The sequence below is a fragment of the Dama dama genome, chromosome 18 (assembly GCF_033118175.1).
Source record: "Dama dama isolate Ldn47 chromosome 18, ASM3311817v1, whole genome shotgun sequence".
Lineage (NCBI taxonomy): Eukaryota > Metazoa > Chordata > Mammalia > Artiodactyla > Cervidae > Dama > Dama dama.
This window is the reverse complement of record NC_083698.1, coordinates 73,039,224-73,178,271: the sequence shown is the minus strand read 5'-3', so window position 1 is coordinate 73,178,271 and position 139,048 is coordinate 73,039,224. Positions and strand designations below refer to the sequence as shown.

The 139,048-nt window shown below is 50.6% G+C and overlaps 4 protein-coding genes, 1 long non-coding RNA gene and 3 other non-coding genes across 19 annotated transcripts; 1 reads left to right on the top strand and 7 right to left on the bottom strand.

The window, feature by feature from the left end:
• Positions 1-27,331: 27,331 nt before the first annotated feature.
• MYO1G (myosin IG) lies at positions 27,332-43,202 on the bottom strand. Of its 2 annotated transcripts, none has more exons than XM_061165587.1 (22): positions 42,945-43,202; positions 41,259-41,467; positions 40,991-41,084; positions 40,027-40,192; positions 39,700-39,753; positions 38,973-39,068; positions 38,603-38,722; positions 37,248-37,472; positions 37,007-37,152; positions 36,198-36,312; positions 35,842-36,012; positions 35,573-35,643; positions 34,123-34,197; positions 33,804-33,936; positions 32,864-33,030; positions 32,272-32,479; positions 30,549-30,772; positions 29,828-29,972; positions 29,048-29,152; positions 28,730-28,843; positions 27,644-27,798; positions 27,332-27,562 (listed from the first exon to the last, which is right to left on the bottom strand). In XM_061165587.1, the coding sequence occupies exons 1-22, from the start codon at positions 43,037-43,039 to the stop codon at positions 27,406-27,408; spliced, it is 3,045 nt and encodes a 1,014-aa protein (XP_061021570.1). In that variant the 5' UTR covers positions 43,040-43,202; the 3' UTR covers positions 27,332-27,405. The 2 variants fall into 2 exon arrangements, with proteins under 2 accessions (XP_061021570.1, XP_061021571.1); XM_061165588.1 differs by lacking the exon at positions 42,945-43,202 and adding an exon at positions 42,461-42,553.
• A 2,674-nt stretch (positions 43,203-45,876) lies between these two features.
• Positions 45,877-48,904, bottom strand: LOC133072382 (uncharacterized). 3 transcript variants are annotated; one of them, XR_009696723.1, is made up of 4 exons: positions 48,823-48,904; positions 48,452-48,500; positions 46,363-46,485; positions 45,877-46,064 (listed from the first exon to the last, which is right to left on the bottom strand). It is a non-coding gene; the product is annotated as an uncharacterized LOC133072382 (long non-coding RNA). The 3 variants fall into 3 exon arrangements; XR_009696724.1 differs by lacking the exons at positions 48,452-48,500; positions 48,823-48,904 and adding an exon at positions 46,891-46,919 and having other exon boundaries at positions 46,363-46,482; XR_009696725.1 differs by lacking the exons at positions 48,452-48,500; positions 48,823-48,904 and adding an exon at positions 46,891-46,916.
• Positions 47,891-48,022, bottom strand: LOC133073192 (small nucleolar RNA SNORA9). Its single transcript, XR_009696899.1, has one exon. It is a non-coding gene; the product is annotated as a small nucleolar RNA SNORA9 (small nucleolar RNA).
• Positions 48,905-56,671: 7,767 nt separating the features above from the next.
• On the top strand, positions 56,672-108,385 carry CCM2 (CCM2 scaffold protein). Of its 8 annotated transcripts, none has more exons than XM_061165580.1 (15): positions 56,715-56,816; positions 57,303-57,395; positions 57,937-57,993; positions 58,085-58,172; positions 59,225-59,283; positions 72,590-72,745; positions 78,484-78,657; positions 98,636-98,719; positions 99,212-99,395; positions 103,240-103,376; positions 104,219-104,354; positions 105,644-105,701; positions 106,027-106,165; positions 106,839-106,977; positions 107,872-108,385. In XM_061165580.1, the coding sequence occupies exons 6-15, from the start codon at positions 72,647-72,649 to the stop codon at positions 108,150-108,152; spliced, it is 1,431 nt and encodes a 476-aa protein (XP_061021563.1). In that variant the 5' UTR covers positions 56,715-56,816; positions 57,303-57,395; positions 57,937-57,993; positions 58,085-58,172; positions 59,225-59,283; positions 72,590-72,646; the 3' UTR covers positions 108,153-108,385. The 8 variants fall into 8 exon arrangements, with proteins under 8 accessions (XP_061021566.1, XP_061021568.1, XP_061021563.1 ...); XM_061165579.1 differs by having other exon boundaries at positions 59,220-59,283; XM_061165582.1 differs by lacking the exon at positions 57,937-57,993 and having other exon boundaries at positions 59,220-59,283.
• Positions 108,386-109,821: 1,436 nt separating this feature from the next.
• NACAD (NAC alpha domain containing) lies at positions 109,822-120,029 on the bottom strand. The gene is made up of 8 exons (XM_061165576.1): positions 119,924-120,029; positions 111,401-117,841; positions 111,156-111,268; positions 111,000-111,074; positions 110,453-110,599; positions 110,223-110,375; positions 109,994-110,116; positions 109,822-109,905 (listed from the first exon to the last, which is right to left on the bottom strand). Exons 1-8 carry the CDS (start codon positions 119,988-119,990, stop codon positions 109,891-109,893), a joined length of 7,134 nt encoding a protein of 2,377 aa, XP_061021559.1. The 5' UTR covers positions 119,991-120,029; the 3' UTR covers positions 109,822-109,890.
• A 5,128-nt stretch (positions 120,030-125,157) lies between these two features.
• On the bottom strand, positions 125,158-134,527 carry TBRG4 (transforming growth factor beta regulator 4). Of its 2 annotated transcripts, none has more exons than XM_061165574.1 (11): positions 134,371-134,527; positions 132,360-132,824; positions 130,253-130,576; positions 129,476-129,647; positions 129,041-129,198; positions 128,329-128,439; positions 127,209-127,353; positions 126,608-126,853; positions 126,350-126,461; positions 126,121-126,235; positions 125,158-125,468 (listed from the first exon to the last, which is right to left on the bottom strand). In XM_061165574.1, exons 2-11 carry the CDS (start codon positions 132,771-132,773, stop codon positions 125,367-125,369), a joined length of 1,899 nt encoding a protein of 632 aa, XP_061021557.1. In that variant the 5' UTR covers positions 132,774-132,824; positions 134,371-134,527; the 3' UTR covers positions 125,158-125,366. The 2 variants fall into 2 exon arrangements, with proteins under 2 accessions (XP_061021557.1, XP_061021558.1); XM_061165575.1 differs by lacking the exon at positions 134,371-134,527 and adding an exon at positions 134,139-134,272.
• On the bottom strand, positions 129,293-129,427 carry LOC133073186 (small nucleolar RNA SNORA5). Its single transcript, XR_009696894.1, has one exon. It is a non-coding gene; the product is annotated as a small nucleolar RNA SNORA5 (small nucleolar RNA).
• On the bottom strand, positions 129,815-129,950 carry LOC133073187 (small nucleolar RNA SNORA5). The gene has a single exon (XR_009696895.1). It is a non-coding gene; the product is annotated as a small nucleolar RNA SNORA5 (small nucleolar RNA).
• Positions 134,528-139,048: the final 4,521 nt, after the last annotated feature.

The following is a 139,048-nucleotide window of genomic DNA, read 5'->3' as shown; positions in this document are numbered from 1 at the left end:
TAGATCCATTGCTTTATTTCCTTTTTTTTTTTTTGTCTGTGCTGTGCGGGATCTTAGTACCCCAACCAGAGATGAAACCTGTGCCCTCTGCATTGGGAATGCAAGTTTTAACCACTGGACCACCTGGGAAGTTCCTGCTTTGTTTCCTTTGAAATTTCATTCTTGGCTTTTAAGCTTAGCATCTTCTCCCTTTTTATCTATTTGACAATCATACATTTTTCAGGCTTTTTACAGTTCAATTTTTAATAGGTGTGATTATATCATATATTTTTATTTCATCTTTAGTTTATCTTGAATACATTTTGGTGGATAGTATGAAGTGAAGAATCTAAAAAATTTCCTTCAAATGACCAATTGTCCCAGTACTATTTATTAAATAACCCTTCAAGGACAGATCTCGACAGGTGGAGATGAATGTAGGTTATTTTGGGCAGAGGGAACATGTGTTCCCAGATGGCGAAAAATCTAGTTTGGCTGGAGCCCAAAGTCTGTGAGGAGTGGGTGGTGAACAAAAGAGTTGGAGGCAGTTAAACCTGGGCCCAGTGGGGAGGCCTTCACTTGTTGGCAGGAGGCTAGGCTTGAGTTGAGGGGGAGCCCCTGGAGCTATGTGAACAGGAGTGTGATGGAGAGGAGGTGACCATGGCAGAGGACAGCATGGGTGGGCTTAGTCAAGAGGCAACAACCACATTGCAGACCCAAGCCAGCAGGGACTGGATGCAGCTGATTGAGTGGGAAGGAGCCACTGGGGCTTTGAGGACATGAGAAAGGTCCAGATTTAAAAACTGGATGTGGGGACAGGGGAGAGGAGTGAAGGGTGGTTTTAGAGTGTGTGCTCTGAGGCTGTTGTTCGAGATGGTAAGAGCACTGATCTAAGACTTTAGAGATTCAGATGCTGCAAATGTTAGGTTTTCCTCCCCTATGAAATTCACAATAGTCAGGACCCAACAGGAAGAACTGCTTTGATGCAGTTTTTGGAATACCAAATTCTTCCCTGGGAAGCTTGTTACCTCTTGGTGGCCTTAAGCACTTGTTGGGACTGCCTTTTGGCAAATCCAGCATGAGTGAGTGTGAATCTTAAGTACTGGCATGTGAGGTCTGAGCTGCCAGCTGGGTGCTGGGCGGGGAGTGTTCAAGCAGCAGTGGGACCCAGAGAAGCAGAGTCAAGACGAAGGGCACCTGTGGAGATGCTGGTTTGGGAGCCGCCAGCAGACAGCGTGGATTTGACATCAGCTCCCAGAGGGCCACATAGAGAAAACAGGGACAAGTGAAAAAGGGGAGAGAGTGAGGCCAGGGGTCAGGTGTCTCAGTTCACACTGAACCTGACAAACACTTCTGCCCATCCTGGAAATATGTGGAGAATCACACAGCTCTTAAGAAGTGGAGCAGAGGCTGCAGCTCAAGTCTCCAATTCTAAATTCTGTCTTTGACGCTGCCACCTTCGGGGAGAGCATGGAAGCCATATGTCACAGTGCTAGTGAGTGCAGGTCTATGGGTTCAAGAGCTGCTCCAGTGACAGAGGGGATTGTGTGTGTTAGTCGCTCAGTCATGTCCGACTCTTTGTGACCCTGTGGACTGTAGCCCATCAAGCTCCTCTATCCATGGGATTCTCCAGGCAAGAATACTGGAGTGGGTTGCCATTTCCTCCTCCAGGAGATATTCCTGACTCAGGGATCGAACTCGTGTCTCTTATGTCTCCTGCATTAGCAGATGGGTTCTTTACTGCTAGTGCCACCTGGAATAGTAACCAAGAAAAGCATGAACCGGGAGATGGGTATGGGAGGTGCGGTTGGGCCATGGGAGACAAGAATGCATCCTTTTGCTCATGATACCAGGGAGAGTGGAGGAGAGACACAGGAGCTTCAGTGGAGAGTAGAGAAGCTGGAACTGTTCCTGCATCTGCTGCAGTGCCCAAGAGCGAGGCCATGTGCCAAGAAGGAGGCCGAGAAGACCTGTGAGGCTTGGCTGGGATGAGAATCGCTAAACAGCTCAGGATCCTGCTAAGACCAGGGCCGAAGCACACTGTCTCCGGCCACTTGGAGCAGCTTGGAGGCTGAGCAGGAGGCAGCAGATGGCAGCGGGCCTTGCCAGGGCTGGGGAGACCTGTGAGGCAGGGGGGTGGGGGAGGAGGCTGGGGGCCAGTGTCCTCAGATAGCCAGAGCTTTCTCCTGGTTTCAGGCCAGGAGAAGGAGAAAGGGGTCAGACATTGTAGGGCACGCCTTTGTTTTCCTGTTATTTTTTCCTATTATGCTTAAAGTTGAAACTCACAACAGTTGAGGAATAGTCCTTCTCACGCAGAACCCCCAAATGGTACCACGTTTGCCTCATCACCTCTCTTGCTCTAGGTTTTCTTCCTCCTGAACCATTTGAGAATCACTTGCGTGATGCCCTTTAGCATCTCTTTCTCAAAGCAAGGACTTTCTCTTGCCTAACCAGAGTATAGTGATCAAAAATAAGAAATTAACACAGTGAGGTGGGTGAAACTTGAGCCTGTGATACCAAGTGACGTAAGTCAGAAAGATGGTACTGATGGCCCTGTTTACAGGGCAGCAAAGGAGATGCTGACATAAAAAACAGACTTGTGAAAACAGACTTGTGGACACAGAGGGGGAGAGGCTGGGACGAATGGAGAGAGTAGCATTAAAACATGTATTGCCATATGTAAAGTAGATAGCCAGTGGGAATTTGCTGTATGATTCATGGCGCTCAAATCTAACGCTCTGTGACAACCTAGAGGGGTGGGATGGGGATGGGAGGTGGAAGGGAAGTTCATCGACAGACTTGAGTCAGATTTTGCCAAATGTCCCAGTTATGTCCTTTGTAGCAACAAAAGATCCCATTGCATCTAGGGGGCCCTCACCCTTCCTCATTTCACTCTGGAGCTGCTCCCGCCTCCGCCTGTCTGTGTCCTTGGCATTGACATATCCGAAGGGTGAAGGGGCCTTATTTCATAGACTGTCTCCCACTTTGCATTGGGAGGCACTTCTTAACCTCAGTCTGAACGCACATCCTTGCCCTGGCTAACTCAACTCCCCACAGCAAGAGAAGTGCTGCCCACCACCTAAATGAGCTCTGGTGCCAGAGCAGGGGGGAAGATGAGGTGGTAGAAGGTTCTAGAGTCAGCAAGGAAGGCAGGAGAGACTGGGTGGGGGTGGGAGTCAAATGTATTCGTGGTCAAATCCGTAGCGGCCTTTTTGCTGTGAGCTGCTCAGAAGCTGCATGACTTCCTGTCCTGTTCTGTCCTTTCCCATCGAGAAGGAAAAAAGGGAAGAAGGTGAACTTAGCAGAATCCAGTGTGGAGGGGCGCCATCCCTGAGGGCTTTGGCACAGGGATTCCCGGACTGGACACCCAACCTTGCAGATGCATCTCAGCTTGATGCTCTGGGCCCAGAAGCCAGCTGGCATGTGTTGAAGTCTCCAGGGACATTTTCTTGGGTTTGGGTGGCTGGAAGTAGGTGTGTTCTTCTAGAATAATCTAAAGAGATCACTGCATCTGGCCTGGGACGAAGGCCTGCACCTGCTGTTTATTCTAGGGATTTTTGTCTTCCAAGAGGTAGAAAATCAATTCCTTGCATTGGTGTTGGGTTCCAAGGGGCACCGTTTCTCATCCTTGGGACCTAACTCAATAGCCTTCCTCCTCCCTGATTTATAGCTTCTCTTGACCTTAAAAAAATAAAACCCTTGTGGCACTCCCAGGGGCTGAGAGACTGCTTTCCACATACCCGTCACCCGTCAAGCTTATTTACCTCACATTCACCACCTCTCACGTAGCTCTCTGAGTCCCTGAAGAGCTTTGTGTTCTTCGGAACATGACAGGCCCCCACTGTTTCACTCCTGCTTCCCAGAGGTGAGGTGTGTACAGACCATTCAGTGGTGCAGCTGGCACACGAGGGCCCCAAACGGCCTTGCCCTGTCAATGTAATTCATGGATGTGACTGAGCTTCCTCTAGACCTCTCCTCCAGGTTCCATGTTCTGCAGAGACCCGGTGTTGAGTTGAGAGACCATGAACATAAAACCCAGAAGGACTTTCATGTTTCTTTAGGAGGTACATTTGTTGGACAAGAGAGTTGATATCCCCAATACAACTATCCGTAAAAAGGAACGGCATCCCTAAAATAGCAGAGTCGGAAAATGTATCAGCTGGTGATGGATAAGCAGGTCTGAGGAGGTTGTGACTCAGGTCCCTCGTGTTTGAACCCACTCGAATCCTAAGTAGCAGGGGGCTGGCCTCCATCCCTGTGGTCTCTCCTCAGTGAAAGGCGAATATGAGGGGCCTCCTCCCAGCTGTCCTGGTGGCTCAGCCAGCTGTGCCCACAAAGCCTCTTGTCAGGACTCTCCTCCCAGCTGCCGTGGGGAACAGGTTTGCCCTTTCCAAGCACCCTGAGGTCACTCGTGGTCTTTCCATGGAGCCGGACAACAGCCATCTGTTCTGCTTCTCATTTCATCCAGAAAATCCCAGTGTTCTGCTCCCTAGCTCTTAGGGGTTCTGCTTCAGCCTCCTCTGTATCTTCCAGAAGGCTATCTTGCTCTGAACCAGGCCCCTGCTGGGTTCCTCCGCCTGCCCTTCATTCAGTTAGACAATGATTGGCGATGCCCAGATTCATGCTGAGCACAGGCAAGGCCATATGGAAGGGAGAAGGAGGTTTCCAGGGCCAGCAATAATGATGAATGATCTGAACTCCATCCACAGCCTTTAAAGAAATCTTGATCTGGTAAAAGTTAGGAATGTAGCCCGGAAAGGTGAGAACATGCCCTGTAGGGCACTGGCTTAGAATCAAGGGTGTCAATATGAGCTAGTGGTTTCATTACGCAGACATGCGTATGTGCATGCACATACACATACAAATAAATATATGAACATACACACACAGATAAACATGGAAATTGACACACACAGAGATGTAGAAATACACACACAGACATATGTATGAATGTATGTGTTTATATACATACTTCCTAGAAGCAATGACACCCCAGGAGCAATGAGCACACCTAGTACCCAGGCCTTGGTTTCTCAATACCATTCTGTACTGAAAGGAGCCAGAGTTTCTTGGAGAAATGGCTGATTTCAGGGCTGGAGGAGAGAAAGCACAAGTTGAGCCTAGAATCTCTTGTGTCAGAAAGTAAGTAAATGGGGACATGTCAGTAAGGACACCCCTCTTAGCCAAATCTGAGATAATTTAAGCATCAAATAAAGAATAATAGTAACAGATTATAAGCCACTGAATAAAACAAGATGTATTCCATGTATATGTGCTGATATAAATATTAGTATGTAATTGAGAGAAAGAAAAGCTCTACAGTAGAAAGCAAAGTGACAAGCATAGAAGAAATGATGGAATATGAAGCATAATAGCAATTATCACAGTGATAACTGATTCAGGCAAGAATCATCTATGGATACTAAAAACAGTAAGTGAAAATTTGCTGAGTAAAGTGAATATTGACATAGTCTCAAGGAATCTCCCTGAAGTACTTGTTAATTACAAAAGGAAAAACAGTAACCCTGTAGTGGAGAAACTGGCAGCCACTGCCCTAACCAAGTGATCTCGGGTAACGTCACCTGGAATGGGATGAATCAACCTCAAGTGTCTCCTGATACAATCACCCAGAAGGACACATTTCACTTGTGTAGTATTCCTCTCAGAAATACAGAACCTGCATCTAGTCTGGAGGAAACAGCTGACAGCTGACAAACCTACACTGAAGGAACATCCACAGAATCATAGGCTGCAAACTAACTTCAGAAATGCTAGTGCCATGAGAGACGAAGACTGCAGAATGAAGAGATGTGACAACTCAATTTGGGCATTTCTTTGCCATAAAGGATACTATTGATGAGATCTGGATAAGGTGTGTAGATCAGAAAATAATACTGTGTTAATGTTAATTTCCTGATTTTGATCATTTTCCTTGTGGCTTTGTAAGAGGATATCCTTATTTTTAGGAAATACACCCTGAAATATTTAGAAGTAAAACAGGCATCATGGCTGTAATTTACACTCAAAGGATTCAGAAAAAGACACACATGTACAGAGTGCAATGAAGTAGATATGGGAAAACATTAGCAGTTGGAGGGTGAGTGAAGTGTATGGAGTTCCTTGTGCTAACTCTGCAGCTTCTTTTTTTGGGAGACTGTGCTGGGTCTTCATTGCTGCTCAGGCTTTTTTCTAGTTGCAATGAGTGAGGACTACTCTCTAGTTGCGGTTCACAGGCTTCTCAGTAGTGAAGCTCCCAGGTTCCAGAGCATAGGCTTAGTAGTGTGGGGCACAGGCTTAATTGCTCTCTGGCGTGTGGAATTTTCCTGGACCAGGGATCGAACCTTGTCTCCTGAGTTCGCTGGTGGATTCTTTACCACTGAGCCACCAGGGAAGCCCCACAACTTTTTTTTTTTAATGGATTTGTGTGTTTCTAACTGGCCTTTTCTAAAAAAAATTTTTCTTTCTTTATTTGGCTGCACTAAGTGGGGTCTTAGTTGCAGCATGCACAATCTTCTATCTTTGTTGCAGCATGCGTGACTTTTAGCTGCAGTATGTGAACTCTTAGTTGTGGCTTGTGGAATCTAGTTCCCTGACCAGGGATCGAACCTGGACCCCCTGCATTGGGAATGTAGTCTCAGCCACTGACCACTAGGGAAGTCCTGAAACTTTTCTTTAAGTCTGAAATTACGTCCAATAAAAAGTTAAAAATAAATCCTCAAGTTGTTGAAATGTTGTGAAAATTATCCCAAATAGACTAATTCCCCATCAGTCCAGTGGTTAGGACTTGGCACTTTCACTGCTGTGGGCCCAGGTTCAGTCCCTGGTCAGGGAACTAAGATCCCATAAGCCATGCAGAGTAGCCAAAAAAAAAAAAAAAATCATTCCAAATAAATTTTGCTACCCACCTTGGCCTCTTTCTTGTAACCTTTTCATTTTCACTGCCTGTTTCAGCATGCAATCCCCTGGACTGGTCACTTGCCCATTTAGAATTTCCATAAAGGTTTTCAAAGCACCTCTGGGCACTGGGGAGTTGCTTGGCTGAAACACACAGCAGTCGGGGTATTCTCACAGCTCCTACATAGTCTGTTCTGTGGTCAGTTATTTCCCAAGACTTATTTTCCTACTGGTCTGTAAACTCCTTAAAGGTAGGGACCATGTCTTATCTTTGTGTCTCCTTTACAGTGAACGCTTGGTAAATATGTAACAGAATTAAGTTGAAAAGAAGAATGCGATCTTCAACTCCCCATGTCTTTGACCACTCAGTACTGCATGAAAATAGCACACAATGAGCAATCACAATTGAGTTACAACTGTGCATCCTGGTGATGTTACTGAGTTTTCCCTCCTATTAGGAAGTAAGCTCTTAAAAAAAAAAAAGAAAAAAAAAAAAAAAAGGAAGTAAGCTCTTTTAAAATATGTATTTTTATTGTGGAAACCTTGGAAAATACAGAAAAGCAAAAGTAAGAGAATATAAATGACTTAGACTGCATCACCAGCTCTTCCCTGATGAAGAGCCACCCCCTGCCCAGAGACAGCAGTGTGTGTCCTTTTGAGCTTTTCCTGTGCAAAATTTTAAATGTGAATTTACACATATATGTGTATATACATATATTCATATTATACATACTGATGTATGATGCTTTTATTTTATGCATAGAATTAGATTGCAAAATATTTGGTCTACCATATATTAAAAAAAATTTTTTTTTTTTGCTTTTTTATTGTTTGGTAGTGTGCTCGCTTCGGCAGCACATATACTAAAATATTGTTTGGTTGTGCTGAGTCCTTGATGCTGTGAGAGAGTGCTTGTTAGTTGTGGTGAGCAGGGGCTGCTCATCAAAGTGGCTTCTCTTGTTGTTGAGCATAGGCTCTAGGGGTGTGGGCTTCAGCAGTTGTAGCACACAGGCTCAGTAGTTGTGGCTCATGGGCCCTAGAATGTGTGGGCTTGGTAGTTCAACCCTACAGGCTTCATTGCTCCAAGGCATGTGGAATCTTCCCAAACCAGGGATTGAACCTGTGTCTCCTGCATTGGCAGGTAGATTCTTCACTGTCTGAGCCACCAGGGAAAGTCCTTATTCAAGGGAACCCAAGTTTTTTTTTCTTAAGGCCTTCAACTGATTGGATGAGGCCAACCACATTATGGATAGTGATCTGCTTTATTCAAAGTTGACTATGTAAACATCAATCTCGCCTACACAATATCATCACAGAATCAAGACTGGTATTTGGCTCAGTGCTAAAGAATCTGCCTGCCAATGCAAGAGACATGGGTTCAATCCCTGGGTTGGAAAGATTCCCTGGAGAAGGAAATGGCAACCCACTCCAGTATCCTTGCCTGGGAAGTCCCATGGCCAGAGGAGCCTGACGGGCTACAGTCCATGAGGTGATAGAGTCAGACACAACTTAGCAACTAAAAAACAACAACAAATTTAACCAGGTATCTGGGTATTGTGCCCTGGCTAAGTTGACACATAAAATTAGCCATCACCTAAGTAGCCTCCTGGACTTCATCTTTTCCATAACACATCATGTTATAAAGATCCAGATACTTTTGTTTTTTAAGCTGGTGTTGATTCATGTTCACTGCTAGAAAATGCCCCTACCCTGTTTCACCTTCTGCTGGTGGGCATCAGGATCACGGCTGCTGTCACAAATAGACTGGAGAACTCTCTGGAACTTGTTTCCTGGGGTAGGTGTTCAGGGCTTTGTCTTGGGTAATACACCAAGGGGCAGTTTCCTTTACAAGGAAAATCCAGGTGGTTGTTAACACTGGTTTGACTCTCCTTGGCCGTGTTTAAGAGGCTGCTGGTCCACAGTCTCTCTAGCTCTTGGCACTGTCAGATTCTTCATTTGTCATAGAGTGAATGAAAAATGCTTCTTTCTTGCTGCCTTGATTTATATTTCCCTGATTAACAAGGAGGCAAGCACTATGGAGAATAGTATGAAGGTTCCATAAGAAACTAAAAATAGAGCTACCATATGACCCTGCAATCCCATTCCTGGGCACCTACCCAGAGAAAAACATGATCTGAAAGGATACATGTACCCCAATGTTCATTGCAGCACTATTTGCAATGGCCAAGATGTGGAAGCAACTCCTTGATGTCCATCAACAGAGAAATGGATAAAAAAGATGTGGTACATATACACAATGAATATTACTCAGCCATTGAAAAGGATGAAATAATGCCATTTGCAGCAACATGGATGGACCTGGAGATTGTCAAACTGAGTGAAGTAAGTCAGACAGAGGAGAAATATCGTATGACATCCCTTATATGTGGAATCTAAAAAGAAATGATACAAAGGAACTCACTTACAAAACAGAGACTCACAGACTTAAAGAACAAACTTAGGGTTGCCGGAGCAGGGGAAGGATGAGGAGGAGGGATAGTTAGGGAGTTTGGGATAGGTGTGTACTCACTGCTGTATTTAAGGTGGGTTACCAACAAGGACCTACTGTATAGCGCATGGAACTCTGCTCAATGTCATGTGGCAGCCTGGATGGGAGGGGAGTTTGGGGGAGAACGGATGCGTGTGTATGTGTGGCTGAGTCCCTTCTCTGTTCTCCTGAAACTGTCACAGCGTTGTTAATCTGCTATATCCCAGTACAAAAGAAAAGTTTTAAAAACATACAAACAGCAACAACAGAAAAACAAGGAGGCCAGGCATCTCTTTTTGTGCTTGTTGGTGAGATGCCTGTTTGTGGTTTTTGTCTACATTTCCATTGGGCTAGGAGTTCTGTATACATTTTTAAAACAATTATTTGTGCTCCTGCCCTGGTCACCTCCCACTGCCACCCCCCTGGGTCCCAGTGGCCCGTCACACCTTGTCCTTGAGTGTTGAGGGACTCTGAGCTCTCACTGCTTTCCAGTGGGTCACGTCCTCACCAGAGCCCTTGACCTTCCGCCTGTGTTGGATTCTCTCACTCACTGGATAGAGCTGCCTGTCCTGCTTCCATCTCAGACTCTGTGTGGCTGAGACCAACCCCTGTTTTTCTCTAGCCCTGGTCCTGGCTGTCCCCACTGTTGGAGCCTCTGCCTCACCATCTGCTCCCAAGCCACCGGCTGTAGCTGAATCTATCCCAAAATGGAACCTGACACCAAGAGGCAGAGCCATGGATCAGAGCCTTGAATGTGCTTTTATTTCCAAAGTCTGGCTTCTCCGGTCTTCAGAGTAAAAAAGGATAAACTTCAGGTCCAGGGAGGGGGTTATAGTTTCTTTCTCTCTTTCCAAACAGTATTTTCCTGCCTGCTTTGTGGGTTTAGCAAATGAGACATCCCCCTTCTTATCCTTCTATTGAGTTGTTTCTTTGTTGAACACAAGCTTTAGTTCAGAAGACAGAAATATTTTTAAAGTGTCATCTATTAAAACTTTCATAAAACATTAAAAGAAGTTTAAAATGAAAACATTTTATACATAATCTTTCCTTTTAATTTTTCCAGTTCCCTTCTAGTTTCTATCAACATGCATATCTACTTTTATGTTGTAATTAGAGTGTGTAGTTATATATAGTATATTGATATGAATAGTTCCCCCCTTTACATGGCATATTTTTATTGTCGCCATATTTTTATTGTTATCATATGTGTGGGTGCGCTCATCACTCATTCGTGTCCACCTCTTTGTGATCCTGTGGACTGTGGCCTGCCAGGCTCCTCTGTCCATGGGATTTTCCAGGCAAGAATACTGGAGTGGGTTGCCATTTCTTCCTCCAGAGGATCTTCCCAACCCAGGGATCGAACCCTCATCTCCTGCATTGCAGGTGGATTCTTTACCCACTGAACCATCGGGGAAGCCCATTTAATGATCACCAATTTAAATGAGCTGGTAGCATTGAGTGTCTTGTGTCTGGGAATCTAGGTTGTTTCGTTTTGTGTTGGTTATAAACAATGCCCCAGTGCCCAGTTATTTTTACTTGGGAAATCTGCAGGCCTGGCCCACTGGGTCAGAGGTAGCGCTTGGACGTCTGCGTTTCCACCTCTGTGGCTCACAGTGTAGATTTATTTTCTTTTGTTTTAATTTGTGGGGTTTTTTTGGGGGGGCTGCACTTGGTCTTCACTGCTTTGCGCAAGCTTTCTCTAATTGTGGCTTGTGGGCTTACAGTGCAAGTGTTTTAGTAGTTTTGGCGCACGAACCTAGTTGCCCTGTGGCATGTGGAATCTTCCCAGACTAGGGATCGAACTGGGAATCTGCATTGGCAAGCAGATTCTTATTCACTGTACCACCAGTAAAGTCCCAGTGTAGATTTCTAAGTCTGCTTCCCCACAGTCTGTTTTATCTTTTTCCCCTAAATGTGACTTTAAGAGATTGGAAACTAATAACTTTATGTGGGAAAACTTAAGATAAGTGCCCCGTGTCCCACATTCTGTGGCCAGGGAGTGTCCTCCATTTCTCCCAGGCTACTCCTCAATCCCCCAGATGGAACTTGAATCACCTCCTCCCTCTCGGCAGGATTACCCATGTCTGGTGGTTTAGGACCAGTCAGGACTTCCAGGAACATCAGTGCCTCTGAGAAACTGGGGTAGCAACTGGGGCTAGACACAAGTCAGAAGGCAGGGTCCACCTCCCATGGGAGTGTCAGGCAGTTTGAATGGAGGGTGGGCTGCTGGAAGTGTGTCTGCAGATCCCCAACCGTGGTACAAATGGGCTGATATAGAACCTCTATCACAAGCTAGAAAGGGCAAAGAAGAGATGCATCCATGGATGCATGTGGGGGAAGGCAGAGGCCGCAGGGACCAGAGGGTGGCTGTGTGTTGGTCAACTCTGGTCACCATAACAAATACCACAGACTGGGGTAGGGAGGGGCAGGGTGGTGGGGTTAAACAACAGACTTTAATTGCCTCAGAATTCTGAAGGCTGGGAGTCCAAGATCAAGGTGTCTACAGGACTGGTTTCTTCTGAGGCCTCTCGTTGGCATGGTGATAGAGGTCCTTGGTCTGTGTCCTCACAGTCATCCCTCTGTGCGAGTCTGTGTCCTCATCGCCTCTTCTGATGAGGACACTGGTCTTGTTGAATTAGGCCTCTTTTTACCTTCATCACCTCTTTGAAGACCCTATCTCCATATACTGTTAGGTTCTCAGGTCCTGGGGGTTAGGGCATCAACATGGGGACTTGGGGTTAGAGTTCAACTTACCAGCAGCTATAACTCTGGGAGCTCAGTACAGTTCTGAGTGTAGGCCACCTAGGGCAGGGACTCCACTGGCTGCAGAACACACAAAGAAGCCTCCCACTAGCCAGGAGCTTCTGCCATTGGCTTTCACAGGTGGGGTGGTGGTTGGGGCCTCCTCTGCCTCTGCTTTGATCAGCCCCCCAAGCTCCCAGGTAGGATCACTGTTCCTTCCTTCACCTGGGAAGGCTCATCATGGGTGAGACTCCCCACCCAGGGTTTCGGGGATGAGGGACAAGCCTCACCAAAGAGGTTTCCAACCAGGTTCCTGGGAAAAGCCAGGGCAGCACCTGCAGGAGTCTTGAAGTCATTGGAGCATGACTGCGTGGGGCTCACAGCAGTGACTTCCAGGATGCTCCAGTGGGTGGAAGGGTCGGCCTTCCCCTCTGCACACAACCCCCACCCCAGCCTTGGCCATGTCGGGGAGGAATGTTGGACCGGACACTCCACTTGTGTCCTGGAGTCACTCTGATTGGATTTAACCCCTATGGCCTGGCTGGCCTCTGTCCTCCAGGTACTGCTGACCTTCCAAGACAGAGCTCTGCTCTTCCTCTTGACAATCCTGCTCCAGAGCTCAATGTTTGACACACAGCAGCTTCTTAATAAATATTTGCTGAAGGAATGACTGAATGGGAGAAGTGGTGATCTTGGTCGTGGGTGGCCAGTCTCTATGGGGGTAGCTCATCTCCCTTCCTGTCTCCCCAGGGTCCCCAGGAAGATAGATTCCCCATTTCCCTCAGCTGGGAAATGAGGGCATTCACTTTGAAGTTAGTTGAAAAGATTAGTTGAGTTGTGTGTTAAGTGCTTTGGAAATGTCAGAATAAGTGTCTTCAGTCTTGCCTTCCAGCCAGTTCTGCCCTTGTATTCAAATATTGACATTGAGCTTAACCTGGCAGATGTGAAAGAAAGAGTAGCCACCTGAATCTTTCATTCACCCCACTAGAGCCTTGGATGACAATCATTCATTCATCCCACTTGGCCTCCCACTGAGCATGGCCTCTGTTCAGTCAGTTCAGTTCAGTCATTCAGTCATGTCCAACTCTTTGCGACCCCATGAACTGCAGCACGCCAGACCTTCCTGTCCATCTCCCAGAGTTTAAACCAGCTCCCAGAGTTTACCCAAACTCATGTCCATTGAGTCGGTGATACCATCCAACCATCTCATCCTCTGCCATCCCCTTCTCCTCCTGCCCTCAATCTTTCCCAGCATCAGGGTCTTTTCAAATGAGTCAGCTCTTCACATCAGGTGGCCAAAGTATTGGAGTTTCAGCTTCAGCATCAGTCCTTCCAATGAACACTTAAGCCTTCTGTTAGGTTATGAGTCTTTACCCACCACTTGCTGAGTGTGGCCTTCTGGAAAGGGCCTCAACTTTTAGAAGGGGAGTGGAGAGGGCGCAGACCACCTCCAAATGTCTGGGTGTTCTTTTTGGGTGAAGATGCTAGCAGGGTTTTTGCAAAAAATCCCCCCACCAGGGGCCAGAACGGATAGAGCAGAAACACGAGAAATCCGGCGGCCACAGAGCGCCCGCGCCCCCTGCTGGCCATCGACTGCACTTCGCGCGGCGCTCCTCTTCCGGGACAAGATCTCTGGCGATTTAGCCTTGCTCTGGGTTCCTTGGTCCATTCACTAATTGGTCCTGAATGGTTTGCGGGCCTCCAGAGCTCTCCAGTTGTGTTGTGCGCTGGCAGCCACAGGGCCATGAACACTTGCAATCGGGCGAGTCCAAACTGAGATGTGCAGCCAGTGGAAAACACACACTGGGTGTCAAAGACAGTACCCCCCCCCCCAAGTTAAATGTGGTATTAAATAATGTTTTATTGGTTCCAGGTTGAAATGATAATATTTTCAATAAATTGTATTGAATAAAATATGATTAAAACGCAGCGTGGCTGCTAGAAAGCTTAACATTCCATATGTGGGCTGAATCCTATTTCTGTTGGATAGCGCTGTCTCTAGACCATTGATTCCCAGGCCCTGGGATTTCACGAATGAGCAAAAAAGTTCCCCATATGTAGCTACCAGTTTTCCACTTTGCCAAGTGACGATGTTTTAAAAAGTACTAACCTCGCTATTCCAGTGAGGATGGGCTTTCTGCTACCAGAGAGGCAGGATGCCAGGGTCAAGAGTAGAGAGCCCGCTGAACCACTCACTCAATGGCCCAAGGATTCTTTTTCTCACTGAACTGCGTCAGGCCCCGAATGCGGGGCGGCTCTCTAAGGGGCTTCGCTTGCCCTCTTCCTTCTCGGTGTCCACACCAGTTGCAGCCCGATATCTGCAGGTGCCCCGTGAGGCTCTGGGACCCGGGAAAGCTGAGGAGGCAGGGAACCGCAGACCTTGGGTCTATGGATGTCACGTGGTCCTTGGAGCCACACCCATGGTGTAAAGCTGAGAGGAGATGGAGGCAGCTGTAATCCGTTCCCAGGAGAAAGGGCAGGCTCAGTCCCTAGACCCTAGGAATCCCATCACTGTCCCCTGATCCCTGCTGCCCACCCTGCTCTGCTCAGGGGTGGAGAGAAATATGCTAGTGAAGGCTGCATTCCATACCCACATCCCCAGGCTCACTGGCACAGTTCCTTGTCAAGGGTGTGATCTGGGCTCAGAATGGTTTTTTTTTTTCTCTTACTGCCACATAAAATTTGTTCAGAGCATAAACTTCAGAGGATGGAGCTGAGGAAAAGGAAATAAAGACACAATGAGGTCATACAAAAGACAGCACCTTTAGCAGTAAGATCTCTTTCCTGTCCTGCCTCTTTAACACACAACCATATAATTTGCAAAACTGTGAGCTATAATTATTCTATACTTACTTATTTCATTTTGCTTAGGTAAACATCTTCCCATGTCATTAAATATTATTTCAACAGTCTTAATGGTAGCATTATGTTCCTTTCTATGCTCAACCACGGCTTACTGAACTCATTTTTGAACATCTACAAGTTTTCCAAGGTCTTAAGTTTAAATACAATATTGACTTGATATTTCTGCTGTGTCAGTTTTGAAATGACTGTTGTCTTCCTAGACTACTTTTTAAGATGCATCCCTGCTTTTCATAAGCCACGTGAAAGTGTGAAAGTTGGTATCTCATGTTTTCATTCCCGTGTCTTAGTTCAGTTCAGTTCAGTTGCTCAGTCTTGTCTTATTACATTCAGCATTTAATATTTTTTCATGAATTTATAGACCATTTGTATTTCTTCTCTATGCAAGTCCTATATGTGTACTTTTTTCAGTTTTCCAGAAGGCTGGCAATATTACAAGTGATTTAAAAAAAATATTACAAGTGATTTGTAAGAACAATATATATTAATATAAAAACTTGACATATATGCTATGATTTTTTTATTTCATCATTTCTCATTTAATTTCATTTGTGGGTTTTTTTTTTCATTTGTGGGTTTTTTTGTGGATTAAAGAACTTTGCTTTTTACATGCTGCTGCTGCTGCTGCTGCTAAGTCGCTTCAGTCGTGTCTGACTCTGTTTGACCCCATAGACGGCAGCCCACCAGGCTCCCCCGTCCCTGGGATTCTCCAGGGAAGAACACTGGAGTGGGTTGCCATTTCCTTCTCCAATGCATGAAAGTGAAAAGTGAAAGTGGAGTCTCTCAGTCGTGTCCGACTCTTAGTGACCCCATGGACTGCAGCCTACCAGGCTTCTCTGTCCATGGGATTTTCCAGGCAAGAGTACTGGAGTGGGGCACCATTGCCTTCTCCATTGCTTTTCACATAGTTATATACATATATGCAACACATACATATGTGTATATATACACACATTTTGCTGTATTTTATGCCTTTATTTTTTTAATATTTTATGTTTTGCTCTTATGTTTAAAAAGATTTCCCACTGCCAAGATAATATAAAATTTGATATATATTATTAATGGTTTTCTTTTACATTTAAAACTTTACTCAACCTATATTAATTTTAGAAAGCGATGATAAACCAAGACAGCATATTAAGAAGCAGAGATATCACTTTGCTCACAAAGGTCCATATAGTCGAAGCTATGTTTTTTCTAGTAGTTATGTACAGATGTGAGAGCTGAACCATAAAAAAGGCTGAGCGCCGAAGCATTGATGCTTTCGAACTGTGGTGTCGGAGAAGACTCTTGAGGGTCCCTTGGACTGGAAGGAGATCAAAGCGGTCCATTCTAAAGGAAATCAACCCTGGTTATTCATTGGAAAGACTGATACTGAAGCTGAAGCTCCAATACTTTGGCCACCTGATTCGAAGAGCCAACTCACTGGAAAAGACTCTGGTGCTGGGAAAGATGGAAGGCAAAAGGAGGAGATGGCAAAGGATGAGATGGTTAGATAGTATCACCAACTCAATGGACATGAATCTGAGCAAACTCTGGGAGATGGTGGAGGCCAGAGGAGCCTGGTGTGCTGCAGTTCATGCGGTTGCAGAAAGTCAGACATGACTTAGCGACTGAACAACAAAAACATGTAGTGCAATAGAAAGCATTTTCCAGATACCTAGCAGTTTTATCCTCAAAATGTTTATTAAGAAAGCAGCAATTCTTTGCAGCTGTATTTGTCATATTTCTTATCTTTATAATAGAATTCTGCTTTTGGACTTCCTAATTCATTTCATTGGTCTGTTCTTTATATTTGTCCTGGTGTCATGGAGCCTCAAAATTAGTACCAATATGTTAAAATTTGTAGGGTGTGTCCTCCTAATTTATCTTCTAACTTTGTACTTTTCTGGTTATTATCACATATTCATGCCTTCCAGATGAATTTAAAATATAATAATATAATTAATATAGTCAATATAATTCAAATAATATATGACAAGCCTCTCCATAGATACAGGACAGATAGTTGAACAAAATTCAACTGCATTGACAATTTAAAGTTACTCAATAGTGTAAGAAATGTTTTATTAATAACCTCAGGTCAAAGCCAAACCCACCATATGGCAGAACTATATAGGCATTCCCTTTAAATTCAAGGAGATAATGCCTTTTACTGCCTGCTTACTATTTAAGTTTTGTTTTCTACCACACTTTTCATGTTTCAGTGTTTGGTAGGGCTTGTGGCTTGTGATTTCCTGGCTATTGTATCCTGGTAATTTTTCCCTATAAACTTTCATATCAACTCATCCATGTTCACAAAAGATCTTGGTGTTTTTATGGGAATTGTGTTGAATTTATAAATTAACTTAGGGAAACTGACATCATAATAATATTGACTTGTTCTATCTAAGACTAAGAAATACATATCTTCCATTTATTCACATCTAGGCTTGTGTCTTACAGGAATGCTTTAATGTTTCCCTTCTACAGGTTTTGTACATTCCTTTTCAAGTTTCTTCCTAAGTAGTTTATTCTCTTTCACGATATTGCATATCATTTGCTCTACCACTGTATATGAAGGCTGTTTGTGATTTGTGTATGTGAAGGCTATTATGCATTTCTCTGTGTTAATCTTATATCCTCTCACCATAGTGAATTCTTTTTTTTTTTTTTTTATTTTTTTCCCACCCCAGTCCCCCCATAGTGAATTCTTATATTGTCTCAGTTAAGATTTATCATTGCATCTCTAAACACAGTCTTGATCCTAAACTAACCTTAATTCTAATCCAAACTGTAACACTAAAACTCAATTTAACCCTAAATCTAACCTTAATTTTTTTAAAGGTACATTTTGTTGTTTTAAAAAATTTTTCTGTCTTTATTTATTTTAGCAGTGCTGGGTCTTTGCTGCTGCGCACTGGCTTTCTCTACCTATGGCAAACAGGGGCTACTCTTCACTGTGGTGCTCAGGGCACCTCTTGTTGCAGAGCACAAGCTCTAGGCACACGGGTTTCAGTGGTTTCATCACGCGGGCTTAGTAGCTGTGGCACACAGGCTTTGTTGCTCCACAGCATATGGAATCTTCCCAGACCAGGGATCAAATCTGTGTCCCCTGCATTAGCAGGCAGATTCTTATCCACTTTACAACTAGGGAAGTCCTAACCTTAATTCTAAACCTAGCCCTAACCTGAAAGTGAAAGTCACTCAGTTGTGTCCGACTCTTTGCGACCCCAATGGACTATACAGTCTGTGGAACTCTCTAGGCCAGAATACTGGAGTGGGTAGCCTTTCCCTCCTCCAGGGTTTCTTCCCAACCCAGGGATCAAACCCAGGTCTCCCACATTGCAGGCGTATTCTTTACCAGCTGAGCCACAAGGGAAGCAACCTTAAACTTAACCCTAATGCTGAACCAAACTTCAACCCTAAACTTTTACCACCCTAGCACTAAGACTTAGCCTGTACCTAATGGTAACTAGCATTAACCCAAAAGTTAAGGCTGTCATTAACTCTAAATTTCATTCCTACCCTTAATCATAAATCTAACTATAACTATGACCCTGATTCCAGCCTAATTTAACTCTGACTTGAACTCTAACCCTAATTCAGGCTTGGAACCTACCACTCACAGTAGATGAAACATTGCCTTCCTGGGACTTCCCTTTTCAATGAGGGCACATGAGTACTATCCCTGGTCAGAACTAAGATCCCACATGCTGCTGGGCCACTAAGCCTGTGGGCCACAACTAGAGAAAGCCCTCACTCTGCAACGAAGACCTAGGGCAGCCAAAAAAAAAAAGAGAAACATAACATTCCCTCAAACCGAGTCCTAATCCTAAAGCTCTCTCTAATCCCTGGCCTTAATAGGCCCTCCCCGCCCCTAAAATTACCTTAATCCTAACAGTAGCTTCCTCGCTCTTATGTGAGTCTAACATTACCTCTAGTACTGACCACAGCCCACCCCTAACCCTAACCCTAAACAGTCAACCATTCTAAACCCTGAGACTAACTAAGGCTGAATGTTTGTGTGTCCCCCAAACCCACATGTTGAAGTGCCAATTTCCACTGTGGCTGTATTTAGAGATGGGCCTTTACAAACGTAGTGAAGGTTAATAAAAGTAAAATGTTAGTCTTGTCTGACTCTTTGCGACCCCTTTAATTGTAGCCCACCAGGCTCCTCTGTCCATGGAATCCTCCAGTCAAGAATTCTGCAGTGGGTTGCCATGCCCTCCTCCAGGGGCTCTTCCTGACCTAGGGATCGAACCCATGCCCCCTGCATTGCAGGCAGATTCTTTACCGTCTGAGCCACCAGGGAAGCCCGAGGCTTAACAACGCTATAAATAAGTAAGTGTGGGCCCTGTTCCAGTATAACTACAGCTAAAACAAACTCCAACCCTAAAGTTAAGTTAACCCCAAGCCCAGTGCCGCCTCTAGCACTAAATTTATCCTTAAACCTAATACTACTCCATGAGGAAACTTAACTCTTTTACTCTCAATTTTGATTTGAATAAATAATCCAACTCAAATCTCTGTCACTATGTTTATATTCCACTATGTCATAAGATGAAAAGAACCATGCTGATAGGCACATTTCCCCCTAACCTTCTGTAAATGCTGAAATTCTAAGTAGAAGCCATGTGATGGTTTTCGGAGAGACTGGTGCTCCTTCTGGGAAGGCTCCCTGTCTGATACTCTGATCCCATTACCAGATCTTTGTGTGATCTTTCTTTGGAACCCCTGCCAGAGTGCACACAGAGGTGACTTGAGTTTTGGGGACTGATTCATACTAATAAAAATCTAACAGGTAAATGTATAAATCAAATCGCTGGCCTTTTAATTTACTAGGTTCCATTTTCCAGTGGGGTCACCCATTTACTAGTGATTGGAATAGTCGTGGCTACCCTTCACGAGACCATTGCTAAAAAGTGTCTTTGGAAGACTGCTCTATGTGGCCACTGCCCCACTGTTTTGATTCTTGTGTTCAGATGTCCCCTGGACTTGAGGCAAGGGTCCCCACAGCCGAGGAGATGCCGATTAGCACCAGCCAATGAGAGACTGAATATACAGACAATAGCCATGCTGTTTATAAAAACAGTCCTCTGACCCACAAGCCGCAGTGGTCAGCCAAGGGAGTCGGCTGCTAACTCAGACTTGAAGGAAGCCAGCCTACTGTCTCTAGGGACAACCCAGGAAGCTAAACAATAACCCCTGTAATGATTGGCCCCAAATGGCCAGCACTTTGTCAATAACTGACAGCTTCCCCAATTTCTGTCCCTATTTCCAACTCAGGACCAAGCAGAGAAAGCCAAGCATGTGCCCCCTCCCCCAAACCAATCACATGAGATGCCCCCTTCCAGTGATGGTGCCTCTAGCTTCCCCAGGACCCCAGCTGCCACCGGGGCACACCTGCACCCCTTTCTCCCCCAGGAAGCGTGCCCACTCCCTTGCTGGCCCATGAGCCTCTGCCAGACCAAGTGATGAGGGCGACTTCCTCAGTACAGGCAGATCTGAACACACACCTCTGCCCTCCTCCTCTGGTTGGGCTTTGGCTATTTGCACCCCAATCAAGGTCTTGCCATCTTCCCAGCCAACAAGAGGCTCAGGCAATGGCACAAGCCCAGTCCCTGGCCAGGGGTTCCTGGGAGAGATTTTCTCCTTGACTAAAGGCTTCAGGGTGGGCACACCCTCACTCCCTTGGGTGTAGCCTTGTGAGCACTGAGGCTTGAGTAATGCATCTTGGGAGCTGAATCAGACACCCGTCAGACAGGCTGCCAGTACTGGGTTCTTGTTGCCGAAACTCTTCCAAGACTCTGGAAAGACTACGCCTCTCCTATGAACACTTACTTATTTCCAGACAAGACCTGAGTCACCCTGACGGCCTTGTGTCCCCAGGCCTCTGCTCCACTCTGGCCTCTAACTCCATCATCCTCTCTCCTGTCCCTTCCAGCCTGTGTTGCCCGTCACCAGCTTCAATCCCAACACTCATGGGGTTTTCAGACCCCTGAACTACTCCTTGCCCTGGCCTCTCCCCTCCATGTCCAGCCTGCCATTCAGACCAAGCCTCTCTCAGCTCTCTGGTCCCCTCGATTCCACATGGGGTCATGACAGCCAGCTGGTGCGGCCCATGCTGCTTTGGGGAGGAATCCAGCCTGCCTGACTGCAGGGCGAGAGCAGGAGAGTGGAGGGTTTCTGTCCTGCTTTCTTCACTTGGGAACTGTATGGACTGCTTGGTGGCATGTTTTTGACCCTGGGAAACTGAGGGCAGAGTGATGGGTGGAGTTGGGAAAGTGGGTTTGGGGCCGTGACTGCACAGCGCTGTGATGGGGACCTTTGCATCATGCCCTTTCTCCACCTGTAGCATCGTTCGACTGTTTGCTCAGCTCAGTGAAGATTTAAACAGAACAGATGGTCTGCTCGTTCAGATTTGGTTTCTGGAATATTCTGTCTTTTTGCAGGCCAGAAGGGTATTTTTCCCCCAAGCAAAAGTAAAAAGCATAGTCTGCCAACTAACCTTAGGGGAGGAAAGAACAGGGCACAGCTCTGGCAAACCAGACAATGGAGTGCCTTCACATAGGGAGCTGCCCTCACCCCATCCTGCATCTCATCTCTGGGCTGCCTCCATCAAGACCCCGTGCTGAAATGCTGGGCATCTGCACAAGGCTCTCAGGGAAGGTGTCAGGGGGTTGACAACACTGGCTTCGCTTCATGGATCGCATAGCAGCCTGCCCAGGGCCCTGCCAGTCAGGCCAGCTCAGGTTGGTGATATTTATTGTGGAAATCGGGAGAAAAATGAAAAGCACCTGCAAAAATAAGCTAGAAATCACCTATAATCCCAATAGCCAGACCCAAGCACCCTTAACGTTTTGGTATCTCCTCCCATCTTTTTCTACACAAGAGACACATAGACAGCGCATATTATTCTGTCATAACAAATGTGGACCACCCCCTCCCTGGCTCCGGCTCTACCGTCTCTTACTATTCCTGATCCATCTCACTGGCCCAAGGCCTTGCCTGGGCTCCCGGGAGGGAAGCTGTTGGGGGGGTGCCTGCAGCGGCTGGAGGACTCTCAGAGATGGGATGGCAGACCTAGGAACACTAATCATCCTACCTGGGATCAAAACAGAGCTTCTAGAAGATACTGCTGCACTCTCAAGCATGGGGGCTGAGCACACTTCCTGGTGTGGGCAAAGCTTCATCCTTTCTGGGACTCAGGAGGGGGCGGTGAGATCACCCATTACCTGTGCCCACCTGCAAGACCACACACACCTGCGTGACCTGCTGTCCGGAAAGAGCTCTGGGTTTCCACTCCACATGGCTGGCGAGGGGTCTTGGTGAACAGGGGCCAGACCCAGCTGCTCCTGGCTTGGAGGAGCACCGCAGTGACCACCAGGGAAGGGTCAACAGCCCACACATCATCTCACAGCACACACCTTTCTGAGATAAATGGTGCTCATATGAGTCCACCTCTCCCTGCAGACTCGTGAGGCAGAACACCAGCTCTCAGTTCATTAGGGAAACACTCAGGTTAGGCATTCACCCAGAATTAGGATGAGGTTCATTGAATCAGATTGGGCTGAGAAGTTGGTCTCTCCTAGTACTTCAGACACACATTTGTTGATGTGCTCCCTCCCAATAGTCAGTGTAACTCTGGTTTTAGCCTATGCACAATATAAAACAGGGACTTGCCCAATGGCTCAGTGGGTAAAGAATCTGCCTGCACTCCAGGAGACACAGGAGACGTGGATTCGATCCCTGGGTTGGGAAGATCCCCTGGAGAAGAAAATGACAACCCACTCCAGTATTCTTGCCTGGAAAATCCCACAGACAGAGGAACCTGGTGGGTTATAGTCCATGAGGTTGCAAAGAGTCGGACATAACTGAGCACATAAACTCATTACTCATTAATATAAAACAATGAAACCTTATATTGTTGCTTATTTTAAAAGTGGCAGAGGAAAAAAAAAAAAAGTGGCAGAGGGACTTCTCTGGTGGTACAGTGGATAAGAATCTGCCTGCCAATGCAGGGGGCACAGGTTTGATCCCTGGTCGAGGAAGATTCCACATGCCAAGGAACAACTAAGTGCATGTCCCACAACTACTGAGCCTGTGTCCTGCCACTGCTGAAGTCTGTGTCCACCAGAGCCCATGCTCTGCAACAAGAGAAGCCACCACAGTGAGAAACCTGTGCACCACAATGAACAGTAACTAGAGAAAGTCTGCATGCAACAACGAAGACCAATTAATTAATTTTTAAAAAGTAGCAGAGTATCTGGAATATATAAAGAACTCCTACAACTCAATAATCAAAGACAAGTAACTCAATTTAAAAATGGGCAAAAGGGACTTCCTGGTAGACCAGTAGTTAACACTGCACTCTTCTACTGCAGGTGGTGCTGGTTTGATCCCTGTTCGGGGAACTACAATCCTGAATGTTATGTAGTACAGCCAAAAAAGAAAAGGACCAAAAACTTGAAGAAACATTTCTGCAAACAAGGTACACAAATGGCCATAAGCACATGAAAGTTGCCCGATATTATCAGTCATGAGGGAAATGCAAATGAAAACCTCAGTGAGACATCACTTCACACTCTTCATGATGGCTGTTAAACACAGAAAATAGCAAATGTTGGGGTTTCCCTGGTGGTCCAGTGGTTAAGAATCTGCCTTGCAATGCAAGGGACACTGCTCTGGGTTTGATCACTGGTCTGGGAAGATTCCCACATGCTGTGGGGCAACATGTGCCCATGTGCCACAACTAGTGAGTCTGCACTCTGAAGCCCTGAGCTGCAACTTCTGAGCCCACATGCCACAACTACTGAAGCCTATGTGCCTAGAGTCTGTACTCCACCAGAGAAACCACAGCAATGAGAGGCCCAAGCACTGCAACTAGAATAGGCCCCGCTCACCACAACTAGAGAAAGTCTGTGAGCAGCAAGATCTAAACACCAAAAATCAAATAAATGCATATTAAAAAAAAAAAAAATCTGGGACTTCCCTAGTGGTCCAGTGGCTAAGATTCTGAGCTCCCAATGCAGGGGACCCAGGTTTGATCCCTGGTCAGGAAACTAGATCCCACATGCAGCAACTAAGAACCAGCACAGCCAAATAAATAAATAAATATTAAAAAAGAAAAATTCTCAAGTGTCTGAGCTACTTTGTTAAAAAAAAAAAAAGAAAATAACAGATGTTGACAAGGATGAGGAGAAACTAGAACCCTTATACTCATTGGTGGTGGGAATGTAAACTGGTGCAGTCACTTTGGAACCATTAGGGGTTCTTCAAGAAAGTTAAACTTAGAGTTACTGTTTGACCCAGCAATCCCACGCCTAGGTACATATGAAGAGAACTGAAAACCTATATCCACACAAAAACTTGTGCACAATTACTCATAATAGACAACCAAAGGTCCATCAACTGACTAACAGATGAACAAAATGCAGTATATACTAACAATAGAATATTATTTGTCTGTAAAAGAATAACGTACTGGAACTTCCCTGGTAGTCCAGTGGCTAAGACTTTGTGCTTCCAATATAGGGGGACTGGGTTCAATTCCTTGTCAGGGAAACAGATCCCACATGCAGCAACTAAGACCCCATGCAGCCAATAAATAAATATTTTTAATTAAAAAAAAAGAATGAAGTACTGACACATGATACAATGTTACAATATGGCTGGATTTTGAAGACATTATGCTAAGTGAAAGAAACCAGACAAATGAGATTAGATATTGTACAATTCCACTTATGTGAACTATCTAGAATAAACCAAATCTATAGACACAAAAAGTAGGTTAGTGGTTGCCAGAGGCTGGGGAGAAGGGAATGGGCGTGACTGCCAGTGGGCGGCAGCTCCTCTTTGGCATGATGAGAAGTTCTAATATTAGATGACGGTGCTGGCTGGTTGTAGAACCTTGTGAATATACTAAAAACCCCTGAATGCCCCAAATCAAAGTGGTGAGTTTTGTGGTGTGTGAATTATATGTCAATTGGAAAAAAAGTGGCACAAGTGTATGCAAGGTTAATTGAAAGAATTAAGTCTAAGCATTTTTTGAGGGGAGACCAATATAACTTCAAATTTTAAAAAAGAAAAGAAAAATGGCCACCTTAAAGGTTCTGTTTCCTCATCTGCCAAATGGAGATCACTTTTTCTTCTCCTGGGGTTGTGAAGGGGCCAGACACACTGAGGGAAGCCACTGATCGAGCTACATATGAGATGTTCCTGTCCCTGCATCCGGATAAGGCTCACCCCTGCGTGCTGGGCATCTTCCCCACAGCCTCATGTAGTCCTCCAGACAACCTGAGAAGGAGGTTCTAGCAGACTCACTCTGCTGACAGGAAGATGTGAGGGCGGTATCCATGCCTGGGGAACACGATTCTAACAGAAAGAGCCGAACCTGATGCTGCTCTGTGGAACTTTGGGGTGGATGCTCCAGACCCTCACCTCAGCGTCTTCTCAGGGAATGGCCCTCAGAGCCAGCAGGTTTGTTTTGTGGGAACATGGCCCTTCTGGGCATCAAAACTCTTTTTCGTGAACATGTCCCATCCTCCGTGGGAAACCTCAGCAGGTCAAAACACAAAACTGCGAGAGCAGCCCCTTCTGTGGATGACGGCCCTCCTGAGAGAGGAGGGGCTCAGGGGCTCTTGGGACTGACCCCCTCTTGGCAAACCCTCTCCAGACCCAAGCTTAGGTTTGTTTTCATTTTTTTCACTGATGGGGGCTTTCCCTGTCAGGATGCCACTCAGCAAACACCTCCTGTCATTGGTCAGTGAGTGGTCCCTGTGTGCCCCACCAGGGCCAGCCCCGCACTGGAGCTTCAGTGGTGAGCAGAGCAGTGTCCATCAAAGCCACCATGACCAGCCCTGAGGACTGACTCGAACAAACAACAATAAAACCAATGAAATGTTTGCAGGTGAGCGGGATGCTGCACGAGAGATGCACTGTGTGCATGACTATTTCATGACAAGGTGCTCCACAGAACGGGGCCAAGGGGGTGGGGCAGGACGGGTTCTCAAGGCACAGAGAACATGTAGGAGAGGACCTGAGGAATGAGGCTCAAGCAGGTGAAGAGAGGCAACGGGGACACTCTTCCCAGAGGTAGACGCATGTACAAAGGTCCCAAGGAAAGAGGGGGCTGGGGTCCTGCTGCCTGAAAGGGCTTTGAGCTTGCTTGTGGTGGGGATAATTCTGGAAGTCCTATCTGATTAGATTTGCCATCTTCCTAAGAGCAGTGAGAAGGGGGGCCTCAAACTAGGCAGCATTCTCCACAGACAGCTGGTGGTCACGGGGAATGAGACCACAGGTTAGAATTTGAGAGAAGGTGGAAGTCCAGGGTGATGGCTGATAAGTGTGCTGATCTCAATGTGACTTAAAGGTGGAGACAGTTCGCCTTGATGGGGGCCCCAAATAATCAATGGAGGTGAAGGTAGGCTGCAGGTTTATGGTATGAGCCTTGGGGCAGGTGCCTGCCCTAAGACAAGAATGCTGGAGGGAAGGAGCCAGCTTAGCCATCAGCACTGGGGAGAGACTCTGGAGTAGGCCATGTGGGGGCTTTGGGGGGCCTCAAGTCTGGGTTCCGAATCAAGCTGCTCTTCCAGGTCAGGAGCAGACAGACACAGACCTGCATGGCAGGGAGGTTACCCCACCCACCTCCAGGAGAGGAGAGGTGTGACAAGGGGAAGCCTTAGTAAGTTCTGAGCCCTTCCATGACACAGCCAGAGTCCACAGCAAACAGAGGTCAACCTCTGTCCACACCAGCGGGTCACAATTAAGCAAGGATGCCCCCCAAACAAGAGTGGCCCAGGAAGAGGAAGGGAATAGCTGTGAGAGAAGAGAGGCCACCTATCGAGAGAGGAGAAGGTCTGGGGCTGGAGAAGGGCTGGGAGGGGAGGGGCTGGAGAACTGGAATGAAGGGCTGGGGGGCAGGAGGGTGGGGAGGACCCAAGGGGCTGGGGAGGGGATCTGCTGGTCAGAGCAGGTAGAGGTGTATCCACTCTGAACTTCCCTGGGTTGGCTTCCTGGAGAAGCCCAGGCACAGGGATGCCCTCCCAGACTCTGGAAGGTCCTGGCTCCCAGCATCCCAGATGTAGGGTTTTCAGGGCCTGGGATGGCCACACTCAGCACCGACACAGACAGCAGCTGGGACAGTGTGTTCTCTGCCCAAGCCCTGCCCCCAAGACAGCCCTGGGACCTTCAAGCTTCCCCAGTGGCCCAGTAGGAACAATGGGCCTACAGGAGTGGGGGAAAGAGAAAGAGACAAGGCTGTGGGGACAGTCAGAAACCCAAGAGGGGCAGCCTCAGATGTAGGGGTCAGCAGAGGACACGGGTGACATTTGCCACATTGGCGGCGGCTGGAGACTGTGTACCCATAGACACAAGCCACGCCCATCACAGACTCAGCATCCTTTATTGCACAGTGAGACTGCGATCTGTCACTGGTGTGGGCGCAGGTGGAGAACCTCTCAGCAACTCGGCCATAGGAGGGTGAAGGCACCACGGCTGCAGCGGAAATCCGGCTCTGGCTGCTCTGATCTGGGCTCCACAGAGACCAGGCGCCGGGCCCCGCGCTGGGTCAGGGGGATGCAATCGGACACACGGACCTCCAGGGCCCGTCCCTCCCTGAAGGAAGGAGGTCAGGGTCAGGATGGGCCAGGTTCCTCAGATAGGCAGCCACCGCCCTGCCCGTGCCCAGGGACTCACCCCTGGCAGTGCGCGGCCAGCACCCCCACCAGCTCCCCGATGCGGTTGTCCAGTGGCGGCTGGGAGCGGTGCAGACACACCACCAGATCATCATAGCCCCGCGCATGCAGCACCACCAGCTGGTCCCGCCCGCTGGTCACGCTCAGCCCAGTCACCTGAGGGGGGCAGGGTCTCAGGGTCAAGGGTGCGGCAGGCCCTCCACCCCGACCCTGCATTCTGGAGGGCCCAGCATCCCAGGAACACATGTCCGCCCTGGTGTCTTCCCCTTCCAGCACTCTGCTCTCTTCAGACAACCTCCTCTAGCTCCAGTCCTCCGTCCTCCCTGCAGACTCTACAGTCCTGCTGTAGAGTTGAGGTCCCCTTCCTCCTTTTCTGGTCCTGCCCATCAAGGAGAGGGTTGGGCAAGGTGCATCGCACAAGAGGAGTTTTGCCGTGATGGAATATTCTAGATCTGCGAAGTCTAACATGGCACCATTGCTCACCTATAGCTTTCTAGCACCTGAATGTGCTGGTGCGACTAAGAAGCTGAACTTTCGGTTTTCTTTCCTTGTCAATTGCATTTAAATGATCACATTGCTGGTGGCCATGGTACCAGATGGTCCCTCACCTTGGGAGTTATAAACACCTCCAGCTTCAATTTCTGCCCTGGGTTGTCCCTTGTCCTGAGGGAGTATGAGCTGTGACTCCAGGGAGTAGGTGGGCCATAGAGCTGGGCAGAGGGGTGAAGGGAAGGGACAGGGTCCCATGGTGGCAGCCACACACTGCAGCCAGGACCATATGGTCCAGGTAGGGAGGACCCCCAGGCAGGCTCAGGCGCAGATGTGGGGAAGTGGGGCCGTTTGGCTCTGCCCAAGAGTACAGCAGGAGGTGGGTGAGGAGGATGAGCATGGAGTTTGAGGCCTTATACCCATGGGCAGGCTGTTCAGTGGCGGTTGAGGGGAAGCTGCCATCTTGAGCCAATGCTGAGTTCTAGATAGCTCTGGTCATCCCAGGGAGGCATGAGGGGAGGGGCCCAGCAGCAGTGCCCAGCAGGACACTGGGCCCACTGGAGCCTGGCGAATGCCTCTGCCCTCCCACAGGGCTCACCGCATCCAGGGGCACGGCCCGCATCACCCGGTACTGCCGGCCTGGCTCCAGCTTGTAGAGGTGCCGATCTGTGAGCAACAGTGCCCGGTCCCGGCTTTTGTTGAAGCGATTCACCTGCAGGACAGGTGATTTCAGGGTCACTGCCTGGCCCGGGGGGCTCCCCAGTAGGTGTGGCTGGAGGTCTCCCCTCTGTGAAGCCATTCTCTCACTAACTGGGTTGGAGCTGAAGTTTTTGAAGTTCAAGAGTAGTTGTGAAACCTCTTAGCTGGGCCTGGCCCAGGGCTGTCATCAGCCAGCAGCCCTGAACCCACTGCTCACCTTTCGGACGTGGCTGGAGAAGAGCACGGCCCCAAAGCTGTCTTTCTCCCGAAGCGTCTTCAGTCGCTGAGCAAACAGGCCCGAGGCTGTGGGGTTGTCTGTGGCCTGGGGACAGTTGGGGGTTGCTTGGGGTGAGGTCGTGGGACCATGTGTGATTGACCGTGACTCTTGAAGAATTCCCACAGCTATCCTTGACCTCAGAAAACCTTATCAGGTCATGCACGAACCTCCCGGTGGGCCCAGCCACCACGCTGGGTTCCCTGAGGCCTGCAGTCCTAAGGTTCTAGGCACACGTCTGAGTCCTTCACACCCACCCACCCACCCAGCTACTCAGGCCAGGCCTGGACGGACACTGAGATGTAAGGGGCTGGGCGGAAACTGGCTTCATGCTATGCCATCCATTTAGGCCAACCTCACACCCCTGAGGCTTCAGCCCCTGCAGAACTGGGGTAGCGTGCCACTCACAGCGCTCGCGGTGGGGCAACAGGAGCCAGGGTGCCAGTCAGGGGGCTGTGCCTAACAAGGGGGTCTGTGCCTGAGAATGGGGGGCTGAGAACATAGGAAAGGGAGTGGGAGTAGGGTAGAGGAGGAGGCTCTCAGTAAAGCCTAGGTCAGCTTGTTCTGAGCGAAAACCCTTAAACTGTGGAGGGAAGGGGCAAGGACACGGGGACAGTCCACAGGACAGCCAGGCCCAGAGACAGGACAGCTAAGGTGGACACAGGCAAGGTCTCAGCCTGGAGCCCCTCCTTGGCAGCCAGCCCCCACAGCCCCAACACTTACGGACGACAAGTAGTCCCGAGCCCAGGCCCGCCGGCAGCCCCAGTCCTGCCGTAGCTCCTGCAGGGCCGCCATGGCGGCCACCTTGGCCTTGATCTGAGCCATGTCTGAAGGGGGGATGTTCTTCACCAGCTGCCGGGCCCGCCACCTGGAGAGGGCCAGGTAGTCAGATGGACCGCTGTGAAGGCCTTAACCCTGCCCACTCCTGGTTCTGCTCCCTTTCCTGAGAACACACGTTAATGACTTTTCCCATCCTTTACCCAACAGGAGAAGGCCAAGCCCCTCAGCCTGGCACTGGCTGCCCTCTGTGTCCCAGCCTCCCTGGTCTCAATGGAAGGTGGCCTCTCCTGCTCTGAGTACACTGGTTGCCCTTCACACCTTGTCCTAAAGAACTCCTACTCAGCCTTCAAAGCCTGGCTCAGTGGCAGAGTTTCCCCCATTTCTAGCTTCAACCCACCACCCACCCTGCAGGGCCCTAGGAAGGAGATAAAGGCCTGTAAACCCTCTGGATGTCCAGAATGGTGCTGAAGACATTAGGAATCTTCTAGTGGTTGTGAGGTGTAGGCTATCAACTGATGCTCACAGCCCTCTGTCTTCCTGTTTATCCAGTGGGACTGTGTGTCTCTTGGTTGGCTCCGTGGGGTTCAGATGACCTGGTCCAGGTGTTCAGTGGGCTCTAGCTGAGTGGAAAAGACCAACGGGGGTGGTGGCGGAGAGCAAGTACCTGGAGAAGAGGGCCTGGCAGATGTCCTGGAAAGGCTGCAGCACCGTGGGCGGTGGGGGCCAGACGAGGTCACGGCCATAGTGCGGGGGCTGCCGCGCGGCCTGGAATCGCCGCTGCAGCTCTGCCAGGTGAGCACGCACCTTGTGCCTCCGGAAGCAGCGCATGATGGTGTAGACAGCCCTGAGTCGCCGGCAGCGCCTCCTGGCCAGCGTGCCCCGCCATGCCTGGGGGGCCAGTAGGGGGTGGTGCTCCGTTAGGCCGTGCCAGGCCCCTCCTCCCTCACACGTGCTGCTGCGCTCTGCTTAGTCTCCCAGTCGAGCCCCACTCTTTGTGACCCTACCGACCGTAGCCTCCAAGCTCCTCTGTCCATGGGGATTCTCCAGGCAAGAATACTGGAGTGGGTTGCCATGCCCTCCTCCAGGGGATCTTTCCAACCCAGGGATTAAACCCTGGTCTCCCACATTGCAGGTGGATTCTTTACTGTCTGAGCCACCAGGGAAGCCCCTCCCTCATATGCGGAGACCCCAAATTGGAGGGGTACCCTGAGAATGTGACCATCAAACCCAGACTGGAGGCCCTACAAGGTAAGCAGCCCAATGAACTCACAGATTAAAACCTGACTCGAACAGACTGAGGACATGACTGGGGACATGTGGTTACTGACTGGACAGGACACAGGAAGTCAGTAGCAACTTTCTAAATCCTATTTCTGGGATGGTGTGGTATTGTGTCATGTTCTTAAAAATAACCCCTGTGTGTTAGAGGAGATATCAGAGGTAACAAAATGCAGTGTGTCATCATTCACTGGATTCTGGATTTTTAAAAGACATAACGGGTCATAGTGGGACCCTTTCGGAAATTTGAATACGGCCTACATGTTAGATATTCAGCTATGTAGGTTATATTTTATCAGTGTTAGTTTTCTTGAATGGGCTAATGTCGGTGTGATTATAAAAGGGAATGTCCGTGTTCTCAGGACACACGCCTAATGAAGGATTCAGGGGTCATTACTTTATGTGGCTAGGGAAAAAATACAAGTATATGGGTATCTTTATGTGGATGTGGAGAGAGATAAAGACAGACAGACAGAGATGGGGTGGTGAGCAAGAACACATAACTGTAGCCATCCAGGTGAATGGTACATTGTACGAATCTTTCCAGTTTCTATAGGTTTGAAATGTTTAAAACGTTATGAGGAGAGGTGGGAGAGTCCTTATTCTTTGGAAAGGCATAATGAAATGATTATAAATGAAATGATTTGATTCAAAATAACAGGAATGAAGGTGAGGTGTCTACACAAAACCACAGGGGTCATGAGGCAGGGCAGTCAGAGTGTGGGAATTTAGTACACCATTCTGCCTGATTTTCTCCAGGTTTGAAATATTTCAGGATAAATGGAAGAAAGGAAGGGAAAGGAAGGAAGTAAAGAAGCCAGATTCCTGATTATCTTGTTCTGAGCACCTGGACCTGAGGCTGGTGGCCACAGGACAGAGGTGACCTGAACAGAAATCCAAACGTTTTGCTTGTCAGTTTCAATCTCCGTTTGTCACCTGTGAGCAGGGGACTTCTCTAGTACTTGGAACAGTGTCTGTGGTCCCCTCAGTGCACGCACCCCCTCACCTCGGGTGGTGCACACCCGTCTCTCCCCTACCCCCAAGTAATGCTCAGAGCGCTCTCCGGCCCCCCTCCACACCGGCCCTGGCGGGCGTCCAGCCGGCCGCACCTTCTGCAGCAGCAGCACGATGATGGGGATGAGACAGGCGCGGCTCTGCTCCAGCGTGACCAGCGTCCGGGGCGAACGGATGAAGAGCTTGCTGTGGCCAAAGGCCACGTCCCCCTGCAGACCGTGCTGCTCCAGGAGGGCGCCCACGGCCGCCTTATCGGAGCCCAGCAGGTGATTCGGCCACGTGTACTCACAGGTCATCTTGTACCTGTCACGGCAGGACCGGGCTGTGGGCTCTGGGCCCTGGGGAGAGGTGTGGACCTAAACCCCCATCCTCCTCCCCTCTCCTCCCCCTGACCCTGTCCCCCTCCCCCCTCCTCCCTCCCACCCTTTCCCCCAAGCCACTCCCACTCCAACACCAGCTCCCTGCCACGCCCACACCCTCCGTGCCACGCCCACCTCAGTCCACCCTGCCCAGCCCCACCGCTTGTGTCACGTGAGGGGCCTCCAAGACTGGCAGTGTCCCCGGGTCAGCAGCAGCGTGCAGGCTTCCGCACTGACGTCTGAAAAGCGCTCGTTGCTTTGGGCACCCCCTGCCGGCTGATGGAACTTCTCAAGGACCAGTCCCCCGCCATGGGAGAAGGGGCCGTACCTGAGCAGGAATCGAGGATAGGGCTGGCGCGAAGCGAAGCCTGCCCTGCGGACCCTCACGTTCTCCAGCAGCCCCAGGTATGCGACCTGGTGGCGACAGTGGCCCTCGTCCAGCTTCCCAGCCACCTTGTCCTCATTGGGCTTGATGCAGCGGACGTAGAAGGGCTCCTGTGGGGACAAAGGATACTCGGAGAGGCCAGTGTCACAGCCTACAGTTACCGGACAGGGGCAGCGAGGAGCTCAGGCCTGTCTCTGTCCCTCCCACGCTGCCATCCATAAAACAGAGGTTCTCTCAGGGGGACGGGGAGGTCAGGGGGCCAAGGGCAAGCAGAAGGGCAAGGCCAGCCAGGAGGAGAGTGGGGATGAGGGCATGGTGGGCAGAATGGGACCTGGGAGCTCCAGTGCTGGGTGTGGGCAGGGTGCTGGCCCACATTCAGGTTCTGACAGTGCAGCAGAGCCCCTCAGCCCTTCCTCTTGCCTTCCCAGAGGCCCTGCAGAGTCTCTGGACATTCCACTGTTAGGCTGGCCCTGGCATCCTCCCGCTGCCCTCTCTGACTTTGAGCCCCAATCTCTGCAAGATGTGAGTGCCACTTCCTTGTCTTGGTGGCTCCAGCTTCCAGAAAGCTAATCCTTACTCCAGGCATGACCAGGGCTGGGCCAACTCAAGTTCTGGGTGAGGTCTCCCCTGGCCCATCCCTGAGAAGCAATGGGGCCAGGGGAAGGCTACAACTATCTTGTGTTTACTCAAGCCTTGGCTCGGCCCAGGGCATCTTAACCTGAGCAGTGGCAGGTCCCTTCCTGCTGGAGGAGGTATGGTTCACAGCAGACAGGAAAGGAACACCCCCTCATGATGCGCGGATGCAGTGGGGGACCCAACGTGACATCCAGGCACAGACAGAAGGATCTGGAAGGATCCAGACTCAAGGTGGGGGGGGCCGTACCTTGGAGGCCAGGTTTTCCACCAGGGCCACCATGGAGTTCTTGAAGAGTGTGCCAGCCGTCAGGGGGCGCTTGGTCACCTCTGTGATGTCCTGCTGCCCATCTGGCCACATGGCCCGCAGGGTGGGATCCGTGCTGTGGACACAGGCCGCATGCCCAGGTGCCCTCCAGGAGGATAGCCCCCACCCCAGCTCGGCCATGTGTAAACTTCATGACCTTGGGCTGTGAGGGTCAGACGGAGTGTCTGAAGGCCCTTCCAGCCAGAGTGCCTGGGCCTTCACCGTCTGGCGCCCACACCCGTGCCCAGAGAGCCCCCCTCACCTGTTGTATAGCAGCCGCTTGAAGTCCTGGAAGAGGAAGTCTCTGTTCTTATCAATGAAGCCCTCCACAGAGTACCTGGGGGAGGGCCGGGGGAGGGCCAGTGAAGAGACCAGGGGCTTCTGACCCCCCTAGCCTCCCCCCCCTCCCCCGACCTGGTCAGCCTCCCTTCCTTTCTCCTCACATGCTCCTCTTCCTTCCCCTCTCCTGCCTGCTTTCCCTCTCGTCATATAAGACCTCTTCCCTCAGAAGTTTCTCTCTTGAAAGATGAGTTGCGTTATGCCCACGGAGACAAATGTCACATCACTGAATCCTGGCTTTAGCACATACATGCTGTGTGACCTGGGACAAGTGACTTAAACTCTCTGTGCCTCAGTAGACATCACACCCTCAGAACAGTGCCTACTGAGTTTCCATAAATAAATGTCAGCGATTGCAGTGACAACCAGGAACTCCTGAGTCATTGGTCTGTTTGGCTCCTTGGCCTGGAGAACCTCAGATTCATCATTCTAGCCTTTGCTAGAAAGCTCAGTGCCAAAATCTTGGCTTCACTTGCAGTTCCTAGAAAGTCTCAGGGCCATAGGATCTGACTTCTGGCAGCTTTGTCTTTTCGATTCTATTTCTTCTCCTCATGAAGGATACGTGGGACACTTGTGCCTCTCTCTGTGAGTCACCTCAGATCCAATTCCGGGTGAGGTGTGTGACAGGGGAATTAATAATAATCATGGTCACTTCTGGAAGACACTAGGGACTTTGGTGCTCAGTGTGTGGCCTGAGGACTGGCCATGTCCACCTGGCCTGGGAGCTCATTAGAAACACATCATTTGGCCTCTGCTCCTCCTCGCTGACAAAGGGTGACAAGAAATGGCCCCAGGGCTTCCCTGATGGCTCAGTGATAAAGAATCTGCCTGTCAATGCATGGGACATGGGTTTAGTCCCTGGTCTGGGAAGATCCCACATGCCGCAGAGCAACTAAACCTGTGCTGCACAACTGTTGAGCCTGGGAGCCGCAGCTACTGAAGCCTGTGAACCTTAGAGCCTGTGCTCTGCAACAAGAGAAGCCACCACAATGAGAAGCCCACGCACCAAAACTAGAGAGTATCCCCTGCTCTCTGCAACTAGAGAAATGTCCACACAGCAATGAAAATCCAGCACAGCCAATAAATAAAGAAATAAATAATTTTTTTTAAATAAAAGAACTGGTGCTGGGCTCAGAACAGAGGCCCCACCCTAGCTGCACCTCGGAATCTCTAGCCCCTCTACCAGAAATTGGCTTTTTCTTTTTTAAAGCTGCCCAGAAGATTCTAGGATGCAGCCAGGGCTAAGAATCACTATCTTAAAAGCCCCACTTGACACTTCTCATTTGTGAATCTGGTGAAGAGCATATTTCCAGTGTCTTAAAAAGGGGAGGGGGCGGTGGGGGGGAACCAGAAGCCCAGTGGGGGGCCCTTACGTGACATCCCCTGCATAGTGCTTGATCCGGAAGTCTCGGCCAAACTCCATGGTCTTGTCTGTGGGGCAGAGCTATGGATGGGGACAGCCAAGGTCAAGACCTAGAAGGTGTGGGGGGGATCTGGGGGAGAAGGGGGAGACATCCCTGCAGAGGAGGCTGAGCCACCACCAAGACTCCCCGCCCACCCAAGACAGGCAGTGTGGCACTGTGGGGCGCCTGCCAGTGCCAGGACCAGCTGGAGGGGCACAGGATGGGGGCCGCAGGGGCACCTGGCGGCTGGTATAGTGGGGGTGGTGGCGGTGGTGTGTGTCCAGCGTCTGCAGGAAGATCCGGTCGGTGATGGGGCCCGCGGTGCTGCAGGCCTCATCCAGCACGGCCAGGATGCCGCGGTGGGGCCGCTCCACCAGGTCCACGATGGTGGCGTTGTTGAAGTACTCCACCTGCGGCAGGCAAGCAGAGCAGCTGCCAAGCCCCGTCCGCCAGCCTCCTGCCCGTGTTCCTGCCCGATGTCCACATCTCGCAGCCCTCGTCCGCTCACCCGCCGGCCCTGTACCACCCCTCCCCCTGCCCCCGCCCCCGCCCCCGACCCCGGGACCCGCAGGTGCAGGGAGGGCCGGGCACCCACGGTCTGCCAGGCGATGCCCTCCCGCTCGTATTCCTCCTGCTCCTGCTTCAGGATGAGCTGGATGAAGAGCTGCTGCAGCTTCTCATTACAGTAATTGATGCAGAACTGCTCGAAGCTGGGGGAGGGGTGGGCGGAAGGGCCAGTTCAGAGTCACGCCTCGACCACCCACTCTAAGGCTCTGGCTCGGTGGAGAGTGAGTGCAACCAATAGCAGCTGTGCTGTGCTAGGTCGCTCAGTCGTGTCTGACTCTGACCCCGTGGACTGTAGCCCGCCAGGCTCCTCTGTCCATGGGATTTCTCAGGCAAGAATACTGGAGTGGGTTGCTATGCTCTCCTCCAGGGGATATTCCCAACCTAGGGATCATACCCAGGTCTTCCACATTGGAGGAGGATTCTTTACCATCTGAGCCACCAGGGAAGCCCAGTGAGTAACAGGGTTCCCCCCAAATAGATGCCCTGAAGATCACCTGAGGGGTCTGGAGCCAGGCACCCCAAGTGGCCTCCCAGTAGGGGTCGCATCTCCCACTCTGGGCTGTTCTTTTACCTGGTCGCTACCCCCCAGCCCACCCAGCACACGCACCCTGAAGTGGACTGGGGAGTCCCTGCGAAGGGAAGTAAGCCAAGGTCTTGCCATCCCAGGCACCAGTGGGCGGTGGCACAGCTGAAGCAGGCTTGAAGACATGAGCCTGGGGGCCAAGGACCAACCATGATGGACACTGGGCATCCTGTTCCTCTGCCCAGCTGAGCTCCCCAGGACTAAGAGTTGTGGCAGGAGGTCAGAGTGTGGGATGTGGTGGCGCGGCTACCCACCTATTGACAGGGAACACCTCAAAGCCATAGATGTCCAGCACACCGATGACTGTGTCCTTGCCGTCACGGCGGGGGTCCCGGTCCCGAGGTTCCATGACACGATTGATCCGGTCCACCACCCACTCAAATAGTCGTTGGTACACTGCCTGGGGAGAAGCAAAGAGCCAGCTGCTTCTGATTGCCACTGGCCTTGTCTCCTCTGGGAAGGCCTCCAGGGTTCTCCACCCACCCCCTAGAATACCTTGGCACAGGCGTCCCGGGCATAGCTGGCCTCGGCCGCAGTGTGGCCCTTCTCAATGACCTCCCTGCCTCCGGATGCCACAGTGCGAGCTAGTAGGCAGCGCAGCACTAGCTCCCGGGGTGTGGCCGTCAGCTCAGCCACGTGGTCCACCAGCACTTCCTCAGTCACCGCCAGGCGCCCCTGCTCCAGGCTGTCCTCCTCCAGCTCCACGAACTCAATGTTTCCCTGGTGATGGTAAACCGTCAAGAGTCAGGCTCTGTGTCTCAGAGGAGCCTGTACACTTATGTCCAGGGAAGGGAAAGCAGGGGCATGGGGAGCGGCTCCTGGAGCACACCCGAGCCTTCCCCAAGGCTTCCCACCGGGAATGTCATGTGAGTGGTCCCACCGTGTCCTCCTGAAGCTCGTTATGTGCTGCCCATACCTCATGTTTCCTCAGAGAGAGCAGAGGCTCAGAGTCACTGAGTAACCTGCCCAAAATCACTCAACTCTTAGGTTACAGAAGCAAGAGCCAGGTCTGCATGTTTGTTGTCGGTCACTAAGTTGTGTCTGACTCTTTGCAACGCCATGGACTGCAGCATGCCAGGCTTCCCTGTCCTTCTCCATCTCCCAGAGTTTACTCAAACTCATGTCCATTGAGTTGATGATGCCATCCAACTATCTCATCCTCTGTTGTCCCCTTCTCCTCCTGCCCTCAGTCTTTCCCAGTATCAGGATCTTTTCCAACGAGTTGGCTCTTTGCATCAAGTGGCCAAAGTATTGGAGCTTCAGCTTCAACATTAGTGCTTCCAATGAAAATTCAGAGTTGATTTCCTTTAGGATTGATTGGTTTGATCTCCTTGCAGTCCAAGGCACTCTCAAGACCAGCAGTTCAGTTTGAAAGCATCAGTTTGTTTTGGTGCTTAGCCTTCTTTATGGTTCAACTTTCACATCTGTACGTGGCTACTGGAAAAACTATAGCTTTGACTAGACAGACCTTTGTCGGCAAAGTGGTATCTCTGCTTTTTAATATGCTGTCTAGGTTTGTCATAGCTTTTCTTTCAAGGAGCAAGCATCTTTTAATTTCATGGCTGTAGTCACTGTCTGCAGTAATTTTGGAGCTCAAGAAAATAAAAATCTGCCACTGTTTCCATTTTACTGAGCCCAAACTGCCCTTACCTGCTAAGTACAGGCTAATCTACCGGACATGGACCAGGCATATTATGGGACCCCATAATCGAAACAATCTGGGTTTCAGCAGAGGGCGGAGTGGGCCAGTTATGTCACTGGGTTGCTAGAGGTCAGTCTTCCCCTGCAGGGGAGGTGCCCAGCCAGGCACCACGTGGGTAAATGGCCACAGTGCCCACAGGCAGGCTCACCAGGTGCAGTATAGCGGCCAGGATCCGGTGCACAGAGGCCACCTCCTCAGGACTGAAGCCGATCACCCGCATGGCCTCCGTTACCGCCTGGTGGTGGCTCTTCTCGTCGATGTCCAGGACCTGGGGGAGAAAGGGCTCAGCACACCACTGCCACACTGAACCTCAACTCCTCTGCCCCAGTGCACTTGCTCGCCATTGCACCCCTTCCCCACGATGAGCCCTGATTCCTCCAACTGAAAGCCTGCAGAATCAGGCCCCACCAGTCCCGCTGAGCCATTCACACCACCCTGGGCCCAGCTGAAGCCACTGGTCACCAGCCCCAGAGTCCTGGGACTAGGAGTGAGAGCCTGGGCTCCCTGCCCCCACTCACATTGAGCCCCGCCCCCTGGCGGGTGAAATTATACAGTGCAGGGTTTCTCTGCAGGTGCAGTTCTTGCAGCTCCTTGTCCTCACAGCCCCGCAGCACCTGGAGGACCCAGACATCCCTCTGTTAGGCTCCTGAGCTCCAAAAGACTCCCCCCGCATACACCCTACCTGCAAACAGATGGCGTCCTTCAACCACTGCTGACCCAACGAATGCATGATATGAGTCAGCATGGTGATGGTGTGGACAGTGCCTGAGCCCAGGGAGAACCCACTTCTAGGTCAGACATGGTGTAGATCCTGAACAAGTCTGATGAGAACCCACTCGATGTGGTGTAGACACCACTAGAATCCAGAGAGATCCCATTTTGGTGTCAGACACTGTGTAGAAACTGCCTGTGTCCTGGGAGGACCTACTTCAGTGATCAGACATCTGTAGATATGGCCAGTGTCCAGGCACCCACTTTGTTGAGTCAGAAATGATGTAGATACCACCTCCAAGTCCAAGGAGATCCCACCTCAGTGGGTCAGACATGGTGTTAACATCACCTGAGTTCTCAGTGGGTCTCACCCAGTGTAGACACTACCAGTGCCCAGAAACCACCTCAGTGTCAGACACAGTGTAGACACTGCCCTGCCCAGGTCCAGGGAGACCCCACGTCAGGGTCGGATGAGGTACACACACTGCCATATCCAGAGAATTCCCAGCCCAGTAGGGGTGGGGGATGGCTCACCTGGTAGAAAGCGTGGAAGTTCCTTTCGCCTACGTGCTGCTTAAGGACCCGAGACTGTGGAGAAAGGAACAGCTGGACTCACGCCTGGGACTGGCCCCATCCCAGGGACCTGTCCCAGAGCCCCCAGGACAGGGCAGGTAGGGGATGGTGGTGGACCTGGCCATGGAGGAGCCCTGTCCTGTGAACCTGAGACATCAGAGAAGGTATGTTCCTGCCTCCAGGGCGCCAGGGCTGGGAGACTCAGCAGGGTGGGACAGCTCTGCCCGGTCCCCCTGAGGGAGGCCAGTGTGCAGCCCACCTGCCTGGGGTCTTGGTAGCAGGGCCCACCTTCTCCAGCAGGTAGCTGTGGATGTGTCCCCCCACGGGGTCTCCTTTGAAGTCAAAGTTGATGTCCATGTACTTGCCAAAGCGGCTAGAGTTGTGATTGCGGTTGGTGCGAGCATTGCCGAAGGCCTCCAGCACGCATGTGGACTTGAGCAGCACGTCCTTGACCCTGCGTGGGGTGGATAGGTGGAGGGGCCAGGACTATAACATGAAGATCTTGCACTCGGGACTGTGTCCCATCCAGGATCACTGCCTGAGGCTTCCCAATCACAGGAGGAGAGGGAGTCTGAGGGCCCGGTCTCACCCTGCGCTGCCCCTTGCAGGTGCTTGACTCTGAGATGCTGGGAAAGGCACCTGCCAGGCACTCACGCTGGGTCTCCTGTAAAGCCTTGGGCCTTGAAAGGCGTTGGCCCTGCCTTCCCAGACCAAAGCTGTAGCCCGGTGAGGAGCTGGATCTGGACACTTGGCGCTGCCAGGCACGTGTGCTTGGGAATTTCCATTGCTGTTGCCACCCCACTCCTACCCCGAACCCCACCTTACCCCACCTTAACAGGAAGAGGCAGAGCTCTCACACAGGAAGCTGCTCCCACAGATCCCCGTTGGTGAGCTGCTGGCAGGTAGATGGGTCCTGGTTTCTGGGTTTCTGGCCCAGCCCTGACACTGGCCTGGCATCCAGGGCTTTTCTTACGGGCAGCCAACCTCTCTGCTTCCGTTGGGTCCCCGTGAGGGGCCAGTACCTGTCTGTTGGCCCTCTACACCTCCTCCCTTTCCCGTCCCTAGGGGAAGGGCACCCCCATGCTGGGCCTCGCCTCTCCTTGGGTAGAGAGGTCCTAGATGAGGGTCACTTGGAGTCTTACTGACAGCCTCTGAACTTGGCCTCAGCTGGGCTCCACTGTGTTTCTTGTCCTCCATCAGGCACAAGACACAGGCCAGCTCTTCCCTACCACCCCCGCCTCACTGCCCTCACCTCTCCACCTCGGCCCTCTGGCTTGGGTTGGTAACGGCTGCGATGTATTGCATGATGTGCTTACTGGCTTCTGTCTTCCCTGCCCCACTCTCTCCTGCCAACAACAGATGGACAGTCAGAATTTTTGGCTGCTCCCCCTTAGCCAGCTCCCTGTGCCCACCCGTAGTCCCAAGCACTCCAACCACCACACCATCATTGACAAATGAAAACACTGGGACCCAGGAAGGCTGTGAGCCTGCACCTGGGCCCCCGAATGCTAGGCAGGTACCTGAAATAACAATGCAGGTGTCCCTGGACCGCCGCTTCATCGCCCTGTAGGCGGCGTTGGCCACAGCGTACAGGTGGGGTGGCCTCTCATAGAGCTCGCGGCCCTGGTACCTGGCGATGGCTTCCGGCCCGTACAGGGGCAGCTCCTGGTAGGGGTTCACTGACACCAGCACCTCACCGATGTATGTGTAGATGCGGCCTTTCTTGAACCTGGCACAGGCAGGGCAGGGCCTCAGTGTTCAGGGCCAAGGGGACACAAACCTAGGTCCCGGGGCATTGGGCCCAGGTGGGAAGCCTTGGGGCCCTGACCCACCCCCAGGGCTGAGGGCAGACAGAGAAGCGCGTGGAGGGGAAGTGGTGGGGTTGACTTGAGTCTGCCAGTCTGCCGGTCTGCCGGTGCCGTCTTGCTGGGAGCCTCACCCACACACAAGGTAGTGTTGGGATCCAAGCTGCTCTCCATGGGGTGGAGTCACAGGAATCCTGACTCTCCGTTTTATCAAGGGACTGACTTGCCCAAGGCCACACTGGGCCAGGCAGAACCAGCAGCTTAGGCAAAGGGGTTGAGCTTGGGGAGGGGATGAGGGTGGGAGAAGGAGGGAGGGAGTTGTTTCCGTCTCAAGACCTGGGCGGGGATGGAGAAGCAGAAGCAGGACCCGCCCAGCCCCACCCAGGCGGCAGGGACTGGGAGGCACTGGGAGGGTGCCTGGGGCAGCAGTGCCGCCAGCCTCCCCCTGCACTTCCTCAGACCTCTCGACCCTCGATGTGAACCGAGTCACCCGCGAGGGTGCCTGTGTCTCCTGACCCTTCTGCCCTGGGAGGAGCCCTAGCCCGCCTGCTCCCCGTGGTGTCTGGGACCCGCCCTGCCCCTGACTGCCGGTCCCGGGTTCCCCTTCCTCCACTGCTTCGGACACAGGAGTTCTCCGGCTTGGTTCCCTGCACACCCAGGACCTGCTGGAGACAGACTCTCCTTCTGCAAGCTGTGCGGCCCCGGGTTCAGGGTCCCAGTGTTAATATGGTGATGGTAGTACCTATCTCAGAAGCTGGTTTGTAATCTGCTTAGTTCTGTGCCTCATACAACAGAGAAGCTCATTTCCGGTCTGACTCTCCATCCCACAACCCTGGCCTTGACTCAGGGCCGGTGGTGTCTGACTTAACCATCTGGGCTCAGAGGGACCTGTCCCTAGGCTCTGCACAGGGGGTTACCATCGGCTCCTCGTGGCTGTCCAGGGATGAAGTCAGCTCCAGCTCGTCACCACCAGCTCCTCCCTGCCCTCTGCCGTCCGGCAAATAGGGCCCCGTGTCACCTCTGCCAGCCACACCCTGAAGCACCCCACATGTCCCCTTGAGAGTGTCATCTCAATTTGCCCACCTGCACCCCAGGGAGCTACCTGACCACTTCCCTTTGAGCCCCCAGGGCTCAGCACAGCCTCACCAGGAAGATGCAGCGGCCACTCGGCCCAGATGCCTGGCACCTGCCTGCCCCTGCCAAGAGGAAGGCTCAGGAGATACCTGGGCTGTGTGGGGGGCGCGGGCCTGGGGAGCTTGCTCCAGCACTGGCTGACTGTCCTGGCCCTGAGGGGACAGTCCTCCCAGCCCCGCATCTCCCTGCGGTCACCCAGATGGTGGGCTGATGGAGACCAGTTGGGGATGGGGACGGGGAGAAGGGGAGCCCATGCCCTGGGTCTACCTGAGTTTCAGATTCTCCATGAAGTCTTCCATGGTCACCTGGTCCAAAAGCACAAAGTCGGGCTTGCCGCACTCAGGGCCTTCATCGTCCTCCATCCTGCCGGCGCGAGAAGCACCCAGGCCAGGTTGCCCCAACCTTCCTGTGCAGAGCGGCTGAGGGGAGGGGTGCTCTCGCACAGGCCCAGCCCTCCCTGCCCGAGGCCTCCCCGCCTGCCGCCCCAGCAGTGTGGTGAAGTAGGAAGTGGTTCTTCTGGCTCCGGGAAGGGGTTGCCCTCCCCACTTGCTGTCCCCTCCCAAGGGGCTCTGACCCCTGCTTCCTGGTTCCCTCCCCTCCGGGCGTGCCTAACGGTTGAGGTTGAGGCGGTCAAGGAAACTCCGACCCTCTGTGATCTCACCCTCACCCCAAGCAGAGGAGCCTCTGCAGTCCCCGGCCCTGCTGGTCACTTGTGGGACCCTGAGGAGAGATTTCTTGATGTGGTCCTGGCTACAAAACTCTTGTGTGTCTGTCAACTCAGACCTCAACTCTAGATGGATTTTAGGGTAGGCACATTGTACCTTGAGAAAAAGCCAAAGAATGCTGTGATACCCAGGCCTTCAGGGCAGAAACCTAGGCAGTAATCCTTCAACTTGTGTGAGACCACGCCAGGATAAATGACAAATGACAAATGACAAAGCCAGCTTCACGACATACCCCGCTACGACCAGGGGCCTGATGTTTTGGGTTCATCATGCTGATACTCAGTCTTCCAGGCTTCTGGATGCTTCCTGGGAGGGTCCTGTGTCCTTGAGGCCCACCTGCCTGTCCCTCTAGTAGTAAGGACAGGAACTGCTCCAGGCCCCCTGTCCCACCTCGGTCCTCACCTCACAGAGGTGTGGCCTCACTTTGCTCTATAGACCACGCAGCACCTTTAGAAGTGGCCAGACTGGCCAGCTCAGATTTTGACCACATGGCGTCTGGATTAGGGTTGGGGAGGGGACAGTTCTCATCTCTCCCCTCACATGGGGAGGACGTTTCCCAAATTTCAGTCATCTCTCTACTACGTTTGGGATTCTGTACTCAAAGAACTAGTTTATTTTGAAATATTGTTTGATATGTAAGGCTTTTTTCTCTTCAAATACCTTAAAATGACTCAATAGATGTGAGTTTGAGTAGACTCCAGGAGATAGTGAAGGACAGGGAAGCCTGGTATGCTGCAGTCCATGGGGTCGCACAGTCAGACATGACTTAGTGACTGAATTAACAACATCAAAATTGTAAAGTGCTAATTTTCAAATGCCTGAAAAAACCAAGCCTCGCATTACTACGCACCACTGTTCTGAGGGGACCCTTCTGTTAGGATCAGGCTTTGGTTCCACCCTGTGCCAGGCCTGGAGCTTCTTTTGAGCAAAGTCTCCTCAGGTTTTATCCTCCCAGTCTCTTAAAAACACCCTCTTCATCCCCTGCCTCTTGGGCTGGTGCTTTTGAAGGGTTTTCCAAACCGAAGTTCAGGAGTATCTGGGGAGTTCTCACAGAGCCTCAAGGTTTCACTTCCCCAAGCTTTGGGCCTCCCCAACCTCCTGGGCCAGGGTTTACATTAAATTAACACGCATAAAAAATGATATGGTTGTTCCAGTGAAACTCGAGACACTGAAACCTGAACTTGATAAAATTTTCATGTCACAGAATAGTTTTCCCATGTAAAGATGTCAAGATTGTTCTTAGGTTGGGGATTGGCCTGTGGGTGGAGCTTGCCAGATCCTACTGCTGTGACCCTGAACTGCAATCATGATTACTGTCTCCACTCTGACAACTCGCAAAAGGGCTTCCCACTCAGTACCTCGTTTATCTCACGAGGCTAATGACAGCACACCAAAACTCCTTTCCCCTCCTGAATCTGGCTGGACCTCCGGGTCTGCTGGCCCCTGCCTCTTCTCAGGCAGGGAAAGTGGCAGCCCTATTTGCCACTTCCCAGGGGAAGGGTGTGACAAACTGGGGCAGTTGACTAGGTAACAGGTGGGTGAGGAAGGACAGCTGGGAGGGGCTCCTGGGGGCTGAGGGTTAACAGTTTCACTGGTTATCTAGGTCAATTTCAGGATGCCGCCCTCTATCCAGTCCCTTCAATGACCCCCACTCTGGCTCCCCTTACTGGTGCCACTGACCTATGTAGCAGGACTCCAGTTCCTGTTTCTTAGCTCTCCTACACAGCTGTACCCATTTTAGGATTTGCTTTTACTTTTGCCTTGTCTCAGAGCACACTAGTTTTGAGTTAGTTGCAGGGAAAGGTCCCTCCAAGGGCCCTGGAACCGCCCACATCCGCAAAGGCCACATGACCCAGCCTGAGGGTGCTTGTGAGGAGCTGCTACCTCTCACCAGGGAGGATGTCAGCAGGGTTTCCCCTGGTATGCGGTTCTGAGGTGTGAGGCTTTCTGCCTCTGCCCTCCTCAGGATGTAGCTGCAGTGACTCAGGGTGAAGGAACCTTTGGGTACTTTTCCATTCATGACATCAGTAACAAACTGAACGTAAACGTGGCTTACTTAATTTTTCTGGCTCAATCAGCCTTGGCCTAACCTGCTGACATTCCTTGAAGAGAGCACCAAAAACAAGCTAAACAGGCTTCAATTATAAAACAGTTTATGAGATGAAAAAGATCTTGAGGATGGAGCGACTCATCCTAAAAGTATCAATCCACATGCTGGGGTCTCAATACTTCGGTGTGTAACCAAGTCTAACCCACACTGGTGTAGAGAACAAGAGCCAGAGAACCCTATTAAGTCAGTGGAACCCACTCTGGGATCTCAAGGTACAGCTCTTGATGACAGGTCCTAGTGCTCTATCAATCACTCTGCAGTCTCAAAAGCAATGGGAATGCGAGACACCTCAGGGGCTCCTTCAGGAAGGGCAGGGCCCTCCTCTTTGTATCTAACACACAAAAAAGAAACAGGCTGGGCGGAATTACAAATTTTAAACTGTTTTATTAAACATCGCTTTTTATTCAGGAGATGTCAGAGCGGCCTGGGTCCCAATGTATAGTGAAGATCCTTGTTCTGGAAGCAGACAATATGGCATCCAAACCTGGGGTCAGAGGAGGTCAGTCAGATGTACACATGTCAGCTGGGCCAAGAACCAGAAATTCCTGACTCCTGGAAGGGGAATAAGTGAGGATTTAAACTTCTTCAGAAAACTGGTGCAAAGGCCTGGGTTCAAATTCTGCTGCACCTTCACCAGGTGCATCAATGTGGGCAAGCCACCACCTCAGTTCCCACTTTTTCAACTGTTAAAACAAGCTGGAAACAGCATGGAGGCCTATTGTAAAAATAAAGTGATATAAGGATATAGCCAGGGACTACTGAATTAAGTGGATGGTTTTGAACCTCTTGGCAGGGAGACCTACAGCAAATGAACAGAAATGATCTGCTAGGACAGACCCGGCATACTTACCACTGCGGATTCCCTGGAAGAATCTATCATCCACGGAAGGAATAACCTCTCAAGTCTCTTCTAGTTCTCTCATCCTAGGATGTCTGCTGCTGAAACTGGAGCAGGAACACAGTGCAGAGCCTGCTGGGTTGGGGGGCAGTGCCTGTCAGGAACTGTGAAGGATCTGATATACCCACAACCAAAAGCAGGTGACAAAGTAGCCTGTCAGTTACACGGATGCTGGTAGGAGTTCCTTATTCACCACAGCAACATCTAGAGCGTCGGTGTTCTCCAACCGGCCCCATTTCCCACAGGTGACACAGGGGAGCCAGGAGACACCTGCACATGCAGTGGGCTGCATCGCAGAAAAGGCTCTCTGAGCACAGGAAAGCCAAATCCTTTACGTCGGACAGAAAGCGTGCCTGCTCTCTGCCCTGGAGGCACTACATCAGATGTCCCAAGGCTGGCTGTTACTTGAGTATCTTTGAAAATAAAGTCAAAAGGCAGCTAGAATCTCACTCTTGAGGACTGCAGAGACATGAGACTCACCTAGAAGTGCCTCAGACAGCAACTTCAGGAGACGGGCATGTTCAACGTTTGCACTGAAGAGACGGATCCAAATTTGCTAGAAGCTTTGACCTTCAGGGGAGAAGGTGTGGTGTGATCCCACTGTCCAGGAGCACAGGGGCTCTGCTATGACCATGCTGGCCGCTCTCTCCATCCTGGTGTATCTGTGCCTGGACCCTACAGCCCTCACACCAATGGCATTTCCCTCCAATCCAAACTTCCTACCCATTTCTGGATTTCATTCCTCTCTCCCTGTTTAGAATTCTGGAAAAGAGCAGACTGTAGGATTGGAGAGGCCTGACTTGCCATTTTCTGGCTAGGAAAGCCGGGCACACAATTCTGACCATGACTCCTTCATCTGCATTGGACCTAAGGCTACCTTATGGTGGTCCTCAAAGATTTAAATAGGATTAACAATTAAGTTGGGCACAAAACATAGTTCAACCAACATTTGTGCCCTCCTAGCCCACGAGGTCTTCCTTTACAATCAATGCATACTGACCTCACCCTCTGTAAGTTCCATGGGCACCCAGCACTGTTGCAGAACTTAGCCTTTGGTTCTATCTTGTTTACCAGCTAATAGTAACACCCTGTATGTCAGTCCCTCAGGGCAGGGCCTATCCCCATTATTTCTTTCTACTCTATATTCCCTGCTGTTGGGCTAACTCCACCTTTAGCACTCCCTCTGAGCTTCATTTTCTTCTGTGAGAGTTTTGTTGGAAAGATAGAATAAAATTTTCAAAGAGCCTGGAACACACCTAACACCCAAAGTCCAAAACAATTTCTGCAAAGATATCAATGTTCTCTAATCTGCATGGTTCAATATAGAAGTCGCTTGCCAAATGTGGCTACTGAGCACCTAAAATATAGGTAGTGTGAAGGAAAAACTGAATTTTAAATGTAACCATATGTGTCCAGTGGTCACATCAAACAGTACAGGTCTGTGCGCTGCCCAGAATGCCAGACAGGGAAGGGAACAAGCAACTGTCTGAAATTTCTATAACCTTGCTCTGGATGGAGCAGGGCAAGGCCTCAAACCGTTTCGAAATTTTCTTGCAAGCACTGTAGGAATGCACAGGGTCACCGCAGACCCAAGCACGCTGGAGGCTTGCGGCCCACATTCCTTCAAGTTCCTAAAACTTTGGGCAGACAGCAGTACTTTCACTTAGCACCAGCCTGCACCAGAACCTGGAAGAGATCATGAGGTTGAATTAAGCCTACTTGGGTTTCTACGGACACAAATAGACCCACAGTAGGGAAGAACAGACGAGGGACAACAATCTTTTCTGGCTCAGAGAGTGAGGGAAACGGTCCTGGGGGAGGCAACCTGACAGAACAGGGTTAACTTTAACTTCATTTCTTACGAGCCTATAAATATCCTCACCATCACATCATTAAACAAAATAACTCTGTCTTCCATATTCTCGGTATTTTTCTTTTTTTTTTTCTTTTTTCACTATTCAGAGAATACTTAGGAACTGCAGACCAAAAACAGGGACCCACTTCTGGGAGCGGGGGGCTGGGCCGGGGTAGCGTCACTTACCAGCACATCTTACAGGAGCTCCGCTGCGGAGCAGCCGAGGGTCGTCCACCTGGAGGGGGCACACGGTCAGCTAGAGGCAGGTCTCGTATCGCCTCCCTAGTTCTCGCCCCTTGGGAGGTCATACCCAAAACCCTATTCCTCCCGGCGCCGCCCGCCAAGCCCGCACGTATACTCCGAACAAGACTCGGAGAAGATCGGTTAGAGTCCCCCTGCAAACGCGGGATCAAACCGCCAGGGCCGAACACCCGGAATGCGCACCGGACCGACGGGCCCAAGCGCGGGACAACTTGGGGAGAGCGCGCCAGCTCCCACTGAGTCCAGCGCCCGGCAAGTCACACCCTAGCAGGGCCTCCAGCCTCCACGATCCTCACCTGTACTTAGCAGATCGTAGGCACCACCTGGGACCCTCGATGGCAGTGGATGGTAACAACATCCAGGAGCACCCTCACCACCGCAATCACACTTGCCTGCAGTAGCGCACATTTTACTTGCGTCACCACGCTTCCCGCCGGCAGTGGTAGGTGCATCACGTGACCCGCGGTCCCGCGCGGCACCTGGAGATGACGTCACGAGAGCGCCGGGGAGGCGGGGTATGCTTTAGCTGCTCCTTTCGGCTGTATTGAGAAGTGGATGGGAGGCTCACCGCCTTACTGCTACCTCGGGGCGGGGACTGAGGGAAGCGGGCTTCGTAAAGGAACAGGAGTACCGGAGCCGGCGGGGAGAGGGGCGCGGGCAGGCTGGTGCAGGCCAAAGGCAGCACACAACTCAAGATTATGTTTCAAAGGACCTGGGAACCCTCTTTCTGAAATATTGTCAAGGGACTGAAACTCTGATCTCCTTGTGTCTTGGAAGGTTAAGAGCCCACTTGTCGCCTGACTTCAAATTGCATAACCTGCCTAGGGTAACGGGTTATGTGCTCTTAGCTATATAGAAGAGTAGGATTTCTATGTTTGCATTTTTCTTCATTGTGATGCGCATCACATTCTGGTTTAATACTTATCCGATAATAAAATTGTTTTCTTTCTCTTCTAACTTTGTGGAGAGGTTCTCTGAGTTGAGAGGAAATTTTGTGTTTTGTGTGTGTATTTTTTGACTGTACTGCGCAGCTTGTGGGATCCTAGTTCCTCCACCAGGGACTGAACCCCGGCCCACAGCAGTAAAAGCACATGAGTCCTAACCACTGGACTGCTGGAGAATTCAGCAAGTATTTCTGCCACACAGGCTGAGAAAAGCACATTGGAAATTACTGAGACTAGCAAGGGCGTGGCTTGTTGGAGATACAGTAAGTACTAATGGGGTTTTAAGAGTCTTCTACATAAGGAGATGCATGAGAACTACATACTCAAGTCTTGAACATTAGGCTAGGAAAGCAAGAACTTGGTTCTGTAAAGAAAAGCAAGCAATACTGAAAACTCATATTTTATGTATGTCTGCATGCTAAGTAGATTCAGTTATGTCTGGCTTTTTTCGACCCCATGGACTGCAGCCTGCCAGGCTCCTCTGTCCATGGGATTCTCCAGGCAAGAGTACTGGAGTGGGTTGCCATGCCTACCTCCAGGGGATCCTCCCAACGCAGGGTTCAAACCAGTGTCTCTTATAGCCCCTGCATTGGCAGGAGGGTTTGGGGGAGTGGGGGGGGTGGGGGTGAATCTTTACTGCTAAAGTTACCTGGGAAGCCCTTTTTTATGTCTAGTACCTACTAAATATATTCAATTTGACTTGGAGAATTTTGAGCATTACTTTGCTAGCGTGTGAGATGAGTGCAATTGTGCGGTAGTTTGAGCATTCTTTGACATTGCCTTTCTTTGGGATTGGAATGAAAACTGACCTTTTCCAGGCCTGTGGCCACCGCTGAGTTTTCCAAATTTGCTGGCATATTGAGTGCAGCTCTCACAGCATCATCTTTTAGGATTTGAAATAGCTCAACTGGAATTCCATCACCTCCACTAGCTTTGTTCATAGTGATGCTTCGTAAGGCCCACCTGACTTTCACATTCCAGGATGTCTGGCTCTAGGTGAGTGATCACACCATCGTGATTATCTGGGTCATGAGATCTTTTTTGTATAGTTCATCTGTGTATTCTTGCCACCTCTTCTTAGTATCTTCTGCTTCTGTTAAGTCCATAACATTTCTGTCCTTTATTGTGGCCATCTTTGCATGAAATGTTCCCTTGGTATCTCTAATTTTCTTGAAGAGATCTCTAGTCTTTCTTTTCCTCTATTTCTTTGCATTGATCGCTGAAGAAGGCTTTCTTATCTCTCCTTGCTATTCTTTGGAACTCTGCATTCAAATAGGTTTATCTTTCCTTTTCTCCTTTGCCTTTAGCTTCTTTTCTCAGCTATTTGTAAGGCCTCTTCAGACAACCATTTTGCCTTTTTGCATTACTTTTTCTTGGGGATGGTCTTGATCACTGTCTCCTGTACAATGTCACAAACCTCCATCCATAGTTCTTTAGGCACTCTATTTATCAGATCTAATCCCTTGAATCTATTTGACACATCCACATCCACTGTATAATCACAAGGGATTTGATTTAGGTCATACCTGAATGGTCTAGTGCTTTTCCCCACTTTCTTCAATTTAAGTCTAAATTTGGCAATAAGGAGTTCATGATCTGAGCCACAGTCATCTCCCGGTTTTGAGCAAATGCTCAAAATTCTCCAAGCCAGGCTTCAACAGTATGTGAACTGTGAACTTCCAGATGTTCAAGCTGGATTTAGAAAAGGCAGAGGAACCAGAGATCAAATTGCCAACATCTGTTGGATCATCAAAAAAGTAAGAGAGTTCCAGAAAAACATCTACTTCTGCTTTATTGATGACACCAAAGCCTTTGACTGTGTGGATCACAACAAACTGGAAAATTCTTAAAGAGATGGGAATTACAGACCACCTTACCTGCCTCCTGAGAAATCTGTATGCAGGTCAAGAAGCAACAGTTGGAACTGGACATGGAACAAAAGACTGGTTCCAAGTGGGAAAGGAGTACATCAAGGCTATATATTGTCACCCTGCTTATTTAATTTATATGCAGAGTACATCATGTGAAAAGCCAGGCTGGATGAAGCACAAGCTAGAATCAAGATTGCCAGAAGAAGCAGTAATAACCTCAGATTCACAGATGACACCACCCTTATGTCAGAAAGTGAAGAAGAACTAAAGAGCCTCTTAATGAAAGTGAAAGAGGAGACTGAAAAAGCTGGCTTAAAATTCCACATTCAGAAAACTAAGATCATGGCATCCGGTCCCATCACTTCATGGCAAATAGAAACAATGGAAAACAATAGAGAAACAATGGAAAAAGTGAGAGATTTATTTTTGAGGGCTCCAGAATCATTGCAGATGGTGACTGCAGCCATGAAATTAAAAGATGCTTGCTCCTTGGATAAAAAGCTATGACCAGCCTAGACAGCATACTAAAGAGCAGAGACATTATTTTGCTAACAAAGGTCCATCTAGTAAAAGCTATGGTTTTTCCAGTAGTCATGTATGGATGTGAAAGTTGGACTATAAAGAAAGCTGAGTGCCAAAAAATTGATGCTTTTGAAGTGTGGTGTTAGAGAACACTCTTGAGAGTCCCTTGGACTGCAAGGAGATCAAACCAGTCCATCCTAAAGGAAAACAGTCGTGAATGTTAATTGGAAGGACTGATGTTGAAGCTGAAACTCCAATACTTTGGCCACCTGATGTGAAGAACTGACTTATTGGTAAAGACTGCGATGCTGGGAAAGGTTGAAGGTGGGAGGAGAAGGCGATGACACAGGATAAGATGGTTGGATGGCATCATTGACTCGATGGACATGAGTTTGAGTAAGCTCTGGGAGTTGGTGATGGACAGGGAAGCCTGGCATGCTGCAGTCCATGGGGTCGCAAAGAGTAGGGCACGACTGAGCAACTAAACTGAACTGATGATATTCAGTTTATAGTATTCAAATCCCATTATTTCGTTAAATGTCATGTGACAGAGTAGGAACAGTCTGCTAACATGGAAAGTAAGTGTGAAAAATGTGTAAGTGTTAGTTGCTCTGTCATGTCTGATTCTGCGACCCCATGGACTGTAGCCTGCTGGGTTCCTCTGTCTGTGGACTTCTCCAGGCAAGAATTATGGAGTTCGTAGCCATTCCGTTCTCCAGAGGATATTCCTGACCAGGTGAGATCCAGGTCTCCTGCACTGCAGGCAGATTCTTTACTGTTTGAGCCACCAGGGAAGCCCCAACATGGAAATTAACCTACAGAAGTTAAATGGCTTGCTGAAGATCTCACAGAAGGCTAGGGCTTGATACAGGTTGTTTAAGCTCAGAATTTACTGCTCTCCATTCTCTCATTATTTCCATGTTACTCTGCCATGAGATAATCAAAGAGAACCAGGGAAGTAAATGGTTATGAAGGGTCAGAGTATGGATGTGAGAGTGGGTGTGTTTGTGTGTGTGTGTGTATGACCAAAAATGGTGGACTTGCCAAGGACTGAAATAATTTTTTTTTTCTGAAATGATAACCAACAAAAGTCACTAGAAAGGGCAAGATGCTCCAAGTAATAAAAAATGATACCAAAACATTAAAAACCACACAATCAAAGCTCAACTTCCTTATACAAGGAGGCTGCATGAGACTGGCTCAAAGAGAGACAGACCTATCAGCAATATCTTAACTACTTCAAATATTGAAAAGAACTTTTTCTAAAACCACATCTCCAGACTTTCCCAACGGTCCAGTGGTTAAGAATCTGCTCGCCAATTCAGGAGACAGAAATTTGATCCCTGGTCCTGGAAGATTCCACACGCAGTGGGGCAACTAAACCTAAGCTGCACAGCTACTGAGCACACACACGAGGGCCCATGAGCCACAACTACTGAAGCCTTTGTGCCTTAGAGCCTGTGTTCCCCAACAAGAGAAGTCACCACAGTGAGAAGCCCAATTGCTGCAACTAGAGAGTAGGCCACACTCATGGCAACTAGAGAATGCTGGCACACAGCAACTAAGACCCAGCACATCCAAAAACAAAAATAAAACCACATTTCCGAATAGTAACTTCTTTATTCTTCCAAATCAGTTGGGATGTATGCCTGGAAATAAAGATAGTGATTTGGCTCTGAAAGAATATATAGAGAGTAACAACCACCTGGAGACTTCACTGGTGGTCCAGTAGTTGACTCCACACTTCCATTGCAGGCGGCCTGGGTTTGATCCCTGCTCAGGGAACTAAATCCCACATGCTGCAACTAAGACCTGGCACAGCCAAACTAACAACCCAGAAAAAACAATAAGGAATCTGTCTTCCTGAGTTTTGTGAGCCATTCTAACATTATTTACATTCAAGGAGAGGATCCTGGGAACCTCCAGTTTATAGCTGGTTGGTCAGAAGTACAAGTAACAATATGGACTTTTAATTGTCATCTGAAGTGGGATGCAGGGCAGTCTTGTGGAACTGAGCCCTTTACCAGTGAGATCCAATGGTATCTACAGGTTGCTATATCAGAATTGATTTAATATAGGACAGATAGCTGGTGTCAAAAAATTGGTGTGGGGAAAAAAGCCCACAGATCTGCTGTCAGAAGTGTGAGTATGATAGTGTGAAAGCAAGGGAGAAATATAGGAATTGAGTGAGATTTTCCTAACATTAGGTTAAGGGAAGTTTTAGTAGGGTTATCGACAGCATTATAGCAGGATGAGTATGCAAAGGTACATTAGTGGAAGATCTAAAATATCAGGCCTCTTTTCAGTGAATGGTGGGGGAATAACCACTGAATGCATTGCATTATTTGTGTCTGTGAATGTGGGAAACTAAATTATTGCCGGAGGGAGATTGAAAAGTCATTTCCCACACTTCGGCTTTATGTGCCAAAGGGACTGGAATACCTAAATGCCTTTAGGGAGTACTAGAGACCACTCATTTCTTTGGTATCTTTATCAAATAGGGTTCAATCAGGAGATAGAAACAGTGTAGGAAACATTTACTATAAAGAATTATTAAGTATAACAGAAAATTAGGGTAACAAGGGAATCGGTATTAAGCGTGAAAAGAACTCTGAATACAAGAATAGTAGATATAAGGAGCAACTACTGTACTGAAGGCTACTGCAGGGAACACAGGCTCTTCCTTCCCCTGGGGCTGAGGTCCAGACTTTGTCAGAGATAGGATAGCTACAGCTCACCGAATGGCAGAGAGGTGCTGGCAAAGCTTGCTGAAGTCTACCCTCTACTGCAGTGGCCCTCAACCTTTTTGGCACAGCACCAAGGACCAACTTCGTGGAAGGCAATTTTTCCACGGGCATGGTAGCTGGGATGGTTCAGGCAGTACTGTGAGCAATGGGGAGCCATGGGGAAGGCAGATGAAGCTTGGCTTGCTGGCCCGCTGCTCACCCCCTGATGTGTGATGGCTTCGTTGCTAACAGGCCTCCCAGAGGATTGGGAACCCCTGCTCTAGAGTGCAGGGAAAACTGTTCTTGGAGGGGGTCTTGCTGACCACTCCGGATATAAAACTTCTCAAGATGAGTGCTGAAGGAATCTGCCGGCTGCTGGGTGTTGCTGGCAGGCCCCCACTGCAGAGTCAAGTGCTTGGGAGAACCCAGAGTAGGAGAAACTACCCCTGATGTAGGAAGGTGCACACGCTTCAGAGGCCTCTTTAAGCATGTGCCTGCCAAGAAAACTCACTGAATCTAGGTAACAAAGCCCCTTCCCTCCCACACTGCCTCCAAGCAGTTTCTCCTGGCAAAGCTTCACACTGGGTTACTTGGCAAAGGACTAATGCTCAAAAGACCAAACTCCATCCTGTGATGAGAATTGAGAGTGAATGTGAAGCTGAGAGATAATCTACTGACCGCTGCCACAGGAGGCAATACTCATAAAAAAGATCAGTTGAGGCAATTAGCGGTTTGTTTCGTGTGAGTTTACACGCTACCTGTGCTGCAAGGTTCTTACTGGCAGCTTAGTTGTGGCAAAAGAGTGGGCCTGCTGCAGCTAACTCCAATTTGCAGTGTACTTTTGGGCAAATCAATCTGTCCGGATCTCATTGTAAAAGTACTTCTAGGTGACTGGTTAAAATTCAAAGAACTGTGGTGTTGGAGAAGACTCTTGAGAGTCCCTTGGACTGCAAGGAGATCCAATCAGTCCATCCTGAAGGAGGTAAGTCTTGAGTGTTCATGAAGGACTGATGCTGAAGCTGAAACTCCAATACTTTGGCCACCTCATGCGAAGAGTTGACTCATTGGAAAAGACCTTGATGCTGGGAGGGATTGGGGGCAGGAGGAGGAGGGGACGACAGAGGATGAGATGGCTGGATGGCATCACCGACTCGATGGGCATGAGTTTGAGTAAACTCCGGGAGTTTGTGATGGACAGGGAGGCCTGGCGTGCTGCAATTCTTGGGGTCGCAAAGAGTCGGATACGACTGAGCGACTGGAATGAATTGAACTGAACTTCTAGGTGACTGGTTAAAGTTCGAAGTTTTATTCTGTAGGGTCCGGACGTGTTCTGTTGCATTGAAACTTTCCTGACGGGTTTGTATAGGAAGTCTGGAACATAGGAAGTCTTCCTAGTGCCTGCAGGAATGGCAAGTAAAGGGAGAAAAGAAAAGGGAGTGGTCCTGCGCCCCTCGCCCAGGCCCGGCTCCTCTAGCAGGCCCAGCTTTTGGCTTCCCGCCTTCCCCGTTCCGCAAGCCCCGCCCTTCTATCCCCACCGCCCTCTCCGCCGGTCCCGCCCCTTCGTCAGCTCCGCCTTCCCCTCCCACAGGCCCCCTCCCATGGCCCCACGCCCTACCTTCTTCCTGCGCTTTACCTTCCCCACAGGTCCCACCCATCCCGTCAGCCCCGCCCTCCGTTTCCTGTCGGCCCGAGCTCCCTCTCCCTGAGCGCGAGGCAGGCTGGGAAGTTGGCTGCCGTAAAGATGGCGGCAGACTTGAAAAGCTGGAGGCGCTCCTGTAGCTCTGAGGGGCAGGAGGACGAGCTGAAGGCGGGGCAGGCGCGCTCCGGCCCTCCCAGACGGGCGTGGGGGAGGGTGGTGGGTAGGGGCGCGACAGACGCGCTCCCGCGTCCTGAAGGGGCGGGGAGGGCAGGCTAGTTCTCGGCGGCTCTGAAGGGTTGGAGGCGGGGCGTGTGGGCCGAAGGGGCGTGCGCGCACGGGGCGGGGCGTATTCGCGGGGGCGGGGCCGCGCCCTCGGCCCGGAAGTGCGGGGTGTGGGGTGCAGGGCGCGGACGGCCCCTGGCGGCCACGGGCGGCGACTGCGGCCGGGCGAGCGGCGCAGGACCGGCGGTGGCCGCGGCGCCAGGGCGAGCATGTAGCGGCAGCGGGCGGCGCGGCGCTCCCGGGGCGGGCCAGGCCGCGGGGGCCGCTCGCGGAGACATGGAGGAAGAGGGCAAGAAGGGCAAGAAGGTGAGCCTTCAGAGCGCGTCCGCCCGAAGGCTGAGCCGGGGGCGTGCTGGACCCCAGACCTAGGCAGGCGGAAGGCTGAGGGGCTGGGGCTGGGCGGGGAAGGGCTCGGGGGACATGGGAGGGCCCCTCGGGGCTGCCCGTCGGTCGGCCGGTATGGGGCGTGGGAAAGTCTGACTTGGGAGGTCCGTGGAGGGGAGTTCTGATTTAGGTTCGGTGTGGGGAGGTCTAGGACGGGAGTCCGGCGTGGGAAGGCCCGGCACGGGGAAGTCCGAGGTGGGAGTCCGGCGTGGGGAGGCCCCAGGTTGGAAGTCCGGCGTTGGGAGGCCCGGAGGCTCACTCTGTTGGAGGTGAGCGTGGTGGGCACGCCCGGGCCCCCAGGTGAACGGCGCACGGTCGGGCCCGGGACAGGGTCGCTGGAGTCAGTCTCCGCGCTCGAATAGGAGACGAGCCCCTGGACAATGGGTTTAGGTGGTCTTTTGCCTGCAGGGCGCGCGGGGGAGGAAGGAGCCACGCCTTTCCGCCCCTTCCGGTCAGTGACTCTCCCCCAAACCTAGGCTCTCCACATGGCCTTCCCGGCGGGTGAGTGACCAGGGGCTGCAGAGCAGCTGGCCCCGGTTATGGGCCAGAAAGTTTTCTAGGGTCAGTGTCTTTGAGAAAATGGGGTGTAAGGTTAACGTAGAAACATTTGCTGCTTAGTTGACTTCATTATTGGAGTATCAAGTAAAAACAAAAACTGCTTCATGATACAGCCCGTTCACGCTTCTGCCGGCGCGGGCTGAGTTTTGCTCTACCTGGTACCAGCTGAGCGATTTCAGTTACATTTGGCAGTTGGATTTAGGACATAGTTCAAGAGGCTCCTTAGTCTGTGTACTTTTTAAACTGTTTTTAATTACACGCTCGAGTAATTGATAAAGAAACTCAACATTTCAAGGAGACAAATAACCACATGGGATAAGCTATCATTGAAATGAAAAGTGGATTTCAATGAAATGTATCTTTCTTAAGTACAGGCTTTATAATCCCAAGTGTCTTACTTGTTATTTTCATTTTTACGTATGTGCACTTTTATGCACAAGTTTAAAACAGATCTTTATAAATCTTTTGATTTTCTGCTCTTCAGAGCCAGCTGTGTCCTTCAGTTGAGGATTACTCATCACAAGGGGCCCCATTTCAAAAGGTATTTCAAATGAAGTGCAGCCAGATGGTCTTCAGGAGATTGTGTTCTGCTTCTCTCACTCTATTTACTCATTGTTTTGTTACGTTTTTAGCACACCTGTCTAAATTGAAGTGCGGTATCAGTTGCAGTTACCCGCAAAGTTGGCTTAAGTCTGGAAGACAACCCAAGAAAGTGATTCTGTAAGCAATTGACCACAGAGGGATGCTGCCCACCAAAAAGGGAAAAATCTGAATTTAATGTTTCTACCAAAGCTGGTAGAAGGCTCCGTAAGAAGTGCAGTCAGTTGCATCCTTCCCTGTCACAGATAGGCAGGTGGGCCAGGGCCCTATAGGAGAAGGCCTGTCACCAGCACTCTTGGCTGCCAGCATTCTGTAGATTAGCTGGCTCAGTTCTAGAAGAGGACCAATCCTAGCCACATGCTATCTTCCACAGTCAGTCCAAACGGTGTCTGCTAAGGAGAATTATTCCTTTCAAGTGGGTACTAGCCTGTCTGTGACAGGGAAGGATGAGAATGAATGAATTTTTTCTAGAACTTTCTACCACCTCTGGAAGAAATATTTGAATATTCAGCATATTGAGAGAGACAGAAGTGGTAAGACACTCCTGAGTTTTAGGAATAGAAGTAAAAAACCAGTGAAACTCACGAATTTTATCATTGGGGGCAATGGAAAGATTTAACCCTAGAGAAGATTAATACATTACATTGTTTATTAAAGGAGATAGTATGTTATTACATAGTTGCCTAAGCCAGGAGTTTTGTGTTTTCTCTGTATTTTGCCACTGCCCTAGCCCATTTTCCCACAGGCAGACTAGACAGAAGGCTCTGAGGCATAGATTCCTATCCAGGCCACGACTTAGCACACTTTATCTCTTACTCTCAGCCAATTGCAAGCCACCAGAACCTTCCTGCTCTCTCTCCCATTCAGTGTGAGGTCACATACAACTCAGTTTGATGCTTAAGTTATTCTCATTATGCTAAGTTAACCAGAGCGCTCTATTTTAAAACTTCAACACAAATTCAAGCTAAAGCAGCAAATAAAGACTTAATAGTTTTATGAAAGTAGCATTTGGACATTTAAATTCTCTTTGCACGTTAGCTTCCTCAAAAAGTGCAGATTTAAACCTTAAAAAATGTGCATTGTAGGCTTTTCAGGTCTTCAGATGCTTGTCTCGGTGTTCTGTCGAGCAGTTATTCAGGCTTGTTCTAACGTGGCCTATTTCCTCAGGACAGGACTCATCGAGCTGCCAGAGAACCAGTAGACCAGAGTGGATTTCATATAAAGTGTGCAGGTACAGCCCTGTCCTTTCTCAGGCTACCCTGGCACATATGATGAGGATGACTTGAGCCAGTAATGCCCGGTAGAAGGCGCTGGGTGATGGGGTGTGGGAGGAGCTGGTGGGGAGTTGGGGAGGCCTGAGGGATAAGCATGTGGATAGAGAGGTCCACCAGCTGCCAGAGGCCTGGGACCCGGGGAGTGGGAGTGACCACGGAAGTCCCTCTCCTGCCTAAATGTCCCCAGAGTGACTGGTACCTTTCAGACCACAAGTCCTGCTTGAGGGTTTGGAGAATAAGGCTGCTTCCTTATAGAACAGACCCAAGATCCATGAATTTTGATACTATTCTGTCAAGATGTAATTCTTTTTTGTAGGAAACTTAGGTGTACATCTGAGTTGTATTGTGGGCCTTTTAATAAAAACACTTGACTCAGATGAGGATCACAGCTCTTGGGAAGACATAGTTGTGGAAAGTCACTGTTGGCCCTCAGCCATGTTCAGGTCCTGGTTTCTGCTGCTTCTGCTGCTATTGGGTCTGAGGTCCCATGATTTCAGCCTGAATGACGTTAAATCTTTTCCCATTTATCCATTTTATTTGTATTCTTTAAAAAATTATAAAGTACCCTAGAAATATAGGACTTGGTGTAAGTGATAATGAAGGTACTATTAACTTTGTCAGGTGTAATGTTTGTATTATGTTTTATCAAGTTCTGAACTGATAGACGCATACACTGAGATACTTATAGGTGAAATAAGATGACTTCTGAGATTTGCTTTACTCAGACTAGAGAAAAAAGAGGGGAGATAGCTGAATGCTTTGGCAATGGGTATTCATTATTTGTTATTCTGCCTACTTCTGTGAATTTTTGAAGTTTCCGTATAAGAAGTGGGGAGAAAAAATTCCTCTCTGTTGTGGGTCCCTAGTTATCATTTCATGTACTTGCCAAGTCATCCCCTAGCTAATGTCTATGAGGAACTCTGAGCTTGCGCTAGACTAGCCCTCAGGCAGCCGTATGTTCTCCACAGGTATGTGTGGCTATGTGTAAGTGTTTGTATGGCTGTAATGAAAGTTTAAAGAAACAATTCTAACTATAAGCAGTGCACTCTGGCTTTTTTTTGAACTGCTGGTCATGGCCTAGTAAATTGCTTTTATAACTAAATTGATTCTGTAGGTATCCCAGTGATAATATGGGTTAACAGAGTGACTTTGGGCCTCTATACCTTGTTTTGTTTTCTCTCGAATAGTTGCCACAGGGATTCTTGGGTGGCATTTTGGCGCCCTGGGCTGAGGAGGCCAGAAGACCACTGCAGGAGGTATCTGGTGGGGACCAGATGTCAGGCCATCAGTAGATGAGTCCAGAATAACTGGCAAACATGGGTCTCATTCCTTTTCCAGTTTGGATAATTAACATTTATATAGTATCATGTATTTATTATTTTTTTGCATTAGGAACTTAGATTCCCTGTTCTTCTTCAGTCAGGTTGATAATCCACTGACCGTGATAGTTTAGACTCAGAAAGCTCATCAGAATCTTAGTAGTACTTTTCTGTTTCTGCTCTGATCATCATTTGAGAGGAAGATAGTAAAGGAAGACATTTCTGTGACAAGTCTACAAAGGAACTGCTTTGGAATGAGAAGGGATGTCAGTATTCTACCCTGTGTAGTCAAGGACAAGTGCCTTCTGTCCCCTATAGGTTTGGTCACTGCAGTTACTGTGGTCTTTTATTTCTTCATTTCTGTCAGCAGTAATAACCCAGCTGCCCCATCTTCATCACCACCTGGGTGTGACTCAGTTAAGTACTATAGATTTAGCTGATCTGTGTGAAATCATCCTGTTTATATATTTGAGTGCCTGTTTCATGCTTAGTGCAGTGAGAAGGGTTGAAGACATTGCATTTTGTTTGCAGAGTAAGCTCTTCACACCACGTTAGAGAATGAGAGAGGGCCAGTGCCATTATATCAGGAGAGACACAGGCATCTGCTAATTCCCCTGGGGGACCATGTATGTGATATGCAGAAGGAGGAGAGGTGCTGGGAGGGCTTGGCACCCAGGGCATGGGAGGGTGGAGTTTGGTTTTGGTCTTAGGTACAGCTGAAGCCATTGGGGGTTTTCATTCATTCCTTTAAGAACTGTTCATTGCCATTGACTTTGCACTGGGTGCAGATGCTAAGGAGACACATGAGCTCTGTGGCCACAGAGCTTGAAGGGAAGCTCAGTGGACAGACGAGGACGGATTTTAACGAGTGTGATTTGATAAGAGTGAATAAGGAAACATTTTTGTTATGAAGACATCAAGTACAAGTATAGAGAAAGTCTTCTAACAGAGCCCCCGTCCCTCAATGTCAAGTATCATCAGTGCATGGGCAGCTTGTTTCAGGTACACTTTTTCCTCATCCACCCCTGCCCCCTAGCTGTTAGGGGCTGAACTGTATCCCCCCCCAGCCCCCCTAGTTCATGTGGTGAAGCCCTGAGCCCCAGTACCTCAGAATGGGTATGCATTTAGAGAAGGGCTTTTAAAGAGGTAATTAAAGATAAATGAGGTCACTAGGATGGACCCTAATCCCATGTGACTGATATCTTTGTAAGAAGCAGCAGTTTGGACACAGGGACACCAGGGATGTGCATTCAGTAGAAAGATGACCTGAGGATCAGGGAGAAGATGAGCATTTCCAAGCTGAGAAAGAGGCCCCAGGAGAAACCAGCCCTGCTGACACCTTGGTCTCGGACGCGTAGCCTCCAGAACTGGGAGAAATATCTGTTGTTGAAGCCACCAGGTCTGTGGTGCTTTGTTCAGGCAGACTAAGACAGTGGGCTATTTTGAAGCTGACCCTGAACATCAGGTTGATGTGCTGAGTCTGGTGTAGTCAGTCCTGTGCTAGGGTGGTTTTGGTGGGGCCCTGTGTCAATTTAGCCCAGAGGTTCTGGGGACCTGGTCTCCACTGTAATCTTAGACATGGACGAGCTGCTTTAAGAAGCGGGATCACATAAAACAAACAAACAAAAAAAAAGAAGCGGGATCACCTGCATGTGCTCTGGGCCACAAACTGCCCACTCTGTGGTCATGTGGCCTTGGGTCTACAGCAGGGCGTGGGCCTGAACCATGTTGCCCAGCCTCCACGCCATCATCCTGACTGGTGATTTTTGTGGGCCCTCTCACTACTCCTTTTGCTCTTTCTTATCTCTCAGTCCAAGGCCAGTGGCTCTTCTGCAAATGAGGCGCTCAGTTTTAACAGTTATGCAGTTGAGAGAGAGTTTAGATTTGGATTTGTCAATTTAGCAGGAATAAAAAGGACATTTTTTTCTTAGGTCTGTGCCAGTGCCAAAAATGTTGCAGTTTTTCCTCCTAAATGTGCCTGAACAGTAGCAGTTTTCTGCTGGATTGTGTTAAGAGTTAGGTGATTTGATCACAGGCATTAGATGTGTACAGTGCCATGAAAATAATCCTCTTTAGTGAGTGCAGTAGGAAGTTGGAGTTTGGGCTTTTGTTTGAGGCTTAGGATTGTGAATTGCAGTGTGTATCTTGTAACCCAGAAGGTGGAATGAATAGTTGAATTCTGAAAGTGAGAAAAATGGTCAGTCTGACCCTGTTGTGTTACTGTTCTTCGGTAAAGCCTGTTGTGGGAGTCACCCGCTCAGGCTGGGGTATGTTGTTTCACCTGTGTTGTTACCTGTGACTCTGAGAAGAAGAGAGACTTTTATTTGAATCTTTTATTCTTCATTCTATGGTTTGAAATTACACACACTATTTTCCACAGATAAATAATATGCTTCCATGTGTTGTTACAGTAACTCTACAGTCAGGTGTGGTTTGGAATATTTCATTTTCCTTTTGCTGTTTACACGGGGGATGATACAGTTTTGTTAATTAAATGCCTTGGACAGACCTGTGTGTTAGGTATGTTATCCTCCTTGTCACATGTCAGGAAATGTTCTGGGACCGACTGTGTCTTAAGTGTTTTATTACAGCTGGTGGACATGTCACTCTTCAGTTTTGTTCTGAGATATGCACAGTGTCTGAAGCAGACCTGCCCGTGGTAATCGGATGTCACACCTTTTTCAGCTCTGTTCTGAGGCTCCTTTTCCCAAATAATCGTGCATCTTCAGTCCCATTTCTCAAAAGGGAGTATGCAGCCATAGTCTGCTTCCTCCCCATGCCCCCCTGAAACATTTTAAAGGGTTTAAATTTTTATTATGTATTTATTTATTTGGCTACACTGAATCTGAAATCTTCACTATGGCATGTGAGATCTAGTTCCCTGACTAGTGATTGAACCCAGGGCCCCTGCATTGGGAGCACGAAACCTTAGCCACAGAATCACCAGGGAAGTCTACCCATGCATTTTATTATGAAAAGTTTTGAATACACCAAAGTTGCAAGAATTTTATAGCAAATACCCATATATACACTGCCTAGATTCTGCCATTAATGTTGGCTGTATTTGTTTTATTCCATATCTACCCATCTTTTCATCCTTCTACCCATTCATCAACCCATTTTCTTTTTCTGATGTATTTCAAAGTAAATTGCAGACATCAGTTCACTGTGATCTAAACACTTCAGTGTACATATTGTTAGAGTTCAATATTTGTTTACAATTTTCTTTTGCTGTAGAATTTATGTCTGGTGAAGTGTAGATATCTTAAATGTACATTAGCTAGGGACTTCCCTGGTGGTCCAGTGGTTAAGAATCTGCCTTCCAATGCATGGGATACGTCTACTTCTGCTTCATTAACTGCTAAAACCTTTGACTGTATGGATCACAGCAAATTGTGGAAAATTCTTAGAGAGATGGGAATTGCAGACCACCTTACCTGCCTCCTGAGAAACCTGTGTGCAGGTCAAGAAGCAACAGTAGGAACTGGACATGGAACAACAGACTGGTTCCAAATTGGGAAAGGAGTACATCAAGGCTGTATATTGTCACCTTGCTTATTTAACTTATATGCAGAGTACATCATGTGAAAAGCCAGGCTGGATGAAGCACAAGCTGGAATCAAGATTGCCTGGGAAAAACATCAGTAACCTCAGATATGCAGATGACACCATCATTATGGCAGAAAGTGAAGAGAACTAAAGAGCCTCTTGGTGAAAGTGAAAGAGGAGAGCGAAAAAGCTGGCTTAAAACTCGACATTCAGAAAACAAAGATCATGGCATCCAGTCCCATCACTTCATGGCAGATGGATGGGGAAACATTGGAAACAGTGACAGAATTTATTTTCTTGGGCTCCAAAATCATTGCGGATGGTGACTGCAGACTTGAAATTAAAAGACGCTTGCTCCTTCGAAGGAAAGCTGTGACAAACCTAGACAACATGTTAAAAACAGAGACATCACTTTGCCAGCAAAGGTCCGTCTAGTCAGAGCTGTGGTTTTTCCAGTAGTCAGGTATAGATGTGAGAACTGGACCATAAAGAAGGCTGAGCACCAAAAATTGATTCTTTGGAACTGTGATACTGAGGAAGACAATTGAGGGTCCCTTGGACTGCAAGGAGATCAAACCAGTCCATCCTGAAGGAAATCTGTCCTGAATATTCATTGGAAGGACTAATGCTGAAGCTGAAGCTCCAATATTGTGGCCATCTGATAAGAGAAGCTAACTCACTGGAAAAGACACTATACTGAGAAAGATTGGAGGCAAGAGGAGAAGGGTGAGACAAAGGATGAGATGATTGAATGGCATCACTGACTCAGTGGACATGAGTTGGAGCAAACTTCAGGAGATAGTGAAGGACAGGGAAGCCTGGTGTGCTGCAGTCCATGGGAGTTGCAAAGAGTCAGACACAACTTAATGACTGAACAACAACATCAGTATTCTATTTTACATATATACCACAATTTGTTTTCTGTCACCTTTGGTGGACATTTAGGTTCTTTTTGGTTTTGTATTATAATGAAAAGCTTCTATGAACATCTGTGAATGACTCATTGTGTGGACATATGTTGTCATTTCTCTTCCCCAGATACCTAATAATGGACTTGCCCAGTTATATGGGAACTATATGTTTAACTTTTTAAAACACTGCCAAGCCATTTCCTACTGAATTTTTGTCTGCTAATTCTGTCAGTTGTTGAGAGAGAGGAGAGAGGGGGTGTTAAAATCTCCAGTTATTGTTTTAGATTTGCTTGTTTCTCCCTGTAGTTCTGTTTATTTTAGCTTTGTGTATTTTTGAAACTCTTCTTATGTATATGCATATATAGGATTACTGTGTCTTGAAATGGTTTTTTTTTCGTTATGAGATGACCGTCTTTATTTCTGGTAATCCTTTTTTTGAGATCTCTTTGGTCTGATACTAATATAGCCACACCGGCTGCATGTTTGCACTCTGTGTCTTTCTCTGTTTAAATTTTCGGCTGCTCTGGGTCTCCTTCGCAGTGCATGGGCTTCTCTAGTTGTGCACAGGCTTAGTTGCCCCAGGACATGTGGGATCTTAGTTCCCCAGCTAGGAATCAACCCGTGTCCCCTGCATTGCAAAGTGGATTCTTAACCACTGAACCATCAGAGAAGTCTCCCAGAGCTGTGTTTTTATCATAATTACCAGAGGCAGAAAAACCCATTGCTGCACATTCTGTTGGTGGTATTTTATCACCTGGAATACTCTGGGTAGAAGACATTCCATAGCCATGAATTTCCCAGAGTACAAAACACCTGCTTGGGAAATCCTTATTTCCAGAGACTCCCCAGTGCCACATCCCTTTTGGGTCTGCCACCTCTGTCTGCCTCATCTCGTTGAACGCCCACTTTCAGCAGTGGAGTGTTGTGTTCTTGCCTCTCTGTCTTTTTCCTTCCATTTCTGGATCTCAGATACAGAGGAATAAGTTAATCATACGTATGGTTGGTTCCTGCCAGGCCTATCTGGTGCTTTTTCTTGGTTTTATTTCTTCCCTTATTTGCTCTTTTTCTTTGAAACCCAGTCCTCTCTCCTCTTTCATGCCCCTCCTTTATTGGCAACCATCCTTACCTATTTTACTCAGGTCCTTTTGTTTGTGTGTGCCCTTGTAAAATGTGTGCTGTTTTGATGTGTGTTGTTTAAGAATCTCTTTATTTTGACATAATTTCAGAACTAAGGAAAACTGCAGAACTAGCTTGGGAACTCCTGTGAACCCTTACAGAGTTAGTGCTGCGGTGGCGGCTGTCGGTGTGCTATGACTCCCACAAGAATGAACCTCCGGCGTCATTTCGCATGTGCTGGCTTTGGGTGGCTAATGGAGAGTTCAGACAGTAAAGACCTACTGCTCACTTTGCCAGGTGCAGGCAGACTGACTTTTGTTTTCTTCCTAGAGGGCACAGCTTTCTTCTGGAAGGCCCTGGTAGTGTCCGAGGCGGGAGTCAGGGAGCTTCCTATTGTAGCAACACGTTCAGGCCTGGTTGCCATGCTGGGTCAAGTGGGTGCAGTGACCCTGCTGTTTGAGAGCTCCATAAACCAGAGGCTTCTGTTACCCTGACTGGGTGGAGCCTTGAGCCCAGACTTGGGTTCAGTAGTGTGTCTTGGTCCTTTAGGGCTGCTAGCCACTTTTGCCATGCAGGGTCACCTACACCAATCTCCAGGCCCTCACATCAGCTTCTCTATCAGTTACATGGGTCATTGAAAACAGCTAGTGCAGCTCAAACAGATAAACCACAGTCAGTGTTCAGTTCAGCAACACAGGAATGTGTAGGCCATGGGGGATCAGGCTCCTCAACCTTGTCCTCCTCCCAACAGACCTCCCTGACTAGTTCCCACATCCCAGTCTGGGCTCTTGTATCAGTAGCCATCTCCTCCCACCCAGTTGCTCCACAGCCTCACTAGCCAGCTTGGCTTTTCTCTTTGTTCTGTTGGAACTCCAGCCTCTAATAGAATGTCCTATTTATGATGACAAATACATACTGTAGGGTTAAAATTAACAAAAACATCCAGGGAATTCCCTGGTGGTCCAGTGACTAAGACTTCAGGCTTTCACTGCCAAGGGCACAGGTTCAGTCCCTGGTAGGGGAACTAAGGTCTCTATGAGAGAAACTCCTGAAACATACAAACTATGACCTTAAAGGAGTGGAAGACACTTTGTATTTGGGTAAATAACGGCGTCCTGACTGTATCAGCTCTCCTTGAGTTAATTTTTAATGTGATCCCAATAAATATACCTTTGGACTCTTTAATGGAGGGACATCACTTGACTTAAAGCTCATTTGTGTTATGAACAGGCAAGAACGATCTCTGAAAAAGAAGAAAAGCAAGGGAACCACCCCAGATTGGGTCATGCTGTCATCCCCCTGATTAAAGCTGTGGGGTTGTCCTGGAATAAGCTGCAGGGAGTGGAGAAAATACAGAAACAGACCTCACTCCGTGGGGAACCTAAGAGCACAGTAAAATGGCATTTTGAAGTGGTGGGGATATTGACTGATGGGTGATACTAGGGTAACTGGATGTATGGAAAGGGATAAAAGCAGATCCATCCTTCCTACACTAGAGTGAACAAAGGTGGTTCAGAGATTTAAGTAAAAGCAAAAATGATTAAGCCATAAAGGTACTAGGCAAAAAGATGGGTGAATTCTTCAGTGATGTGGGAGCTGTGGGACCTTTCATTATTCAAAATTCAGAGCAGTGAGGGAAAAACGCAGATCTAATAACATAAGCATAAAGTAAAAATGCTTCCCAGGTGACTCAGTGGTAAATAATCTGCAGGCAGTGCAGGCGACCCAGGTTCCATCCCGGGTTGGGAAGATCCCCTGGAAAAGGAAATAGCCAACTCCCTCCAGTACTCTTGCCTGGAAAATCCCATGGACAGAGGAGCCTGGCGGGCTATGGCCCATGGGGTCGCAAACAAGTTGAATGTGACTTAGCGACTAAACAACAAGCAAAGTAAAAAGACAACAAATTAAGAAAAATATTTGCAACTTACAAAACAAAAAGTAATTACTCCCTGTGTAAGGTGCTTCTAAAAATAGGGAAGACAAAAACAGGACCTGATAAGAAAAAACAAGTCGAGAGAAGGGAAAAGACTGAAAAAGGAATGTAAATAGCTTTTAAATGTGTGAAAAGGCAACTGAGACTCTTGCATGAGAGAAATGTAAATTAAGACCAAAGAAAACAAAGAATGAGCTACTCCTTTTCACCTTTCAGGCCAGCAGGAATCCCTGCTTGGTCACGCATGAGGAACTGACCAGCACAGCCCTGACACCTTGTAAGGGGCAATGCCTTACAGTCAGGGCTGAACTAAGGTGCCCTGACTGACCCAGCATCTCACTCCCAGAAACCTCGAAGGAAACATTGGCAAAAACATGAAGCAGTTTGTGTACCAAGCTGTTCCTTTTGGCCACTTCCCACCCCTGGGATACAGGCTCACGAAACTGTGTTACATCCTCATTGCAGGGTGGGAGGCAGCGTGGAGCCTTGTGCTTGGGTGTGGATCTGAATGCTCTGCTGCTTAGATGGTTATCTAGTGGGGAGGGGTTGGTCTCTTAGCGTGGGCCTTGTGAGTTTGAAACCATGTTATGTTTTACAATATTACAAGTTGAATCCAAACATTTTAAAAAATAAAGTCACTTAAAAAAATCAAAAGCAAAGTATAAAAATAGCAAAACCAAACAAGACGGAACCCCACAGAGAGGAATTATTTCACTTAATTAAATCATAGAAATTTGACAGCCCGCCGGCAGTGGGACATGCACTAAGGACGTGAAAAGTCACAAATTGTTTTCAGTGATCATTTTATTAGTAATAGTGGTGGTGGTGGTTTAGTCACTAAGTTGTGTCCGACTCTTGCGACCCTAGGCCCTGTTGCCTGCCAGGCTTCTCTCGGCATGGGATTTTCCAGGCAAGAATACTGGAGTGGGTTGCCATTTCCTTCTCCAGGCAATCTTCCCGACCCAGGGATTGAACCCCAGTCTCCTGCACTGCAGGCAGATTCTTACCCACTAAGCTACCAGGGAAATATAATACTCGTTATTTTGCAGCTGTTAACAATTGTTTTAGGATTTGTGGAATATAGTTACATTAGCAACATTATTCTCTGACTTTCATCCTAGGAGGATCGGGTAGGTGCAGAGAATACCAAGGAAGACAGTCAATAGCCCTATAATCCTAAATTTGAATTCTATAAACTCTGGAGGTTTTTCTCTTAAACACAGGATGCTTATTTCCTCGCTGTCTCTGGCACAGAGCCCCGGGAGGCAGCAGCACCTTCAGTGAGTGGTGGTGGGCCTGAGGTAGCTCTTTGCTCTGGGAGCAGCAGTGCCCATCGGAATAGTGGCAGATTCCACTATGCCACTCATAGTGGCGGGAGAGGTCGCCACTGGCCTGGGGTGTCCTGGAGCATCCATAAGAAGATGACGAAAAAAGTTGGCTTAAAACTCAACATTCAGAAAACTAAGATCATGGCATTCATTCCCATCACTTCATGGCAAATAGATGGGGAAACAATGGAAACAGTGAGAGACTTTTATTTTTGGGGGCTCCAAAATCACTGCAGATGGTGACTGCAGCCAAGAAATTAACAGATACTTGCTCCTCGGAAGAAAAGCTATGAGCAACCTAGACAGCATATTAAAAAGCAGAGACAATATTTGCCAGCAAAGGTCGAGGTAGTCAAAGCTATGATTTTTCCAGTAGTCATGTATGGATGTGAGAGTTGGACTATAAAGAAAGCTGAGTACCGAAGAATTGATGCTTTTGAAGTGTGGTGTTGGAGAAGACTCTTGAGAGTCCCTTGGACTGCAAGGAGATCCAACCAGTCCATCCTAAAGGAAATCAGTCCCGAATATTCATTGGAAGGACTGATGCTGAAGCTGAACTCCGGTACTTTGGCCACCTGATGTGAAGAACTGACTCATTGGTAAAGACTGTGATGCTGGGAAAGATTGAAGGTGGGAGGAGAAGGGGACGACAGAGGATGAGATGGTTGGATGGCATCACCAACTCGATGGACATAGGTTTGAGCAGGCTCTGGGAGTTGGTGATGGACAGGGAAGCCTGGCGTGCTGCAGTCCACGGGGTCGCAAAGAGGCAGACACGACTGAGTGACTGAACTGAACTGAACAGACCGTTCACCTTGGGTGGTTCCAGGGAACCAGCATTGCTGTGAAAGCTACGGCCAAAGAGAAAGGATGATGCATTTAACTTTTCTGAATGATCGGTACCTCAGGGTGACCAAAAAGTCAAGGAGGGAAAAGGCATCTTTATGTAAATATTTCTGCGAATAGAGGAAGAAGGAATGGCGGAATTAGACTGTTGAAAAATATCATCCAAATATGAGGCAAAGGGGCCAGTCCATAGCCATCTGAGGCAGGTCACTGCCCCGTATCATGTGCCCCCTGATGGAAGCGTTCTTGCAAAAAACATCACACTTGAGTTAGATAGAGCCTCACAGTCTGTAGGAAATGCCCCTCCCTCTCCCTCAGCTGCATTTATGAATGCTGTTCTCCTCAAATGCCTCTAAACCCTCTAGAATTTAAGTGCCTCTCCAGGCTCTCATTTGCCCTCTGTGCTCCCTGGCCTTTCTCTTCTTTGCTCACCCTGGTGATCATTGCATCTGTGAGAGCAGAACAGGTAGGCTTACATGTGCAGCTGGTTGGTTTCCTTTAGTTTCCTCTGTTTCCCTAGGTGGGGCAGCTTTGGGGGTTCAGAAGGGTTGTGTGTGCATGCAGGGGGACCTCTTGGGGAGCAGGCAGCGGACTCAGGCCCCACAGTTAGCCGAGATGAGGCATGGGGACCGCTCTGCATCCTGAGGTCTCTGTATATCACTCTTGATTCCCTTCCCCTCAGGACCACGTGGTCCTGCTTTGCGGGCACAGCTTTTAGAAAGAAGGAGAAATTGGAGCCCAGATGGTACCTGCAGTGCCCTGTGTCTCTAAAGAGTACAGTACCAGACAGTACCAGATGTTTGCTCAAACAAATCTAGAGCGGTACTGCTTTCCCGGTTTACTGTATTTTCTACATCTGCAGCATGTGTGGTGGTAATTAAGACATGAAATGACTCTTCTGAACCAGTCTTTTCAGAATCTAGATATATTAAACTTTGTTGCAGTTTAAATTGAACCATATGAAATAGTCATTTTTATGGGCAGAAAACTACTGAAAATTAGCACTTTAACTTGATCAAACTAATTTGGCCACCTGATGTGAAGAACTGACTCATTTTGAAAAGACTCTGATGCTGGGAAAGATTGAAGGCCAGAGAAGAAGGGGACGGCAGAGGATGAGATGGTTGGATGGCATCACTGACTCAATGGACATGTGTTTGAGTAAACTCTGGGAGTTGGTGATGGACAGGGAGGCCTGGCGTGCTGCAGTCCATGGGGTCACAATGAGTTGGACACGACTGAGTGACTGAACTGAACTGAATCTAATGTTAATAAATCTAATATTAGTAAAATTGTATTACATTTGTTATGTTTTGAGTTGTGATTATATGTGGTCACTCTAATTAACCAGAACGGTTAATTAAGTAGCTGCTTCTCTTTGCAGCCATTTTGGACTATACAGTGAGTGTAAGAATCTTCACCATCGACAAAACCAGTTTCCCCTTTTCAGGATCAGATTTGACCCTGAAGAAATTAAAGTGAGTTTGCTCAGGGACATATTCTTTAGTTTCAGTTGTATCTTAAACTCAAGAGTCCTGGAAGCAGGTAGAGGGTTTTGTAGGCTGAGGGTCATGGAGGTGTGCTCTGTCCAGGTCCCGTGGACTGCTGTGCCCCAAAGCAGATGCCAGCTGGCCTGAAACAGGCAAGTTGGCCGCTCCCACTGCATCAGGGACAGTGTGGTCAGGAGGGGGAGCCCCAACAGTGCTCTCAGCTTGCTCGCTCATTTGGTTTTGCAGAATGGTCAAACTTCCAAAATAATGTCCTTTAGCTGATTATACCGTATTGGCTAGAAATATGGGGAGGCCACCCATGGGCTCTACATGCTAGAGATAGCAGGGAAGGTGTGCTGGTTTTAGAAAGATGTATTTGGTTTAGTAAGACGATGTGCTGGTTTATTTAGAAGATATGCTGGTTTAGCAAGAAGATGTAATGGTTTACTTAGACGGACTGGTTTAGTAAGATGGACTGGTTAAATTAGAAAAATCTACTGGTTTAGTTAGAAGATGTTCTGGTTCAGTAAGAAGATGCACAGGTTTAGTTAGAAGATGTGGTTCAGTAAGAAGGTGTGCAGCACTGGTTTATATGAAGATGTTGGGTTTTCTTTGCATCTTTTTGTGCACGCAGCCTGTTTGGATTTTGTCAGCAGTTTCAGGGTGTTGCCTGTCTCTTAAACTTTTTCAAAAAACTAAACAGCTTCAGTGGGGTTTGCAGAAGGAAGCTGTGGTTTCTGGTCTTCCTGTTCATTCACATGTTTTTTTCAGAGGGAGGGCGAACATCTGACCATATTTTTCAACCAGATCAGAAGTGAACAGAGGAGAATGCACAGTAACTGTCGGCAGAGGGGGAGGAACCAGAATCCCCCCAGAGAAATTCCTCCTCAGACAGACTTTCCGACAGGGTGTCCCATGGAGAACGAGGTAGGTGCAAACCCAGTGTGGAAAGAGCCATCTAGAATGACTGTTGGGTCCTGTGACCTTCACTTTGGGAGCATGGGGTGGAGGGTTCCTGCTGGCTTCCGGGTCTGAGAACCGGTGGCTGGTGAGCGAGATGAGGAGCTTTTTGTAGGTGGTTGGGTTTGTCCGTCTTCGCCTAAGGAGTAAAAGATTGTGGGTGTCAGGTCTGCTGTGGATTTATAGTCAGTCAGGACCCAAGATCTGAGTTCGAAAATGATTTAGAGAAAAGGTCAGGAAAGAGTGCAGTCACAGTCATGGACTCGCGCCTGAGTTTCATTTGTGACACCCAAGGGAGGACGAAGGGGCTGTGTGCCCAGCCGAAGTGGTTTTGGCCGCCCTTGGAGGGTCAGACGCTGGGTGTCAGTGGAGCCAGCCACCACGGTGGAGGGCAGGTTCACGCCCAGCCCTGAGATGGGGAACTTGAGTCTGTAAGGAGGTCCTGGGGCGCTGGCTGTGTCCTGTTCTTTATTTGGGACTCCGAGGCACCTAAGAAAAGCTCTTTCTGTTGGTAGGCGCTGAAGTACTTAACTTTTTAAATTTGTTGATTTGTATTATAGGGAGTGGTAGAAGGTGGTTGGAGTTAAGATAGGCAATGTTGCGATGCAGTTTTAAACAGTGGTACTTATAGGAGAGGATTTGTGGGGGGTGCGTTGCGCACCTAGGCAGGTCTGAACCTAGGTGGAGTAGCCGCTGCCTTGCCCAGCTGGACAGAACTGTGGCTGTGCCCAGCCCACCTTCTGGCCTTGGTGTGTCCCCTGGCCTTGTCCTGCAGCCCTGTGGAGCCGGAGCCCCGCCGAGCCGCTGTCTTCTCTCTCCCTTAGCAGAAGGGGCCCTGGGGTGGGGACAGGGGTCCTTCAAGGTATAGCCCAAGTGTTGGGCACAGGCTCGATGCCCATTAGACATTTGCTGAATGCCCAACTGAAGGACCCCAGGGCCTTGCTTGTGAAGCCTCTGTTCAGGGGCAGTTCTGTGTTATATACTAAAGGAGTAAATAAGGCTTCCTGAGCACTGTGCTGGGGCATTCGAGGTTCTCAGCACGGGTTTCCTTCCTTCACTGCCACACACTTTCTCCAGAATGTGCTGAGTTGTGAGTTGTGCCTGAAGAGCAAGTTGGTAGGTGTTTTCACCTTATCATTCCTTTTGGTCCCCAAGTATAGGCCGCTGTTCCAGCAGTGGTTGTGCTGCTTCCTCAGCACATGCATTTCTTACTGTAAGTTAATAAACAGATGCCCTGACAGAGAACATAGCCTCTGAGGATTTGTTTAGGAGATACAGATACTAGAGCCTCGTCACCTCAAGTGAGATTCTAGGCCAGGCTTTAATCTAACAATACCCAAGGCCAGCCTGACCCTGGGGCCCTCCTCTAGGAAAGTACTAAGTGGACCAGAGTCAGTTGTGTGTGTTTAACTAAAAGCTACATTTGAGATTTCCAAGTTCAAAAGTTGTTTCAAGCATAAGATGGAAAATACTGCAAGAAAAGTTTAAAAAAAAAAAACAAAAAACCTGTTTGTTTATTTGGCTGTACCAGATCTTCGTTGCAGTGTGTGGGATCTAGTTCCCTGACAAGGGATCGAACCCGGGCCCCATGCATGGGGAGCGTGGAGTCTTAGCCCCTGGACCCCCAGGGAAGTCTTTGCAAAGAGTATTGTAAGGCTCAGGGATCACTTGGGAGCTAGTTCTGGGAAGCAGCGTGTGTTGCACGTGTGAAGTCTGCATGAAGCCTGCATCCCCTCCCTGGCTCTGTGCCTTGGACCCTTAGCCAGTTCCTTTCAACACTCAGGGCCCTGTTTCTTCACAAGAGACTCGGACACAGATGCACTCTGGGTGGCATCAGTGCTGGGGCACCATTCACCAAGAGAAGCTGCGCTTCGTGTTGTGCTCATTCCAGGGGCTCTTTCTTCCATCTTTTAGGTCGAAGATTATAAGATCGTTTTGGTGATGATGAACACGAGTGCTCAATAAAAATACCTGTTGAATGAAGAGTAAACAATTGCACAGGCTAAAACCATTTTTTAAAACTATATTGATTTGGAGGCCATTCCAGTGAATTAAAGAATCCACAGTCATTTAATGGAGTCCTGATTCTGTGTGTCAAGAGTATTTTTAATTGTTTGTCAGTGTATTCTTTTTTTAAGCAACTTATTGATCAGAGACGTGTTAATATGTCTTTTGTTACCTGAATGTTATTGACCAGAGACATCTCAGCTTTCACTTACATAACAAATCACTGGCCACAGGTGTTAGTTTCTGCAAAAATCTCATGGTCAATAATGTATTAACTGAAACTTTCTTTTACATTTCATGTTTAAAAGCACCGTTAGTTCTAAAACCCTGAGGTGCCGTCTTGTTCACTCTGTTTCTGGAAAAGCTGAGGGGTCCCCGCCATGCCTGCCATACCCCAGCTCCCAGCCGGGTGTACTTTCTAGCTCCTGCAGTGGGAGCTGGGCACGCATCTCCTGCGTCACATGCCTGCTCTCTTTGGGCGGAGCAGCTGCCCCCATTCTGCGCTGAAATGGGGCGAGGCAGCAGAGGAACACTGCAGGTTTGCTAGGGTGTCTTGCTTTACATAATGGTTACAACATTCCACTTTCTAGGAAGGCTCAGCCACCGGTGAAACTTCTTTGGGACATTAAGAAAAAGCACATGGTGCCTTGTGTATGCAAGGCTAAGGACTCAGTTCGGGAAGCTGTGTCTGATTGCCAGTCAGTTAGGCCACGTTCACGCTCGACTAGGTGGTCTGGTGTGCAGCTCCCTTTGCTAGCCTCTGCTAGCCTGTGAGCAGTGGAGGTCTGGCACCATCACAGGGCATGCCTTGTTGCCAGGGTACCTCCTTTAAATACAGGACATTTTGGTGCTGAAGCACACCTTTGAGGCACCTGCCTAGCAGTTCTCATCGTGGGTTTAGTCCCTGTTCATCTGCTGTGGGCTTGGTGGTGACTGCCTTGAGGGTGGGAATTCTGTCTCATGCCTCCACAGCACCTTCCCGATGCCTGGCTGGCAGAGGCACCAGACCCCTTCCTTAACCAGTTTTATTGCTCCCTTGTGGGGTGCTGGGTCCCAAGAGGTAAAGGCAGAGGAAGGCGGAGTGGGGCTCAGCATGGGGAGAGCTGATCCTCGAGCAGTAGGGGGCATCTGCGGTGGGCCGTCCTGGTTTCTTCGGCCGGCAGAGTGTCTCCTTAAGGTGGGTTGCAGGTCTTGGGCTCTGGGTCCTTTCCAACACAGACTGTGACTTTATGACCCGTCCCTCATTGTTAAAACAGCAGTGTGGGTTGCATGTGGTGTGTGGCCCTGGTGGTGTGGCTGACCTTGGCAAAACCTCTCACCTCCGAATTGGTTTCCTGTTGCTCCCAGATGTAGAGGAGTAGTAAGGTGGAACATTAGACAGATTGAACTGAGTGTTTTCACTTACCGTCAGATTCAGAATCAACCACGTCTGTGTCCCCGCTGGTTATGACCTGAGAGAGTGACTTCTGTGAGGTTAGCAGGCAGAAATGGTGTAGGGACAGATGTTTACTCTGGCCAGTTTCGGACATAGGTCATCTCTGTAACATTGTGTTACATGCCTTGGTATTTCCACAGCCCTAGGGCAGTGCCTTGTACATCATAGGAGCTGGGAGGCTCTCAGCACATACACAGTCAGGCAGAACAGGATTGAAGCGTCATCTGTGTGGGATGCCAGCCAGAGATGGAATCACAGTTCAATATGGCCTGGCCTGGCCTGCCACAGTCACGCTGGTGAAATGTGATATTTACATTACTTTATTCCCAGCTTGCCTTTCAATGTAAAGTTTTACTATCGGTGCTTGAGTGGGAAATTGTGGGTGACCGTTTCCCACCATTTCCATGTGAGCCCTGCATGGCAACAACCTGATCCAGACCCCGCCTCCCACCCCTGAATTTCACCTGAAGGGCCCCACCTTCTTCTCTTCCACTCTCCTAAGTTGTGCTGGGGCTGACAGTGCCTGTGGAAGGGAGGAAAAAGAAACCTGAGAGGACCAGGAGGGCGGTCTGTCTGAGAGCTGGGGTCAGCCATCATGGGCTCCTCCAAGGGGCACCCTCTGTCCCCTCTGCAGTTCTGAGACGGTGGAGATGATGCTGTCCATGTGATGATGGTATTGATTATCTTGTCCATGGCTTAAGTGTAAGCAGCTGTAGATGAGAACTATATCCTTAAAATAACAACGTTTTGAACGATTTCACATGTAAACAAAAAGTAAATGAAGGCCCACATGTACGTTGTCATGATCATTACTAGCCCCGTGGGCCTCATATCAGCATTATTTTACACCCACCCCACCCCACACCCAGCATGAAGCGCTGAGGGGCTGCATTGGGGTGTGGAGCAGCAACTAGGCGGATATCCGGCACAAGGAAGGGGTACTCCAGGATTACTCCTCTGGTGGATCAGAGGAGTAAAAGGCAGATATCCAGAGGTCAAGTACTCACGGGTAATGAGCACAGACCAAGGAGCAGAGGAGAAAAGCCAGACTGGCTAGAAGGAGCAAGAAGAATGCTGGGGTTCACTTTGCAGAGGATGTCTTTTATGTGGGGTGGCCTTTGTAGCTGAGTGTCTCAGTGGGTGTGGGGCAGGCCCTGTAGGATCTCCCGGGAAGCCCCCAAGGCCTCACCTGCTTTAGTTGGGGGAGTCACTGCCCCTCTCCATCCTCCATCTGTGAGACTGACGGGCTGACGAGGCACCTCACAGAATCATTGGCTCTGTGGCATTCTTTTGGGTGGGATATGGCGGGTGGCTGATTTTCCCATGCAGAGGAGAAACGGAAACAAGAGCTTTTAGTGCATGTTTGGTGACATGTACATTGGTCAGAGGTACCCCTGCTGTGGGTCCCGCCCAGGCAGGCAAGCTGCAGCATCGTAGACAGGACAACGAAAGGTGACTTCTCCATCTGGGATGGGTCACCAGCTCTGGGTTTTGCTCCTGTGTTCGGTGACATTTCCCTGCCAGGTCTGCACGCTGGTGTGTTGTCTCTGCTGTCATGTTCCTTTGGGTGACTGGAAGTGGTCACCTCCAAAGAGCCCTTCGGAACTGCTGGGAGGGGCTCCAGGCCTTTTTCTGGGCCTGCAGGCGAGGCTGACTTCATTCTACCTGACCTCCCTGGTTCTTGCTCTGCAGGTTTACTTTGATTGCAAGATTGGCCTCCAGGCCGGTCTAGACAATGACTTGGGGGTGAAGTTGCTCACCCAGCTGTTGGTCAGCGCCCTGAGCCCCCAAGGCCCGGGCAGAGGTGGGGCACAGTGGAGCACAGGCCACACTTTCACAGGAGAGCGTAGAGCTGGCCTTGTGACTGTTGACTGCATTTTCTGTTGATGCCACAGCCCTGGGCACACCTCCACACCTTCTCCGAAGACTGCAGTGAAATGACCCAGCAGAGCCGGGATGGGTGGAGCAATGTGACATTTTTTGTCTTGTGGGGGAATTTCCCCTTCCTGCCCTCTTTTCGTCTCCTGAGTTTACTCGCCTTGAGAACTGTCCTTTGAATCTTCTAAGAGTCTGTGAACAGGTGAGGAACAAGCCCCTCTGTACTGAGGCAGCTCTCGGCCCGGCCCACCCTGGCAGCAATGGCCAGCCCTTGCCTGCTCGGGGACTGTGGCAGTGGCTTGGGCCACTTCTGCTTGTTAGCCGTGGGTACACCACCAAGCCTTTGTGAATAATGAACTCCAACCATTGCCGTTTCTGCCTGCAGCCTGGAATTGTGTCGCCGTTTAAACGAGTATTCCTAAAAGGTGAAAAGAGTAGAGATAAGAAAGCCCATGAGAAGGTGACAGAGAGGCGCCCTCTGCACACTGTGGTGCTGTCCCTGCCCGAGCGCGTCGAGCCCGACAGACTGCTGAGCGACTATATCGAGAAGGAGGTGAAGGTAAGTCCACGGCTGCAGGACACACCTTGCCTGTCGCCAGCAAAGGCTCTCAGTGCACCACGCGCTGCGGTCTGGGACCCGTCCCCACGTGCACCTTGGCTGACCCCAACGCGGGGCTGCACCCGTGGCGGTATGTCTGATACCTGGGTGCCCAATCCCCAGATTGCTGTTTTCTGGCCTCATTTCTGGTTTTCTCTCCGGGAGCAAGCCGCCTCCTTACTCGTAAAGCCTGGCCGTGTGTTTCAGTTCCTTGGTAAAGGCTGAGAGCTGTCCCACGTGTCATTGTCACAGCCTAGGACACAGGCTTCTGAATCCTGTCAGAGACTGTGCCTGCTTGTGGATTAACATGACGTGCACTGCTGTATTTTTAGTGCTTCCCCTAAACACTGGAGTGAGAAGAAATGAATAAAAAGGTATAAAACTATGCGGGCAGAGAGAATGGGAAAGGGTGCAGCAGTAACGAGCGAGTCCTGTAAACTTGCAGAAGGAGCTGATGAAGGTGGGCTAGTGAGTTCACAGAGCCCTCGGAGCTGGACTCTCGTCCCTCAGACGCAGAGCCGTCCAGCTGGTCTCGGGGGTGTGTGGGGATGTGGGGAGGCACCGAGCATGTTGTGAACGTGCGGAGGGATCTGCTCTCACCTGGCATGGTGGGAAGTGGGAGGTCTCCCTGGTGGAGACATAGCACTAGAGGGACTTTAGACATGGGGGCACCTGGCCCAGAGGAGGGTGGGGAGAGACCCAGTGTGAAGACGAGCAGATTGAGTCAAAACCTGTGTCTGGAACGGTGAGAATCACCAACCCCGTTTCCCTCAAGCTTTCAGAAGGCCTGCAGCCTTCAGAAGGGTGCTTTTATGTGGAAACCATGCAGCCCACAGAAGTGTTTCCTCAAATGACCCTGCTGTGACCACCCTGCTGGCCTGGAAGAAGCCGACGCTCTGCAGCTCTGCCCGTGCTCATGGCTTCTGTCATGGGCAGCCAAGGAGAAGTACATGTTTGAGGAAAGCATGTAACCTGGGGACAGAGCCCAGCACAAACACAAGACATAAACGTGAATGCAGTGGCAACAATGCAGAAACTGGAGGAAAAATAAAAGTATGTGATGTTGTCAGAAAGATAAGAAATACTGTTAACTGTGAGATAATAGGAAAACAGATGGCGATAAGAGCTTTTGGAATTAATATCTTAATTATATATCATAAACAATTCTTTAGAGGGGTCAAAAGGTAAAGAAAATCATCCAGAAAGGATAATCAAAAGACAAACAAAAATGAGAGAGAGAAAAAAAAAATTATAGAATCTATCCAGGAGGTTTAGCAGCTGACTCATGAGAAGAAGGAATGGAGGAGAGTGGGAGGAAGTTGTTAAGACAGCAAGGGCGTTTTGCAGAATTCACCAACAGACGTGACTCTCAGAATGAAAGGGTCCCTTTCTGGTCGTAATAGCTAGACAAATCAGCACTCTAAAACATGAGCCTGCAGAACCCATTCTGACGAGGCTCCTGGCGGATGTACTGCCTTAGTGCACAAGGATGCACCAGGAGAATGGAGAACACAGGTCCAGAACTGGAGTTTGGGCACAGGGAGGAGCAGAAGGAATTCTCAGGACAGGAATCTGGGAAACAGACCAGGGCAGCTCTGGGAGAACAGAGTGTGGATGGTTTTATATGTTGGGGTAGAGGCTGCTGATGAATTGGGAACACAGACTGTGCATTGGAAACAAAGCAAGTGAAAGGGTAGGCGTATATTACACCATGAAAATTTAAAGTTTGGGGAACTTCCCTGGTGGTCCAGTGGTTAAGAATCCACCTGCCAGTCCAGAGGATATGGATTTGAACCCTAGTCCGGGAGGATTCCATGTGCAGTGGAGCAACTAAGCTGATGTGCCGCAACTGCTGAGCCCAAGTGCTGCAACTGCTGAAGCCTGAACTCCAGCGCCTGTGCTCTGCAACAAGAGGAACCACGACAGTGAGAAGCCCAGGCACTGCAATGAAGAGTAGCCCCTGCTGACTGCAACTGGAGAAAGCCCTTGCAGCAACAAAGACCCACTGCAGCCATAAATAAATAAGCAAAATAATTTTTTGGAAAATAAAGTTTGGGGACTTCTGCTTCCAGGAAGATGGAGTCAACATTTTCCCATTAAGTACAACTAAAAATCCTGGACGTTGTATGTGTAACAACTATAAGAAGACTGAAAGGTACAGAGATGGCAGAGCAGACCTCAGGACCCAAGCTGCAACCCAGTGGTGAGTTCCCCAGTTCTGTTTTCCCTCAAACTTGGAGCTGAAGAAGCTGGCAAACAAGAACCAACAAAATTCACTCCCTCTGGCCAAAAAACCAAGAAAGGGATGGCTTAGCAGGATAGAAAATGTTTAACAGTACCTGCTCAGTTCCAACCAAAGGTGACTAAAAAAACCTATGGCCCCACCACCGCTTCTGCTTGGAAAGGCCAGGTGGGGACCAGAACCCACCCCAGAGGAGGCTGAGTAAGGAGCAGAGACTTTTATCCCTGATGAACGCCTAGTTGAACTGAGGTGTCTGTGGAGACGCAGGGAGCCTAGAATTCTGCCCTCAGACAGCAGTGACACACCCCGCCCCTCCTGTCAGTGGGGGCCACTTGGGGAGCTGGAATGCCAACTGTGTCCAGCAGGGAAGACGAGCCCCCCACTCAGGTGGTAGCAGGGGCCAGTGGGGAGGCAGCCCTGCCACCTGTGCTCCTTCCTGCTGTGGAACTAGAGCAGATTTTCTGACATTTGTGTCATCAGAGTCCTGGAGGGAGAAGAGATGGCTGGCTGGGGTGGGGTGGGGAGAGCTGGAAAATGATTAAAATAGTCATGGTTGAAATTTCTCTGATTTGGTAAAGAGACAGACAGAGATTCAAGAAGTTGAGTGAACCAACAGAATAAACCCAAAGCAGTGCACACTAAGACATGCCATAGTGAAATTTCTGAAAAGTGACGACAGAGTCCTGAAAGCAGTGAGAAGGAACACTTTACCCGTGGGGAAGACGAAGACAGCAGACTTCTCACCAGGGCCAGAAGGAGGTGACTGCCATCCTTCAAATGCTCGGAGACAAAGGCTGATGAGAGGGCTCTAAAGATGACTCTCACCCTCAAACAGCAGCCAAGAGATGGGCTGGTTTCTTTTTTTTTTTTTTCTTTTGGGCTGGTTTCTTGAAGGGCACAGACTACCACAGGTCACTAGTAAATAGGTCACTTGAAGAGCCCTATAACTATTAAAGTAGTTTAATATCTAATTTGAAAACACCCATAAAAAACTTCGCTAGGCTCAGGTGGTTTCTGGAAAATTGTGTCAAGCGTTTAAAGAGTTAACAGGCTGCACAATCTTCCAGAAAAACAAGAACAGAGGGAACACTTTTTAGCTTGTTTTCGAAGGTTAAATAAGTTGCAGATATGAATACAGTTACTTAGGTATAAATCTAATGAAACATGTTAGAGTTTGTATGCTGGAAGCTACATAACACTGATGAAAGAATCAAAGATCTGAATAGATGGAGAGATAGACCATGTTCATGGTTTGGGAGATTCAGCCTAGTTAGCATGTCAGTTTTCCCCAAACTGATATATAGGTTTGATACAATTCCTATCAAAATTCCAACAAGATATTTTACAGATATGGACAAGAGTATTCTAAAATTTATATGGAAAGGTTTTGAAAAAGAAGAGAAAAATGAGAGCAGTCAGTTCACCTGATTTCAGGAAGTACTTTAGAGCTTCAGCAATGAAGACTGTGTGGTAGCATCAGAGGGATCAGCACAGTAATCAGTGGAACAGTATCATGAACCCAGAAACAGACCCTTACAAATACACCCAACTGATTGTTGACAGAGGTGCAAAGGCAAGTCAGTGGAGGAAGGGCTGTCTTCTTAGCAATTGGTGCTGGAGCCAGTGGACCCCCATAGGCAGAAAAATGAACTACACTCTAAACCTCACATCTTACACAAAAATTAACTCAAAGTGAATAATGGAATTAAAGGTAAAATGTAAAGCTATAACACTTTCAGGGGAAAACATACGAGGAAATCTTCAGGACCCAGAGTAGGCAGAGTCCTTAGACTTGACACCAAAAAGGGAACAATTGGTAAACTGGACTTGATAAAATTTAAAAACTTGTGTTCTGCCAAAGAATCCATCAGGAGAGTGAAAAGACGAGCTAAACACTGGGAGAAGATATTTGCAAGCCGATTATCAGCTAAAGGTCTTTTATCTAGAATATGTAAAGAACTCTCAAAGCCTAATAATAGGAAAGCAAATAATCTGATTAGAACACAAAAGTCATGAAGAGATGTTTCATACAAAAGAAGGTATTCAGATGGCAATAAGCACATGAAGATGTTCAGCATCACTAGCCATTAGGGAAGTGCAAATTAAAATACAGCGAGACATCATTGCATACCTACCAGAATCACTAAAGTTAAAACATTAGTGAGAATACCAAGTGCTGGTGAGGGTGGGGAGGATCACTTTTGCTTGGCTGGTGGGCTTGTAAAATGGTGCAGCCGTACTGGAAAACAGTTGGGCAGGTTCTTAAAGACTAAACCTGCAGCTGCCATGTGACCTGGCAGTTGCACTCTGAGTATTTCTCCTGGAGAAATGAAAATTTAAGTGGACACAAAAACGTGTACATGAATATTAAAAGCCAGTTTATTCATAATAGCTAGAAACTGGAAATACCCAGATGTCCTTCAATAAGTAGATGGTTAAACAAATGATGGACAGCCATACTGTGGGACCCTACTCAGCTGTAAAAAGGTGAGAATTACTGATTCCTTCAACAGATTCCAGGAATCTGCAGAGAATTAAGCTCAGGGAAAAAAAAACAATCCCCAAAGTTATATACTGTATGATTTCCTTTTATAACATTCTTGGTATGACAGTTATTGAAATGGAGAACAGAGAGGACTTGGTAGGGTTTAAGGAGGAGACTAGGTGGGTGGGAAGTGGGTATGCCTGCAAAAGAGAAATGGGAGGGACCTGGTGATGGAATGTTCTGTAAGTTGACTGTGTAGTCAATATCCCGGTTGTGGTCCTGTGTGATCACAGGATGTTTACCTTAGCGGGTGACAGGGTGTGGTGTACAGTGGATCTCTGTGTATTCTTTCTTAGAACTGCATGTGATTTATAATTATCTTAAAGGTTTAAAAAAATGAAGGGTTATGCATAAAGTTGTGATTTCAGTATGTCTTGGGCACAGTCATGAAGTAGAATTATACATAACAGAATGATATAAGCGCCAGGTAATGCTTAGGTAGTAGATAATCTAAATTGTGAGAGGAAAGGAAGACGTGGGAGTGGTGGTAGAAAAGAGGTGAATCTTTCTTTGCCATAACTGGAAATCACCAGCTTCTGTCTTAAATTGACGAATCAGGCAGTAGCAACGTAAAACCTTTTATTTAGAAAGTTAGTCCTAGATCCAGAAGACCCAGAGTTGCTGCCCCTAGGCAGTAGTGTATAGAGTTGCCTGGATTGGGGCCAGATTGTTCTTTGTTAATAAACACTTTGGGGGACTGTGTAACCTTTTTTTAAACTTGGTAAATGTATTACTTTGATAAAGTAAAAACCTTGACAGCAACACAACCTGCTAGTGGTGAGGAAACTTTTACTCCCACATACTGGAGTGTGGTTCCTTATGGAAAGTATTTTGAATTTAGAATGAACATTACTAACATGAAAGTGAGAGGCACATAGTAGTAGCTTTCTCTGTGTTGAATGCTTACTGTGTACAGCCACACTGTTTACCATTTTAACTCTTTTTCTGCTTGAATCCCTACCCTGCCTTTTTAGAGCAGAAGCGTCCTTCCTCTAGTTGCCATCCCAAGCTGACATTTGTCCTGGAGGAACACAGTGCAGTGCAGGCTTGGGTCTTGTGAACTCACACTATGGCTTTGAATTCTTGGGCCAGCAGCGGGTACTCACATGTGCGATACCAAACCCAAACCCAGGATGCTTCCCGCACCCCACCCCGGGATGCTTCTTGATGAACCATCTGGAAGCATCATCAAACATCTTGATTTCTTAATATGTCTTACTTATTGTATTTTTAAAAGTTAAATATATAAGTTGTGGACGTGATGCAAAATTTAGATGGTGAGGAGATTCCTGGTGAAAAGAGGTTCCCTAGTTTCCACCCCCACCCCCACCTCACCAGAGGGAATTCTGGCATCAATTTCTTGTGTGCCCCTTCAAGGGGGATTTGTCCGTACACAAGATCACATGTGTGTGTGTCCCCAAATGATTACCTAGTGGGTACTTTGCACCTTGTTGTTTACAGGCAACAATGTATTGTGACATACCTTGGAAGGTTGGGGCACATAAAGCTGCCTTGTCCATTTCACTGGCTGTGTAGTATTCCATTGTTTAGCTGAACCATATTTTTGTGTAACCAGTGATCTGTTCATACATATTTGTCTCTGTTACATGCATTTTACTAACTCTCTAGGATAAATTCCAGAAGTAGAATTTCTGGGTGTAAAGCTTTCTTTCTATTTTGACAGACATTTCGAGGTTGCCCTTCATGTAAGATTTAAGCTGGTAGACACTGTTGTCAGTCTGGGAGAAATGCCTGTTATCCACACTCTTAAGGAGCCACACAGTGTACATGAAGGCTTTTTGATCTTTGCCAATCTGGTGGTCTTAGTTTGTTTCCTCACAGTTCATACTTAAAAGTGAAGCTGTGTATCTTTTCCCAAGTCAGATCTCCTAAGTGTCTTTCTACAGCTGTTTTCCTGTTGAGTGGTTTGTGGTTTTCCATACATTTTCCCCAGCACTCAGTGTGGTTGGTAAGTTCCCCCTTTGCCGTGAAGTCAGTTGTTACGTTTTCCCTGTTTGTCTCTTGTTGTTGTTCAGGGATGTCTGGGTTCTCTGAGAAGCAGAGCCTGAAACTGGAGATCGTGTTGGATGATTCAGGCCATGTTCTCAGGAGAAGGGCAGGGAAGGAAGCAGGATAGGACAGAGGAAAAAGATATGTATCTGCCCACTTATGGGCATGTAAGGGGCACCTGAAGGCCACACAGACACCTCTCTGTCGCCAGTATGCAGCAGCTTCCCTACCTCCTCATCATGACCCAGGCCAACCCTGCAGAACAATGCTGCCTTTCTCTGCTTGCTTGTCTGTGGTATCAGGAGGAGACTGCAGTTTTAAGTGTAGATCCCTTTTGTTTCCCTTCACAGGAGCATTTTATCAGTAGGGCCAGGCTCTCAGAACCTACAGAGCCAAAAGTTTTAGGGTTGCGGGCACATGTTCCTCAAGTGTGTCTCTTGGGTTGATGGTGGCCAGAGCCACTCCCACTGCCCTACTTTGGGCCCCCAGACCCATGCGATCTGTACACCGGGGACCAAGCGTGGTCTAATAACTGTTGCATCCAGATGTGCCCTGCATCTCTGAAGAGATGGCGTCCTTTCAGATGTCCTTTCTGGATGTGCCCCCAACCTGAAGAGGACCTTGCTGGCCACCTGGGCCTCTGAGTTTCAACACTGTCTCAGACCCTCTCTCCCACAAACCTTGAACAGATTTTCCTCGAAGTAAGTGATGGAATGGGGTGGTGGGCTGGGACGTCCCTGCAGTATCAGTGTTGCCAACTCGCTCTCCGGGGGCTTGGTCTCTCCTGCAGGCACTTTCTGAGACGAGTCTGGCTCAGAGATTGCCCCTCTGCATTGGAGCAGTGCACTCAGTGGTGGTGTCCTTCTTTGTATACATCACGCGGGACCCCAGTTGGCTCCCAGCAGCTCTCTTGACACTGGGAACCCCTCTACTCTAGTTGTATCTCTGTAGGGCCTGCATACCAGCCCCGCCCCCCCATCCCCTGCCTTGCCATTTGACCATTTACAGTAAGTCACTGCCCACTGCGGTGAGCACGCCTGCCCGTGCTCCTGGTGAATAAGTGCTGCCCCCCTGGCTTCTGCTTTCCCAGGGTCGTGTTGTCCCCCTCGCTCCAGGAAAAGTGAAGTGAAAGTCGTGTCTGACTCTTTATGACCCCATGGACTCTACAGTCCATGGAATTCTCCAGGCCAGAGTACTGGAGTGGGTAGCCTTTCCCTTCTCCAGGGGATCTTCCCAACCTAGAGATTGAACCCAGGTCTCCCGCATTGCAGGTGGATTCTTTACCATCTGAGCCACAAGGGAAGCCCAAAGTCTGGTTCTAAAGCACCTCCTCGCTTCACCTCAGAGAACAGCCACCACAGAGCTGCCTGGTGGTGCCAGCACCTCTGCCAGCCTGTTTGTTCCAGCTTGTCCTCGAGAATGGGGTGTCTTCCTAGCCCTCCCAAGGAGCAGGGGCGGTCTTGGGGTTCTGTGTCTCACACGGTAGATCCCGTCCGACAGGCCTACCTCTCTGCATCTTTTGAAACCTTTATCCACAGTTCTGCCATCTCCACTGGGTTTAATATAGGCTTTGAGTTTGCTGAGCTAAGCTGTACTAGCAGTGAGTGAGAGCCGTGTCCGGGCCCCTGACCGGAGTTAAGGTCTATGGGCAGAGCTCCATAGACAGTGCTTGTCTACATGGAGTGGTAGGGTTCCATCCCCCTCCAGCTGGTACCTGCTGCTCCATCAGTGTTCAGACTTCTCCGTTTAGTAGGACCAGCAGGTCCCAGTCCTGCTATGCTGAAATTTGACTTCAGGAACTGGTCTTTTGCTGGGAAGGAAGAGGGCAGACCCCAAGGAGAAATATTGTCAAGAAAGTTGCCCATCCTGGTGAGGCCTGTGTGTAGTTTGCAAGCAAGGCAGGTGTGTGTGTGTGTGTGTGTGTGTGTAGGTCTCAAGTGCATCTCCCTAGGTGTCCCCCGTCCAAGTCTCAGAGGCCCTCCCTCCCATCAGCACCCATGCTCTGCCATAGGAAACTTGTAGGTCAAGGCCAAAGAGGTGGATGTTACGGGGAGGCTGACTTAGGCTTAAGGTACAAATGGACTTTGCTTGTATCTCATTAGCAATTGTTTTTGAAAGTGCTTTCGGCTGTTTAGAGCTGAAGTGGTAAGCTCACCAGTATGCTCCTGAGTCAGCTACAGTCTCTATAAGGGCAGCAGAAAGAGCGGTGGGGATAACTGGTGCCCAAGACAGTCCACTTTTGATACCAGGGCTGATTGAGCTGATGTGAGTGCTCGTCAGATGTTCCCTTGGTCTCTATTGTCCCATCACATTCATCCCTCTGTAGCAGAGTCCTTGACATTCTAGGATGAGTTCATTGGCACAGCATCTGACACCATGTTAGCTCACAGCAGGTGTGGACTGGTCCCTGACGTTGGTGTAGAGAGGCACTGCATGTTGGTCATCACTGGCCAGGGAACTGCCCAGGGCAGTGTCAGATCTGTCCAGAAGGCCCACACTGTCCCATCTCGAGTTCTAGCCGGGATGAGAGCTGCTCGTTTCCTTTTTGGTAACATTTGTTTTACTAATACATGTTGTACAGAGAAAAAAATCTCAAATGAGTGAGGCCTCACCTCTGTGAAGACAGTAGACTCTTTTTTGGTGATTTGTTAGCCTGAATTTCAAGCATTGTGGCACTTTGAGAAAGATGAGACAGTGGTGATGACACTGTCCCCCAGGCCATGTAAAGGCAGGGGTAGTTCTTGTGCAGCCCTGCAGACGTAGTACCAGGGCATTTTTATATGACCCCAACTTAGTTTTTTTTTTTTTTAATTAAACTATGCGGATTTAAACAAAACTAACAGTTTTGGATGATGCAAATCTAGAAGTGGTAACTAATATATAGTATAACATGGATTATATTTCAAAAAGCTTTTAGCAAATACAGTTATTGAGTAAAGCTAGGAAAAGATTTTTTCATTGTGGCAAAATATGCATCACATAAAATTAACCATGTTTAAGTGTACATCTTTTTTTTTTTTTAAGTGTATATTTCATTGGTAGTAAGTACATTCATATAGTTGTACAGTCATCATCACCATCTACTTCCAGATCTTTTTAATCTTCTCAAACTGAAACCCTTCCCATTAAACAATAACTTCCTATTCCCTCAGCTCCTGGCAACCACCATTCTGCTTTCTCTCTCTCTAAATTTGACTCTTGTAGGGATCTCATGTAAGTGGAATCATACAGTATTTGTCTTTTGTGATTGGCTTTAACTACATTTCGTATAACGTGCTCAAGTTTCATCCATGTTGTGGCATGTGTCAGAATTCTTTTTTTTTTTTGAGACTAAATGCTATTGCATTGTATATATATTCTCTTCAGCTATCAGTGGGCATTGGTTTGTTTCCACCTTTTGCCTATTCTAAATAATGCTACTGTGAACATGGGTATACAAATGTTTGTTCGGGTCTCTGCTTTAAATTTTTTTTCTTTTTCTAATTGTGTTAAAATATAGCATAAAAGATACCATCATAAACATTTTGAAGTGTGCAGTTCAGTGGGATTAGATGCGTGCACATGATTGTGCAGCCATCACCACCACCTATCACTGTAACTCTTTTTATCTTGTAAATCCGAAACTATACCCATTAAATAAAAACTTCCCATTCTTTCTTCCCTACAGCCCCTGGCAACCATCTGTCTTTCTGTGTCTGTGAATTTGACTACTCTAGAAACCTCGTATTAGTGGAATCATACGCATTAGTGTTTCTGTGACTGACTTATTTCACTTAGCATAATATTGTTAGTTTTTACCCGTGTTGTAATGTGTTACAGAATTTCCTCCCTTTTTAAGGCTGGACAATATTCTAGTGTATGGATGCACCTTATTTTGCTTATCCATTCATCCGTCAGTGGACACTTGGGTTGCTCCCATGTTGTAGTTATTGTGAATAATGCTGCTATGAACATGGGGGTACAGAAGACTCTTTGAGACCGTGCTTTCAGTTCTTTTGGTGTGTGTGTGTGTGTGTGTGTGTGTGTAACACACACCCAGAAGTGGAATTGCTGGGTCATACAGTAATTCTGTTTTCTAGTCCCATCAACAGTGCACAGGTGGTTCCACTGTTTCTACATCCTCACTAACAACTTGTTGTTTTCTCTGTGTGTGTGTGTTTTAATACTTATTTATTTGGTTGTGCTGGGTCTTAGTTGGGGCACACGGGATCTTTGATTTATGTTGTGGCCTGCGAACTCTTAGTTGTGGCATGTGGGATCTAGTTCCCCAAGCAGGGATTGAACCCGGGCCCCCTGCGTTGGAAGCTTGAAGTCTTTGCCACTGGACCACCAGGGAGGTCCTTTGTTTCTTTGTTTTTGTTTTTCACTAGCCATCCTAATGAATGTGAGGTACTATCTCATTGTTGCTTTGATTGTATGTATTTAGTGACTAGTGATCTTGAGCATTTTTTCATGTGCTCACTGGACATTTGTGTATCTTCTTTGTGGCTTCTCTGGTGGCTCAGTGGTAAAAGAATCTGTCTACCAGTGGAGGAGACATGGGTTCGGTCCCTGGGTCAGGAAGATCCCCTGTAGTAGGAAATGACAACCCACTCCAGTATTCTTGCCTGGAAAACTCCATGGACAGAGGAGCCTGGTGGTTTACAGTCCATGAGGTTGCAGAGTCAGACATAACTGAGTGATTGAGCATGCCCCACACACATATCTTCGTTGGAGAAAAGTCAGTTCAGGTCCTTTGCCCATTTGGCATCAGGTGTCCCTTGTTGAGTTTTAGGAGTTCTCTTGTCAGATAGATGATTTGCAGATATTTTCTTCCATTCTTTTGGTTGCTGTTTTACTCTGGATAGTGTCTCTCAATGTACAAAATTTCAAAGTCTCATTGAACTCCACAGTCTGTCTGTTTTTCCCTTTGTTGCTGTGCCGTTGGTGTCATAACCAAGAAGTCATTGCCAAATCTAATATCACAAAGCTTTTGTCCTATGTTTTCTTCTAAGAGCTTAATGTGTGCTTGGAATTCTTTTACATGTATATCCAGAAGTGGACTTACTGGATCAAAGATTAATTCTATGTTTTATTACGTTATGACCGTACTGTTTTATTTATCGACTGAACCATTTTACATTCCCACCAGCAGTGTGCTAGGGTTCCAGTTTCTCCATGTCCTCATCATCGTATTATTTTCTGTTTTGAGAGTAGCCCTTCAGATGGGTGTGAAGTAATATCTCCTTGTGGTTTTGATTTGCCTTTTCCTAATTAGTAGCAATACTGAGAATCCTTTCATGTGTTGGCCATCTGTGTATCTCCTTTGGAGAAATGCCTATTTAAGTCTGTTGCCTATTTTTAAATCAGGTTGTTAGTTTTTTGTTGTAGAGTTACAGTTCTTTGTATATTCTGGGTATTAACTTCTTGCCAGATATCTGATTGCAATTATTTTCTCCCATTGGGTAGGTTGCCTTTGCACTCTGTTGATTGTGTCCTTTGATGTACAGAGTTTTAAATTTTGATGAAGTCTGGTTTATCATATTTTTTTTTTTTTTTTTTACTGCCTATGCTTCCCCCCCACCCCATTAAAAGTTTTTTTAAATTGTGGTAAAATACACATAATGTAAAATTTACCACCTTAACCATTTTTAAGTGTAGAGTTGAATGGTTTTAACATTCATGTTGCTGTGCACCCTTTACCACTGTTCATGTTCGGAATTGTTTTCACCTTGCCACACCGACACTCTGAACCTGTTAAACAGTAACCCCATTTCTCTGTCCCCGCAGTGTCTGGCAACCACCGTTCTGCTTTCTGTCTCTATGAATTTGACCACTCTAGATACCTCATATAAGAGGAATCATGTAGTGTGTGCCTTTTTGTGCCTGGGTTTATCAGCGTTGTTGGAAGGACTGATGTTGAAGCAGAAACTCCAATACTTTGGCCACCTGATGTGAAGAGCTGACTCGTTTGAAAAGACCCTGATGCTGGGAAAGATTGAGGGCAGGAGGAGAAGGGGTCAGCAGAGGATGAGATGGTTGGATGTATCACCAAATGGATGGACATGAGTTTGGGTAAACTCCAGGAGTTGGTGATGGATAGGGAGGCCTGGCATGCTGTGGCTCATGGGGTCACAAAGAGTCAAGACACGACTGAGCAACTGAACTGAACTTATCCGCGTTGTAGCATGTGTCAGAATTTCCTTTTTAACAATGAGTAATACCATTGTTTATGACATATTTGGTTTATCCATTCTTCTGTCACGAATTGAGGTGTTTCCATGTTTTGTAACTGCCTGTGCTTTTGGTATCATGGCCAATAAGTCATTGCCACACCTGATGCCGTGAAGCTGTGCTTCTCTTTGTGTTTTCTTCTAAGAGTCTTAGAGTTTTAGGTGTTTGATCCATTTGAGTTAATTTTTGTATATTGTATATAGGTGTTAGGTGAGGGCCCAACTTTATTCTTTTGTTTGTGGCATCTTGTTTTCTCAGTACTATTTGTTGAAAAGATTGTCCTTTTCCCATTGAATGGTCTTGGTACCTGTGTCAGAGATCAACTGATACTGTGTGTGAAGGTTTATTTCTGACTTTCTGTTCTATTTCATTGCTCTGTATGTCTGTCTTTATGCCAGTTCCACACTATTGGTTATTGTGGCTTTGCAGTAAGATTTGAAATCAGGAAGTGTGAGGCTAGATATGCAAGGGTCTGCATGGAAAGACCTCTGCTAACTGTACATCTGTAGAAATGTTCTGGAATGTTCATTTGTGACAAGCTAAGTATGAGCCAGTAACTAGATGTGCTGCTTATTTATTTCTAAACTGCTCTGTCAGAGGGCTGGATTCTCAGCCCTGTAGAGTTAGGAAATAAATACACAGTTTGAAATGAAGTGAGGTGAAAGTCGCTTAGTTGTGTCTGACTCTTTGCGACCCCATGGACTGTACAGTCCATGGAATTCTCCAGGTCAGAATACTGGAATGGGTAGCCTTTCCCTTCTCCAGGGGATCTTCCCAACCCAGGGATCAAACCCAGGTATCCCTCATTGCAGGTGGATTCTTTACCAGTTGAGCCACAAAGGAATCCTAAGAATACTGGAGTGGGTAGCCTATCCCTTCTCCAGCGGATCTTCCCGACCCAGGAATCAAACTGGGGTCTCCGGCATTGCAGACGGATTCTTTACCAACTGAGCTATCATGGAAGCCCCAATACACAGTTTAGTTTTATTTTCTGTCCCTCACCCCCACCTTAGAAAGGATAAACTCTAAAACTTTTCAGAATAAGTATGCATTTTCTTATGGAGTCCCCCAGCACTCACTGAACAGCTTTTGGAAGCAGCTTTTCTGAAGTTTAGTAGAGCTGGCTGTGCTTAGACTCAGCTTGTATCTGCCACTGTGCCCCGTGTCAGCTTCTGCTAGTTCCTCTCCTCTCCTTGCAGTTTTCTCTGCGTGGGCAGGTGGTTGCCAGGCACAGCAGGTGGTGAACTGACTCAAGCCCCTGTGTTTCCCTTCCTTGCATTTGATAATCCCCAGAGTGACCTGCCTGCTTGGTTCCCCAGTCAGAGAGGCCTCTGCAAACAAAGTTTGATTTCTTTCTTCCCAGTCAATACCTTTTATTTCCCTCTCTTGTCCTATTCCATTAGCTAGGACTTCCAATACTGTATTGAAAAGCAGTGATGAAAGGGGACATCCTTTCCTTATTCTGATCTTAGGCCATCTTAGAACTTCTTGCCATTAAGTATTGATATTAACTGTAAGGATTTTGTATATGCTTCTTAGCAGGTTGAGGAAATTCCCCTCTGTTTCTAGTTTGCTGAGTTTTTGTTATGAATGATTATTAGATGTCAATCAGATGCTTTTTCTTCATTTATTTGATATTATGATTTTTCTTCAGCCTGTTAATGTGGTAGGTCACATTAAATGATTTTGAATGTAGAGTCAACTTTGCATATCTGGGATAAATACCACTTGCTTTTGGTGTATAACTCTTTTTAAACATTGTTCGGATTGGATTTGCCAATATTTTGTTGAGGATTTTTTTATCTCTTTATGAGAGATATTGATCTTTCCTTTCTTACAGTATCTTTGGTTTTGATACTAAGGTAATGCTGCCTCATAGAATGGGCTAGGAAGTTGCCGGAGCCTGCTGGCAAACGAACTGGTCGAGAACGCAATTACCAGAGTACCTAGGAAAAAGAAGACTCAGAAAGAAGACTCAGAAAGAGAAAGATGGGGTTGAGAGGGACGGAGTCCGCTTGCGTCTGACTCCGCCAACTTTATTGAAGAATACCACGCCTATATATACGCTAACAGGAGTTACTAAGAATAGATCGAGGGTTTGCATACGTGCAGAGCTACAGATGTTTTAAATTCCCACACTTAAGATCAGTAAAGCGTTAATTACCCTAGCGCCCAACATGATTAAGATCAATAGAACATTAGATAGAAAACAGGCTTCATCAATAGAACATTATCTAGATGGAAAACAGGTTTCGAGCATGGTGAGCTTATCAGCACCAGAAAAACAGGCAAAAGGTCACCGGTGTGTTTTTTCCCTGAAGGAGACAAATGCCAGTCTATACTTTAACAAGAAGGGGTGGCAGGACAAAGAGAGACCCTTTGTTCTCTCTTAGGGCCATAAGGGGCCTGTACGTTCAGGCCGGCTCCCTGCAGGAAGTATTTTCTCTGTTTTCATTTTCTGGAAGAGTATAGAGACTTGGTATAACTTCTTCCTTAAATATTATGTCAAATTCATCAGGGAACCTATCTGGGCTTGATACTTTCTGTTTTAGAAGTTATTATTGATTCAATTTCTTTAATAGCTCATACATATTCACATTATCCATTTCTTCTTGTGTGAATTTTGGTAGATTGTGTCTTTGGAGGAATTCCACTGGGATCTGAGAATATACTTTATATGGTTTCTGTTCTCTTAAATTTATTTAGGTGTGCTTTATGGCCCAGAATATGTTCCATCTCGGTGAATGTTCATGTAAACTTGAAAAGAATGTGTATTCTTTTGAATGATGTTGGATAAAGTAGTCTGTTAATGTTAGTTATATCCAGTTGATTGAGAAGGTTGAGTTCACCTTCATCCTTAATCATTTTCTGCCTGCTGGATCTGTCTATTTGTGAGAGGAGATGGGCGTCGAAGTCTTTGATTGTGTTAGTTGATTCATCTGTTTCTCCCTGTAGTTCTCAGTTTTTGCCTCATGTGAATTTTAAGCTCTGTTATTAGGTGCATATACATTAAGGATTGTTATGTCTTAGTGACATGACTTCATTTTTATTTTATGTATATATTTAACACCTCTCTTTAAAGTAGGTTTGTGTAGGCAAAAGATAGTTGTGTTTTGAATTTTTTTCCAGTCTGACAGTTTTTGTTTTTTAATTGGTATATTCAGACAGTTCACACTTAAAGTGATTGTTGATATCAGTGCATTAATATTTACCATATTTGTAATTGTTTCCTGTTTGTTCTTGTTCTTTGGTCTTCCACCCCCCTTTTTTTTCCTGGTTGCACTAGGTCTTCATTGCTTTGTGCAGGCTTTCTCTGGTTGCAGTGAGCAGGGGCTACTCTTCACTGCACTGCTCCTGCTTCTCATTGCAGTGGCTTCTCTTGTTGTGGAGCACAGGCTCTAGGGTGTGCAGGCTTCAGTAGTTGCGGTGCACAGGCTTTAGTAGTTGCGGCTCATGGGCCTTAGAGCGCAGGCTCAGTAGTTGTGGCATATGGGCTGAGTTGCTTTGCGGCATGTGGAATCTTCCCAGACCAGGGATTGAACCTGTGTCCCCTGCACTGGCAGGCAAATTTCTATCCACTGCACAACCAGGGAAGTCCCCTTTATATGATTTTATTTGAGCATTTTGTATGATTCCATTGTTTCTCTTTTCTTAGCATATCAGTTTTACTTCTTTATGAATATTTTTAGTCGTTGCCCAAGGGTTTGCAAAATACATTTATATCTAATTTAAATCCATTTTCAAATAACATTACCTTGCTTCACAGGTGGTGCAGGTACCTTATAACCAAATATTTCCAGTTCCTCCCTCTGTCCCATATAATGTATTATCATTCATTTCACTTTACCCTAAGCTATAATCACTGAATACATCTTACAATCTTTGTTTTGAACAAACTGTTATTTCTTAGGTCAATTACAATAAGAAAAGTAGAAGGTATTATTTTACCTTCATATATTTCTTCTTTTAGGTTTTTTCCTTGAAATAGATAAGTTGCTGACCAAATCATTTCCCTTCTCTCTGAATAAGTTCTCATTTCCTGCCAAGTAATCATGAAATCCCCCAATTTTTGTTTGTCTGAGAAAATCTTGATTTCCCCTTCACTTTTGAAGTTTCACCAGATACAGAAGTGTAGGTTGCTGGGTTTTTCTTTCAGTGCTTTAGTATCTCACTCTTCTGTTGCTTGCATGTTTTCTGAGGACAAGTTTGATACAGTTGTTGCTATATTATTATTCCTGCTTCTTCCTAGGTAAGGTGCTCTTTGCTGGTTTCTTGTGGCTTCAGGGTTTTCTCTGTCTTTGATTTTTTTTTGCAGTTTGAATATGATATGCCTAGATGCAGTTTTTTGTTTTTGTTTTTCGTTTTGCTGTTTATCCTGCTTGATGTCCTCTGACCTTACTGGGTCTGTGGTTTTGGTGTTGAGGAAATTCTCACCCATTATTACTTGAGGTATTTCTTGTGTTTCTTTTTTTTTGGCTGTGCCATGCAACTTGTAGGATCTTAGTTCCTCAATCATGGATCAAACCTGGGCCTCCAACAGTAAAAGTGCAGAGTCCTAACCACTGGACCACCAGGGAAGTCCCTTCCTGTGTTTTTTTCCTCTCCTTTTTCTGGCAGTCCCATTGCACGTTTATTATACCTTTTGTAATTTTCTGTTTTTGAATATTCTGTTCCTTTTTTGTTTGTTTTTTCCTTCTCCCTCCGCCCCATTTCCTTTTCAGTTTTGAGAGTTTTTACTGACATATCTCTGAGCTCATTGATTTTTCCCTTGTCTGTGTCCATCTGCTGATGAACCCATCCAAAGCATTCTTCATTTCTGTTGTAATGTTTTTGGTTTTTAACATTTCTCCTCGATTTTTTTAGAATTTCCATCTCTTTGTTTACATTGCCCATCAGCTCTTGGATGATGTTCACTTAATTATAACCCTTAGCATATTAATCTTGAAAGTATTAGTCACTCAGTCGTGTCTGACTCTTTGCAACCTCATGGTCTGTAGCCTGCCAAGCTCTTCTGTCCGTGGAATTCTCCAGGAAAGAATATTGGAGTGGGTTGCCATTTCCTTCTCCAGGGAATCTTCCCGATCCAGGGATCGAACCCGAGTCTCCTGCGTTACAGGCAGATTTGTTACCATCTGAGCCACCAGGCTAAGTAATTAAGTGTTAGTCACTCAGTTGTGTCCGACTCTTTGCGACCCCATGGACTGTAGCCTGCCACGCTTCTCTGTCCATAGAATTCTCCAGGCAAGAATACTGGAGTTATTAATCATAGATGTTTTAAATTCTTGGTCTGTTCACTCCAAAACCTCTGCTGTATCTGAGTCTGATTCTGGTGCTTGTCCTATTTGTTCAGTGTGTTTTTTGCCTTAGCATGCCTTGTAATTTTTTGTTGAAAGCTGGGTGTGGTGATTCAGGTGAGAGGAGCTGAGGTAAAGAAGTCTTCCGTATGAGGCTATGTATTTATGTGGCCAGGAATTAGGCTGTGTTTACTGTTGGCTGCAGCTGTGTGCCATTAAAAGGGTCCGATACATGTTATCTCCTGTTGTACAGGCGCCCGTGGATGCACTGGGGTTGCTGGGGAGGGGAGAGCACTAGCCCTCTGATGAGTAGGTCTCTGTCGTCCAGTGAGCTTCTGCCCCTGGGCTGTGACCGTCACACACACGTCTTATTTAGGAGGGACAGAACTGCTGGGGGGCTGGAGTTGGTATTTACCTTTCCCCAGTGGGTCAGGCCCTGGTCAAATAGTTTTCCTTGAGAAAAGGCCCTTGTTGAAGAGAGCAAAGTACCAGTCACAGTTGGAAGTGCTTTCTTCCTCCTGCCCCACCAGAAGCTGAAGACAACTTCTGAGAATCCTGGCTAGGGGGGCCTCCTTGAGGTAGAGCTCAAGTAAGCCTGGGACCCGTATGACTGGCCCCAGGGTTGTGTCTTAAGCTCATCCATGCCTACGTCCAGCCCTTGGTCAGCCCCCTTCCGATATGCCTGCCCACCTGCAGCTAGCTTCTCTCTGTGGGCTGTGATTCTCTGTCCCCTGTTGTTCTCTCCAGTTTTGGGGGAAGCAGTTTGTGACCTTATTCTCTGATGGATATGAGAAGACATGTTCATTTGTTCAGCTCTTTTCTTGTGAGAACAGTAGTGACGACTTTACATGTGGAACCAGATACACAAAGTTCATTGTCATCCTGTTAACAGCAGCCTTAAAAATTAGAGTTAGAGGAGCAGAAGTGTCGAGTGTAAGAGATCTAGCCTTGGAGAGGAATCAGTGTAACCCATTAAAGCACATTTAACACCTGTGGTAGTTGGTGGTGATGTGAGCACAACTTACACTGCGTCCGCGCCACACTCAAGACCCTAGTCATTGAGGTTTGTTAGCCAAATGCTTCATGGCCTCCTGTCACTTCTTTTCTCTGTGCTCATCGCTCAGCTGCCTGGCCCTTGATGATTTAATACGTTTCCTTTTCAGCAGATTGTTCAGAGCTATTGTTTGCAGTTTCCAACTGTGACCCGGAAACACAAGCCATCCTTGTCTTATCCTTTTATTTTTTATCTTTTGGCCGCACCATGTGGCTTGTAGGTTTGAACCAGGGTCCCTGCAGTGGAAGCCCAGAGTCCTAACCACTGGACTGCCAGGGAGTTCTCTTATCTGCCTTTTTAGTATACAAATTCCACCAAACTAGTTTTGAGGTGTCCTTTGCAGGACTTTGATGACAACATTGATGCAGTGTGGTGGGAAGTGTGGGAGTATTCTCAGCCAGTAGAGATTTTACTAAAAATTTGGAGCACACTGCCTAGAGGAGGCCCCCACTGCGAGCTGGGACTGCGGCCAGCCAGCCTGTGGTGGGAATATACAAGGCTTTCGCGATGTTCTATGGCCTTTGATGGTGTTGGCTCACCTTCCCTTGCTCATGGCACTTCCTCTCTCCACTTTCTTGCAGTATTTAGGTCAGTTAACGTCCATACCAGGATACCTGAATCCTTCCAGTAGGACCGAAATCCTGCATTTCATAGACAATGCAAAGGTAACCCCATCTGCCTGACTCAGCCTGCTCTATCCCCATCCCTGACCTCTGACCCTCAGCCTGCTCCACCTCCTAACTCTGACCTCTGACCCTTGTTTTCTGATACCAACTCTTGGCCCTCTGACCCTGGGCCTTTATGGCCATGAGGGGTGACCCAATCCCATCATGTTAAGCGTGCACTTGGCCCCTGGCCTTACTTTTCCTCAGTCTGAACATTAACTTTTATTCTCCAGGCTTGCTCCTTGTGGTTTTGGATTGTTTTCAAAATTCACGTTTTCAAGATATCCAAACCACACCCCACAGGTCCGAATCTAAAGGCAGTTCCAGAAGAACTCTCCATGTGGTTTGAACACAGCAGTGTCCTGGGAGCAAGCATGGGAGTGGCGCCCTGCTTGTCAGCACTGGCTGTGTGGGTTGCGTGCACCACACATGATGCAGGGTCCCAGGGCAGCCCGTGGCCCTGTGTTTCTGATGCAGTGTGGTTCCTTCCAGAGAGCCCACCAGCTCCCCGGACACCTGACCCAGGAGCATGACGCTGTCATCAGTCTGTCTGCCTACAACGTCAAGCTGGCCTGGAGGGACGGGGAGGACACCATCCTCAGGGTCCCCATCCATGACATTGCTGCCGTGTCCTATGTGCGAGATGACGCCTCACACCTGGTGGTCCTGAAGACAGGTATGACTGGGGGTGGGATCAGGAGAGTCCTTGCCAGAAGCAGCCCCCACCTCTGTCCTGACGTGTGCGTTGTGGATTTCATGGCACTCTGGAGACAAGTTTCTACAGTGTTGGGTCAGCCAACTGCTGCCTGCTGTGCCTGGGAACTAGCCCTCTCTCCAGAGAAGGGCAATGACCCAGGAGGCTGTGGTCTCTGGGCCCTGAGCTCAACCACTATCTCGGTGCAACCCCCTTCAGGGATGCTAGAGTGGCCTCTGGCACCCAGCCTGGTAGACAGCCTGGGCGCAGGCGGCTCCAGAGGCTGAGGGTGGGGCCTTAGCTCAGCCTAACCAACATTCGGGCCTTCCTGTGGCCACACCGTCTTCCCAGTGCTGGCGGTGCAGGGAGGAGACCAGACCGGCAAGGAGCTCTTGATCTGCGAGACGCTCTGAGCGTGTCCTTGTAGGAGCACCCGAGAGCCGTCAGTCCCTGTCACCCGGCCCACTCCCCTCGCCTGATGAGGACACAGTGCCACCTTACTTGGCACTTCCCGACAAGCTTCTGTCAGGGTCTAGAATCTCTGCCCCAGTGTAAGTCCCTGAGAAGTGAGGAGAGCAGTCACGGTTCACTCATGCCATGCCCTTCCCGGGTGGATTCTCAGGTTGTCACTGTAGCATGGACGCCATCCCTGGGCTCCTTTAGGCACTGGCAGTGGCTGGGTTGCCCCCTGGAGTCGTGCATTTCCAGGGGGCTGGTGGCAGTGTGTGAGGGTGGCCAGCTGGATTGGCCTGGGCCACATACTGTGCTTCAGGCAGTGCACAGGGAAAGTTGTATTTCTGCTTGAGGTCGGTAGTCCACACGGATCTGAGGGCTTTTTAAGAGCCAGGGCCCTGAGGAGCTTTCTCATTACTGACCCCTTGAGCTTCAAGGAAGTTCATATTAAAGGGCCCGTGAATCTGGTGGGGATGCGGCAGGCCACTTGCACAGGTAATGGGAAGGGTGTGTGAAGGTGGCGGCCGGAGTGTATCATAGCCCCTTAACTTTGTATGGCTGTGGCTTAGTGTCCCCCCACAGTCACACACATACACCACACATACTCACCGCACATACTTGTAGCACCCACCCACATACACTCATTCACATGCACTCACACACTCAGGTCCCACACACACTCACAAATGCTCACTTGTTCACACACACACACACACTCCTGTTCTGTCATACTGCACTTTTGAGCATGGTCCCCTCTGTGCTCTGCTTATTTTTCATTTCCCTTCATTGTGTTCAGTAGTGGTGGTGTTGCTCAATTGCTAAGTCATGTCCGACTCTTTGTGGCCACATGGACTGCAGCACGCCAGGCTTCTCTGTCCATCGCTATCTCCCTGAGTTTCCTCAAACTCATGTCCATTGAATCAGTGATGGCATTCAATCATCTCATCCTCTGTCGCCCCTTCTCCTCTTGCCTTCAGTTTTTCCCAGCATCACTGTCTTTTCCAATGAGTCAGCACTTCACATCAGGTGACTAAAGTATTGGAGCTTCACCCTCAGCATCAGTCCTTCCAATGAATATTCAGGACTGATTTCCTTTAGGATGGACTGGTTGGATCTCCTTGCAGTCCAAGGGACTCTCAAGAGTCTTCTCCAGCACCACAGTTTAGAAGCGTCAGTTCTTTGGCATTCAGTTTTCTTTATAGTCCAACTCTCACATGACTACTGGAAAAACCATAGCTTTGACTATAGAGGCCTTTGTTGTCAAAGTGGTATCTCTACTTTTTAAAACACTGTCTAGGTTTGACATAGCTATTCTTCCAAGGAGCAGGTATCTTTTAATGACAGGCATTATTTTGAACAACACAAAGCTGCCAACTTTTAACCATTTTAATCTCAAAAAAAAAATGCAATTTAATATGTCTCAAACTAGTAGAAAGCATGTGGCATGAATGATCTTATTTAGTCTCCACAAGAAACCTGTAAGGAGGATTCTGTTTCCTTCCACCTTCCGGTGGACTCACTGAGAGCAGGTGGGTTGGGTGACTTGGCAGGGTCCCCCGGTTGTTCGATGGTGGCTGATTGGTTGAGGAACTGTGTAACTGCTTCCACCAGTGCTGCCCAGCACCATGGTGACTGCTGTTCCCTGCATGGGGACTGTCCCTGCAGGAGGCCCGTGGTATGGGGCCTCCCTGGGGACCAAACAGGGAGGCGAGTGCTTCTGGCTGGGGGCCACAGGCCTTAGGGCTGGTGGGAGGGGAGCTTAACCCTGGGTTTCTTGTGTCCAGAACATTTCTCAGTGTTAATTGTAGAACACATTGTCTGGAAAATGAGTAACCGATTTTCTAAGAGACAGAATGAGCACCACAGGAGAAGGTTTCCAAAAAGAGATGAAAACCAGGACCCCTCAGGGCTTTGAGAGCTTTCCAGTTAAAAGGAGAGTGAACTCCATTCTGTGTTCCGGAGGGACTTCCTCGTTCTAGCGCCTCTTCCTGAGGGAAGTCACCAGCACTGGGGGCCTCTCGGTCTCTCAGAGGCACTTGTCACAGCACGTGGCTGTGTCTGAGGTGATGCACGTGGCTGTCCTCAGCACTGGCACTGGCAGTGGTAGCTAACACTTACTGAGTGCCTCCTACACAGGGGCCTGTCTTTTATGCCTCCTCTGGCCTGGGCTGTGCTGGCATTGGGGACAATGTGGTGTCGGGGGTCGGGGTTAGGTCTGGCCGCAGGAGGCCCTGTGTGGCAAGCACGGCTTGTGGACATGTCTCATTAAGGGATGTTTCTGTGGACATGGGAAGGTGGGCAGTGGATCTGAACCGGGACCTGTGGGGACAGCCTGTGGGACTGGGGATGGATGCTGCTGGGTTGCTGTGCGTGGGTTCGGAGCCACACACCTGATTCCTTGGGAGCAGCCACGGCTGTGAGCCATAAAGCTATTTAAAATGTCCCAGAACATCTTGCCAGCGTGGTCACTGTAGCAGTCACTAGTGAGCAATCTCACAGTATTCTTTGTCCTGACTCTCAGACCCTGTGGGTGCTTTTCAGTGGGTCCCAGCTCAGCACCTGTGGCCCATGGCCGTGGGATGGTACAGTCAGGGTCTGACAGTGGGATTCATGGGGCTCAGCCTCCACATGGGGTGCCACCAGCCTTGCTCTACAGAGCCCTGGTCTTTGCCAGCCCATGCACCCCAGAGTCTGGCTGTTCCTAGCTGGGGTCCTGTCTCAGCACTCTCTGAGCTTTGGGTGGTCTCCCTGCTGGGCTGGGCTTGCCCTGAGATATCCTGGCACCAGGGGAGCTCCAGCCTTCCCCGGCACTTCCTACTCCCAGGTGTGTCTCCGTGGATCTGCCTGGAGCCCACTTCTGCAGAAGCTTCCCTGGGCCACAGCCCCCACTTCCGGCCTCAGGAATCCCCCTCACGTCCTACGAGACCTTGTGTGTGTGGAGGTGGTGGTGTGTAGTGTTAACAAATAGGCGGGTGCTCTCATGGCTAGATCCCAACCTGGGCTCTGCCCCTCATGCATCCTCGGACGTGGCCCTCTGCCCGCTCTGCCTCAGTTTCCTCTTCTGTCAGGATTGTGTCTTAAGCCTGTCACTAGAACTCTGTGAATACCTTCTTTTGTGTAGATCAGAAGCAGCTAAATATTGGCAGTTTCCGTCTGAGATATTCACTCTGTCTTTGGCAGAGAAGCTAGAAGGTCATGTTAAGGTGGTGGTTTTGAGTGGGCAGTGGCAGGGGAGGGTGCTCTTGTGAAGGGAAGATGAGGGCGGGGGCTTGCCTGGCTCCGTCTGTCCCCACCTGAGTCAGGTAGGGGCTGCCCAGAGCCTGCCGTTGAGCTCCCACACCGGCCCTAACCTGCCATGGTGTTGACTTCCCAGCCCAGGACCCCGGCATCTCCCCCAGCCAGAGTTTGTGTGCAGAAAGTTCCCGAGGCCTCACCACAGGCTCCCTGTCGGAGAGCGGAGTGGGGCCTGTAGAGGCATGCTGCCTGGTGATCCTGGCTGCGGAGAGCAAGGTGAGCAGGGTTGGTACCTGGGACCCAGGCCCTGCCCAGCCCCACCCATATCCTGACTCAGCCCCACCCATAGCTTGCCCAGGCTCCACCCATTCCAGCCCCAGCCCCACCCACCACCTGACCCTGGTCCCACTGAGTCCCAGTCTGATACCTCCATGCTGGTTCCTTCTTCTCTTGGTTGGCCCCACCTTTCCCTCCCCCATGTGGGGGCTGTGGTCTTCACACCAAGCTGTGCCATTGGGGAAGACTCTGGGGGAGTGGCTTGAGGCCCACCATAGAGCTGCCAGCCTCAGGGAGCCCCCTGATACCCTTCTGTTTAATTTTCACATCTTTAGTAAGACCAGAGCAGGGATGGTGGTCTTTGGCAGCCTCTGATGAGTCTCCCTCCTCCTCATCACTGCCCACCTTCCACCTGAGTAGTTCTTCCTTCTGGGGCCGCCTCCCTGGCTTGTCCCCACTGGGAGCTCCTCCAGATGTTGCCCCCTGTCTTGGGGGAAGAGCCTCCCCAGGTGGGACCCGCGTTGACAGCACATGTGTGAAGGGTTGTGCGGTGTCAGGAATGCTGTCCATGTGCCCTGGCTCGGATGCTGTCCGCTCTTTGCCCTTTTCCTGAGGCTGGCACGGGTGCTGAGATGGCTGTGGGTGGGAGAGCAGTGCAGGAGGAGGGACAGAGGTGATGCTCCTGCGGGTCCAGAGAGCCTCCTGGGTGTGGGCTGGCATCCTTGTGGCCCTGGTGGGCAGTGGGAGACAGTGGGCCCTGTTTCTAGGTGTTTGTTCTGCATCTGAGCTGTCGGATGCCCAGGCAGCTGCCTGGAAGGCTCAGCCTTGTCCTCCATTGGCAGGTTGCCGCGGAAGAGCTGTGCTCCCTGCTTGGCCAGGTCTTCCAGATCGTGTACACGGAGTCCACCATCGACTTCCTGGACAGAGCCATATTTGATGGGGCCTCGACACCCACCCACCACCTATCCCTTCACAGTGGTATGTGAGCAACTGGGCTCCCTCTCCCCTTCCCACCAGGGCTCTGCTGCAAGCTCCTGCCAGAATAGCACTTTGGTGGCCACCGTCCAGGGCAGAGTTTGAGTCAGCACCCTTCATTCCCAGACTTCACTGTTCACGTGTTCTCCCCACTCCCTCCTTTAGGCCCCCTGGTGGCTTCCTGCATAACTCTAGGGGCCAAGAACACTTACTTTGGAACCACTGGTGGCTAAAGTCACTGTACCAAACTTAAAAGTGAGGGCTGGGAGGGGCTCCCTGCACCATGGGTGTGGGGCCCCTTCCAGGGTGCAGGCTGCCCAGGGCAGGGTGGGGGCGGCGGCTGGAAGAGCACAGAGCCCAAAGGTGGTGCAGGGGGACTGTCACTCAGAGCACCGGGGAGTGTTTCTGGGAATTGTAAGCTCATAGCACGCTTCGTTTACATGTAGCCCACTGAAGCTCAGTCTTGTAAACACCAGGAGCATCGACTTTTCAAATAAATAGTTTATTGAGGATCCATGGCTTCTGTCAGGGGAACAGGAAGAAAGATATTGGAGACAGCTCAGTGGTAGCCTCCAGGGCTGGAGGCCGCTGGTCTCTCTGCGGAGAGGAGTGCAGCCCCACACCCTCCAGTGCAGCTCACACATCCCCGTGAACAGCACAGAACCCTCTGCATGTAAACACGAATCTGCAGGGGTGCTTTGATGAAGGGCTGGTTCCCTGGCTGCATCCTCATCTCGCTGTTTGTGCTGGAGCTGCTTGCAGCCCCACAAAGATAGCCTAGTGAGGCTGGTAGTCTGTCCTCATGGGCAGGTGGGAAGGTTGAGGCCCCAGTGGGCAGCAGGTGGTTTACTGAACTATAGTTAAACATTCAGCTTTAGTGTGGTTGCTTTGGCCCTTGCATTTTTTTTTTTTTTTTAATATACTGTTGTACTAAAAGATACACACAAATCGAAAGTATACAGCTGAATGAGTTTTCACGAAGTAGACACAGGGATGTTCACTGTCTACTGATGAAGCTTCTCTTGTTCTGGCCACTGGGGAGCCTGCTTCAGCTCCGCCACTTGGCACATCTTCGGGGACCAGAGCATTGTCCTGGCTCCTGTCCAGACCCACGGCAGGTGGTGCATCTCAGGAGAAGCAGGTGTAGGTGCAGCCCAAAGGGTGCACCCCAGGGGCCTGGGTGGCTCCCCACCGCCAGGGCTCTGCCTCTTCTGCTTAGCACGTGGATACTGGGCTCAGGGTCCCCTCCCTCACATAACCAGAAGCTTCTGTGTTCTACATTTCCTGCACAGATGACTCTTCCACAAAGGTGGACATGAAGGAGCCATATGAGACGGAAGCCAGCACTTTGTGAGTACCCCTACCTGGGTCTCAGCGCTGCCCATAAAGCTGCCTGGCCCCACCTTCCTTCCCCAGTTTCAGGAGTCTCCCAGTGAATGGGCTCCTTGGGGTCACACTAGTGCTGTCATTGCTCCACTGAGACCCTGCTAGGCTGCTGGCCCCTTCTGGGTCCTTCCCTGCACATGTCCTTCTCTGTCTTTCCCCGAGCACCTCCTCCATGACAGGCCTCCTCTTTGTCTCAGCCCCTGGCTCTCACTGGATCCCTGGGGGTGAGGGTGAGGCCCGGGGCAGGGCTAGGGGGCCGCCCACTCACATCCTGGCTTGTGCCTTGCAGCTCCTTCCCCGAGTGTGCACATGCAGGTGGTGTCTCGCCCTTGTCCTTCTGCATGCAGACAGCACCCCATGCCAAGACGGTTAGTGAGAGTGAGCTGAGCGCCACGGCTGCGGAGCTTCTGCAGGACTACATGCTCACGGTACGCCGCCTGCTACTTGCCCACCAAGGTCAGAAGACGCTGGCCCCGCCGGCAAGCCTGTGTGCAGTGCCTACGGGCTAGGAGCTCCCTGGAGGAGGTGGGAGGAAGGCTTGCTTCCCTGTGGGTGGAGCTGGGGGGAGCAGGGATGCCTTGCTTACAACTGGGCCTCAAAGTCTTTCCTACCGGGTCAGTTTTTGGAAAGAGCATGAGGTGGCCAAGGCCTGAGTGTGGGGCTGCTCTGGCCTCTGGGGCTGAACCACAGACCTGTCTCTGGGTCTCCGGTGGGGAATGGTGGCATGGGTTGCAGGTCATTCCCTGGAAGGGCCAGATGGGCCTTATCGCTCAGCAGACTTTTCCCCTGTTCCTCGACTTCACGTCATTAAAAACTTGGTCAATACACCGAATATCACTCTGGGCTCTGTGTGCAGTTCCATGGCTCCTGGCAGTGGTGTCAGACATGCGCCCTCCACCCACTGATGGCCAGCCAGGCCAGCCAGGTGGCAGGTTAAAGCAGATGGCATGGGCTGGTCTCGGAGGCACTGGTGTGGGGGCCTCGGTGCTGGTGCGGGGTTCCCCTCCCTCCTGCTGACCCTCCAGCAGGGGTCAAGCTGGGTGTGAGCAGGGTGGAGGCAGCGCCGGTCACCACCCTGCCGCGGGCCTGCTCTCTCGGCAGCTGCGCACCAAGCTGTCGTCACAGGAGATCCAGCAGTTCGCGGCGCTGCTGCACGAGTACCGGGACGGGGCCTCCGTGCACGAGTTCTGCATCAACCTGCGGCAGCTCTACGGGGACAGCCGCAAGTTCCTGCTGCTTGGTGAGCGACTCTGGGGACCCTGCCCCTGGGGAGCCAGACTCGGGGTGAGCTGGGCACTGCATGCCTGGCAAGGGCTGAGGGAGGCTCTTCAGAGGAAATTGGTGCAGGGACAGGTTTGGGGGAGTAGGCAGGAGCTTGCTGCGCGGAGGAGTGATGACGCCATTCCCAGTGAAAAGCAGCCTTAGCTGAGGCCCTGAGAGAAGAGCCTGCAGAGTCAGCAGGGCGGGCGGGTACTCAGGGCCTGCCACAGACAGCCAGATGCAGCCCTGGATGTGTGTCCACATGCACAAACACAGTGGAGCGACTGTGCTTTCCCTATGCCGATCCCAGAGAACCTGGCTGGTGGAGGCTCCCAGGTCCTGGGCTCTGCCCCCAACAATGCAAGGAGGGTGCTCTGCTGATGGGGTGGGGGTGGAGGTGAAGGGCTGACGGCAGGCCTGCATCCAGTCTGATCTCTTGCTGACTCCATAGGCCCCTTGGAGTCAGCCCAAGCCAAGCCTGGAGTCCAAGGCCTGTTTCATATTGCCCTCACATCAGAGTAGGTTTTCTCACACCTACTTTCCAGGAAGTAGGTGGTCACTTGGGAGCTGGGCAGTGGGGCCTGGTGCTTGGAGCCCGGTTTCAGCCTCCCTTGCACCCTCTCCTCTCCTATGTTTGGAAACCTGTGAAGTGGGGCTTTCCTGAGGACCGAGGGGAGTGATATAAGAGTGTGGCTTCTGGCCTGCACCAGCCCTGTTGCCAAGGCAGGGCCAGTCCACAGCACCTGTCAGGATTGGGGCAGACACATGGGGCAGGTGGGGTGGGTTTATACAGGCCGTGGGCCCCCTGGGACAGGCACACATGTGCTTTCAGCAAGAGGCTTGGCTTAGGGTCAGGTGGGCCATGTGTCTGCAGGTCTGCGGCCCTTCATCCCTGAGAAAGACAGCCAGCACTTCGAGAACTTCTTGGAGACCATTGGGGTGAAGGATGGCCGTGGAATCATCACGGACAGCTTTGGCAGGTATCGCCGGGCCACGAGTTCCACCTCCACCTCCACCTCCAATGGGAACAGGGCCGCAGGCAGCTCTGACGACCAGTCCGCGCCCTCGGAGGGGGATGAGTGGGACCGCATGATCTCGGACATCAGCAATGACATTGAGGCGCTGGGCTGCAGCATGGACCAGGACTCAGCCTGATGGCACCGGGGCCCCTGCCAGTCGCCCTCCTGGGCCCCGGACACAGGTGGCTCTACTGTGAAGGAGGCATCCCCATGCCGGGGCAGAAAGTCAAGCTGCACCCACCTGCATGCCACCCTGCCTCGGGAGGGGTCCTGTCAGCCAAACCCTGGACAGCTGTCATTTTGCACACGACGTTTCTATTGAAACTCTCAGAGACCTTAAAAGAAGTTTACTGCAATGTGAATAATTTATCTCTGGTTGCCATTGTGTTTCTGCTCCAGTGGGATAAGAGCTGGGGACTCCTGTCTGGCATGTCTCAGACCCAGACGCCCTGGCGGGGCACGGTGGACTGAGCACTTGTGCCCGACACCTCCAGGGAGGGCCTGATTTGGGTGTGGACACAGGGTAGGGAGCAGGTGTCCTGAGCACACGTGGACATGAGCACTGGGCTCTCAGAGGGGCTCGCTGTCCTCCAGCCCTTCATCCGTGCCCATGACCCCAGGCCCATTCACCGTCATGGTGGTTCACAGCAAACCTGCACACCACGTCTTCACCAGAAGTGCCATCCTCACCCTGAGAGCATGGCATCTTGGAGCCCAGGGTCCCTGGTCGTCAGGGAGGCCAGTGGGGGCCCGTCAAACCCCTTGGCCTTGGTCCCCCCTGGGCGGGGCCCCTCCTGTGCCCTTGGGACATGGGAAGGCCATGGGGGTGACCTCGGGGCCGTCAGCCTGGAGGCTGGGGCCTGGCACTGCAGTGCAGGTGCGGGGAGGCCCAGCTCTGGGACTCCCTCCTCACCCCCAAGATACCTCCACACCTTGAGGCTCCTGACTGCATACGCAAGAAGCCCTGGGCTCAGCAGGGTGGGTACTTGAGCCCCCGGGAGGGAGGACAGGGATGTGGGTTCGCTGTCCAGCCCTGTGGGAACCAGGCAGGGGTCTGCAGTCCCCTAGTCTCCCTACCGCTGACAAGGGGCAGGACTGGAGGACGGATCTCAGACCTCATTCTGGCCCTGGCGGATCAGGTGCTGGCTGTGGGCCCGGGCTGGGCAGAGCTAAGGGAGACAGTTGGTAGATGCCGTCTCTAGGTGTGTGTGCAAATTAACCTGCCCTGGAAGCATCTGAACAGCTAAAGATAGCCACGTGGGCCAGGGGCCATCCCTTCCGTAGCCCACCCTGTGCTTGTGAACAGTGGGGACCTTGTGTCCCATGAGCCTTCTGTGGCGGTCAGGACTGTTGCTCTTCCCCAGGGGCTCCACCCACATGTGGTCCCTCACCCAGTGGTCTCCCTCTTTTGTCCTGGGACATCACCCCCACCCTGCGGGTCCCGGGACTTTGTAGGAGAGAGAGGACAGGGAGAGGATGGTGACTCTTAGAGTTGGGCCACAGGGAGGGGCCAGGAACTTCGGGAGATTGTGCTCTTCGCCTGAGCAGACACTACTTCCCGCAGCTCCCCCAGCTTGGGGGCCCCTGCATCTGGGGAGTTCCTTCCAGAAACTGTTATTCCCAGGTCCATGCCTTGGGCCACAGCCAAGTGACTGGACTGTCCACAATCCCTGGACAAGGTGGATTCCCTGGGATGCGGGGGAGGGACCACCACCCTCCTTGGGATCTGTGTGGCTTCAGGAAGTGTCTGCACACCTCCTGCAATCTGTTTAGCCAGAGCCTGTGCTGGAGGAGCAGAGAGGCGATGAAGGGACACCACTTTATTGAGCAGCAGAGCTAGGGGGCAGGGGTGGAGCCGGGTCTCTGGTCAGCAACTACATTGTCAGCTCCTGTGAGAATTGTAGAAAGAGAGGGTCATATTGGGGACAGGCCCTGGCAGACAGCAGCAGGGCATTTGTGAAGGGGCCAGCCACTCACCATGATGGCGTTGACGATGTCACTCTGGTTGTCCCTCAGGGCCCGCACGGCCTTGGCCCTTGACACGTTGGCCTGCGCCATCACCAGCTCGATATCGCGCAGCTCCAGTCCTGCCTCATCCACCTGGAGCGGGATGTGCAGGGAGGTGCTGCAGCGGTCCGCTCCCCCAGGGAGAGGCCCCCAGGCCAAGCTGCCCCCTCCACGAGGGGCCCAGGCCCCGTGGCCTCACCTCCTCCTCCTCCTCCTCCTCCTCCTCCTCCTGCTCGCACTCAGGTCTCGCCCTCGGCCCAGGCGCTGACTCGGGCACCAGGGCGGAGGGCTCCGAGGGCACCTTGAACTTCTCGGCCGCAGCCCTGTGCACCTGCTGCGACAGGTCCTCGATCTGCAGCACAGAGGTCCGCTGTCAGCCGAGCCTGCGCCCCAGACGCCCACCCCGCACCCCTGGCCAGCCGCTCAGACCTTGGCCTCGCCGAAGACCACGTAGGTGTCTGAGGCTGGGCTCTTAAAGACGTCAGGCTTGGCAATGACAAAGAGGATGTTCTTGGACTTCTGGATGGTGATCCTGGTGACCCCCTGGATCTGTCGTAAGCCCAGCTTGGACATCGCCTGGAAGCACAATGGTCTCAGACCTGGGCATGGGCCCCAAAGTTCCCAGATGGGGGTTGGGGGAGAGGAACAAGTCCGGGGGAGACGGTCCACCGCCAGGGGCACAAGGGCTCCACCACCCACCCTCTGTGGAGGCTCCCAGGTGGCTCCCTGTGTGAGCAAATAGGACGTCGGACTCAGGCTATGAGTCTGTTTCAACTGACAGCCCAGCCCCAGTTACTTCACCCAAGGCATCCAGTTATTCCCTTTATCCCAGGGCCCCCATTGATGGGATTCATCAGCCATGGGGTGGGAAAGGGTCCCCTTACGCTGCCAGCCCCACTCTCGGGGTGGCTGGGGTTGTCTGGCCAGCCTGGTCCCTCCTGGAGGGAGCAGGGTCCCAGATGTCTGCCCAGCGCACCTTTCGGGCCTTCTTCTCACTGCGACTCTGCTTGGCTTTGGCGACTGTCTCCTCGCTCCCGCTGCCGGCTGGGGCCTGGAGAAGAAAGGGGGTCTGAGCACCCGAGGGCAGGGCATGGAGCCCTCCCCTGGGCGCACAACCTGCCTTTTCGGGCACCTGGGCTGGGCACTGTGCGGTCTGCGGTCCTGGGAGGTCCTGCTCCTCCAGCTCGGCTGATGACTCCCCGTGGCTGTCCGAGTGCTGGCCAGAGCCCAGAGCGCGGGGCGAGTCTGAGGAAGGGGAGTGTGAGGATGGCCTGCCCTTCTTGCAGGCACGGGGCGAGCAGCGCTGGCATCCCTGCCCAGCCCTCTGCCCCCCGGGTCCCTGGCTCAGGACAGCACTGCCGCCTGCATCCCACTCACCTTCCTCCAGACTGTCGCCGTCATCCTGCTCAGTGGCTGGGAGCGCTCGAGGGCTGGCTGGGCTCCGGGGCCCGGGGCCCGGAGGCACTTGGCGAGGGGGTGAGAGCCTCGAGGCCAGGTCTTTGGCATGGGTACCCCTCTTGGGGGCTGCCTTGGGGCTGAGGAGGGTGGGGTGGGGTGGGAGGCTGACCTGCCCAGCCCCAGGGGGGCTTGTGATCCCTGAGGAGGTAGCCACCGCCCGCTGGGCTCTTGGCCGAGGTGGTGGGTGGCCTGGAGAGCCCAGGGGCTCCGCGCCCTCCACCAAGTCTTCCCGGGGGCCCCGGCAAGGGCAGGGGGCAGGGGATGCCAGGGGGGTTGGGACTGCCTCCATGAGGGCACCAGGAGCAGGGGGCTCAGGGCTCTGGATCCTGTCTTGGGGTGTACTGGGCAGGCCCCCTATGGGGCTTTCTGGAGGCTGCAGTGGGGAGGGGCCAAGGACTCCAAGTGCTGCCTGGGCCTGCTCTCCCCTGCCTGGGCCCAGCACAGGCTTTGACTGCCTCAAGGGCAGTGGAGATGTTGGGGCAGGATCTTTGGCACAGTGCCCTCCCAGCCTGGGCACAGCTCTTGAAGGAGACTCTGAGCAGGAGCCCAGCCCAGCCTCTGAGCCCACAGCCATGGGAAGCCTGTGCCCAAGAGTGGCCCTTCCCTCCTCCACTGGGCTTGGGGGCCCCAACTGGCCAACCTCCAGGCTGGCAGTGGGACACACCCCTGGGCCATGAACCACTGGCTTTAGGGCTTCATGCCCCTGGTGCTCAGCCCCCAGGGCTTGCTTTGGGAGTGAACCAGACTCAGCTCCATCACCCCCATGTGCACAGACATCATGAAAGGCTTCCTGCTCAGGTGCCAAAATGCCCTTTGCTACTTCCTCCCCACTGGAGTCAGGCTTTGGGGGACCTTGGACACCTGTGAAAGGCTCAGGTATGTCTGGGATCTCTGTGGCAGGCTTGGAGGGGCCTGCATCTCCCTCCAAGGGTGTCCGAGCATCTGCAGGTAGGTCTGGGCCACCCAGATGTATCTGATCCAAGGCCAGAGAGTCTGAGCCTCCAGTGTGGTCTGGGTCTCTCTGCTCAGGCGCTGGCCTTAGTCCCAGGGTCTTTCTTCCTTTCCTACGGGCTGCAGTGACTGTGGGTTCTGTCCCTTGGGTACAGCCTGAGTCAGACATAAGGGCCTGAGGGCTGGCACTGGTGGCAGATACTTGACTGGAGGGGAGACCTGCAGCCTGCAGGGGTGGGGAGGCTGTCAGCTCCTCTTCTTCTGACTGGAGCTCCGGGCTGGCCTCGGAGGCAGATCCCTGGACCACGGGGAGACCGGCATCCTGCAGGGGTGGGGAGGCTGTCAGGTCCTCTTCTTCTGACTGGAGCTCCGGGCTGGCCTCAGAGGCAGATCCCTGGACCATGGGGAGACTGGCATCCTGCAGGGGTGGGGAGGCTGTCAGGTCCTCTTCTGACTGGGGCTCTGAGCTGGCCTCCGAGGCAGATCCCCGGACCAAGGGGAGACCTGCATCCTGCAGGGGTGAGGATGCTGTCAGGTCTTCTTCTGACTGGGGCTCTGAGCTGGCCTCAGAGGCAGATCCCTGGACCAAGGGGAGACCTGCATCCTGCAGGGGCAGGGATGCTGTCAGATCTTCTTCTTCTGAGTGGGGCTCAGGGCTGGCCTCGGAGGTGGATCCCTGGACCAAGAGGAGACCTGCGTCCTGCAGGGGCAGGGATGCTGTCAGATCCTCTTCTTCTGAGTGGGGCTCAGGGCTGGCCTCGGAGGCGGATCCCTGGACCAAGGGGAGACCTGCATCCTCCAGGGGCAGGGATGCTGTCAGATCCTCTTCTGACTGGGACTCTGAGCTGGCCTTGGAGGCAGATCCCTGGACCAAGGGGAGACCTGCATCCTGCAGGGGTGAGGATGCTCTTAGATCTTCTTCTGACTGGGGCTCTGGGCTGGCCTCGGAGGCAGATCCCTGGACCAAGGGGAGACCTGCATCCTGCAGGGGTGGAAAGGCTGTCAGATCCTCTTCTGACTGGGGCTCTGAGCTGGCCTCGGAGGCAGATCCCTGGACCAAGGGGAGACCGGCATCCTGCAGGGGTGGGGAGGCTGTCAGGTCCTCTTCTTCTGACTGGGGCTCCAGGCTGGCCTCAGAGGCATATCCCTGGACCAAGGGCAGGCCTGCGTCCTGAAGGGGCGGGAAGGCTGTCAGGTCCTCTTCTGACTGGGGCTCTGAGCTGGCCTCGGAGGCAGATCCCTGGACCAAGGGCAGATCTGCATCCTGCAGGGGCAGGGATGCTGTCAGGTCCTCTTCTGACTGGTGCTCCAGGCTGGCCTCAGAGGCAGATCCCTGGACCAAGGGCAGGCCTGCGTCCTGCAGGGGTGGGGATACTGTCAGGTCCTCTTCTGACTGGGGCTCAGGGCTGGCCTCGGAGGCAGATGCCTGGACCAAGGGGAGACCTGTGTCCTGCAGAGGTGGGGAGGCTCTCAGGTCCTCTTCTGACTGGGGCTCCGGGCTGGCCTCGGAGGCAGATCCCTGGACCAAGGGGAGACCAGTGTCCTGCAGAGGCGGGGGTGCTGTCAGGTCCTCTTCTGACTGGGGCTCCAGGCTGGCCTCAGAGATAGATCCCTGGGCCAAGGGGAGACCAGCATCCTGCAGGGGTGTGGATGCTCTTAGATCGTCTTCTTCTGATTGGGGCTCAGGGCTGGCTTCGGAGGCAGATCCCTGGACCAAGGGGAGACTTGCATCCTGCAGGGGTGGGGACGCTGTCACTTCTTCTTCTGACTGGGGCTCAGGGCTGGCCTCGGAGGCAGATCCCTGGACCAAGTGGAGACCCGCTTCCTGCAGGGGCGGGGATGCTGTCAGGTCCTCTTCTTCTGACTGGGGCTCAGGGCTGACCTCAGATGCAGATCCCTGGACCAAGGGGAGGCCAGCATCTTGCAGGGGTGGGGATGCTGTCAGGTCTTCTTCTGACTGGGGCTCAGGGCTGACCTCAGATGCAGATCCCTGGACCAAGGGGAGACCAGCATCTTGCAGGGGTGGGGATGCTGTCAGGTCTTCTTCTGACTGGGGCTCCAGGCTGGCCTTGGAGGCAGATCCCTGGACCAAGGGGAGACTTGCATCCTGCAGGGATGGGGAGGCTGTCAGGTCCTCTTCTTCTGACTGGGGCTCAGGGCTGGCCTCGGAGGCAGATCCATGGACCAAGGGGAGACCTGTGTCCTGCAGGGGTGGGGATACTGTCAGGTCCTCCTCGGACTGGGGTTCCAGGCTGGCCTCAGAGGAAAATTCCTGGACCAAGGGGAGATCTGCATCCTTCAGGGGTAAGGATACTGTCAGATCTTCTTCTGACTGGGGCTCAGGGCTGGCCTCGGAGGCAGATCCCTGGACCAAGGGGAGACTTGCATCCTGCAGGGGTGGGGAGGCTGTCAGGTCCTCTTCTTCTGACTGGGGCTCAGGGCTGGCCTCGGAGGCAGATCCCTGGACCAAGTGGAGACCTGTGTCCTGCAGGGGTGGGGATACTGTCAGGTCCTCCTCAGACTGGGGTTCCAGGCTGGCCTCAGAGGAAAATTCCTGGACCAACGGGAGATCTGCATCCTTCAGGGGTAAGGATACTGTCACATCTTCTTCTGACTGGGGCTCAGGGCTGGCCTCAGAGGCAGATCCCTGGACCAAGGGGAGACTTGCGTCCTGCAGGGGTGGGGAGGCTGTCAGGTCCTCTTCTTCTGACTCGGGCTCAGGGCTTGTCTCAGAGGCAGATTCGTGGACCAAGGGAAGTCCTGCATCCTGTAGGGGTGAGGATGTTTTCAGATCTTCTTCTGACTGGTGCTCAGGGCTGGCCTCAGAAGCAGATCCTTGGACCAAGGGGAAACCTGCATCCTGCAGGGGTAGGGAGGCTGTGCGATCTTCTTCTTCTGACTGGGGCTCCAGGCTGGCCTCGGAGGCAGATCCCTGGACCAAGGGGAGACCTGCATCTTTCAGGGTTGAGGATGCTGTCAGGTTCTCTTCTGACTGGGGCTCTGGGCTGGCCTCAGAGACAGATCCCTGGACCAAGGGGAGACCTGCGTCCTGCAGGGGTGGGGATGTTGTCAGGTCCTCTTCTGACTGGGGCTCAGGGCTGACCTCAGAGACAGATCCCTGGACCAAGCAGAGACCTGCATCCTGCAGGGGTGAGGATGCTCTTAGATCTTCTGACTGGGGTTCAGGGCTGGCCTCAGAAGCAGATCCCTGGACCAAGGGGAGACCTGCATCCTGCAGGGGTGAGGATGCTGTTAGATTTTCTTCTTCTGACTGGGGCTCAGGGCTGGCCTTGGAGGCAGATCCCTGGACCAAGGGCAGACCTTCATCCTTCAGAGGTAAGGATGCTGTCAGATCTTCTTCTGACTGGCGCTCCAGGCTGGCCTCGGAGGCAGATCCCTGGACCAAGGGGAGGCCTTCATCCTTCAGGGGTAAGGATGCTGTCAGATCTTCTGACTGGGGCTCAGGGATGGGCTCGGAGGCAGGTCCCTGGACTAAGGGGAGACCTGCATCCTGCAGGGGCAGAGATGCTGTCAGGTCCTCTTCTTCTGATTGGGGCTCAGGGCTGACCTCAGATACAGATCCCTGGACCAAGGGGAGACCTGCATCCTGCAGGGGTGAGGATGTTGTCAGATCTTCTTCTGACTGGGGCTCAGGGCTGACCTCAGAGGCAGATCCCTGGACCAAAGGGAGACCTGCATCCTGGAGGGGTGAGGATGCTGTCAGGTCCTCTTCTTCCAGATGGGGCTCAGGGCTGGTCTTGGAGGCAGATTCCTGGGCCAAGGGGAAACCTGCGTCCTGCAGATGTGGGAATGCTGCTGGATCCACTTCTGGCTGGGGTTCAGGGCTGGTTGCAGTGGCAAACTCCTGGCCTGTGTCTTCCTTCAGGGTTTGCAGAGAGTTGAGGTCTGCTTCTCCCTTCAAAATCCAGGGCTCTGGGCCTAAAGTAGCAGTGTCTCCCTCCTGCAGAGGCTGAGATGGGACTGGGGCAACAGGTACTGGTCCCATGGTGAAACCTGGCTCTTCTCCCTGGGCCTGAGGGCTCACCCCAGTGAGGTCCAGAGATTCCTGTGGGATGTGAGGGGCCATAGCAGCAGAAGACACCTGGGCTGCAGCGGGACCCACCCTCATTATCTTGGAGATGGGTTCTTGACTCTTGGCAGCCTGGCCAGCCTCTCCCTCGGACACCCCAAGAGCGAGCTCTGGGCCCCAGGAGGCAGCCTCCCCAGGGCTGTCCTGGAGCAATGTGGTGGGCTGTGCGTGGGGCTCTCCACTGTACAGCCTCTCATCATCAGCCCCCGTGTAGGAGGCTGAGTCGGGGTCAGAGGAGGCAGCTGAAGTGTCATCCCGGAAGGCGAAGGCCTCGTCCACGCCCTCGGTGATGGACAGGTCGGACAGCGACTGCAGAGAGGATGCAAATGTGCTATCATCCTCGCCCTCCCCGGCTAGGTCCCCTCTGGGGAGGGGGACCTCCTGCTCCTCTTCGTGCTCCTCCTCCTCCACTTCCTCCTCCTCGTGGGGCAGGGGTGTCACCTCCACCGCCTCCACCTGGAAAATCAGGCTGCCCTGGAAGGGCAGGAGGTAAGCAGGGATCATCGGGTCGTTGGCCAAGAAGTCCAGCTCGAAGAAGTGGCCCTCCTGACCCCAGGAAGAGCTGCTGTCTGCCGAGAGGCTGGACTCTGGGGACGAGCTGTCCGGGGTGCCGGCAGGGGGCAGCTCCCTCTCATCGACCACAGACCCAGGTGGAGAGAAGCCCCAGCCTGAGGGTACATCCAGCCCTTCGGCCAGGGCCTGCAGGCTCAGGGAGCAGGATGGGGATGAGGCCCAGCTGTCCCCGTCTGCTGTGATGTATGAGCCAGTAGGCGAGGCTGGCGGTGAGTCCCCTAGCTCAGCCTGGGCATCCTGGGCGTCCCTGTGGGGCCCGGGGCCAGGGAGCAGGGTGGAGGCTGTCTTGGTGGGGGTGGAGGGAGGCGTGAAGTAGGAATCGGGGTCTGGGGAAGGGAAAGGCACAGCAGGGTCACCCTGAGAACACAACTCGGGGGGTGGGTTCAGGTTAGCATGCCCACCCTCCCAGTCCCTGAGCTCCGGCACAGTTGCCCTGGGCAGTGGGGCTGCCTGGCGCGTCTCCTCGCCCATTACAATCCGGGGCTCCAGGGAGGATGGGAGAGGACCTTCAGTAGTAGGCCGAACCTCGGCAGGCCCTGGGCTGGGGCCGCCCTCTGCCTGGACCGCCCAGGCTGAGGGGGCGCGGCCCGGCCCTGCATCCCAGCTGGCTCCCTCAGGCGGGGGCCGGGCACCAGGCTTGCCGTGCAGGAACGCGAGAGCCAGGGCGCTGGGCCCAGATGTCAGGGCACAGTGCTCCAGCCGGTCCCCCTTTGGGGTGGTAGCCGCAGCCGCATCACAGGACAGATCTGTGGAGACAGAAGGGCGTGAGAAGGGCAGGCATCTTCCCTGAGAGGCAACTCCCTGGCTGCAGCTGCCCGTCCCTCAGACAAGAGTTGAGCAGAGGACCGGGGGCCCACGAGGCTGGGTGTCTGCTGAAAAGCGAGGTCAGGAGAAGGAAGGGGTATTGCTGTGCCCGAGGGATGATTTCCAAGAGTTCTGACCATGGCGAGCAGCCTGGGGTCTGGCTTTCCTCCAAGATGCTCGTTAAAGATGAGACCAGCTCCTGTCTCTTAGGACACTAACTTGCTGACTCCAGGCACGTAATCTGTGCCGCCTCAGCAGGGCTTGCCAAGAAAGGTCTGCTCATGACCTCCTAGGTCGGTGGGCCCCCAGGGAGCAGGAAGCCTGCCCTCCACTCAGCTCTGGAACATTCCAGATCTCACACTTGCTGTGAAGTGGGAGTCTTGCTTCTCTGCCTTGTCTCTCTCCTTTCCCTGCTGCCTACACCTGAGGATGACCTGTCAGGGTCTCACTGGGCTCCGCTGCCCCACATCTATTTCCAGAGTTGGCACACGCGAGAGGGAAAGCAGGGGCCACGGTGTGCTGCCCTCAGGCAGGACATCCCAGCTCACTGCTGGCTCGGTGATGGCCAATTGTGGAGCACACAGGGGCCCCGCCCTACCCCATAAGCAGCTCTGAGGGGCTGTGGGCTCTTGGGGCTCTGAGTGCATTCGGCTGAGTTGCCAGCAGCAGCCACCCCCACAAAGCTGAGGCTCATTTGTGTGGGTCCCATGGCAGCAGATAGGGACTGCCCAGCTCCGGCCATGTTCTCTGGAGGCTTCCACATTCACCCATGACCACCCACAAGTACATCTCCTGTGCTTCAGCTTTCTGTCTGCAGAGTGGAGGTGAAGCTTAGGGCAGCCCCCTCCCCAGGCTCTGCCCATCTGCTGCAGCGGTGGCAGAACCCTGGGCCCTTGGGCCACACTACTGGGGTGCTGGCGAGGCCAGAGGGTCCTGAGAAGAGAGTCCTTTGGGTCCACGGGAGTGTGATGAACACCTAAACCTTGGAGGTGGGTGTGGCCGGCGGGGCTGGGTGCTGGAGACCAGGCTCTTGGCACGGACCTGGTAGGGTACCCCTGTGCACCCTCACTGGACTCCAGGACCCCGAGGCAGGCTGAGGGTGGGGTTGGGCACCAAGAGGACAGAGGAAGGGAAGCCAAAGGTCAAAGATTTTTGTGCCTCATTCAAGGCTGTTAAACAGTCCAAGCAGAGACAGCCCCGACCCACTTTACTGGACCCAGAGGGAGGCCGGGCCCCTGGGCCCGGTATGGGTTTCATCACCAGCACAGCAAGGTGCCCTTCGCCCTCCCAGAGCCACATATGGCTGACCTGCCCAGTGGCCATCCTGGCTGGTCTTCCTGGGCCTAAGGCAGATCCCCTCCAACGCTTGCTCCCTAAGTCTCTCCAAGGATTTGGGCTTGCACTCCAGGGCCTATGCTCCCCAAGCCTTGCTCCCCCAGGGCCTCCCACCTTCCAGCCCTCGGGCTTCCCCAGGCTCCAGCTCCAGCCCTGTCCCTCCCTCCAGAGCCAGAACCAGTCGCCTGCCCAGAGGCAGCTCTCAAGCATGGGGGGGTGGGGGTGGAGGGGGATGGGGAGTGGGGAGGGCAGGCACCCCGCGAATCCGCATCCCCAGTGGCTGGGGTGCAGGTGACAACCCACGCTGCAGGGGCCGTGAGGCCCATTCCCCCCCACCTCTCATACAATGGGGCGCGGCGGGGGACGCCAACCGGAGCTGGGAAGCTCACGCCTTCAAGTCGCTTTTGGCTCCAGGAGGACATCTAATCCACCCCGCCCTTCCCTGCGGTCCTGAGTAGGGGCCAGGGTTGGGCTACGTTGGGCTAGGACTGGGGACCAAGGAAGGGGACAGGGCGGGGATGGAGAAGGGACGGGAACGGAGAGAGGGCGGGGAGGGGGGCGCGAGGAGAAAATGGGACGGAGATGGTTGAGGGACAGGGTCGGAGAGGGAGAGGGGTAGAGACGGGAGGGACGAAGAGAGGGGTTGGCGGAGACACGCAGGCGGGAGGGAGAGCGCGCCGCGGCCTCACCTGTGCGGGGTCCCGGCCCGCCCGCCTCCGGCAGCAGCAGCTCGGCGCGGGCAGCCTCCCCGGGCATGGCCTGGCCGTACGCCCGTCCTTCCGTCTCCTGTCTGTCCGTGAGTCCGTCCCGCGGAGCTTGCGCGGCCACCGCCCCTCGGCCGGGGGGTGAAAGGGGTCAGTGGATGACGTCAGCGCCGCCCCGCCCGCCCAGCGCCCCGAGTGAGCAAGTGAGCTTGCGCGGGCGCGCCAGGCACTGCGGTGTGCCGGGAGCGCAGGGGGTGGGACAGCCTCCCTCCCTCCCTCCCTCCCCATACCCCACCCCGACTGCACTCTCCTCCCGCGGTCCGCGGCCCCGCCTTTCCCGCAGCATCCCAGCCCTTGACCCCCCTCCTCCTCTCCACTAACGGGAGAGGGGTTCAGGGCCAGTCGGAGGTATCACCCCTTAGTCGGGTCGGGAAGAGGCAGAAGGTCGTCAGAATTTGGGGTGCGGGGCCGGGGAGGGTGTTGGGGATTCTGGGGGACCGGCGCTTTGGGGGTGGCGGCGCCATAGGCCCCCTGCTCGAACACCCGGCTCCCAGCTGCCTGGGCAGGGGTCCTCATCCTAGCCCGGTGCCTCCATCCAAGAGGTGAGCTGGCGCCGCAGCTCTTCACTGATTGGTCGGTCCTCGCACGTCGGTCTCCGTGGCAACCGCCTCCTGGCTCTATGGCAACCAGAGCCGGCAGGCAGGAGCGCATCAGGGAAAGCAGCCCCAGCGGAGCCTCGGGTTGACTGGTCCCCGGGGTTCCCCGCAGCTCAGCGCTGTCCCATCCTTCAGCTCTTGGGCAATGGAAGGAAGACGGAGAAGCTTGCCTTCCTCCATTCTCAGCAGACGTCCCTGCCACACCCCCAAGGTTGCAAACCCTCCCTGAGCTTTCCGGAGATGTGCCCTTGCTTCCACACAGGCCCTCCTGCACTCAGATTCACCGAGCATCCGCCCCGTGCCAGGCTCTGGGAGACAGTTGAACATTGTCACCACCCCAGAGCTAGACGGGGGCGGGGGTAGGCAATCAGAACAGCCATTGTTGTGGGGGAGTCTCCTCCATCCTCAATCTTCTGTTGGCTATACCGCGGAGCCCATGGAGCCAGCGGCTGCCTGCTGGGCATCTCCCCAACACACCAGGCACCAGACCCATCATGTTCCAATCTAAGCCCTGCATCTTGCATCCCTCTCAGTCGCTGGCAATCTGTCCAGCTATCCACTGATAGGGAGCTCCTGTTCTTTGTCCCTTTTCTCCACACCCATCTTCATCCTCACCTCCTAAGAGTTTCTAAGTTGCCTCTTCCAGAGAATTCCCTAGTGGCCCAGTGATTAGGACTCTTTTTTTAAGCAGTGCTTTCACTGCTGGGGCCCCAGTTCAATCCCTTGTGGGGGAACTAAGATCTCACAAGCTACACCACAGCCAACAACAAGAAAAACACTTGCTTCTTCCTATGGCCTCTCTCTCATCGCCTAGCCGAGTCCTTCGTAAGTCTTCAGTAAAGATGTAGGAAATTAGAGACCACCAGAACTAAACTAAGACAAAAAGAGAAAGGTGAGCTGGGGAGGGACCCCAGGATTGGAGGAACAGCAGAGCAGCCTACTCAACAGAAGGGGAGAGAGAGCCTGGCATTTCCTGTCATCACCAGCTACTACATACTGGGAGGAGGACCCTCATATGAACTGAAGCCTGTGACAACTCTAGGGAGTGTGGCAGAACTGATATTGAAGATCAAGGGGAAGCCTCCTAAGGGGCCAAGGGAAGCCATTCCTCCCCACCTCATGCACCCCCTCTCTGGCTCTTACCCCCCACCCAACTTTCTGGGGGCCACTGGCAAAGGAAATTGCACCACAGCAGGCTTTCAGCCCAGCAAGCTGGGTTCCCCCCACCCCCCACAAAGTCACAGGATGGTCCAGCCCAGAAAGTGCCTCAAACCCATTCAAGAGCACCAGCAGAGCTGTGGCAGGAGACCAACACAGTGCTGCAAGTCATGAGAACCACAGGCGATGTAGCCCAGGACTACCCAACAATAAGGAAAATTACAGAATAAGAAACACAGAATAAGAACTGAAGTAAATGAAAATAAAGTATTAAATTATGTGGTCTGCAGGTAGAAGTGCTGAGAGGGACATTTATAGCACACTGGAAGAGAGGAAAGGTCTCAGTCAATCATTAAAGTTCCTACCTCAGGAAACTAGGAAAAGGACAAAATCAACTAAACTCAGCAGTAAGAAGGAAACAGAGCCAAGAGCAGAAATCAATGAAACAGAAAACAGGAAAACAGGGGAATCAGTGAATCAATGAAACAAAAAAAAAACAAGAGTTCTTTGAAAAATCAGTAAAATTGCAAATTGGGACAAAAATAGAGAAGACACAAATGACCAGTATGCCATGGGGGCTATGATGGTTAATTTTATGTGTTAGCTTGACTGGGCTTAGGGATGCCCAGATAGTGGATTAAATGCTATTTCTGGGTGTGTATGCAAGGACATCTCTGGAGATGAGCATGACTCAGTAGACTAGATTCGGCCTCACCAGTGCGGGGTGGGGATCAACCAATCAGTTGCTGGGGGGAGGGAGGGTAGGGGCAGAGAAAAACAAAAAGGCAAAGTGTGAATTCACTCTCTCGAGCTGGGATGTCCACCTCTGACCCTCGAACACTGGAGCTCCTGGTTCTCCAGCCTTTGGCCTCCAGGGCCACCACAGCCCCACCTGCCACCCTTCCACATTCTCGGGTCTTTGTACTTGAACTGAATTTATACCAGTGGCTATGGCTTTCCTGGTTCTTCAGCTTGAGAACAGCCAATTGTGGAACTCCTTGGTCTCTGTAACTGCAGAGCCAATTCCTATAATAAATCTCTTATGTTTATCTCTCTCATATATTCTGTTGGTTGGTTCTCTGGAGAATGCTGACTAATAACAGGGCTAACACTCTGGAGCCTGAAGACATTACAAGGACATCAAGGGAATGCTACAAACAACTTAATGCTCATAAATTCAACAACTTTGAAGAAATGGACTTGAAAATTAATGTCTACCAAAAATTCAAACAAGATGAAATAGGTAACATGAATAGTCCTAAAACCATGAAAGAAACTGAATCTGTAACTTAAAAAAGCTTTTCCCAAGAAGTCTTCAGGTGCAGATAGTTTTATTTGAGTTCCACGAAGTATTTAAAGTAGTTCGGTTCAGTCAGTCATGTCTGACTCTCTGCGACCCCATGGACTGCAGCACGCCAGACTTCCCTGTCCATCACCAACTCTCAAAGCTTGCTCAAACTCATGTTTAAATGAGTAGTTAATTCAACTCATTTAAAGTAGAATTAACATCAATTTTGGACAATCTCTTTCACCCAAATTTGGAACTTTTGTGTTTCAAAGGACACCATCAAGAAAGTGGAAATACAGTCCACAAAATGGGAGAAAGTATTTGCAAGTCCTCTGATAAGAGATTTGTTTCTAAATATATAAAGAACTCTTACAACTCGGTAAGACAACCTAGTTAAAAACTGGACAAAGGGTCTGAACAGGTGTGTCTCCAAAAATTACATGTAAATAGGCCATAAGCACATGAAAAGACACCATTAGTCATCATGGAAAAATGAAAATCAAAGCCACAGTGAGATACCACCTCGTACCCACCAAGATGACTAGAAGTCAGGTTAAGTGTTCCATATCCCTAGTCATTAGGCAAATGCAAGTAAAAAGATGACTCCACACCCATCGGAACTGCTCCGGCTTGAGAACGCCATAGGCTGGCAGGGACGTGAACTTCACGGCTTCCCACACTGTTGGTGGGAATGTAACGTGGTGCAGAACCTTTGGGAAACCCTGTGGCGGTTTCTTAAGCATATAAATCCCTTATGACCCAGCAGCTGTACTCACAGGCACTTGTCCCAGAGAAATGAAAACTTGGGTTTACACAAACACCCACACATGGGACTGAACCACATTCTAACAGCAATAACAAGGAAGGACCTACTGGATCAAACTCCAGAGAACTGTGCCTGTGATGAAACCCAATTTCCAAACTTCATAAACTACATCATTCCTGTACAGAACATTCTCCAAGTAACAAAATAGAAATGGAGGACATGTTGGTAGCTGCCGGTTGGCTCAAGGCCAAGCGGGTAGGTATGAACATAAAGGGCAACATGAGGTGTCCTGGTGGTGATGCAGGTGTCCTGCGCGTGGACTTTTATTCTTGTCAGTATCCTGGTGTGACACATGCCCATCACCTTTGAGCAAACTGGCAGAGGGCACAGGAGGCACTGTGTAGTTTCTCTCAGCTGCAGGGAATCTGAAAAAGTGCTCCCAGAGGCCCCCAAAACTGGCTCAGCACCCCTGATGCTTGTCCATCCTGGCCCTTCACTTTGGTACACTCTTCTCCACTCCCTCACTTTGTCTGGGCTCTTGAGTAAACGGCTTCAAAAAGCCATGTTGGCTGTTTTGTTCTCTGGGCCAAGAACCTCAGCCAGCCTGTGCCGAGTGCCAAGCACCCACATCCTGTGAGCTAATAACCCAAAGCCTGTGTGACTTGCTTTCTGAGGGACCACTTTGGAGGGAGTGGGGATGAGTTGAGAGCGGGGCTCAGAGAAGCCAGATGGCCCTTCTCTGCTCAGCTCCACAGCAAAGTCTCTTATGACGGACTAGAAGCTAGAAAGCCTTTATTTTGGCTTTGGTACTTGGCTTGTGGGATCTTAGTTCCCCAACCAGGGATTGAACCTGGGCCCCCAGCAGTGGAAGCAAGGAGTCTTAAGCCCTACACTGCCGGGGAAGTCCTGGTAACGCTGCTGCTGATGTGGTGAAGGGGGCTCTGGGCTCCTTAGGCAGATGGTTACCACAGCAGCGGCACACCACCATGGCACTCTGGTCCAGGTGTAAGGACAGCAAGGGGTCTCTTCTGGCCCTGCAGTGTCAGTCAAGTACACTCCTTTCTTCTTCTCAGAGCCAGTGCCTCCTGAAGGACTGGCACTTATACCACATGGCAGCACAGGCCGTCAGGGTGCCCCACTCACCCAAGACCATCGGATGGGAGGCGACCTCCCAGGATGCCATGCACTGAAAACCCAACTGGCCTCCCCGGGAAGGTCCTCACATGCTGACGTTCAGAACTCCAGGACTCAGCCCGTACGGGGGCTGACTGCAGGCTTCCGAGCAACAGGCCAGCTGTGCACAAATGTACATGAGAGGGATCCTCTGTGGGTGGCAGAGAAGCCGGGATAGTTGGGCAGTTGATTAAGAATTTATTACTCATGAGAGAATGACCTGCTACTCAGAGATGCTGGCCACCGGCCCACTTCCCCACTTCCAAGGCCAAGGTCCTGCACTGAGGTCTGTCCTAGAGCATGCCACCTCTTGCCCACCCAGTGCCCATGGCTAGGCCTCTGGAGAAGTCCAGCCCCCTGGGCACACAGTCCTTGCTATGGGGCAGGTCATTTGGCCAGCTCCTCTGCCACGGCTTTGCGCATCTTGTCCTTGAGATAGGCGCTCTTCTGCCATTCAGACTTGAGTTCCATCCACTCATAGTATGGGACCTGGGGGAGGTAGTGGAAACGAGTCAGGGCAGGTGGGACCCCCGTCATGCCTCCCGCCCTGCGCATCACACCCCTGGCCCCCAAATCCTGAAGGAAGAAGCCTATGGAGCGAGAGCAGAATGGGTGGGCAAGAGACCCCCACTTGGTCAGTGCTCAGAGCTGCAGGGACCCATGAGTAAACGGGACCAAGAGCAGCTTCGAGATTTTAGAAGCTGTATCAAAGGCAAAAGAAAACACTCAATAATGAGCCACTTGTGCATTTTCTGGCCCCACACAGGACTGCCTGCTCTCCGGTGCAGATGTCTCCATGTTGAGAACCTGGGACCAGGCCCGGGGCTGGACCTTAGCACAGAGCCCCGCGTGAGGCACAGGTCAGCATGAGGCCCTGGGCACTGGGTTTGTCTTACCTCTTCCTCTCAGAAACCCTGGCTGTGGGAAAAAAAAAGAGAGGAAAAAAAAAAAAAAGAAACCCTGGCTGTGGAGATGGGAACAGCAGCAGACACTTATAAGCTGTGTGACGTTGGGAAAAACCTAACACCCTTCTAAGTTCCTCTTTTCTCATGTGTGAAGGGGGAACCCCAACATGGGCGACCTCAAGAGCTGGGGTCCGACACTGGCTCCCATCAGCCAGCTGGGACTAGAAGATACTCACGTCGACCAGCAGGAAGCCAGCGGCCAGCAGGTGGCGCCGGGCCAGCACGAAGCGCCCCAGCAAGTCTTTGCTTCGGCTGTTGAAGTTGGGGAACTCCCAGCGAAGGAAGGCTAGCCTGGAAGGGGAGACGGGGTCCTGTGGATGTTGACAGCTCCCTCAGGCCCTTGGAGGGAAGAGGGAATGCCAGAACCAAATGCACACGGCCCCCAAGGGTGGTGTGGCCACCTACCTCTTGGCCCCAGGGGGGAGTGGCTGGCTGCCAGAGGAGGGGGCGAGATGGGGGGCCACAAAGTCCCTCAGGGGCAGGAGTTGGCTCTCGGTGTCGAGCAGTACCTCAGCATCTGAGGAGGGCACAGAATTAAAATGTGGTGGGGACTATCCCTCAGAGATCAACTGGGCTTATAGCCCCTGCCCTTACAAGGGATGAACAGACACCCTGGGGAGCAGACGGGATTTGCGGGGAGGGAAGGGGACGATGGGTCCTCACCCAGAACCCAGCCATACTGCGTGGCCACCATGAAGCTGCCCTTGTCGGCACTCCCCAGCAGCCCCTTCAACGTCTCCTGCAGCTCCTTCTGCAGTGGGGTCATCTTCTGTTCAAGGGCCGAGGGACTGGGGACCAAGGCTGAGGTAGGCAGAAGGGGTCCCGTGTATTCAGGATGCTCCAGCTGGGCAGTGGCATTGATATGCAGCAGCTTCTGGAAGGTGCTTTGATCCTTTGGGGACTTGCCACCTAAGGGGAGATGATGGAGTGAGAAAAGAGGGCCAGGAGGACTGGGATGGAGGGACACAGGGGCCAGGTGGGAGAGTCGGCGGCACCCTCCCCCACACCCAAGTCTCACCCTGGACTCTGGGTCAGGAGCAGCAGAAAGAGGGTCTGCCGGTCACCCACTAGGAGTGGACAGAGAAGGAGCAGATGCTGGGTGCGCCCTGGCCTGCCCCATCTTCCCAATGCTGAGTGGAGCCCAAGGCTGACAACCAGGCAGCCATCCCAGCTGCAGTGGTCCCTGGGGTGAGGTGGGGGAGGGGGCACGCGCGGTGGGCTCGCCATCACTCAGGAGAGGGAGGGATGCCCCCCCACCGCTCACCTAGAAACTGGGCGTGAAATTCAGGGTGGAGCACAGCCTGCAGCTCGGCCTCCCGCACCTGCTGCAGCACACACAGGGCCCACACCACGTCCACCTGCAGGGCTGGCTCCAGGCCCACCAGCTCTGACCCCAGCTTCTCATGCACCTGGGCGAGGACAGCGCGGGGTGGGGAAAGCAGGTTTTGCTCAGTGGCCACAGGCATCCCTGGGCGGGCAGCAGCTGGAGCTGCCCTATGACCTGGACATGCTGAGGCCCAAGGGGGTGAGGCAAGTAACCTTGACCGAGGCACTCTTGGTCAGGATTGGGGGACCCCTGGTGGCAGGTACCAGAAATCCTCCTCATCCCTTAGTTCCAATCTGGACAGCAGCTGGGCTACCCCTACTGCCCCCTCCTCCCACCCACTAGCAAGAACCTATGCACAAAACCATGCCACCAGCACAGGGGAGGTGTTTCTGGCCCCAAGAGCTGGAGATTATGAAAGGGGAAGCAGCTGGCCGGCTGGGGGAACACCCACTGTGGGGGCCCGGGGTCATATCCAGTTCACTCATTGGATGCTCTCACCCTGGCAACTGGATTGAGTCTCTGAGCCCCAACAGGGCATTAAGGGAACACCAGGAAGTAAGATAGCCCAGAGCTTCCCTGGTGGCGCCAACAGTAAAGAATCTGATTGCAAGGTGGGAGACCCAGCTTTGATCACTGGGTCGGGAAGAGTCCCTAGAGAAGGGCATGGCAACCCATTCTAGTACCAGAAACCCATTCTAGCCTGGAGAATTTCATGGACAGAGGAGCCTTGTGGGCTACAGTCCATGGGGTCACAAAGAGCTGGACATGACTGAGGGACTAACACACACACAGGAAGTAAGAACAGGGGTCCCCCAGCCTCACTGCCAGTGAGCCACTGGATGCCTTCCTGGTTCTTGGCTGCCATGCTGGCTCTCGCCTGTCCCCAGACAACCCCTGGGGTGTATGGCTCCAGCCGGCTCCTTCCACACTCCCACCAAACTTTCTTCCTTTCTGCCTCCCTACCTGGGACCCCGCAGTACAAATCCGGCCTCTTCCTTCCCTCCCCCTCAGCCCTACGCTGCTCCGAGCATAGCAGCAGAGGGTGCGAAGACCGTACCAGGCTGAAGAATGGATCCTCCCGCTCTGGACGGAAGTTCACACGGGCGAAAGCCAGCAGCATGTTGCACAGGTGTGGCAGAGTAATGCTCTGGGCTCTGTCCAGGATGTGCTGGGCCCATCAGGGAGGACAGAAAAGCAGGATGAGAGGGGCCTGGTGGTATGCAGACCTGGCCCTCCCCCAGAACCCATGCGCTCCCAGCCCAAAGTGGGTAATTTACCCAGGGCAATGGGCAGAGGTCTAGTGCTGTCCTCCCCGAGGCAATCATACACACATAAAAGGTCCCTGACAACAGCTTCAGAAATACTCTTCAGCTTATAGACAACCTGCTGCACCTAAATCTCAGTGCAAACATTCTCTTTCTTCACAACGCCATTTTGCAGCTGTTGGAAGTTTAGGGAGAGTTTTGAGTGGATTCTTGGCTTTCCTGTCTGCACTGTTCCCCGCACAGTCACCCAAAGACACACACCGTCTGTCACCTACAAAGTTTGGTGAAATAATGAAGAAAGCCGTTTCAACTTCACTTTCTTTCACAACTGAGTCATACTGCTTCTCTCCAAAGAAACTGGAGTAAGGACTCCATATCTGCCACTAGGAAGTGTTCTGGACTGGCTGAGCCTCCCGGATGAAATGCCCAGGGAGCGTGTCTAAGCAGGGGGTCAGGCAAGGAGGGCCCTCAGAACCGAGGCCTGACGTCTGCACCCCAGCTCACCTGGACAAAGGCCTCAAACAGGGGCAGGTTGAGCCACTTAAGGAAGGCGAAGGACTTGGTGCAGCGGGCTACCTCGCTGGACGTCATGCTTGGCGTGTGGGGCAGCAAGTCGGCTGCCAGGCGCTGGAACACCTGGGTCTGGTGGAAGCCGAGTTTGCCTTGGGGACAGAGCCTGAGATTTAACTGGTAAGAAGTGGCAGGCTGCCCTCAGGCCCACCCCACCACCCACCCCGGTCTCAAGGAGTAACAGCTTGGTGTCTGTAACCAAATTTATCCCTGAGGCCTAGCACAGAGGATCAGGGCCCATGAGTCACAGTGTTTCTGTAGCAGCCTTTTGGGCCAGTGCCTGCCACGGGTGAGGGAGGCACCGAATTTGACACAGCTGCGGCCAGAACCCTCCCCCTTCCAGCCTCACCCCTCGTGCATAGGGCTCACCATAGGCATAGGCCAGGTCCAGGAGGATGCTTTTAGTCAAGGGGAATGGCTTCTGGACCAGGTGGTAAGAGATGGCCCGCAGCAAGGGCACCGATCTCCGGTTCTGAGCCGCCAAGGTCACCAGCACCTTCCGCAGCTCCTCAGGGCCAAACTGCTCCACCAGCTCCAGGCACTGTCAACCACAGCCGGCAGGGGTCAGCTTGATGGCCTGAGGGCCAGGGGTCCCATGCAGTGCAGGCCCTGCGAGACAGCAACTAGGCCTGAGCTTACTAAACACAAGCCCCATCAGTGCAGGGCCTGCCTCTGCTCCTACTCCAGGGAGTCCCCAGACCGGGGATGCCGTGTCCGTAGCCAAACTTATCCCCAGGTCCCAGGGCAGGGGACCCAGGGCCCATGAGCTGCGGAGCTTGCTGTGGCAGTCATCCGGGCCAGCCCCTGCTACCACGGGAACAGGGCTGAATTTGACTTGACTGCAGGGCTGAGGCAGTGGTAGAGCAGGGGGCGGCAGGTGTGATGTCTCTAGGAAGCATTAACCGAAGCTGAGCCAGTGGGGTGGCTGAGGCCACACTGCAGGAGCTACTGGCCATGCTGTTTCCAGGTCATGTGCCAGAGGCAATTCTGGAGGAACTACAATCTTGTTCAGGCTCTGCAACCCCCTGGATTCTTGAAGGAACCAGTGGGTACAAAGTGCTGCCTGTAGCTACCTAAAGTACCAGTCCTGCCAGTGCCATGCCCCAGACTATGGACAGAAGTCACAAGGCTCTTGTCCCTTAGTACCTTGTCTTCCAGGCGGTTCATCAGAGACTCCGAAAGATGCCCAGTTTTCATCATCATGGCCACCACCGTGCGTTTGTCTTCAATTTCTGCCCAGCGCCGCTCGAGGTGCACAAGCAGCTCAGCCAGCAGCTCCTGGGAGCCCTGCTCCTGCATGTAGGTGGCACTGGACTCGGCCAGGAAGGCCAGATGCTTGTACTTGAGCCTGCGCATGCGCCAGCGGACCTCCTGCTCCACTGACCGCAGCTCCTTGGAGGTGGCGGGGAGCCCCAGCGCATAGAGGCTCCGGAGCAGCTTCACAAGGGTCCCATGCCAGATTACAGTTATCTAGGTGGGGGCGCGGGGGGAGACACAAACAGGCAAAGTCACACCTGGGACCTTATTGATCCTGTCATGGAGCAGGCCAAGGCTCTGAGCTGGAGCCTGCCTCCCGAGAACCAGTCATTTTAATGTAGGCACTTCTACTGGGCACACCAAGCGTCTCCTTAATAGCCTGTCTGGGCCTGTTTTCTGCCCACAGCACTCCCTCCTCCTCCAGCTCCATTTCTGAACAAGGGTGACCCAGCCATTCCCTGCAGGGTGTGCTTCCAGGCCTCAGAGAAATATGAGGAGCCCTCTGGCCCAGACCCCACCCTCACGGAAGGCAGTATGTGGTACATGAGAATGGCTCTGTTGTCGGTAAGGCTAAGGCTGTTAACACTGCCGTTCTTCAAGTCTCCAGACTCTTCTGTGAAATGGGGCTGCACTGCCAAGAAGGGGAACTGAAATCATACATATGAGGTGAGGGGCAAACAGAAAAGCAGTTGTGTGAAGGGCTGGGCAGAAGGACAAAAGTATGGGGGATTCCCTGGCAGGGCAGTGGTTAGGACTCCAGGCTTTTACTGCCAGGGTCCAGGGTTCAATCCCTGGTGGGGGATCAACAATCCCACAGCCATGGTAAGGGGGGAAAAAAGAAAAGTATGAATTTGATCTCAGCATCACATGAGCCTTCAGTGACTTCTGCTGTTTCTGCAGAATTCCCAGACAGTAGGAGGACTCTTTAAAAGAAAGCTTGATCAGTTTCTATTTCTAAATGCTAGTTCATTACTGGCTTATCATTTTGCTACAATGTTTAGTCTGTCTCTAAAGCTTTTGTGTAAAAGGTTTAAAAAATAACGACTAGAATGATAGTCTTAGAACAAGAAGGGATCTAATTAAGATAATTTATATGAACTATATTCTCAGTAAGAAAAAAATCTGTACTGTGACCCCAACACATAGGCTCATAGTACAGATCTGTCTTGTAACTAAAGACAAAAACTTCCGTGAAACAATACTTCCCTTACTATCTGTGAACTGTTTCCAATATTACTCTATTTCCACATCCACTATACTCTCATAACCTGCAGCTGAAAAAACTCATTTAACTCGACCCCTCCCTTGAGCCGTGAGTCTCTTCATCACCCCTGACAAGCGGACATGGCCTTGCCTTTCCACAGCAGCCAAGTTGAGGGTCTCTACCTCTTTTCTATGTCATAGGCCCTTCGGCTCCAGACCCCAGGGTGCCTGAAGTCCGCATGGAGTCCTTCTTCACACCGAACAGGAACTGGGTTGAGTTCTTCCTGCACCCACCCCTGGCACACACAAGTCCCTTCTCTCCATGTTCTTCCTCTAAGGATCTGACTGGCTGGGGTAACACCCATGGTCAGTTCCAAGTTTCTGAGATCCTCTCCTAGTCAGCCTTCATCTCCTCCAGTTTCAAGAGTGTGTCCCCTGTCAGCCAGACACAAAGGAGGGGCCACATCAATCAAGACTGCGTGGTGAGGGGGAGGCCCCCGATGCACTGAGAAAAACCAGGCTCAATCCTTTTGTTTGTATTTACTGTGTCTGGGCTGCCTATAAGATGAGGACAGCAATATTCACCTAACAGAGCTGTCACGAGGATTAACAGAAGTGAAAGCACATTAAAGTATTCTGGAAACTATAAAATGAAAAAATACCACAGGACGTGGATGGACTCGGCACACAGCAGAGTTTCTGTCTATAGTGGGAGAGTGACTGGACGCTTTGGACTCCGTGGCCTCTGCTATATTCTGCTTGCTGAACCTGCAGAAAAGGCTCCAGAACCCACCTGGCTGTTGACAAGATGGAGAAGTTGCCAAAAGCGAGCATCCTGTATGAGTGTGGCTTTGTCTTTTGGCTTCTCAGAGAGTAGGCGAGAGAGCTGGATAAGCGCGAGGGCGGCGTGGTTCTGCTGCAGACAGTGACCACCCCCCAGAAGCTCCAGGAGCTCCTCGGGCTGGGTGGCCTTCTCGATGAGCTGCTCCACCTCCCGGCGCCCAGGATAGGGAGCAAACACCTGTTCCTTCTCCACAAGCTCTGACAAGGGACCTGGGAGGCGGGAGCTGGGCGAGGTAGCTGAGGAAGTCAGCGGCTTCTGGGTTCCCTGGGGGAGTCTCAGCTGGCTGACCGGGGACACAGCAGGGGCCAGGCGGGTGGCCTCCCTTAGGAGGCACGTGCATCGCCTCACCAGTCGAGCGGCCATGGTGGCCCGGGCGGCAGCGAGGGGAGCCTCCTAGCAAGTGACTCCAAAGCCCTGAAGAGGAAAAGAAGAAAGGGGTGGTGCAGGGGCAGTTCCCGGTTCACAAACACAACAGAAGAACCCAACAAACGCAAGGGAGCCACAGCCACACTCTCCCTAGGCCAGCCCAAACTCCTCCTGACTGACCACCCACAGGCAAAGGCATGTTCTGAAGCAAAAGTCTCAGAGGGCTTTTGTTTCAGGGCAGAATGTAACCCAACCCTGAAACTCAGGAGCATTACAGTCTGGGTTGGAGGGCTTCTAGTCCTGGCAGTGGAATTACCTAGAAATGGTTCAACACTTCAGAACCCCAGGCCTGGTCCAAGACCTCTTGAGTAGGAGTTTCTGCAAGCAGGGTTTGAATAGCATTCCACCCACTTCCCCACCCCCCCCCCCCGACCCCTTCTCTCTTTAAAGTTTTAAAAGTACCCAGGATTAAAAAATTATTGGCTTACAAAGAAAATGAGACAGAATATTTTAAATTAGATTACTCCTAGAAAATCCTGGACATATAATCCATATATACATCTCACAGCTTCTGTGGATGTATTTTTAATAACTTTATAGACATGTGAATGGGTCTTCCCAAACCAACTCGCACTATTACATCACTAATCTACTAAACACACATACAACCCTTCTGAGAGCAAAATCCCTGAACCAATCATAAAAAGCAGTTCACAACATGGCGCAGAATTATTTTCCCAGTTTTACCTTTTCTTCCCCTCTGGAGCACACTCCTTCATTCTCAACAGGCCTTGCACTTTCATTACATCTGGGCAGGGCAGGGCAGGGCAAGGCCTGCTGCCTCATTTTTTTTACCCGCCATCATAGGGCTCAGGAAATCAGCCTCCATCTTTCCGCACTCAGATAAAACGTTACCTCCTCCCAAAATGTTATATACCCGATGCTACTGCTTTTTAACAACTCTGCCTCGCGCACTAGCGTGATTAAACGACCTAGGTAAGGCAGACCACCTGCACACGATAAAGGGTTAACCCGGGCTCCGTTCTGCCAAAGCAGAGAGCGTGTTTGACCTTAGATTTCCCAGAACTTGGTCAGGAGCATTTTAACATGAGCTGACTGTTGCAGCTGTAAAAAGTTTAGACTCACTGTACACAAAACAAGAGGCTCAGGGAGGAGAAATATTGGCCCAAGGGCAACATCCACATACATCCACAAAGCCCCAGCGGCGGGGAAGCACTGGAAACGATCCCTACTAAAGACAGTCCTACGAGCTAGTGAGAAATCGAGTTCAACTCAAAGGGACTTAAGGATCCTTAACACCAACCCGGAAGTTCGGCCCTCAGACGCAGAAAAGGGAATCACCTTTACAAAGAGCACGCAGCGACCGCGCCGAGGGTCAGTGCGGGGATCGTAGGCCGTCACGCGGGACCTCAGAAAAGGGGCGCGTGCGCACGAGCAGGCGCTGCTTTAAACCGGACCCGGCCCCTGCCACCCACCCCGATCCACTGCGTCCCAGTGCGCCCTCCAGGTCTCCTCTCCTAGCCATGACCCCAGGTCTTCAGGACCCCATTTCCCCCCTGGTCCCGATACGTACGGCGCCACCGCCGCCGCCGCTACCGCGAGCTCCGCCGCTGACCTCCATGCGCCCCAGTACTGCCCTCGGTCCACGCTGCGCGGCGCGCTCGTTTACGTCACTCGGAGCGCCGCAGGAAGCGAGGCTCGCCGCCTGCCGCCCGGCCGGAAGTCGTTGCCGGTTCCTTTTTCCGGCCGGGTGCCATCTTTGCTGAGATCGGGAACTAGGTGGTGGGAAGTGAATTGAGATGTGTTGAGCGATTTAGGAAAAAATGGAAGGGGGCAAAAACATAAAAGTGTCCAGAAACGAAGGCTGGGGGGCTTGAGCGCCAGCCTCTGGTTAGTACCTAGCTTTCAAAAGGAGTATAGTAGGCGACCCTCTGTCGTCAGTCGGCTCCCGCGGCGGTCTACCGCCGCGCCTTCCCCGCCTTCTATGTGTCTATAAAGAAGCCCCGGCTGTAGACTGTCGAGGAGTGGCTGGGCTGCGACTCGCTGGGGAGGCCTCTCAGCCTAGGTCTGCGGAAATGTAGGGCACCATTTGCCCAGATCTTGCGGTTTTTCCAAAAAAGAATGTAGAGTTACGGAATTGTATGTGCAATCTCTTGGGTTTTAAGTGTTTCCCTTTAATTACAAAAGAAACTGCGGGGTAAGCCAACAAGATATATTTGAGGTCTGTGGACTTGATTAATTTTTTTCCTGCACAAATTTCTATTTCCATGGAATTAGGAACTGCTTTTTTGGGGTTTGATTAAGGTTTCATGTATTTATCACAAATTCTCCAAATCCTTCACAGCTTCATAGTCTAAATCTCTCAAGATGTTCTGACACTTAAGGTAGGTCACCAGGTTAATATTACCGAAGGAGTCTCTTTTTTGAGGCTTATGACCTCCAGTGTGGATTATCACCGCTATGCTCTCAGCGCAGGTGTCATCCTGGGTCTGTCTCCCTTTACCATGTGCTCGGTTCCTTTTGCTTCCCTTGATGCTTGCTTTCTTATTTCCTGTCCTTTACCTTATTTCTTGGTTTATGCCCTTGTTTGGGTGGAGCACATCCTCCAGTACTTCTACGAGAAATGATGCCAAGGAGGTTAGGTATTTAAAGGCCTAGCAGATCCAAAATGTATTTTTTCTATCCTGCTTGATGGTAGTTCGACTGGCTACTGTATTTTAGAAATCATTTCCTGGGTTTGAAAGCTTAGTCTGTGAGCCTCTAGCTTTCATGCTTCTGGTGTTTGTGAGGAGTCTAGAAGGTGTATACGAGATGTTTTGTTCACATGCCCTCCTTCCCTTCTTCCTTCCTGTCCTTTCCTTCCATCCGTTTTTTTTTTTTTCCAAATTTCTAAAAGTTTGTATCTTCTCATTATGCCTAGGGTTATGATATTTCACAGTGATGTTACTTGGTGTGAGTCTATGTCTTATTGACTGAGCACAAGAAGAGCCTTCAATCTAAAATCTCATTTTCTCAGTCGTGAAACTTGTTATGTATTTTGTTGAATATTTCCTTTCCTCTGCTTTCTCTGTTTTCTCTTTCTGAAACACCTAGATTTGAATTTTGGCTCTTCTGGGCTGATACCTGATTTTCTCTAGCTTTCCCATCTTACCTCTTCTACTCCTTATCTTTTTATATGTATTTATGCTCTACTTTCTTGGAGATTTCCTCAAGTTGGCTTCCAGCTTTTCTGAACATTTGATTTCTGCTATCATACTTTTACTTACCAAAAGCTCCTTTTTGGCTGTTAAATGTTCCTTTTTTATGGTATCTTTTTTTGTTCTTTCGTGATTGCAGTATTTTATCTCTGAGGATTTTTGTGATAAGGATGTTTTCTCTAAGCCTTTCTTCTCTCTGTAGAGTTGCTGTTCTTTTTTCCTTTTGTTGGTATTCATATTTGGTTTTTATCCTCAGATATCTACTTATATTTAAATATAGTAAGAAGGAACTCTCATCCCTTGCTGGTGGGAGTGTAAAAAAGTACAGCTACTTTCAAAGACAGTTTAGTAGTTTCTTATAAAGCAAAACATACTCTTTCCGTGTTCAGTGAACTGAATGTTTATGTCCGTCCCAGCCCCCGCCCCCCCCCCCCCCCAATTCATGTGTTGAAACCTATTGCCCATGGTGTTGGTATTAGGAGGTTGGGGCCTTTGGGAGGTGATTAGGTAATGAGAGTGGTGGCTCTGTTATGAAAGAGATCCCAGAGAGCTTCCTTGGTCCTTCGACCATGGAGAACATTGTGTGTGTGTGTGTGTGTGTGTGTGTGTGTGTGTGACCATGGAGAACATTGTGTGTGTGTGTGTGTGACCATGGAGAACATTGTGTGTGTGTGTGTGTGTGTGACCATGGAGAACATTGTGTGTGTGTGTGTGACCATGGAGAACATTGTGTGTGTGTGTGTGTGACCATGGAGAACATTGTGTGTGTGTGTGTGTGTGTGTGACCATGGAGAACATTGTGTGTGTGTGTGTGTGTGTGTGACCATGGAGAACATTGTGTGTGTGTGTGTGTGTGTGTGTGTGTGACCATGGAGAACATTGTGTGTGTGACCATGGAGAACATTGTGTGTGTGTGTGTGTGTGTGTGACCATGGAGAACATTGTGTGTGTGTGTGTGACCATGGAGAACATTGTGTGTGTGTGTGTGTGTGTGTGTGACCATGGAGAACATTGTGTGTGTGACCATGGAGAACATTGTGTGTGTGTGTGTGTGTGTGACCATGGAGAACATTGTGTGTGTGTGTGTGACCATGGAGAACATTGTGTGTGTGTGTGTGTGTGACCATGGAGAGCATTGTGTGTGTGTGTGTGACCATGGAGAACATTGTGTGTGTGTGTGTGTGTGTGTGACCATGGAGAACATTGTGTGTGTGTGTGTGTGTGTGTGACCATGGAGAACATTGTGTGTGTGTGTGTGTGACCATGGAGAACATTGTGTGTGTGTGTGTGTGTGACCATGGAGAACATTGTGTGTGTGTGTGTGTGTGTGAGACCATGGAGAACATTGTGTGTGTGTGTGACCATGGAGAACATTGTGTGTGTGTCTGTGTGTGTGTGTGTGACCATGGAGAACATTGTGTGTGTGTGTGTGTGACCATGGAGAACATTGTGTGTGTGTGTGTGTGTGTGTGTGTGTGTGTGACCATGGAGAACATTGTGTGTGTGTGTGTGTGTGACCATGGAGAACATTGTGTGTGTGTGTGTGTGTGTGTGACCATGGAGAACATTGTGTGTGTGTGGGTGTGTGACCATGGAGAACATTGTGTGTGTGTGTGTGTGTGTGTGTGACCATGGAGAACATTGTGTGTGTGTGTGACAATGGAGAACATTGTGTGTGTGTGTGTGTGACCATGGAGAACATTGTGTGTGTGTGTGTGTGTGTGTGACCATGGAGAACATTGTGTGTGTGTGTGTGACCATGGAGAACATTGTGTGTGTGTGTGTGTGTGTGTGTGACCATGGAGAACATTGTGTGTGTGTGTGTGACCATGGAGAACATTGTGTGTGTGTGTGTGTGTGCCCATGGAGAACATTGTGTGTGTGTGTGACCATGGAGAACATTGTGTGTGTGTGTGTGAACATGGAGAACATTGTGTGTGTGTGTGTGTCTGTGTGTGACCATGGAGAACATTGTGTGTGTGTGTGACCATGGAGAACATTGTGTGTGTGTGTGTGTGTGACCATGGAGAACATTGTGTGTGTGTGTGTGTGTGTGTGTGTGTGTGACCATGGAGAACATTGTGTGTGTGTGTGTGTGACCATGGAGAACATTGTGTGTGTGTGTGTGTGTGTGTGACCATGGAGAACATTGTGTGTGTGTGTGTGTGTGTGTGTGTGTGTGACCATGGAGAACATTTTGTGTGTGTGTGTGACCATGGAGAACATTGTGTGTGTGTGTGTGTGTGTGTGACCATGGAGAACATTGTGTGTGTGTGTGTGACCATGGAGAACATTGTGTGTGTGTGTGTGTGTGTGTGACCATGGAGAACATTGTGTGTGTGTGTGTGTGTGACCATGGAGAACATTGTGTGTGTGTGTGTATGTGTGTGACCATGGAGAACATTGTGTGTGTGTGTGTGTGTGTGTGTGACTCCATGGAGAACATTGTGTGTGTGTGTGTGTGTGTGTGACACCATGGAGAACATTGTGTGTGTGTGTGTGTGTGTGACCATGGAGAACATTGTGTGTGTGTGTGTGTGTGACCATGGAGAACATTGTGTGTGTGTGTGTGTGTGACCATGGAGAACATTGTGTGTGTGTGTGTGTGTGTGTGACCATGGAGAACATTGTGTGTGTGTGGGTGTGTGACCATGGAGAACATTGTGTGTGTGTGTGTGTGTGTGTGTGACCATGGAGAACATTGTGTGTGTGTGTGACAATGGAGAACATTGTGTGTGTGTGTGTGTGACCATGGAGAACATTGTGTGTGTGTGTGAGACCATGGAGAACATTGTGTGTGTGTGTGTGTGTGTGTGACCATGGAGAACATTGTGTGTGTGTGTAACCATGGAGAACATTGTGTGTGTGTGTGTGTGTGTGTGTGTGTGTGACCATGGAGAACATTGTGTGTGTGTGTGACCATGGAGAACATTGTGTGTGTGTGTGTGTGTGTGTGTGACCATGGAGAACATTGTGTGTGTGTGTGACCATGGAGAACATTGTGTGTGTGTGTGTGACCATGGAGAACATTGTGTGTGTGTGTGTGTGTGTGAC

What these genes read in the sequence shown, in the direction of transcription:
- MYO1G (XM_061165587.1), bottom strand. Translation starts at nt 43,039, where the DNA reads ATGGAGGACGATGAAGGCCCTGAGTGCGGCAAGCCCGACTTTGTGCTT. An exon ending in ACTTCCACGCTTTCTACCAG is followed by an intron (nt 39,069 to 39,699) that starts GTGAGCCATCCC and finishes TGGGTCCTCCAG; the next exon opens with GTGCTGCGGGGCTGTGAGGA. An exon ending in CTGGCCGCGCACTGCCAGGG is followed by an intron (nt 27,563 to 27,643) that starts GTGAGTCCCTGG and finishes TCCTTCCTTCAG; the next exon opens with GGAGGGACGGGCCCTGGAGG.
- CCM2 (XM_061165582.1), top strand. Translation starts at nt 72,647, where the DNA reads ATGCACAGTAACTGTCGGCAGAGGGGGAGGAACCAGAATCCCCCCAGA. An exon ending in TCCTGGCTGCGGAGAGCAAG is followed by an intron (nt 103,377 to 104,218) that starts GTGAGCAGGGTT and finishes CTCCATTGGCAG; the next exon opens with GTTGCCGCGGAAGAGCTGTG. An exon ending in GAGACGGAAGCCAGCACTTT is followed by an intron (nt 105,702 to 106,026) that starts GTGAGTACCCCT and finishes TGTGCCTTGCAG; the next exon opens with CTCCTTCCCCGAGTGTGCAC.
- NACAD (XM_061165576.1), bottom strand. Translation starts at nt 119,990, where the DNA reads ATGCCCGGGGAGGCTGCCCGCGCCGAGCTGCTGCTGCCGGAGGCGGGC. An exon ending in CGGCGACAGTCTGGAGGAAG is followed by an intron (nt 111,269 to 111,400) that starts GTGAGTGGGATG and finishes CCCCTTCCTCAG; the next exon opens with ACTCGCCCCGCGCTCTGGGC. An exon ending in AGGAGGAGGAGGAGGAGGAG is followed by an intron (nt 110,117 to 110,222) that starts GTGAGGCCACGG and finishes ATCCCGCTCCAG; the next exon opens with GTGGATGAGGCAGGACTGGA.
- TBRG4 (XM_061165574.1), bottom strand. Translation starts at nt 132,773, where the DNA reads ATGGCCGCTCGACTGGTGAGGCGATGCACGTGCCTCCTAAGGGAGGCC. An exon ending in ATTTCACGCCCAGTTTCTAG is followed by an intron (nt 126,854 to 127,208) that starts GTGAGCGGTGGG and finishes ATCTCCCCTTAG; the next exon opens with GTGGCAAGTCCCCAAAGGAT. An exon ending in GCAGTATGGCTGGGTTCTGG is followed by an intron (nt 126,462 to 126,607) that starts GTGAGGACCCAT and finishes TGCCCTCCTCAG; the next exon opens with ATGCTGAGGTACTGCTCGAC.